The sequence below is a fragment of the Protopterus annectens genome, chromosome 14.part0 (genome assembly GCF_019279795.1).
Source record: "Protopterus annectens isolate FY-2018-M chromosome 14.part0, PAN1.0, whole genome shotgun sequence".
Classification (NCBI taxonomy): Eukaryota; Metazoa; Chordata; order Ceratodontiformes; family Protopteridae; genus Protopterus; species Protopterus annectens.
Window position 1 is genome coordinate 251,837,701 of NC_056748.1, and position 144,179 is coordinate 251,981,879.

Here is a 144,179-nt window from a genome sequence, read left to right on the forward strand (position 1 = left end):
GGAGCCCCTGTCGCAATCCTCCTCCCTTTTCCATCATGTCTGGTACCCAGCAATATCCATTCTGAAGTCTTTGCCAAATTCAAATATGTCTTCTGCAACATTACTCTTTGCACCATACACTCCTTAACATAATTTAGTAGTCTTCGCCTTTTGTCTATACCTACAACAGCATTAACATTCAATGATAAAAACTAATGCAGAAGTCATTCTGAAAAGAAGCTATTACTTTCAAATATTCTGTATGACAGCATACCTCTCAACTGTCCAGATTTTCACAGAATTTCCAGATTTTTGGCTCATATTTTTGGTTTGTTCCTCATAAAATTTGTGGTTTGCTGGCAAATCACTGGGATGACCTGGGGTTGAAGTCACTAAGCAGTGACATACATTTGAGTTTCAGACTTCAAATCCTTCAGAAAATGTATGTTAAAACAAGCACTGTTACTGTAGCAACTTTTTAAGTTTATAAAAGCAATATTTAAAATGTGCCCCTATTTTTGGGCCTCTGTCCCCCCATTTTGTTGGGCTTTTCCCAGATTTCTTGTACCAAGGGATTGAGAGGTATGTATGACAGTTCTTTTGAATATGTTTCCATGGAAATTGCATGCACTCATTAATGTTTGGTAGGCTGGTCTTGTATGTCGTTACTGGCTCTCATCTCTATTTGCACCCATATCACATTTTCCCAGACTTTGTGCTTCAATAAGAACTCATGAAATGAGAGAGCAAATACATTTTAAACTCCAAATCTCCTTTTAACTCATAGAAAATATTAAGATCTACATACACTTTTAAAAAAAGGAATTTACCCCTCATTGTAGGGAGAGCTTTGCTAAATAAATAGCTATACTTAATGATTTTACCTATTCTAAAGTTAGGTTTAATCATACTGAAAGTGTATGCCAGAATCGTTGCACCCCCCTTGCATGCATAACATCTATCCTTGTCCAATCTCTATTCCCTCCCAGATGTGAAAGACAACTTGCATGCTTCATTTAGCTTATATATAGCTTTAAGAAACAGGTCACTGACTAATCTTAACTGAATAAACTAAACTGTGCATTGTTTTATTTAATACAACCACTTGTAAAGGCATTCACTTCTTTCAATATCAAGCTTTCTTTTTTCACTGATCTGTTTGTCACTTCCTCTTAAATATTGAGGATGATGTTTCTTATACAAATGCCTTAGAGCATATTTTTCAGTCATTTTCTGATTTATTTCTTGCACCTGTAGACATACCATTTGTAACTGCTGGCACTTGTTGATAGAAAAACAACTAATACCCTTATAAATTCAAGGAACATCTCTTTTGAAGTATCAGCGATCTACAATATTTCATACTTCTCATTTTCTGACCTGTCTGCTTTGAGGACTTATTCTTTGTTTGTATCATACATTGAGAATATTATACCTCACCTCCTCTCTCTCTCTCTCTCTCTCTCCCTCCCCCCATAATCACAGCATTATATTATTCATGATCAGCCTATATCTTGTTATACGACATGCTCCATATACATTCCCCTGAAGAAAAATTGTTTTCCAACTTTAATTTCATTAATATAAACAGCAGTCACTGATGAGACTCCCTGTAAATCGCATTTTAATTACATCTGCATACTATACAACTACTTTAAAATATAACATGTAGTTTAAGACATTTATTATACACATTTTAAAAGAACATTTTTTCATTACTTATAGGTACATCTTCAGTCCCTTCATTGTCTTTCTAAACATTAACGACAAAGTGACTATTATGCTTTATAGTCCTCCCACCAATTTAACAGAGTCAAACCAAAAAGAACTGTAGATACTCCACCAAAGGCTGCCAGCCAACAAAAATCCCAAAGGAAAGAAGAAAAAAGAAGGCACTAGCTACAACACTGAACAGCTTTAAAACTTTTATTTTAAAACACAATTAAAAACACAGGAATGAGCGCTTTCGGGGCCAAGTCCTTCTTCAGATACAAAACTCAAATGAAACTGCAGTTTTTATATAGCTCTTCAGTTAACATTCAGTACAGTACCCTCATTTTCTTTAGTGCAGGTCATAAAGGTATAACCCCATTTAAACCTGGGGTTTTGTATGCTGCTAGCTCAATGATCCATTTAGTTTTATTCAACTCTGTCTCATTAATCAAATCACCTCCCCTTTTGTTTTTATTTACACATTGTATAACCATAAACAAACATGATTTTCATACTTAGAAATATGCTGGAAAAGTGCATTATGTTCATGTTTTAATCTTACAGAGGACAAATGGTTCAAAATTCTGGTTTTCAGCATGCAGTTTGTTTTTCCCACATAGAAGGAGCTGCAGTCCTGACAGACAGCCAGGTAAACAACATTCTTTGTTCTACAATATGCATACAAACCAAAACAATATTGTTTTCCTGATACAGGGTGTACATAGGATTCTGCCTCCACAATGTACTCACATGCTTTGCAATTTCTGCACTTTCATGTACCTGCACATTGTGTAAAATTGTTCCTACTTTTTTCTGTCTTCCCTTCATGACATAATAAATCCTTCAGATTTTTATTTCTTCAAAAGCCAAAAACTGTTTTTTCCCCCACTACCTTGGCTATTTTTTCATCTGTCAGCAAAACATTACAATTCTGTTTTATTATATCACATATTCCCCCAATGTTAAGGGCCCTTATTACAGGAGGATTTTGTTTTTACTAATTATTTCAGTAACGAGGAATAACTGCAGCATTTGCCCTGCTTGCACAATGACATTCTGGCTGAGCAATATCTGTGTTATTGATGGTCAGAATTTAACTTACATTTGGAAGGTATATACAGAATGTCCCCTAAAGATTGTTTGGGTGATGGTCCCGGAGATTGTGAGCATGTGTTGGTGTGTGAGTTTGAGGTTGAGTTCCTCCAATAGCAGGATCTGTTGGATGCAGGGGAACCTCTTGATATTGGCCTAAAACTGCAGCAGGACATAGACCATTACTGAGAGGTTCTTCCAAATGTTGAAAAGTCTGATGAGGCCTGACTGCCTTCTTCTGGAAATTCACATGAACGCCTGCAGCACATTCTTGTGATACAGAAGGTGTATGTGCATATGGAAACATCCTAATCCGTGTTCAGCTCTGTCCCTATTGTGTGTCTGATAAGTCCTTTCTGGTGTGCTATAAGTGTATGGAGGCTGACACGGATTCAGTGGGTGCAACCATACTGTGCATATGAGGATCCTCATGCTATTGTCCCTGGCTTCCACCATTCCCATGTACTGTTGAATTTCCTCACATATCTAGTCATCTCTACCTAACTCTCAGTGGCAGTAGCCTGAGTCTGAAATATGTCACAGCACATCTACTACTGAGTGGACGATGCCCTGCATTCCAATGGAGCTAACTGAGAATTATGTTTTCACCTGGCATGCTGCTGTACAGGTGTGATAGTAGGTCCTGCTACCTCTGAAAAGGTAGTCTTTTCATCAGGAGGCTCAGGCTGTGCATAAGAAACAGGTGTTAAGCTACATGGTGCACCCCCATCCCCCTCTTATTCTAAAGTAATGTCAACATTATGCTTAGTATGTGAGCCTGTATCCACTGCTGTGGTGTAGGGGGCCATGCCAGTACACTTTGCAACTGCGTGTCACTGCCTTGAGGCTGTGTCATGCATATGAAAGTCATGGCATTATTACTGACAGCCATTCTTCTGTCAGCATCAGTCTGCTGTGGTACAGCATAATATGTAATTGTTTCTGATACAGTCCCTGTGAACCTTGTGAAGAAATATGCCAAGATGTGGCTAATGTGACCTGTGACAGTTAAAGGCATGATGTCCACACTTACAATGCAGTGTCTACAGAGTTTCTGCTGCACCTGATGTCGATGGTGTACCTAATGAGGAAACATGTAAGAGGTACATGTACACCGGCACCATTCCAAGTACACCTAGCCTAAATATAGGAAATCCAGCTAAACACTAAACTTTTACATTGCCTGACTGTGGATGTTGTAGGTGTCTGAAAGTACTTTTGTCAACACCCTCTCAGGCAATTCCTGCAGCATCCTCGTCTGCATCAAGTCAACACCCTTTACAGAGAGAGGGCACTCTTCAGCTGATGTTAAAGGTGGCATGCAGAAGGGTCAACACCAGTGCTGCTATCGTTTCCTAGCTCTTTTTCTAGCATGTTCCATCATGTCAGTATTTCTTTTCCTACAATATCCCCTGATGTGGTTCCTTCCTTGTACTGCAGTGATGTCAGTCACTACTTGATTCCATGCTTAGTCCTTTCTGCCTGTTTTCACCTTCCTTTTCCAGAAATAAATTTTACATATGTTCTCAATGCATCCATGAGGATGTGATTCTCTTTGGGACTGAAGTTATCTCTCCTGTGTCTTACTCCCTGCTGCTGTAAAATGTTATCACCTGGAAGTACATGTTAGCAAAGAATTACACCTTCCTCATCTGCATAATTGTACCCTTTGGGAAGTCAACTATCCTGGCTAATTACCATGTTGATAATACGCCCCTAAAAGTTGACCCCGTGGTCAGGGATCTAGGTACACACAAAGACAGTAGTCTTACCTTTGATCACCACATGGACACAGTGATGAGAAAATCCTTTTATGTTGCATAGCTTATAAGTAGGGCCATGGCATCTAGGTCCAAAGAGGTTATTATCTCACTGCACTCCACCCTCATCAGACCATAGTGTACAATGCTCTGTTTGGTATGCATCTGACCAGGCATATGCAGCAACTAAAGCTGCAGCAACGATAATGATCTCAGAAGTTTCTTACAAAAAGGATACAAGGCATAATAAACCTGCCTTATGCAGAGCACCTTAAAGCCCTTTTCCTCTACTCAGTCTCTTATAGACAGGTGATCTATGCTTGGCTTACAAAGGATTCATAAACCCTACACTTATGACTCTCCTGCATATTCATATGTCAAACAGTACCAGAAATGGAAGGTCTATGGACCTGAATTTTGTCTGTGACTTAAACAAAACATGCTGGAGAGACATATACATGTCCCAGAGATTGCCCCTTCTGTTGAACAGGCTTCCCATTCATGTAAAGCTGAGTTTGTCTATTACCCAGTTTAATGGCAACTTAGACCAATGGAAATAGGAAATTTACACCGGGCCTGGCATCCACGTGCCTTATGGACAGAGGTAGCTTATAAATGTCTGTCCCTCAATGTCCTGTTTGGATACAGGACATCATTATTCTTCCTGGAAAACGTGGCTAGGCTGAGAAAGCCCCCCCCCGAGCCATTAGCCTAGTAACAATCTATGAATGTTTTTAACTTCAGTCAGTTGTGGGTCATGCATTTCTTTCATTAATTAAAAAGTATCAGAACCTCAGTGAGGCATTAATTATAATGTATGGGTTTATCTTTCCTTTGCAATATTGTCTGTGTTATGAATTTACCTGCTACATTATGTTTGAGACTGTACATAATGAAATGTAGGCCACTAAGGATTTGCTGTAAGGGTACAGTAAAATGACTAGAAATTGTCACATATTTCATTCCTTAGCAACAGAAGGGTTTCTGCAGTTTGGTCCTGGACATATCCATTGCCAGAGACCAATGTCTGCAGCAAGCCACTGTATACATGTAGTAATAATGTAGACAGTGTAGAACACGGTTACTATATACATACACAGTTTTGTAGGTAGAAGCATCCAAGTATTGCAAGATTTCCTGCCCTACCATTAAAGCAGAAGTGAATCGTGAGGGTGCAACACTAAAATCATTGACAGTTGTTTCTTCAGTAATTTTATGTATTTCTGTGATTTATAAACCTTTTCAAGTAATTTGTGCTACCTCTTAACATTTGCTCAATCACAGGGGGCAGTGGCATTCAAAATGGCAGACTATAAAAAATGGTGGAGATTTATGAAGATCTTATGCACATGAACCTTAGCCATGCTTAGCTCTATGAATCACATCACTGCACACATAAATAAGTGCTATAATTTGTGCAGCTGCCTTTGTACTTCTGTAGACCAGTTGTGTTTTGCTCATGCATCTACATACCTACTGTCTAATCCTCAATGTAAATGTGCAAAGCTGGTGAACGTGCATTTAATCTATGCATTCCTATGCTTTTCTGCACCGTCTGTACCTGGCATAGTATAAGGGGCTAAGAAGAGTGATGTCACACCCTAGTAGGGTGTGACATCACTCTTCTTAGCCCCTTATACTATGAACATAAGATCCAGTCTCAGAATGAGATGTAGCTTCATTATTTCTACATCTCATTCTGAGATTGGATCTTATGTTCATAAGATCATAGGAGATTATGAGGCTATCGACCCAGAGGTCATTTTAAGCTTAGCCGTTTCATCCCAAATGTAATACCATAGAAATGCTATTCAATATCCAATATTACATTTAGTGATGACTGTCCATGTCCAGGAGGGTTGTGGATTCTATCCCCGATAAGAATTTACAGTGCCCTATCCATTTGTCCAGATTCCTCCTGAACAGTGTCATAGAGGTGCTCTGTTTCACATGAATTGGTAGCCTGTTTTAATGACATAGCAGTCACTGAGAGATAATTCTGTCCTTCCGGCATGTCCTATTTAAGTTCCTGGAATGGGTAGCCCTAATCCCATTTGATTTATGGATATGCAGCAAGTTCATTAGGTTTGGGTCTTGTATTGTTCTGTATGTCAGGCATAAGTCTCCACTAAGAAGTCTATACAATACAGAGTATAGTGACAGGGACTTTAGCTGGTCTGTGTAAGGCACATGCTGGAATCCCTTGACCTTCTTTGTTAGAAACTTCTGGGATCTCTCTAATTGCTGCAGGTGCTTAGAACAATACATGCCAAACGGGGAGTTATACTCAATTATGGGCCAGATAAGTGCCAAGTATAGGAGGTTATAACTTCTTTTGCTCTCAAGGTGATGCCTTTACTAATCAAGCATATGTGTAGAAAGCTTTTCTTACTACAGTAGACACATGGTGGTTGAAGTTAAGGTTACAGTCAACTTGTGATCCCAGGTCCCTTACCACTTCATGGGTACATAGGGTATTATTGTTGATTTGACAGTGTGAGGGAACATTGTTTGTGCTGAGGGGCATGATGATGCATTTCTTTGCATTCAGTTTGAGACCATGACTAATACACCAGTTGTTGGTCTGTGTGTGACTATCCTGCAGTACACTGACATAATTTGGGGATTCAGTGACTGTACCTAGTTTGCAGTCGTCTGCAAACTTGGTCAGCCAAAACCCCTTAGTTTTCACCTGACCTTCTGAGAAGTATATACCAACTACTAGGTCTGCTGGTTGATGTGAAGTCATCCACTTTGATAGTGTGTGCCTTGTTTGTGAGCCAGTTGGCAATCCGTCTTACAGTGAAGAGGTTTACATTCAGTTTGCAAATTGTATCGGTAGTGCCTGAATGTGGGATTGTGTCAAAAGATTTTGCCAGGTCAAGGTATGCTGTGTGCATAGATTTGCCTTCATCAATGGCCTTGGTCACATTTTCAAAGAAATCCACCAGATTTAATAGACAGGATTTGTGCTTCACAAAGCTGAATTGGGTAGGATCCAGGGTTTGGAGGTCACCTACATCTTTATTTATGAGGTCCATAATAATATGTTCCATGGCCTTACAGATGAGGGCGGTCAGGCGTATGGGTCTGTAATTCCCCGGGTCTGTTGTTAGGCCACCTTTGTGGAGGGGAATAACTGTTGCTGTTCTCCATTCTGCAGAAACAAAGTCTGTGGTTAGGCTATGATTGAAAATGGTGCATAGTGGTGATCATAGCTCTCAAATAATCAGGGACATATTTCAACAGAATCAGGGACAAACCCAAACAAAATCAGGGACATCAGGGACATTTTTAAAACATGAATACTATTAACTTAACACATTGCCAGAATGAAAGAATGTTAATTATTTGTGAAATAAAATAAATCTATACTTCTTACTTACTGCCATTATTTATTGAGTATAATTCACCACCTTTCCTCCAAGAGTCACCAGTTTTTGAAGGATTAAGAGGGACAGAGCTAAATTTTGGAGTCAAAATCAGGGACAGTTGAGTGGTATGATAGTGATGCTACTCCATGTTTTAGCCTGTTTAGAAGACAGTCTGGGATGTCGTCTGGTCCCATAGAGGCTCTATTTTTGCCTTGAACAAGGCTTTGAGGACCTTCTCTTCAGATATGTAGGGTGTGTGTGTGTGTGTGTGTGTGTGTGGGGGGGGGTTAATGCAATCTTCCAAAAAGACACAAGACAGCACCAAAATCCACAGTTGCATAGATATTTAATATATAAAAAAGTAAATATGGGTATGTACTCCCAATAATATTAAATACATAACACCCAAAGGGGCATACTGGTTTCAGCATATAGCCTTCATCAGTGCTACATAAACTAGCATACTGCAAACAGGTTTTATACCATAAGAACCAATAATGCACCCTATCATTGGGTAATCACTTTTGTTCATTGAGTCCCTGAGGGAATAAGGCTCCTAATTTAATTATCTACATATGATCCTTGTAATTCAGAAAAGAACTCCCCATGTTATAAGTTTTTAAGACTTAAAAGGATTTGTTTCACTTCGGACAATTATAATATACAGGCACGTGATATGGCCCAGAGGTTCCATGGCAGGAGCTTCTGAAGCAAAATGTGGACTCAGTTAGTAGGATGGTTCAACATGTCAACAGAAAACAGACACTTTCATATAGGGATAAAAGCCAAACATTTAATTCATCTTTCAGATTTATTATGGAATTTGGGAGCAATACCAAAGATTTGCAACAGATTATACACAGACATTGGGAAGTTCTGCATATGGAGGATAAACTGGCTACATTTTCACCACATAGATGTAAGTTTGGTTATAGGAGAGGAAAAAATATGGGTGGTTGGTTCAATCATTACAAAAAGGGCAACCAGGTGGTTAGGAATATGATACAAACTAGATTGGAAGGGGGACCTTTAATGGGTTGTTTTTTGTGTTGACATTGCAGGTTCTGCAAGATGGTTCCCAAACAAAGTTCTTTTACCTCTTTTAATTGTTCCAAAGTTTATGACATTAAAGTCTTTGGCAACTGTGGTAGTGACTGGGTTATTTATCTGGTTAACTGTACTTGTTCTGCTTTTCATGTGGGGCAAACTTCCCGCCCCTTTAAATTCAGGATATCAGAACATAAGAGTGACATTAACTGTCACAGAAGTACAAATGCTTTATATAAACATGAGTTAAAACATCCTTCTGCAAAATTCAGGTTTGCTATTATAGACAGGATTTATAAGCAAAACACACTACAGGAGGAAATGCATTCTTTTTTGAATTACAAGGAACGTATCTGGATAATTAAATTAGGAGCTTTATTCCTTGCAGGACTCAATGAAAAAATGTGATTAGGGAATTATAAAGGGCATTATTGGTTCTTATGGTATAAAAACTGTGCAATATGTTAGTTTATGTAGCACTGATGAAGACTACAGAAAAGTGCTGAAGTGGAGCCAGCAAACATACTGATGTATTGATACAGAACCCAAGCCTCAAAGGGTATGCCAATAATGTCCCTTTACTTGTGTGTGATTACAGGTTGGGTGATAAAGGTCGTCTGTGGGTAAGGGATGTAAGCAGACAATGGTTATTTTTTACAGAGTGCAGTCACTCTGAAACAGTTTGGGGATAACTGAAAATCTATACAGCTGTGGAAACTAACACCCACACTGTTGCTCTGCCAATATCTCTGGAAGAACAAATCATCTTATAGTTTAATTCTCTGACATACAGTATACTGAATTGTTTTATATCTCTCTGACATATTATATATTAAAAATTTTCATTATGTCCTCTCACTGCTTGTTGCATGATGCTTTATCCTTACTTGTAAATGTATGTATTAGTAACCATATAAACTTTATGTGTATCCTCCATCATAATGTATACCATCATTTTATTGTTCTATGTGTGGTTTACTAAATGTGGAGCTTTCCTCCCTGGGCCTTCGCTGAAAAAGGGCTTGTGTCCAGTTGGATTTTCCAAGTTACCAAATGTAAAATACAAATAAATAAATAAAATCATAGTATCCGCTGTACAGATTTTTGCCTCCTATTTTTGGTCTATTCCTGATAAAAACTGTAGTGTTCTGCAAATCACTGAAGACTAAAATCACTTAATAATGATAGACATTTGAGTTTCAGAGTAGACTTCGTATCCTTCAGTAAATGCATACAAATGCAAAACCTGTTATTCTGACAGCTTTCTAAGTTTGTAAGAGCAATATTTATAATTTGTCCCCATTTGGGGGTGCCTTTTTCCTCCATTATTATCAGCTTTGTCCAGATTTCCTTTGCTAAGAAGTTGAGAAGTATAAGTTTCACATATCTGCCACAAGGCTAATCCAACAGCTTTGCAGTGATAGTGCAGATACTCCAATTCATAAGCCAGGACAACTTGAAAGAAATTCATGAAAATGTCAAACAACCCAGTTAAGTTCAGCAATTTGCAAGTCAAATGGCACACAGGTCACTTGCTCTAAGGACCTTAACCTGGTATACATCATTAACAGAACCTGCTGAAGGGACAGATTTGTCTCTGAGAGGTTGCCTTATCTTTGGAACAGGCTTCCAATTCATGTTAAACAAAGTCCCTCATTGACCCTATTTAAGTACGCTTTGGACAATTGGATGAGTAATTGGAAATTCACCCCAAGGGTTCCACCTGTGACCCTCTTGGACATGGGCAATGGGTGCTGATTTTAGTGTCTGCTTTAAAAGGACACTCTTGGGAACAAGGGTTGAAATTGGTTAGGCTTTTAAGGGGCCTTAGCCTAGTAACCTCCTATGATATCCTGCAGAAGATGGGGTATCAGCTGGCCAGGAGAGTTTCAAGGTACAGGAGCAAAGGCCAGAGTTCCATAGTAAGTAATCTGTTTCTTGTATATTAAAGTGATGCATAATTATATCTATGTACATGCATAGCTCTCTCTCTGCATATATATGTATATATATATATATATATATATATATATATATATATATATATATATATATATGTGTGTGTGTGTGTGTGTGTGTGTGTGTGTGTGTGTATATATATATATATATATATATATATATATATATATATATATATATATATATATATATATATATATATATATATATATATATATATATATATATATATATAATATAGATATACAGTGGATATAAAAAGTGTACACACCCCTGTTAAAATGACAGGTTTTTGTGATAGAAAAAAATGAGACCACAATAAATCATTTCAAAACTTTTCCCACCTTTAAAGTGACCTATAACCTGTAAAATTAAATTAAAAAACAAACAAATCTGTTAGGGGACAAAAATATTAAAAAAATGTACAATAAGCTGGATGCATAAGTGTGCACACCCTTAAACTAATGCTTTGTTGAAGCACCTTTTGATTTAATTACAACATTCAGTCTTCTTGGGTAGGAGTCTATCTGCATAGCACATCTTGATTTGGCAATATTTGCCCACTCTTCCATGCAAAAGTGCTCCAAATCTATCAGATTGAGAGGATATCTCTTGTGCACAGCCCCCTTCAGGTCACCCCACAGATTTTCTAGTGGATTTAGGTCTGGGCTCTGGATGGGCCATTCCAAAACTTTAATTTTCTTCTGGTGAATCCATTCTTTTGTTGATTTGGATGTATGCTTGGAGTCACTGTCATGTTGAAAGGTGAAATCCCTCTTCATCTTCAGCTTTCCAGCAGGGGCCTAAAGGTTTTGGGCCAAAAGTGACTGGTATTTGGAACTGTGCATAATTCCCTCCACCTTGACTAAAGTCACAGTTCCAGCTGAAGAAAAGCAACCCCAAAGCATGATACTGCCACCACCATGCTTCACTATGGGGATGGTGTTCTTTTGGTGATGTGAAGTGTTGTTTTTGCACCAAATGTACCTTTTGGTATTCTGGCCAAAACCTCGGCTAACAGCAAGCAAATAAATCCAAAACAAAAACAAAATAAAATGCTGTGTCCGTATGAAGATAAAAACAACCAAGTTTATTCCAAAGCCAACTGAGGAGGACATTATCAAGGTGTGGGAGCTACAGCATCACAGAGGTGTGAAGGCTTAGTCTGAAGAAGTCTCCGATTGAGGAGACAAAAGCACTTACTATTGGCTTTGGCATAAACTTGGTTGATTTTATCTTCATACAGACACAGCATTTTATTTTGATTCTGGCCAAAAAGTTCAACCTTGGTCTCATTAGACCATAACACATTTTCCCACATGCTTTTGGGAGACTTGATATATTGTTTTGCAAATTTTAGCTGGGCCTGGATGTTTTTCTGTGTAAGAAAAGGCTTCCATCTTGCAACCCTACCCCATAGTCCAGACGTATGGAGAATACGGGAGATTGTTGTCACAAGTAGTACACAACCAGTACCTGCCAGAAATTCCTGCAGCTCCTTCAGTGTTGCTGTAGGTCTCTTGGCAGCCTCCCTGACCAGTTTTCATCTTGTCTTTTCATCAATTTTGGAGGGACATCCAGTTCTTTGCAACATTACTGTTGCCCCATATTTTCTCCATTTTTTTGATGACTGTCTTCACTGTGCTCCATGGTATATCCAATGCTGTGGAAATTATTTTGTACCCTTCTCCTGAATGATACCTTTCAACAGTGAGATCCCTTTGATGCTTTGTAAGCTCTGTGAACCATGGCTTTTGCTGTAGCAGGCAAATATCAGGAAAATCCTACTAGGACAGCTAAACTTTATTTGGGGTTAATCAGAGTCTCTTTAATTGATGACAGGTGTATATCCAAGAAGACTGAATGCTATAATTAAATCAAAAGGTTCTTCAATAAAGTATTAGTTTAAGGGTGTGCACACTTATGCAACCAGCTTATTGTACATTTTTCTATGTTTTATATTTTTTCCACTAACAGATTTGTTTGTTTTTCAATTGAATTGTACAAGTTATAGGTCACATTAAAGGTGGGAAAAGTTTTGAAATGATTTATTGTGGTTTCATTTGTTTATATCACAAAAACCTGGCATTTTAATAGGGGTGTGTACACTTTTTATATCCACTGTAGATATATATATATATATATATATATATATATGTATATATGTATATGGGTCTACTTTGTAATTTCGAAATTCCACAACTTCAAAGCTCTAAATACCAAAGCTCAAAACACTGCAGTTGTGGAATCTCGAAATAAAAAAAATATCTACAAACAATAAAACATCACAAATCACATTTTTGCAGGGGGGCAAGCCCCCCAGCAGCCCCCACACCCCATGCAGCTTAAATATACCAACTTTGAGATCGCACTACAGTGAGGAGAATGGTAAAGTTCCCATTCCACACTGCACAGCGATCTCCACTGACAGGTTTTGAGATTCCACAACTTCGATGTTTTCACTGATCAACCACATTTGGTTAATATATGCATATTGTCAACAGGTGTGATGGATTGACAGCCCCTATGTGGGGGAATATTCCCTTTTCCAGGGACTGTGCGATCTCGGAGTTAGTAGATATAATTAGCAGGGCTTGTGGGGCACAAGGGGGCTTTCCTTCCTGAAAAAAAAACATTTTTTTTTGTTGGTAGCATGCAGTGTAGTTTTTCCTCTCACATGTGCATTTGGCTGCCAGTGTTTCCGTTGTCATCCTTTTGTGGTCAATATTATTCCTGTTGGCATTGTCATGTGTACATGTAAATTAATAATCCCATAGATATGTATATTTATATAGGTATATATAGATATGTGTGTGTGTGTGTGTGTGTGTGTGTGTGTGTGTGTGTGTGTGTGTGTGTGTGTGTGTGTGTGTGTGTGCGCGTGCATGTATGTGTGTGTGTGTGTATATTGTGAACTATTACGTTTTAATAGGTTAGGCAAAGCAATCAGTGAGACTGGTTCACTGTCATAGGTGTAAAAGTTTGGCAGTGTTGTCATATTACATACATATTTGAATCATTTGCTAAATGACTTTTCATTTGCTGCATTTGTGTGTTTTACATTGTAGTACAATCATAGTGCTTCATTCTATTGATACCATTACTTCAGCTCATGATTCAGTTTATCTAGGGAAATTTTTTGTCAGAATTGCATTTTAAAATCCATTACTTGTATGTTTCACTACTAAAGACCAATGCAGCACTTTCCTTTGAGAGATGTGATCTGCTACTAATAATGTATTGCTAATGTCTAGAACTTCCCACAAATTCTGGAAACACTAAATACAGAGGTCCCACATCCATCATACTGCAGGGGAAAGACTACACAGTGCTCTTACATTTGCATTAATGCAAACAGTATTTTTTAGGACATGATGAATGGCTTAAAAATAATAATAAAGACACCATTGCAAATCATATCCATAGTGGCAATCCTAAAGTCACATATAAAAACTGAACATGAATGGCAATAATTCATTGTAGCTTAGAATGGACATTTGAAAGTTGTTTCTATCTAAAGCAACACCTGCAAAACTCTACCCTTCCCGAAGTTGACTATCTGCTCAGGATGCCGTGGTAGTAAAGTTTTCACCAATAGATAAATCAATAAATCAGTATCCCTTCTCCCAGTGAAGATGTCTAGTTTCTCAGAATGTATCAACTCGGGAATGCGCAATACTGCATTTAATAATAATAATCCCGGGACTCCGCTGAAAATGGACAAGTATACAGTTGAACTATCCCAGTCAACAAATGTAAAATAAATAAAATAAAGAATTTATTTTAAATGTTGCACAAAATTTCCACACTGCACCAAAGGCCTTTTTCCCCGATGGCTACCTTCTCAACTTTACAGCCATAATTATAACTTAACTATTTCCTTATGGCCCAGTCTGCATACATTCACAGAGTAACATGCTACATTCCAAAGGGGTCTATATTACCATGTCGGCAGGGCTGTTCATCGAACGCCCTTACATCGACACATGTAAACCGAAATACCTAAATGTCAAGTGCCCACAAAAGCGATTTTTTTCCCAGGGAAAAAAAAATCGCTGGACCAACAAAAAACAAAACAAACCAAAAGATACAATGAAGTAGGGGGCACTGCTCCCCACACTTAAATATACCAACTCTGAGACTGCACTACAGTGGAGGAAATGGCAAATTCCTGACAATGGCCCAGGGATTTTTTTCCCTGGGAAAAAAAAATTGCTTTGTGGCCATTTGACATTTAGGTATTTTGGTGTACATGTGTCGACATATGGGCATTCGATGAACAGCCCTGTCAACCTGGTAATATAGACCCTGCCAAAGAACGAATGAAGTACATAACAGAATGAAGGAAGAAAGTGGGAGAGGTGTTGGCATACCTCAAGGTGTATTAACAAATCTAGTAAAACATGAAATATTTCAGTTCTTTAAGGCACAAAGCACACGCATTCATGAACAGCAACTCACTCCTATTTTCTCTTGCATACATAGCTCCTGAGGAGGTTGCATATAGTAGGGGCCAATTTCAGAGGTGAGTGGCCTGGTTGATCTCATGACTGAAAGTATGAGATTACTGAGCAAAAGGAAACAATAGATACACATATAAAATACCAATGAAATAAAATTGTATAATTACATAACAGTATCACTAAGTGGTCGGTAAATGTGCTCACTGAGATTGTATTGGGTGCACATCAACTCACTGAAACACAATACACTGACAGTCATAATACTGAATGTACAAAGCTGAAATGTCAAAATGTTGAAATGTTAAAACTGTTGAAATCAACATGCCTACTCTCTTACATGTGTATAGAGCTGGACTTGCACCCCCCCCCCCCTTTGCAGTACATGTGCTAGCTGTCATTTCTGAATATAACTAACATAGGAATGATATGGTTTGTTGACTAGCAGTGTACAGACAAAGAATATGTATGTAGCACATGATTGCTATTAGTAAGTATTTTGAGTATAATATTGTAAAGTTTCAACATTTTGACATTTCAGGGTTTTGCATTCACTATTTTAACTTTCAGTGTACCACTATTCAATAAATTACCACATGACCAAGTTTATTAAAGGAAATCAGTTAAGTGGAAAGAAATGGAGAATCAGTAATATTTTTGAAGGGAACGTATACTTGACTCTGAAGCAGTACTTGAGAGTATTTACTATTCAGCTACTTAATTGCAGAAGGTTCATGGCATTATATTGCAGAATTAATACTAAGATTAAATCAGATTAAATTAATACACTAATACCAATGAAAGCAGACCTGAACCTCAACTAGTAGTTGTCAGTGTTTGCTCATTACATTAAAAACTGCAAGACATATAATTGGTTAATGACAGTTTCATATTCAGGTATAAAATGTTATTTTTTTTATTTTTGTGTCATGGAAATAAAGCCATTTGTTACTTAACATTTATAAACGTACATTACAAGTAGAAAATGAATGATTTCAACAATTGGCTAAGTTTCTGGTGTCATTCTAAGGGGATCCAGTATCTGTCTGCCTGGGATAACATGATTTACAGACCTCAATGCTTTGCCAGAGATGCCCGGCTGCATCTGACACCTCTGGGCTTCCAGATACTGGCCAAGGCTCTCGCCACCCATATAGTGCCTTTTTTAGGTGGTGTTAAAAAGACCAAATTACCACCATAACAGCAACAAACAAATGCAGTCTGAGGGTCATGCTGCTCAATGGTAGAAATCTAAATCTCAAAATGCACTCGCTCGAAGCACTCCAGAAATGAAGAACATCGACATTTGTGCTGTAACAGAGACCTGGTTCCAGGCAGCAGAAAGCACCCCTGCACTAACAGGCTATAACTCATTCCACACCTTTCGGCCCCAGAACTTGGACTGAAGCTCCAAAGGCGGTGGTGTTTCCATATTCATAAAGGATGCACACACCTCCAGACTGGTGGCCCAACATAACGCATCAGAGATACTTCAGGTGCAGCTAGCATTGGGTAAGATAGTGATTCAGGTCATAGCCTGCTATAGGTCCCCAACCATGTCCCAAGACTCACATTCCTAAGTACACTGGAGAATATTAGTGTCCAACCTAATACTCTCATACTGGGCAATTTCAACTACCCTCCATTAAATGGGAAAACTACTCATGTACCAATACACTTGCCCAATGTTTCCTGGAATTCATTAATTCCAATGCCCTGGACCAGATCATTCTTACCCCCACTAGATGTAGCAACATCCTAGACCTGGTCATTACTAACATGGGTGACCGTTGCTCTACACCAATAGTCAACTCCTCAATGGTTAGATCTGACCACAAACTAATCACCTTGGAAATCTACATCCCTCCCACCCCACCCTGCAAAGGTAACCACCATGAAAAACTTCTCCAAAGCTAACTTTGGGCTCCTAAAAACAGAGGTGGCTAACTTCAGGGCACCCATGCAAATGGAGAATAGTTGCATGACTGCAGAATCATACACCAATGCACTCTATGAACATGTACACAAATGCATGGATCTTGCCATACCCAATAGAACCAAGAAGCTATCCTCCAAAAAAAAAGGAAGCTAATCTGGTGGTCCCCTGCCATAAACAAACTCTACAACAGAAGGAGGAAACTGATGCGGAATAAGGTGAAGTTCTAAGACTTGAAAAACTCCCTTATCAGCCTCAACAAAATGTTGAGATCCCTCATCAAATCCTCTAAAGCTAGCTATGAAAACAGAACTGCAGCAGATAGTAAAGACAACCACAAGGCTTTCAACAGTTATGTAAAGAATCTCCATGGTAATACCCAGATTTGCTCTGAGCTACTGCACAATGGTACCTCCTATACCAAGCCAACAGATATTGCCAATATACTGGCCGACAGATTCAGTGCAACTTTACCCCCCCAAAGGACCAATCACAATACTAGTAGATTGCCAGGCACCCAGTATTAGTGCTGCATAGGTTAAAACAGCACTGTCCAAGGCCAAGAATACAGCTTCTATGGGACCTGACAATATCCCTGGCTGTGTTCTACATGAACTACAGAGTGAACTTGCACCTCACCTGTGTGCTCTGTTCAATCACAGCCTCACCTCAGCCTTTGTCCCTACTGAAAGTCACACTGCTACAGTCATCCCTCTCCACAAAGGAGGAGCGACTACAGACCCTGGGAACTATCGTCCCATTTGCCTGACAAGTCAGATATGCAAAGCTATGGAACACATCATCATGGACCTAATAAACAAGGATACAGGGAATCTCCAAATTCTGGATCCCATACAATTTGGTTTTGTGAAGGGTAGATCATGCCTGCTCAACTTGGTTGACTTCCTTGAGTCAGTCACCAGAGCTGTGGATGAAGGCAAGGTGGTTCATACAGCCTACCTTGATCTGGCCAAGGCCTTTGATACCATTCCCCACTCAGGAATCAATGCAAAATTCACTAAGCTAGGCATCAACCCCTATATCACCAGGTAGGTTGCAAACTGGCACACAGATAGAACCCGCAGTGTGAAAGTAGCTGACTCCAAGTCAGACTGTCAAACAGTCATGAGTGGAGTCCCACAGGGCTCAGTCCTGCGTCCTCTCCTGTTTGATATCAACTTCTCTGAAGTCCAGGATAACACAAAGGGACTCTGGCTGACAAAGATTGCAGACGATTGCAAGTTGGAAGCTATTAATTAACTCCCCAAGTGATGCTGACATCCTACAGAAAGGTCTCACTGAGACCAACGACTGGTGTCAGAACCATGGTCTTAAGTTGAATACAAAAAAATGTGTAATCATCCCCTTTGGGAAAAACCAGTTCCCATGAATTACCACATCGATTGTAGTCCACTGAACACAGAAGGCATTACGAGAGATCTGGGAACACAGGTTGACAGCAACCTCTCTTTTGACCACCACATTGCCACTGTGGTCAGAAAATCCTTCTTTGTGGCACATCTCATTACTAAGGGTTTTGCATTCAAGAAGAAAGAGGTCATTGACTCTGTCTACTCTTCCCTCATTAGACCAATCATCGAGTATAATGCCCCATTTGGCATGTACCTCACTAGACACCTGCAACAACTGGAGAGGTCGCAGAAGTATCTCACAAAGAGGATTCTAGGCCTTAAACACATCCTATATGGACAGACTCAAAAAACTCCATCTATTCTCTGTCTCTTATCACCTACTTAGAGGTGATCTCTGCTTGACTTACAAAGCCATATCTGACCCAGCTCTGTTAGAAATGCTACATCTAAAGAAATTCCAATCCTGCCACACTACATGCTCCAGAGAACTCAACCTCATTACCACAATCTACAGAACGTGCTGGAGGAACAGGTTCATAACTCAGAGACTACCCATGCTATGGAATATACTTCCCATACATGTCAAACAGAGCACCTCACTGGCCCTCTTCAAGAGAAATCTTGATGAGTGGATGGAAGATAGAAAATTCACCCCGGGGATCACTCCAGTGGCTCTACTCGACAGAGGCACTGGGAACTAAGGTCGAGTGGCATGATGCCTGGGTAATCCAATGGGCTAGGCTTGTAAAGGCTCCAGGGCCATTAGCCTAGAACACACCTGTGAACCTATGAATCTATAAATCTTTTTTTTTGTCCCCCCACCTCTTATTTTCTTTCTCTTTTATGTTACTGTCAGCCCACTGTAGTGTTCCCTTCTATATTGCCTGTGTTTTGTGTTTTATATCCTAAAAATTCCTTAACTCTTCCATAACCCTCTCTCTAAAAGACTTGGTGCTTCTTCTTCTGTCCCCATCTTCCCTTAATAAGAAATATTTGGAAAAATTGAGGTTTATCCCCTCACAAAAAAACATAGTATTTATCCTCTCCCACCTACTCCTGCATAACTGTCTTAGTGTTTTGTTTTTGTGTTGCACCTTTCTGCTCTCTCATCTGTGTCTGACTGTTCTATCTTCTCCCTTTCCAACCTTATAAAAGCCATAATAGTGTGTCCATAAAAAGACACTCTTAGAATGAATAAAAATATTAAAAAAAGTTTAGATGAGCTAAGAAACCATTGGTGCTGAGAAACAGCCAGTGTGAGATCTCATGGGAATATCTTAAGAGAACCTATAGATCAATGCTCTCTACAACTTCCTAAAAATAAATGGTAACATTTGAAACTTTTTGCACATATGGATTTTTCTGCAGAAAAATGCACTCACTTCTTGTCAGTTTACATGAGGTCAGATATGGAACAGTGGACTGGGCATTCCATCTCAAGGCTGAGAAGTTCAAAAACAGGACTGCTTCTTCTGGCATTGCTGCTTAAATGTGTGCAGTAATGATATTTGCAGATTCCTTTTATTCATCTGTGACATGTCGTAATATGAATATCACTATAGGTTTTGAAAACAGTGTTAGTGACTAAAGTGTTTCAAGGGGCTAGTGTCTGTGTTTCGAATCTGCAATCTGTCAAATTTTACAAGCAGCATTAATGTAGGAGTTTTAACTTTTTTTAGTGTGACATCAGATATGACAAGGATGTAAATAAATGCTTGATGATATGCTAGGGAGTTAGAAGAACTTGTGAAGATGATCCAAGACAGCTGATAAAAATATCTACAAATTGTGCAAGTTGCACATCTTCATCATGTACTTTACTTGAGATCTGTTAAAAGGTTATAGATAGAGAGAGAGAGAAAAATAAATTATCTTTCAATTTAAATAAATATAGATACACACATGTATACACACACACACACACACACACACACACACACACACACACACACACACACATATATATATATATATATTTATGCACACAAACATAAGTATATATTCATAAACAACATATACAAGGACAGAGAAGAAAAGGTGATGTGGTCAGACAGGATATGCCTGCATGCCTGAAGAAAGCAAAGTGATGATAATGCACGCACACACACACACACACACACACACACACACACACACACACACACACACACACACGAAGAAAAGGTGAAGACAGGAGAGATCTTAAAAAAACAAAAAGGTGATAATGGATGGGAAAGTTCATAATGACCAGCAAGGAGCTGCAGACCAACCTAATTAACACTAATAATAAAGAAAACAGAAAGGTGATAAATGAACTACTGGAAAAATTGAGGAGCTTTAAGTCTTATAACTTAGACTTGAGTTTGTAATCAGCTTGGATTTACTTTGGAATAGGCTGTTACATATTTAAATCAGCGAAGCATAATCAAGAGGCAGCATGCTACATATACCAGTTGTGTAGCATGATATAAGTGAAGCATAAATATATGTTTAGTAATTAGAGGTTGCTAGTCTGAGACTGTAAAAAATTACATACAGAGGACTACCACATAGATCACAACACGATTACTATGATGGCAGCATAATATAAGGGCCTGAAGAAAAACACTCCATGAGGAAATCCAAGTATTGTTAGATCCATGTACTCAAACAACATCAACATGTTATTTATTTTATTCTTATTTTACATTTGATTACCGGGCAAGTCCAACTGGACAAAAATTATTTTTCAGCGGAGATGTGGGGAGAAAAGCTCCACATTTAACATGTAACAAGAATTATAATTACAAATACAAGGTTTACATATACATGACATTTGTGTTAAAGATGTAACATTGGAAAAAATACATTTGTGTAAATATTCTTATTAATGGCATTGTTGCATAGTCTAATACAGGAAAAAGAGAGAATTATTCTTTACAAAAAAAACACAAAGTGAAGAAATCTATCAGGAGAACGAGTGACTTGCAAACCAGGTATTATTAATAACAATCAGTGGGTGAGCAATTTTCATAGATATACTACACTGACTGACAGCCTGAAGTAGGAGGAGCTACAGTGGAGTATAGATATTGAAACATAATTGCAATTTTCATAGATATACTACACTGACTGATAGCCTGCAGTAGGAGGAGATACAGTAGAGTATAGATATTGAAATATAATTGCAACTTAATGAGAATAGTTTTACTATAGTCCTTGAATACATGTAACAGACTATGGTCTGATGAAGCAAATTGTGAAAGTGCTTACCTCTGTGCACAAATAAAGGAGTGTGTTTTATACTTTTTACGTGAGTTTGGCTATTCCTATGTTTCATGGTTGCCTCTGCTACTGTATCTTGGTTGGATTATATTCCAGATTTTAGTTGTGTAGTTCAATAAAAGGGAGTTGTCTGATTTATTGTTAGCTTTGGTAACATTTAACGGGGATTTGCTACTCGAATGAAGTACACGTTTATTAGAGTTAAGGAGTTAATAAGTTTTGAAGTGCTGGTGTTTTTTTCAGGTTGGTGCAGGATCTTATGTGCCAAGCACAGTTGGTGATGACTTATTAGCTGAGGAAATTCTAGCCAATTCATTTTGTTTGAGGATAGTGCAGTGATGTGCCCTAGAGCTAGCACCAGTTGCAGGATTCTAATTTGTCTAAATCTGATTTCCTAAGGTTTGTGAGAATCGGCAGTGCATAGAGAAGAGTCGGGATAAGATGTGTTCTAGCTATACTGTTTTCTGTTTTATTAGTGAAATATTTTTTCTATTTCTATAAAGTGTACCTATTTTTTTATGGACTTTTTTAATGATTTGGGCAATATGGATCTCAAATTTCAAACTACTGTCAATTTCTATACCTAAAGGTTTTGTTTGTTGTACGGGAGAGATGATTGTGTTATTTAGTGATGAAATGCTGAAGGAGGGGGGAATGTAATGTTTCTAAAGGAGTAGAAAAGCATAAACATGGTTTTGTTGGGGTTCAAAATACGTTGGGAATTATTTAGTCAAGCTTCTACTGCAGTGAAAGATTGTTGAGCTAATGATTATAAATGGTTGAAACAGAAGTTGCACATATCAGTGTAGAATCATCGGCGTACTGTACAAGAAATGCATGCAGGGTTGATGTATGGAGATTGTTAGTAAAGAGAGTAAATAGGAGGGGCAAGGATAGAACTTTGGGAAACTCTTAAGGTGATGGGTAGTAGAGAAGAAAGGGTCTGTTGCCACTGAACAGCTTGCTGAAGGCCTGCTACATAGTCTTTGAAGCAGGACAGAGTAGACTGGCTTAAGCTGAGTTCTGTAAGTACATTTAAGAACTTGCTGTAAGAGACCATATCAAAAGCCTTAGATAGGTAAAAAAAACAGCAGAGACAAATTTGTCATTATTTCTGTAGTGATTGACTATGTCAGTGAAGATCAAAAGGGCATAGGTGGTGCTGTGGAAGGGTCTGAACCCAGGTTGGGTATTGGATAGTAATTTGTTAGTAAGTAGGTAGTCCATAATTTGTGTGTATGCATCTTTCCAGTATCTTGGTTATGGGTGACTATATAATAGTTGGCTGATAATTGGATAATTCTATTGACTTGCTGACTTTGTGTAAAGGGATAATACAGGAAAATTTCCAAATTGGTAGAACTATTTGTTCAGTAATGGAATAGTTAATGAGGATAGATATAGGGATGGAGATAGTATCAGCTGCAATTCTAAGATATCCTGTAGGAAGTTTACCCGCAGCTAGGGTTTCAGATTTTTTAGTAGTTTCTTTATTGTGTTGGTAGATATGAGTTGTAAGGAGAAGGAGTTTCTATTTTTGTCCAAAGTAGGATTAACAGGAGTGGTAGTGGAGACGTACTTGTTGGAGAGAGAGTTAGAATTGATTTGGTGAAGTATTTTTTAAATTGAGTGACTATACTTTCTAGGTTATTAGTGGAAGATGGGGTAGGTATACTAGCATTGCCTGCTAGGAGGATGTCATTAACTGCTGCCCAGAATTTTTGTGGGTTGTTATGGTGTTAGTTTTGGATAGTAAAGTAATAATTTACTTTGTCCTGTTTGATTAGACTTTTTGCCTTGTTCCTGAGTTCTTGATATGCCTGTTTGTCTGTTTGAGATTTAATAATGTGACATTTACTCCAAGCTTTATCTCTATTATTTAGGACTACTCTAGTTTATTTTATTAGCCATGGAACAAATTTGGATTTCATTCTTATAGTCCATGGGGGGTGGTTCTTTAGTATATTCAGGAAGGTAGAATTAAAGTATTTCACAGCCTCTTCTAGGGAGAGATGTTTAAGTGGAACCCAATTGCAATGTTTTAGAGAGTCTACGAATTCTTGGTGGTTAAAGTTAGTTTTGTTTTAGATAGGATGGTAAGTGGAAGCTTAGAAGGGTTTATTCTCTATCTAATTAAGAAGGTGAGAAGGTGATAACTAAGGAAATCTGGGAGAAAGCCAGAATGAAATCCAGTCTAAGGTGGACTGTCTATTAGATGATTTATCTATCCTGGTAGGGACTTGAATAATTTGGTGAAGCCATGGAGGTTAATGTGGTTGGTGGGATATTCAGAATTATAGGTGATCCAGTCAATGTTGAAGTCATCCAAGATTATTTTCTGTTGGGGCAGTGCTTTGGAGAACCAATCCAACATATTTTCTAGTGTGAAGATGTTCTGACCTGGAGGGATATAGGATCCTAAAATATTTATATGCTTTTTAGCATTACGTTTTAGTTTAGTTGTGCAAAAATGATTTGTGCATTATTTAAATTTCAGGCATTAAGTTATGTGGATTCAAGAATGAGGTTATTTTTAAATAGAATAGCTATTCCTCCACCCCTTTTGGCCATTTGGTCTTGTCTAAGTATATTATATGCTGGGGTAGAATTTAATTGTTGGACATAGTAAGTTTCTGTGATTAGAGCAATATTTGGGGAATATATGGAAAGAGCTGCATGAAGTTCATGGATTTTGTTTGCAGTCCTGATGCTACTGTTTAATATTAAGAGGTCTGATGATTGGTATGTGGTAGATTTGGTTGCAAGGTTGGAAGGATATATTGTCTAGACTACTGTTGGGGCCTGGGTTAGGGTGAATATCACTACTGAGAATAAGTTTAGATACAATGTCTAATATGGTTCTAATTATTTTGACTGTGTACTTGTCGAATTTTAGGGAGATGTGGGGAGTTTGTGTGAGATAAAGTTGAGTTGTTGAACTGGTAAAATGTTACAGATGTGGTGTGATATAATAATTCTTTTATGCCAAACTTTGTGCAAGTAGTCACATGAAGTTGGATGGGAGTTTTTTGAATTATTTAGAAGGTTTTGCTAAGATGTTAGTGTAGTTAGTGATGAGAATAGGAAGGCAAGGCTATATAATGCTATCATTTTGAGGTAGTGATTCATTAGTAGGATAGCTTATCCAAGCAAGTAAAATTGTTATTAAAGTTAGTATCAAGTAAGCTACCCTTAGATTATTGATTTAGAGTGTAAATATAATTGATTTGATAACCTACTTTATCATAGGTGGGGTATGCTAAGTAAAATGAGTAGCACAGTAATTTGGTTGTGTAGAAGTTGTTTGATTGGATAATGATAGTTTGTGGGTGTGGTCAGTTTCAAATAAATATAGATGTAGTGGGGTGTGTGGGAAATGGGGTAGGATAGGATATCTGAGTGATTTTGAGCATTGCAAGGGTGAATGGAGGGGGAAGATCCTTGATGTAGTGTGGGAATATTTCAAAAAACAATCAGCAACTTTAGTAAAGGTGCACTTGTTTTTAATTTTGAAGTCTGTAATAATTTATTCACACAGCACTGTAGATTGATTTCTTTTAAGCCTAGATACAAGTCAAGAAAAATAAATCAGAGAGCTCCTATTATTGTTTTTTGCACTTAAGCAGCCTTTTTCGAACTAATGGCACAGACTCTCATAGTTAAGAAGTGTTTATTTTATGGTACTTAGTATCTTTTTAAAGTCTCTTCCCCTTTTAAAACTAAGAATACAGGGTGGGGAGGAGGCTAGCAGCTGTCGACCCTGGTAATATACACCCTTACAATTAAGTATAGAGGAGCAATTTTCAATTAGAGCACCTACATTAGTTTTAAGCAAAACGTTTCCTTGGTTTTCTGTTCATACACCCTTGTTTCAGGTATGAGCTATTGTTAAAAGGGATAGTGTCCGTGCTCACAGAGCTGGAGGGCAACCCAGCAAGACCAGATATTCTGCAAACTAGAAAAATTTAGGAATATAAATTAAACTGAGGAATTTCAAACTGGCAGTGTGGATAGATAACTTAGTATTAAGCTGATTAAAAAACAGTAAAGATAATGACAAAAAAATACACTGCACGTTCAGCCGATTAAAACGTAAAGCCTACATGACAAAAATACTTAGTAACATTTGTCCCTTTCATCCACACACACAGATATCACTAAGATAAATATTTATAATAATGCAACAAGCCCTATCAAAATTGCAAAAGCAAATATCTCTGAGGAAAGGTAAGTATAACCATTAAATAAACATTATGCAATGAAATCTTTCAAAGGAACAGTGAATTTTCGTTCAGTAGAAAAGCTTGGATAAGCAGGCAAAAACAATGCAGTTTAGCTATGAGAGCTTAAACACTAACATTAAGTAAACCTAAATACAATTTGACTGTTTATGGATCTTAGTAGTTTAACACTACATAGGATGCTGAAATAATGCTAAATATCTAAACAGTAGTTGAAATAAATGCTTAGAGACAGGCAACACTAAGTATTTAAGCTTAATTGTATAGGAACATACTTCGGGGAGACAAACAGCTGCAGTGGGAATCAAATATGGTGCCCAGGACTTTTAAAAGCTTGCATACACTAATTCCTGGGGGGGGGGGGGCAAGTGACCAGTACAGATTAAACTTAAGGTCCTTGATGTAGTATGAGAATATTTAAAAAAAAAAAAAAAAACAATCAGCAACTTTAGTAAAGGTATGTTTTTTCTAAGTTCAAGTATGTAATAATTTCTTCATACAGCACTATAGACTGATTTCTTTTTAAGCCTAGCTACAAGTCAGACAAAATAAATTATTGTTGTTTTTGCTCTTAAGTATCCCTTTTTGAACTAGTAGCACAGAACCTCACCCTGGATGTATCGGGTTAAGGTTTAGATACCTGAACTGAAATATAGTTAAGAAGCATTTGGTTTATGGTATTTAGTATCTTTTTAAAGTCTTTTCCCCTTTTAGAACTGAGAAAGGGTGGGGTGGGGAGGACGCTATCAGCTGTCAACCCTAGTAATATGCATCTTTACAATTAATTATAGAGGAGAAATTTTCAATTAGAGCACCTACATTAGTTTTAAGCAAAACATGCCCTTGATTTGCTGTTCACGTGTACCATTGTTTCAGGTATGATTTATTGTTAGAAGGGATAGTGTCCATCCTCGCAGAGGTGGGGGGAACCCAGTAAGACCGGATATTCTGCAAAATTAGTTTTAAGCAAAACTTTTCCTTGATTTTCTATTCACATGCACCCTTGTTTCAGGTATGATTTATTGTCAGAAGGGATAGTGTCCGCACTCACAGAGGTGGAGGAATCCCTGTAAAACTGGATATTCTTCAAACTGTACAGGAACATACTCCAGGGAGATAAACACCAGCACAAGAGACTGCTAAACCTGCCTGATTATAACCAAGCCTGCTGAGAAAAAACAGGTCATCTTATGTCATTTAGTAAGCAGCCACTCAATTAGTCATATAATGTTGGCAGTTAAACGTGAAGATTGAACATAAGGCGAGAACCGTGCTGGGAAGAACAAAATGAGTGTGGACATTTGGCTGACTGTAAAATATGCATAATTTCAACTCACCAAATTAATTTCCCTGACACTCAACTCTATGATTGCTGTTACAAATAGCAAATTAATGCTCGTGTGTTTTCTGTTTGGTTACCAGCAGTTCTTTGTCAGGGCTTTTCACTTTTCTCCATATTTGTGTAGTGACTGAGTTAGCAGGTATAAGTGAGGGAGTGTGTGGAGAAAAAACACTTTTTTCCTGGGTACTGTCAACCTGAAGCTTCACCAGATGTTATTTCCTCTGGTTAAAGCTTTAGGGAAGTTTAATTTTGATGAAATCCAGAGAAAGAACAAAATAACTGAAAGAAGGTGATAGTCGGGAAAGAGAGACTACTGTTCATTTTGGCAGATTTTAGGAACAAAGTAAAATTACAAGTGTGATATCTACATTTTTCTTTGGTTCCAGCTGGGAAACTCTGACAGAACACACACACACACACACACACACACACACACACACACACACACACACACACACACACACACACACACACACACACACACACACCTATATCTATATCTGTATCTATCTAGCTTAAAAACACAAACACACAAATATAAAAAGATCAAAGAAAAAAGCAAAGTTCAACGTTTACCGTCCTCCTATTTTTTTTTTGTTTTTTTGGAATTGTGGGGTTCTGGCATTTCAGTACATAGGATTAAAAAACTGGTCTCTCATACCAAGTTTAACACATTCAGAAGGTGCTTTCAACCAGTTTCCTTCCTCCTGGATTCTTAATGGAAGTTGTAGAGGTTTTATTAGGTAAATCTGGAATGTCTTCTCCTTTGCTAGAGCACACTCCCAGAATTGCTTTTCAAGACAAAAACTTTCCCTACATTGAAAGGCCAGCTTATCCGAATAATGGAGCCATAGCCTTCTATTATATATAATTACTCATTAATAAATAAGTCCTGTAGGGAGCTTCATTAGTTAATGCAAAAATGTAGATGTCTGTCTTAAGAAAACAATATTATTAACATTTTCAACAAAACTCTGTTTTCATAGGTTCTTATGTAGGTACTAGGCTATTGGCCCTAGGGCCTATATAAGCCTAGCCAAAAAGGTACCCTGACTTTCGCCACCCAAGAAAATTATTTTCCTGTGCCCCTGTCAAGCAGAGCCACAAAAGTGATCCCAGGGTGAATTTTCTATTTCCCATCCAATCATCAAGATTTTTCTTGAAGAATTCTAATGAGGAGCTTTGTTTGATATAGATAGGTAGTTTGTTCCAGAGAATGGGAAGTCTCTGGGACAAGAATCTATCCCTCCAGCATGTTCTGTTTATTGTGGTGACAAGGTTTAGGTCCTTAGAGCATGTAGCTCAGAGGGACTGGGATTTCTTTAAGTAGAGCATGTCCAACAGCTCTGGGTTTGACATAGCTTTGTATGTTAGGCAGAGATCGCCTCTGAGTAGGCAATATGTAATGGAGTAAAGCTGGAGTTTTTTGAGGCTGTCTGCATAGGGAATCTGTTTGAGACCAGTAATCTTCTTTGTGAGATATTTCTGCGGCCTTTCCAGTTGTTGTAAATGTCTTGTGAGATACCTGTCAAAAGGGGTATTGTACTCTTTAATGGGTGTAATGAGTGATGTGTAGAGGGGAACAATTGCCTCTTTTTTCCTGGATGAGAAACCTTTTGTGATGAGGTGGGCCATGTAGAAGGATTTCCTGACTGCTGTGGCGATGTGATTATCAAAGGAGAGACTACTGTCCACCTGTGTCCCAAGGTCTCTTATCACACTTTCAGTGTTATGTAGACTACTGCCTATGTGGTAGTTCATGGGTACAGAGTTTTTACCAAAAGGGATGACAATGCACTTTTTGGCATTGAGCTTGAGGCCATGGCTTTGACACCAGGCATCTGTCTCAGTGAGGCCCTTTTGTAGGATGTCCACATTGTTAGGAGTTTTGATTATGTCCCCTAGTTTGCAGTCATCTGCGAACTTCATTAGCCAAAGACCTTCTGTGGTAGCCTGTACTTCAGAGAAGTAGATACCAAACAGGAGAGGACCCAGGACTGAACCCTGTGGTACTTCACTTGTCACTGATCTGAAGTCAGATTTGGAGTCTGTTACTTTCACAGTGTGGGTTCTGTCAGTGAGCCAGTTGGCAACCCATCTTGTGAGATTTTTACCTAGTTTAGTGAGTTTATCTATAATTCCAGAGTGGGGGATGGTGATGAAAGCTTTGGTGAGATATAGATAGGCTGTGTGAACCACCTTACCCTCATCTATGACTTTGGTGACTGCTTCAAAGAAGTCTATCAGGTTTAGGAGACATGATCTGCCTTTTACAAACCCAAACTGTGTGTGTGGGGGGGGGGGTCCAGAGTTTGGAGATTACCAATGTCTTTGTTTATAAGTTCCATGATGATACGTTCCATGGCCTTGCAGACCAGGATCACCAGGCTAATGGGGTGGTAGTTCCCAGGGTCCATGGTCGATCCCCTTTGTGGAGTGGGATAACCGTCGCTCTGCACCATTCAGTGGGCACAAAGCCTGAGGTGAGGCCATGATTGATTAGTGTTGTTTGTATTATACCATTTCAGTTTTACATTTTGGTACATCATAAGGTAATAACCACCGCATTGTGACATATTTGATCATCTCAAATTCAAACTTTTATTTGGAGGCCCACTAGATGCCTTTGAGCCATGAGCAGGACATCTGTATCATAGTGGGTTGAGCCTGATCAATATTTTACAGTAAAGATTACCGGCTGTACAGAGACTGCCCACCTACAAAGTTTAGTATTCCCATTCTGTTGCATATGCACCCACATTAGGGGGGGCATGGTATATGACCATTGTAAAGTCTCTGCCATGGGCATAATATTTTAGTGTTGGGTGTGTCCACTTGATCACCAAGCATTCCCTTTCATTAGTTGAATACCTGGTCTCTGCTTTGTTTAACTCATAAAATTAAAAACACATATAGGGTGTTTTTTCTCTGTTAAAGTTCTGGAAGGCACTACCTCTAGACATAAATGTGATAAATCAGTATAAACTATGAAGACCTTACTGAAATCTTAAGATGCTAAAACAGCTTTTAACACAGTGTTTTCTTTAACTATTTTAAAGTATTACCTGCTTCAAATGTTCATTTTACTTTAAGAGACATCATCTATTTTGTCAGATCTCTAAGAGGGCATGCTAAAGATGAAAAAAAGGGTTACAAATACCCATCTACCTAGAAGAATGCTCTCACATGCTTCTCAGTCCCTGGAATAAGCCAATTTCACACAGCTTCTTACTTTTCTTTCTGGTGCCTGGCAATTTCCTGTCCTATTACATGTCTAAATATTGTTTTGTCAAACACCTTTATTGTGTTATCACATGTCTAAATATTTTATCTCTGCCATGCCTAACTTGCTTTTGGACGTATTCTCTACTAACTAAGCTCACCTCATTGAGGCTAGCCCAGCCTGTTACTTAGCTAGATGGTCTTCACGGCGTATAATAACATTGTAGTACATAGACTGACATTATTACAACAATATCAGGCAAATCCCATTCTTATTCAGAGCTACTATAGCACAATACTATAATAACAGTGCTTAGCAGGATGCTTAACAATTGCTAAGCACCCCTTACGCTGTTAGCATCACGTCTGGGGCTATAGTAAATCTGAACCAGGATGTTATTCAGTTGATATCTCAGAGTAAATAACACCGGGAGAACATAAAATGGGTTCATTTTAATTCTCTTTCTGTCTGCTTTTCGCATTAAACTCACTAAAAATGTATTTTGGAACCAGTTGCTTCCCTTATACAAGGAAGAAGTAAAGACATACAGTGGTTCCCAACTGCATTAATGGCTTTGAAAGTTGGCACAACAATTTCCTTTTTTTTTAATTCTATTATTCTGCAGCTAGTAGTACATGTAGCAGACAAATCTCCATGCACTAATAAGAATTATGATTGGAGCTCCAGTCGCAACTTAAAATTATGTCTGTTGGCATTCGCTCTTGATGTGGATTTTTTGGTATCATCGTCTTGAATACATAATAAGCAAGTTATGATCAGCAGCTAAGTAGAGACCAGTTGGCATAATGGTTAAGGTCTTCGCTTCCCATGCACAAGGTATAAGGTTGGATCCTGACCTCTGACCAATGCGTCTTTGGAATTTGCATGTTCTCCCTGTGTCTTCGTGGGGTTTCTCCCACATCCGGTAAACATGCTGAGTGCTTCCATCTCAAACTCACTAATGAATGGAGCTGACAGCAGCAGCACAAACTCTACATGGTGCCCTATAGCGGGAAGAGTTGCACAGATCACCCACTTTGGGGATCTACTCTGGTGTGCAGTATCCTCAAGACAGGTGAACACAGATCACAGACTACATGCCATGGCAGACCTAGCCACTCGACAGTGTAAAATAATGCTCTAGGTGATTTTGTCATGTTGACTAATATCACCAAAATGGGCATGAGTAGTTACCGGTGATAAGTGGGTTGAGGACCCGGCCTACTCATATATACCCCTCCCACGGTTAGCAAGGTTCCCTGGCGTATGTTAAAGTAGGCCGGGTCTTCAACCCACTTATCACTACTGGCCAGTGTGTGCCTGCCATAAAGCCCAGCAGCCCTGGGTTAATAAGCTACTAGCTGGTCAGTGTCTAGTTGCCCAGCCTGGGTTACCTGGGACAGCTATCTTGAGCAAAAGCTGGATATAAAACCAAACAACCTGCCAAACATGAACTGAGAATTGCTACCCTGAATGTAGGTTCACTGACAGGACACAGCTTGGAAGTGGATGACATGATGATACAGAGGAGGCTGGAAATCCTATGTATCCAAGAGATGAGATGGAAGGGCATTGCAGCAAAGCCACTTGGCTTGGAATCCAGACTCTACTACTCAGGAGGGGGACAGGCTAGAAATGGTTTAGGAATTGTGGTGAGAGAGAAGATTCAGAAGGCAGTGAGGGATATCATCAGAATTAATGACAGACTATGGCAATCAGACTCCAGTGTAATGATAGGGCAGTATTCATAATCTCAGCCTATGCCCACAGCAGGGTTGTAATTGTGAGGAAAAGAGTGCATTCAGACAGCAGTGGCAGGACCTACTAGATAAAAAAGACAACATGAATTGGTGTTGATAATGGGTGCCTTGAATGCACATATCAGGACAGACAGAACCGGGTATGATGACTGCCTGGGTCCACATGGGTGGGGTAACAGGAATAAAGAAGGAGAAGAAATTCTAGACTTCTGTCTGGCAAATGGCTTGATAGTAGCCAACATATGGTTCAGAAAGAGAGACAGTCACAAGATCACATAAAGAGTAGCCAACATGCAACTCAGGTAGACTTCCTCCTAGTATGGAAAAGGCACTGGGGTAGAATCCATGATTGCAGAGTCATCCCCAGTTAAACAGTTGGCCCACAGCATAAACCACTAGTTGCCCAAATCAGCTGCAAGCAGTGGTCAGAGAAGGCTCTAAGGTCAACAGAGACCAGGCTGAAGACCTGGAAATTGCCTAGAGAGAAAGTACAACAGTTCAACAGCACAACAAGGAGAGGAGAACATAGGTGGAGTTGAACAAAAATGGCAGTGCCTAAAAACAGCATGTGTTAGGACTAGAGAAAAGATATGTGGCCGAGCTAGGCATGGAAATAAGGTACATAAGGAAAACTGGTGGTGGAATGCAGAAGTACAGAAAGTCATCAAAAGAAAGAAGGAGTTCAGGAAGAAGTGGGAGATGGAAAAGATTGACCAGGCTAGGAAGGACTACTGGTTGGCTAACAAACAAGCTAAGAAAGAAGTTGCAATAGTAAAGAATAGGGCATTGGAGGGACTCTACCAACTTCTAGAAAGTGACTCAGTAAGTGGCACAAAGAAATTGTATCAGGTTGTAAGGAAAAAACAGAAAGATAAAGAAGATAGTCAGGCACCCTTCATAAGGGATACCAGCAACAAACTGCTCACCAGTCAACAGGACATCAAAGGAAAAGATGGAAGGAGTATTTCCAGCAGCTTCTAAATGAAGAAAACCCCACAAAAACTGTACTGCCCCAGAAACAACCTATGATGAAAGAAGAAGAAAAGAGCACCCTAGAAGAAGTAAGAACAGCACTAAGGGAAATGAAGTCAGGGGAAAGCAGCAGGTTCAGATGAGGTCACAGCAGATATGATAAAGATGCTGGGTGAGATAGGGGAGAAATGGGTCATGAGGGTACTAATAGCAGTGTGGAGAGAAAGGTATATCTCAGATGACTGGAGAATAAGGATACTTGTGCCAGCGTACAAGAACAAAGGGGGCATCCACAACTGGGGGTAGTACTCACTGCATGAAAGTTCTGGAGATGGTGATTGATAAACGGATATGCAGCATAGTAGTATGTAAGATGGGAGGTGAGCAGTTCAGATTCAGATCAGGATGCAGCACAATTGACCCAGTCTTTGTAGTGAGACAGATAATTGAGAAGAAGCTAGAGATGAGGAGAGAGACCAACTGGGCATTCCTAGACTTGGAGAAAGCATATGACAAGGTCCCAAGAAAGCTGATCTGGGAAGTACTGTGGTGGTTTGAAGTCCCAGAAACATTGGTAGAATTAGTGCAGGCTCTGTACAAGGACCTCAGTATGAACAGTGTTCGGTCTCCCAGTGGGAGTGGGTGTACACCAGGATTCATCTCTGATCCCACTGCTGTTCATAGTGGTGATGGACTACATTAGCAAACTGGTCATATGGGACAGATCAACAAACTTGCTGTATGCAGATGCTGTGGCATTACAGGCAGACTCTGAGCTAGAACTTTAGCAAAGGATAGGAGAATAGAATGCAAAACTGAAGGCACATGGGATGAAACTAAGCACAGAAAAGAGGTGGTAATGGCAGCAAACTGGAGAAATCAGAAGAAGCTGAGAACAGAGACAGAAGGGCAGTTAGTGGAACAGGTAAACAGCTTCAAGTATCTGGGAGGGGCGGTTGAGGAGAAGGGAAGTCAAGGGATTCACATCCAGATCAAAGGGAGGTGTTGTTCCCTGCTCTTCTCTTATCAGACCAATGATTGAAATTATTGCCCATTCCCAAGATATTATCTTACTTACAGCATACAGCAATTGGAAAGACCCAGTTCTTCCTCAAAAAAAGGAAAAAGGCTCATAAAATATGCTGCCGACTGCTGCCCGACCGGAAACATTCAGCTATTCGTCCCGCATAGGACTCTGAAGGGTGACTGTGACCCCTACTGACATCCAAAGTGGAAAACCCACCGGAATTAATGGAAATGCCCACCTCAAAAATCCAAAAACACCAGAGCCACAAGGAAGGGAGACTTAAACCTCAACAGAGATATAAAATAGACGGTTGCTGGAGGAGACAATCTCACCGCAGGAGAGACCCTATCACGGAGGAACAGAACTGGCTCCATGTGAGACAGAGCACCTGCTGGCTCTGTTTAAGAGAGATCTTGACCCCCAGGAGATCGAGGAAGTCACTCCCCGATGTATCACTGCGGCACACTGACGGGGCAAAACAGCCCAATATAACTGGTGGGTAAAGTCCACTCAAACTAAGGGGGAAGCCACCTGGCTAGGCCTGGAGATGGCTAAGTATGAATAACCAGACCTATGAATGAAGAGGTTAAAGCTAAAATCAGAGGGGCTACAGCCAACTGGCATGGAGTGTCAGGTGTAGTCTATGACAAAAGAATGCCAAAGAAGCTGGAAAGTAACATGTAGAAGACAGTGGTGCAACCAACTGTATGGTATAGAAACCTGGGCAGTAAAGGCAGAACAGTTGAAGAAGCTAGAGGTGATGGAAATGAAGTGCCTGAGAAGGGTGGTAGGATGCACACCATGGGACAGATGAAGAAATGAGGACATAAGAGCAGAAGCCAAAGTAGCTTCAATTGCAGTAAAGATCAAAGAGAACAGATTATGGTGGTTTGGACACATGTGCAGAAAAGCTGAAGACAATCTGGTGAGGAAGATTTGGGACAGACAGGAAGAAGGTAAGAGGAAGTGAGGATTTCCAGCAAAGAGGTGGATGGATTGTGTAAAAGAAGATCTGCGACAGTTAGGCATGAGTGTTGAAGAAGGCAGGAGTATAGCACTGAACGAAGAGAGTTGGCAACAGTTAACATGATAACTTGAGCCCATGTAGAAAAAAAAATGGGAAAAAGGGGGCTGATGATGATGATGATCAGCAACTCAATCATTATCTTCAGTGTCTATGTAAATTGCAACATGTTTGACATGGGGCTTTAGGATCCTAACAGTCTTTGAAATGTCTTTGGGTACTATGTATCATAAAAGAGACAACAGTATACCAGGAAAAGACCTTTGGGATTGAAAAGTTTGTCTTTTACTTGGCTTCAGCTGTTAGATGGATTTGCCAGTACCTGTATGTCTGATCAAATGTGGTCAGAAATCTTGCATTCCTCCAGTATCTATGTATTAGTTCATATCATGTACCCTAAGCATTGGATGGCAGTCAAATTTTGAAATGCTGTTCAGCTTCCTAAAATCATTATAAAACCTGATTGTTCCTTCAGGCTTTGGAACTATCACTATGGGGTTGTTCCACTCACTTTTAGATTCTATCACCAACTTCATAAACTTTTTTTGTATTTCTTCTTGCACAGACTTTCGCTGTGAATGTAACATTCTGTAAAGTTTTAAGTTAACCTTTTCTTCTTGAGTAGTCTCAGTACAGTGTTGATTCAGGTGTGCTCTTCATTGTAGTTCTAAAATACTTCCTTGTTTCATAATAGAAGCTCCTTTTATTATTTTTTTCTGTGGCTTAGATAGTAAACCATCTACCTGCACTTCAGGCATAGAGGTCAATTTCCTTCTGCACCAGTTCCACCAGTATCTGCCATTAAGTTGGCTACAGAAGTCTGGACTTCCTTCCACTCTTTCAGAACATTAGCATGCTATACATGTTCTGGCTCTTACTAGTTTGTCTGACTTTGTAGTTTACATCATTATTTTTTTCTACTATGTCAAATGCACTTGCCATTAAAAAAAAATGTTTTCTGTGGAGGGTAACACAACTAACACATAATCTCCAGCTTTGAAATCCCTGGTCTTAACATTCCCATTATGCACCCCTTGCTGTGTAGTCTGGAATCTTTTTATGTGTTCCTGTCCAATTAGCATTTCTACTGTTAAGGCATCTTGCAAGTTGGCATAAAATTCTATGACACTTTTAAATGTTTCTCTTCTTTAAGAGGTTCTTTGGCAATATCCAACCATCAGGGTGCCTGGCATCTAATTATTTAAAAGGATTGAATTCTGTTTTGCTTGGGGTACTTCTCTAAGGGCAAAGATGAAACGAACTGGTTCCAGCTATTAGCATCTTCTTCAATAAATATTTTCAGCATGAATGTTAATATTCAGTTAAATTGCTCCCCTAATCTATCTGTTTGGGTTTGGTACAATGAGGTTTTCAACTGCTTGATCTTAAGCTGCTGCATTATTCTAGACATAAATGGAGTCCTCTATTATGTATGTATTTTCTAGATATTCATTCTCTGAAAAATAATAAGACTAACTCTATAGCTGTACATGTAGCATTATCATTATGTAGTGGACAGCTTCATTGTACTTAGGTGCATAGTACAAAACAGCCAAGATGTATTGAATCCCATAACAGGATTTGCCACTGCCACAGCATGTCCATAGCAATATATTCAAATGACACATCTATGGTAGGCATTGGAGTGAAACTATTTTTGAAGCTTATGTAAGGATCTATCTTCTGACATTCAAGGCATTCATCATAGAAGTTATCAACCTCTTTAATTATTCTTGACCAGTACAACATTCATAGGACCTGTGCTCTAGTCTTGTCTATTCTTAGGTGCCCTCCCTATTACATGATTATGTATTAGCCTCATCGCTAGGGTTCTGAAAAGCTTTGGGCACTTTACTTTCACTCTGCCTTTCCTTACTCTGTACAGTAAAGTGTTTTGTTAACACAAAATGTGGGTAAGAGGTTGGAACATACTTTCAGCTTCTTATCCTGCAGCTATAGCTATAATTCCCCTTACTCTTTTCAAAGAGTCACCTTACCATTGTGCTTTTTAAAAGTTTTTTTCTGGTTTACCTGGTAGTCAGTCACCTTTGAAGTTTTATCCATTGTCATTCTACAATGAGCTAGAAGGCATTGCAGCATATCCTACTAAATCAGATACTGGGGTCTTATTGTCTAACTCTTCTTTTAAGAAAGGCAAATCACATTAATAGTCTTTAGTGTCAGTTGCTGTCTCCACCTTATTAGTTGTCTTTTCCTTTCATTTAAGACCAAGACACATAAAACTCTCTTTCTTTTGCTTATAGTTCCCGTATTTTGACTCATCAAGAATATCACTAGGACTGTGTTCAAGACTATCTTGTTTCTTTGTATACATTACCCACTTCTTTTTTATCCAGATCACTCTCCCTCTGTCTTAACATGAGTGAGCAGCTTTTTAACTTCAAACATCATTACTAAACACGCAGGCCAGAAGCCCATTAATGAGCTTAGCCCAAATTAGCAGTTGCCCCAAAGCACTGCCTGGCTAAATGCCTTGCTCCTGATCACACTGTAAGTAGATGAATACTGGGGTAATCTAACCCTGTACCGTAGGAAGTAACTTATTAACAGTACCGTCTTATTTTCTTTTTCTCCTCTACGTTGCTCTCCATCTGCAGAAGATCTATATTCAGTTTTACCTTTTTCCTTAATAACAGATAATTGTTGCCTAGATTCTTCCCTTATTTGGGGCCCCTGTCTTACAATGAAAGAAATGGGTTTATAATTCTGATTGGGTATTTCTACTTCCTCTTTTACTTCCCCAGTGAAGTCATTTCTATTGTTAAATTTCTTCTCAGTACTCACTAGCTGCTGAGAATTCTCTATTTTATGACTTAAAAAATAGATTGTTGGTTATGCAGAGCATTTTCCACATTTCTTATAAAAGGAATGTATCCTCTCAGTGAGTGATTCACTCTCTTCTTATCATCTAGTCATTTGTATTCCCTGCTCTGCAGCACTTTCAGATCACAATGAGACTTTGACTCCCTGTTTTGTAACACTTTCAGGTTGAAATATTTTATTGTGTAACTCCCTACCTTCTACTGTTTCTGCTTTTGCAGGCTGCTTTTGGCATAGGTGTATGCTGACAATGCCTTTTACATTTTATAGGCTCTTTGTCTCTCTCTGTATTAGTAGCCAAATTACTGTTCCTTTAAGGCCTTCTAACACCATGCACTGATTTTTTTTGGATTCATATATTTTTACAGATGTTTTGGTGGTTACATTTCTGCTCTTACAGATAATGCAGTAGTGTATGTGTAAACGTCTTCACTTGCTAGTTGTCTTCTCTATATTGGTAAGATGCTCTGTCAGAAGAATTCCCTTCTTGTCATTGTTTTCACAAATCTTTCAGGTAGGGAAAATCTTTCCCGCTTATCATATCTTTTACTAAATAGAGAACTACTTTCCAAACCTGGTTTGTATTTCTCCTTAAGTAATGTGATATTGTTTCTTATCTCCATCTTATCTTATCATACTGTTTTTTAGGAGAAATAGTCCAGGTATCAAAAACTTTACCTTATGTTTTGCAGGTAACACCCGCTTAACCTAACAGTTCATTCCATGTCCAGGAAAGCCTTTAAAGGTCTGCCATTTAATTGGACTGGGAAAAGTATCACCCAGCCATACCAATACCATGTCTTCTGATGTAAGTACCTTTCAAAGGCTTCAAGGTTTTTCTTGAGGTCTTCCTCCCTGACTCCTTGATCAATAGGTGGAACTGTCTTTGGCATTGCAGTTTTGTAGGAATTATCAACATTCTATCAGCTGCAGCAGCAGGAGTCTGAAGAAATTGCTCCATGTTTATCATATTGGCTCTGGGACAAACAGAGACATACTCCAAAGAACTCTTAGCCCAAACTACATAACTGCTGTTCTGTCTTACTTTGGGAAAAACTGCTCAGCCAATGATCTTTTAGACATTGAAAGATACCACTCAGGATCCATTTTAAAAGAAAACAATTGTGCCAGATATGTCTATATTCTTCACAAGTATGATTTGAAATAATGCAACGGAGAACACCAGTTCATAAAATAATAAATGTTTACTGAACAGAAAGAAAACAAACTGGTACAGTCACTTCTTGTATGTACAGGTGAAACAGCAAAAACTGTATAAAAGACCATGCCTTTCAGTCCCATACAGAGAAGAAGCACAGACTTTCATATCAGTTTTAACACAGTCCAAAGATGCTTTCAACCAGCTTCCTTCTTTCTAAATTCCTGGTGAAAGAGGACTAGGTTTCTTCTGGCTATTCTGGAATGTCTTTTTCTTTGCAGCAGTATAATTCCCAGAATTATTGATCTAGACACAATCTCCCCTGCGCTGATAAGCCAACTTATCTGGCTAACAAGGCTGTAACCCTCATTTTATGTACCATATCAATGGAATTATTCCTTAACAATATTTCCTGTGGGAAGCCTCTCTAGGTAAAACAAAACTGTATCTGTCTCTCTTAAAGAAACAATACCCTACATCAGTGTAATTTATATTCTGTTTCTCCAGTTTACAGTCAGACACATTACAGGAGAATCTTCATGGTATTTTTCTTATATATACTTACCTATCTATCTCTATAGATATATAACAGTTATTTATATCTATATTTATTTATAGCTATATCTCTATCAATAGATATATGAATATACATATATATAATTCAACAATTGGCTAAGTTTCTGGTGTCATTCAAAGGGGATCCAGTATTTGTCCACCTGGGATGACATTTATTTTATTTTATTTTACATTTGTTAACCAGGAAAGTCCGATTGGACACATATCAATTTTCAGCGGAGGCCCGGGGAGAAAAGCTCCAATAGCATATCATAAAGAAATTACACAAGAATATCATACAGAGATATAGGTTCCATAGAAACATAAGTTATGTATAGATCAACAATTCATTTAGCAAAGTCAGCATACAGCATTCTAGTAGTAGGGTTTATATAGAATATAAAATATAAACACAAGAAACATATTTTTTCTAAATTAAGAGTACTCTCAATATTATGTTACAGAAATAACTAGTGATTATTAAGCTTTGCAGTGAAAGGAAGTACGGGTCCTTTAGTAGAATCCTTGAACATGGTATTGGTGCAAACTAACCTGGGGAGTAGCATGAACAAAGCCAATTGCTTGAGAGGTGGGTTCTCAGGAGTTTCTTAAATTGAATAGTGGAGGCAGTGGAGGTTATTTGGCTAGGTAGTGAGTTCCAGATTTTGGCAATAGTGCAGGCAAAGAGAGATTTGCCAGCATCATTTTTGTGTCTGATAATGCTTATTAGGTTCTGAGAACTAGATCATAAGGCTCTGGTAGGAATGTGGGAGTTAATTACATTTTGAAGTGCAGGGATTTTTTCTGGAAGGTAGAAGATTATGCGCTATTGTGAGTTGATTAAACAGAAGTAGTTGAGGTAGCTTTAGCCAATTGAGTTGGTTAAGGGCGAGACAGCGGTGGGATTTGTATAAGGTTTTAGTAGCAAACTTGGCTATTTTGTTATAACAAGATTCCATTTTGTTCAGATCACTCTGGCAAAGATTAGTAAGAATGGGAGAGGCATAGGGAAAGATGGATAAGAGATGAGTTCTTGCAATAGTAGCTTTGGTTTGTTTAGTTATAAAGTGTTTGTTTCTATAGAGAAGTCCTAGTTTTTTATTAACTTTCTTAATGGTTTGTGCTATACGGATGTCAAATTCGTGGTAATTGTCTATTTCTACACCTAAGAGTTTAGTATGTACAGTTGGAGTGATTTGAATGTTATCTTTGGAGTGAATGGTGAAAGTGTTGTTGGGGGTGGGGGGCATGACCTGGGCCAAGAAGAAATTAATTTAGTTTTTTTGGGGTTAAGAATAAGTTTGATGTTTGTGAACCATGTTTCGGCTAGAGTAAAAGTGTTTTGGGTGAGGATTTGCAGTTCCTTTAATGTGGGGGCGGCACTTATAAGGGTGGTGTCATCTGTGTATTGTACTACTGATGCTGTGAGTGAGGAGGAATTGATTGGGTTGGTGATTAGTGAGAACAATAGTGGGCAAAGGATGGATCATTGAGGGACACCTATAGACACTGGTAATAGGGGGGACAGCTGGTCATGCCATAGGACTGCCTGCTGTGGACCAGATAAGTAGCTAGTAAACCATGATATAGTGGAGGGGCTGAGGCTTAGGGTAGATAATGTTTGGAGAAGAATGTTATTGTCTACCATGTCAAAGGCTTTAGATAAGTCTAAGAAAATGGAAGATACAAATAGTTGTTTCTATTGAGGTTAACTATATCTGTAAATGATAGTACTCGACAAGCCATGTTGCTTCGCAAGAGACGGCTTGCACCTGTCACCCTTAGGCTTTTGAATACTGGCCAAGGCTTTTGCCACCCCCATATTGCCTTTTTTAGGAAAAGCTCAAAAGACAAACCCACCACTGTAAATAGCACAAGTAACCAAAAACTGAGGGTAATGCTACTCAACGCCAGAAGTCTAAACCTCAAAACGCATGCACTTGAGGCACTCCTCAGTATGGAGAACATCGATATCTGTGCAGTAACAGAAACCTGGTTTAAGGCTCCAGAGAGCACCGCAGTGCTACCACACTATAACTCATACCATACTTTTCGGCCACAGAACCCGGACCGAAACACAAAAGGCGGGGGTGTATCCATATTCATCAAGGATACACACACCTCCAGGTTAGTGGCACAGCACAATACCTCAGAGATCATCCATGTGCAACTAACAATGGGCAAAACTGCAAATCAAATTGTAGCTTGCTACAGATCACCCACCATGACCCAGGACCCCCATTCTGCATTTCTGGAAACACAGGAAAATATGAAGGTCCTACCAAACACCCTAATATTGGGTGATTTCAATTACCCAAATATTAACTGGGAGAACTACTCAAGTACTAACCTCCCTTGCCCAACGCTTTCTAGAATTTATAAACTCGAACGCCCTGGATCAACTGGTCAACACCCCCACCAGAGGTGACAACATATTGGACCTGGTCATCACCAACATGGGATACCGGTGTTCCACACCGGAGGTCAACTCCTCGCTGGTTAGATCAGACCATAGACTAATCACTCCGGATATCCACTTTCCGCCCCACCCCCAATCAAGGAAGCCACCATGAAAAACTTTTCAAAAGCAAACTTGATGTTACTCAAGACCGAGGTGGAAAGGTTCACAGCCCCCATGCTAAAGGACAATGTTGTCCAAGCTGCTGAATCCCTTACAAAGGCACTCTATGAGCACCTGCAAGAATGCATTGATTGTGCTATCCCAAGCAAAACCAAGACTCACTCCTCCAAGAAAAGGAAACCAGTCTGGTGGACCCCTGCCATAAACAAGCTATACAATAAAAGTAGAAAACTAGCACAGAAAAGAGTAAAATCACAAGAAGGAAAGACATCCCTGATCAGTATCAGCAAGAAACTACAAACTTCAAAAGAAAAATTGCCAAGGACTCCAAAGATAACCACAAAGCGTTCTTTAGCTATGTCAAGAACCTAAGTGGAAACTCTCAGATCTGCTCTGAGTTAGTGCAGAATGGCACACAATACACTGAACCGACGGATATTGTCAACATTCTGGCAGACAGGCTTAGTGCAAACTTCACCTCCCTCTTGCCCCCCTAAAGGACCCATAACCCTAACAGAAGAATGCAGAGCCCGGGCAATCACTGACAGACAGGTTAAAACAGCCCTATCCAAAGCCAAAAACACAGCTTCAATGGGACCGGACGGTATCCCAGGCTGTGTATTACACGAGCTCTAAAATGAACTAACTCCTCACTTAAACACACTGTTCAAACTCAGCCTCTCTACAGGCTATATACCCATAGACTGGCACACAGCAACAGTTATCCTGCTCCACAAAGGTGGAGCCACAATGGACCCCGGGAACTAATGCCCTATAAGACTGACTAGCCTGGTCTGCAAGGCAATGGAGGGCATCATCATAAGTGAACTCATTAACAGAGACATTGGGAACCTCCAAACATTGGACCCTACCCAGTTTGGCTTTGTTAAGGGCAGATCATGCATCCTAAACCTGGTGGACTTCTTTGAGACAGTTACCAAGGCTTCAGATGAAGGAAAGGAGGTCCACATAGCCTACCTAGACCTCATAAAGGCTTTCAACACCATTCTCCAGTCTGGTATTATAAACAAGCTCACCTAACATAAATCCCTACATCATGAGATGGGTTGCCAATTTGCTCATGGATAGAACCCACACGGTGAGAGTTGCAGGATCTAGGTCTGACTCTAAACCGGTTATAAGTGGCATCCCCCAGGGCTCAGTCCTGGGACCCCTCCTGTTCGGTATATATTTCTCAGAGGTACAGGCAACCACAGGAGTACTATGGCTGACCAAGTTCGCAGATGACTGCAAACTGGGGGCCATAACTGACTCTCCAGCTGATACAGACATCCTCCAGAAGGGTCTCACTGAGATGGATATATGGTGTCAAAATCATGGCCTCAAGCTAAATGCCAAAAAGTGCATAGTCATCCCCTTTGGAAAAAACAAAGTACCCATGAACTATTACATACGTGGTAGTCCCCTAAATACAGAAAATGTAATAAGGGATCTGGGGACCCAAGTATATAGTAATCTCTCCTTTGATAATCATATTACCAAGGTAGTTAGAAAATCCTTCTATGTGGCCCACCTAATCACAAAAGGGTTCTCATCTAGAACAAAAGAGGTTATTGTGCTCCTCTGCTCTTCACTCATCAGACCCATCATAGAGTACAATGCCCCATTTGGGATGTACCTTACAAGACACCTGCAACAGCTGGAAAGACCACAGAAGCACCTCACCAAGAGGATTACTGGGCTGAAACAGATGCCTTATGCAGCCCGACTGAAGAAACTCCAGCTGAATTTGGTTACATTCTGCTTACTCAGAGGTGATCTCTGCCTGACATACAAGGTCATGTCCAACCCAGAATTGATGGACATGTTCCACCTAAAAAAAAACAAATCCACAAGAGCCACACACTCTAGGGATTTAAACCTCACCACAATGATAAATAGGATGTGCTGGAGGGATATATTCCTGTCCCAGAGACCCCCCCATGCTTTGGAACAGGATTCAAATCTACATTAGGCAGAGCCCCTCACTAACACTCTTCAAGACAAACCTTGATGAGTGGATGGGAAACAGAAAATTTACCCCAGGGATCTCTGCAGTGGCTCTTCTGGACAGAGGCATAGGGAACTAATGGCTCTGCTGGACAGAGGCACAGGGAACTAATGGCTCTGCTGAACAAAGGCGCAGGGAACTATCTATGGGGGTGGCGAAAGCCAACACATTCTGGCTAGGCTTATAGATGCCCTCGGGCAGATAGCCTAGTACTTACCTATGAACCTATATATATATATATATATATATATATATATATATATATATATATATATATATATATATATCATCATCATCTTCTTTTGGCTGTTCCCATTAGGGGTCGCCACAGCAGATCACCTGTTTCCATTTCTTCCTGTCCTCTGCATCTTGCTCTGTCACACCAACCACCTGCATGTCCTCTCTCACCACATCCATAAACCTTATCTTAGGCCTTCCTCTTTTCCTGTTACCTGGTAGCTTCATCCTTAGCATCTTTTTCCCAATATACTCAGCATCCCTCCTCAGCACATGTCCAAACCAACGTAGTCGTGCCTCTCTGGCTTTGTCTCCAAACCCTCCAACCTGGGCTGACCCTCTAATATACTTATTCCTAATCCTGTCCACCCTCATCACACCCAGTGCAAATCTTAATATCTTTAATTCTGCCACATCCAGCTCAAACCCCTGCCTTTTTGTCAATGCCACTGTCTCCAACCCATATAACATAGCTCGTCTCACTACCCTTTTTGTAGACCTTCACTTTCACTCTTACAGGTACTCGTCTGTCACAAATCACGCCTGACACTCTTCTCCACCCACTCCATCCTGCCTTTACTCTCTTCTTCACCTCTCTTCCACTCTCACAGTTACTCTGAACTATTGACCCCAAGTATTTAAACTCATCCACCTTCGCCACCTCTACTCCTTGCATCCTCACCATTCCTCTATCCTCCCTCTCATTCACACACATATATTCTGTCTTAGTCCTGCTGACCTTCATTCCTCTTCTCTCTAGAGCATGTCTCCATCTCTCCAGGGTCTCCTCCACCTGTTCCCTACTCTCACTACAGATCACAATGTCATCTGCAAACATCATAGTCCATGGGGACTCCTGTCTGATCTTGTCTGTCAACCTGTCCATCACCATTGCAAATAAGAAAGGGCTCAGAGCTGATCCTTGATGTAACCCCACCTCCACCTTAAACGCATCTGTCACTCCGACCGCAGACCTCACCACTGTCACACTACCCTCGTACATATCCTGTACCACTCTTACATACTTTTCTGACACTCCTGACTTCCTCATACAATACCACAACTCCTCTCTAGGCACCCTGTCATATGCTTTTTCTAAGTCTACAAAAACACAATGCAACTCCTTCCAACATTCTCTGTACTTCTCCAGCAACACTCTCAGAGCAAAGATCACAACTGTAGTGCTCTTTCCTGGCATGAAACCATACTGCTGATCACTAATCATCACATCCCTTCTTAACCTTGCTTCCACTACTCTTTCCCATAGCTTCATGCTGTGACTGATCAATTTTATCCCTCTGTAGTTACTACAGCTCTGCACATCACCAAAACACTTTTTTCTCCATTCCTCAGGCATCCTCTCACTTTCCAAGATTTCATTAAACAATCTGGTTAAAAACTCCACTGCCATTTCACCTAAACACTTCCATGCTTCCACAGGTATGTAATCTGGGCCAACAGCCTTTCCATTCTTCATTCTCTTCATAGTTATCCTTACTTCCTCCTTGCTAATCCATTGTACTTCATGATTTACTATCCCTACATCATCCAACCTTCTCTCCCTCTCATTCTCTTCATTCATCAACCCATCAAAGTACTCTTTCCCTCTCCTCAACACACTCTCCTCACTTGTGAGTATGTTTCCTTCATTATCCTTTATCACCTTTACCTGCTGCACATCTTTCCTAGCTTGGTCCCTCTGTCTAGCCAATCGGTACAGGTCCTTTTCTCCCTCCTTAGTGTCCAACCTTTCATACAACTCTTCATATGCCTTATCCTTAGCCTTTGCCACCTCTCTCTTTGCCATGCACCTCATCTCCTTATACTCCTGTCTACTTTCTTCATCTCTCTGACAATCCCATTTCTTCTTTGCCAACCTCTTTCTCTGTATACTCTCCTGTACTTCCTCATTCCACCATCATGTCTCCTTGTCATCCTTCCTCTGTCCAGATGTGATACCAAGCACCTTTCTAGCCGTCTCCCTTACTAGCTCTGCTGTAGTTACCCAGCTATTTGGTAACTCTTCACTGCCACCCAGTTCCTTGCCTTAACTCATCCCTGAACTCCACCTCACAATTACCCTTTTTCAATTTCCACCACTTGATCCTTGGTGCTGCCCTCACACTCCTCCTCCTCATCTTGATAACCAACATCATCCTACAAACCACTATCCTATGCTGCCTAATGACACTTTCCCCGGTCACCATTTTACAGTCTCCAATCTCCTTCAAACTGGCCCTCCAACATAAGATATAATCCACCTGTGTGCATCTTCTTCCACTCTTGTATGTCACCCTATGCTCCTCCCTCTTGTTAAAATACGTATTCACCACAGCCATGTCCATCCTTTTCACAAAATCCACTACCATCTGACCTTCTGCATTCCTTTGTTTAACACCATACCTACCCATCCCTTCCTCATCCCCTCTGTTCCCTTCACCAACATGCCCATTGAAATCTGCTCCAATCACCACTCTCTCACCCTTGGGTACAGTCATCACCACTTCATCTAATTCACTCCAAAAGTTTTCTTTCTCATCCATTGCACACCCAACTTGTGGAGCATACGCACTAACAACATTCATCATTACACCATCAATTTCCAGCTTCATAAACATCACTCTATCCGACACTCTTTTCACCTCCAAAACACTCTCAGCATACTGTTCCTTCAGAATAACTCCTACAATATTTCTCCTCCCATCCACACCATGATAAAACTATTTGAACCCACCTCCAATTCACCTAGACTTACTCCCTTTCCATCTGGTCTCTTGTACACACAATATACCAACCTTCCTTCTGTCCATCATATCAGCTAGCTTTCTCCATATACCAGTCATACTGCCAACATTCAAAGTTCTGACCCTCACTACCACAGTCCTAGCCTTTCTCCTCTCCTCCTGCCTTCGGCCTGTCTTCCGCCTCTTCTCCTCCTTCGGCCATTAGTAGCCCAATTTCTACCAGCACCCTGTAGGCTAACAGTATTGGTGGCGGTCGTTGTTAACCCGGGCCTCGACCAATCTGGTATAAAAATTTTTCTTGGTGACTGCATGAAATGTTTTGCCAAAGTTTTAAACCGGATACCCTTCCTGACGCAACCCTCCCCATTTATCCGGGCTTGGGACCAAGATATCCCTATATATATATATATATATATATATATATATATATATATATATATATATATGCTTAAATGCTAGACAGATAGATATGGGTTTCATATGTTTCTTCAAGTTCCTGGACTGTCAAACAGCAACTCATTAAATCAAAAGAGCTTAAACCCAATCCAGCAAACATTCTGACAGTCTTCTCTACCTGCAGAACCCATGTTTGTCAATGTTTTGTAAGCTCAGATATTCAGGTGCCATCTTAACATTTGTTTCCTAGGTTCACTAGAATGAGTTTCAAGGGATTTGTTTTGAATGTGTACGTGACAAAAGTAGATACTGCCAGCGTAGCTAGCTGGAATTTTGTAATTAATTATATATCATTGGTGAATACTGAAATGATGTATACAACACGCTTGCGTTACAAATGTATTAGAAATGTATGTCGTGTATATCAAGCTGCTCTGTATAGATGTTTGTGTTGAAGAGGTATTTGTAAAACTGTTCTGTTTAAAATGTATCCACATTGTGCCTTACTGGAAGAGAACAGAAATGTACATCACTATTGTAACTGTTTAAATGTATATATTTTAACAGTTGAAACTGGGATACAGGAGGTTAATCTCAGTCTAGTGAACTTTAGAAAAATATCTGAAATTAAATTACTTTATAGGACACAATAAAGAGGCTACCTCTCAAGTTTTCAATGCAGCTAGAGACACAGAGTCTATGCTAGGAAGCTTTCTGTATTGTCCTTGATATGAACTAATTGCTACTTTTGAAGCATAATGGAAAACAATTGTTTTATGACTTCCAGCATCTGCCAAAGATCTGAGGAAAAGCCCTTGTCTGTATATTTTTACAGGTAGATGCTAAATGCTGCCAGCTTCTAGCAATGGGGGGTTTTGCCTGGGAACAAGGAGACAGATGACCAGAAATGAAGTCATTCTGCAAGCTCTCCCAGCAGTAATATTTTAGATATTAATTTGAAAAGTCTCACAGTCAGAGATCCTGTATTCAGTCTTGGACCTGACAAGAACCATTCTCCACAACATTTGCCTTGCTCTAATGAAGTAAGATTCTTGGAGAAAGTATAACTCTCTTAGACACAGTCAGGAATATAGTAAAGCTTAGCGTAGATGTTTTTCTTTATTTGTATGAGCCTGCACTGCAATGTTATTTTAAATATTTCCTGTGGTTTTGAACTCTGATGTCATTGTGAATATATATTCAGTATTGTCTTGTTCTTTTATTATTTATTATTAAATATATTTAAACCTTTCATTGTGGTTGATCTGTGTAGAGATATTTAAGTTTTGAAAGTACTTGCATATTTATTTGGTGACACTGTTTGAACCACTCCTAATAGCCTTGCACTTGGTCAAACTACCATTTGTATTAATATTAATATTACACAGTAAGATTGGACACCCTTTGTTAAGGGCCTTAAAGTAACTGATAAGAAGTGACTGGTGGAGTGGTAACAACCTTATAGTCTGGGCAGAAGGGGGCATAGCTAGTAAACTCATGCCAGCCTTTCCCAGGTGAGTGAGTGTGTGTGTGTGTGTGTGTGTGTGTGTGTGTGTGTGTGTGTGTGTGTGTGTGTGTGTGTGTGTAAATCAAACCTCAAACAGTGTGTGTCTCAGCTACTTGGGCAGGGACAAAAAGCACTGGTTGGACAGAGAGGGTGCTGATGGCCTTGGCTTGGTGACACAGCGGAGATCTCAACTCTATAACTGTGCCAGTGGGGAGACATATTGGCGATCTGGAGAAAGACAGAGAAACCAGCCCCACACTGACTGTGGTTTCTGTGTGCTCTTAGGGGAAATTGCACTTGATGCAGAGAGCAACATCGGGAAATACTGTGTGTCTACTTGTCATCCTCTCAGTGAATGTCCCCCACTGCTGCCAGTGGTGAAGATTGAGGCTACTTCATTACTGGTCCAGTGGAGAGTCATCACAATGCATAAACTGGATATGCATTGTGTGTGTGTGTGTCTGCTCATTTTTGTTTTTGGTGGTGGTATTTGTCAATTAAAGGTTTCATAAAGTGGAGTCTATTTTATCTACTGTAAGGAAGGTGGAAGTGGTGAGTAATGCTGAAACATTTGTTTTTTAAGAATGTTTTGGCATGGGGTTAAGTATGCTTGTGTGCGCAAATGTTCATGGGTGAGGATTAGAGTAAGGGCAAGGGAAGGGGCTAGATGAATATTGTGTTTTGGTTAAGTGTGTGTGTGTGTGTGTGTGTGTGTGTGTGTGTGTGTGTGTGTGTGTGTGTACGCACACAAGTGTATTTGTATTAGGATTAGAGTAAGGGATAGGGAATATGATAACTTTTGTATTATGAGGCTATTAAAAATAAGTTACAAAAATATATAGATATCAAAATACATTTTCAAATCTGCTGAAAAACAAAACGCAAAATTTATCAATACAACATTATTTCCCTACCTCTGAAACCTATAGCATTAATCCAACTATTCTCTTTACTATTTTAAAGAGGCTACAACTGTTACTGGTATATTTTATATCTATTTATGCTTTCTCTTCAATTTTCTTCTTGATATAAGCAACGGAAAATGGTATGCCATCTATGTAAGGCACAAAGTAAAAACTAAATAAGAATTATGAACAAATATGGACTGTGTATGGCATAGATAGGCTAAACTACTTAAGTTCTGTAAATTCAGTAGAAAGTGTATAATTATGTTTTCTTTACATTAAAAGACAGCTTAAACTGTGATGTGTGAGGGGCAAACTGAATCTGTAACAAGACAGTTTGTGGCTTCAGTGTAAAACTAGAATTATTCCACAGTCCATAGCAGAGTACATACGCATACAAGCACAATTATGTATATATAAAAATCAATAAACCTAAACAGAATGTGAGGTCATCATAAAAATACTTAAACACATTTAACAGATTTTCTGGCTTTTTGGGCTTTCTCCATATGGTTACTGTGGGAATATGAATCAGGCATACTTGATAAATGAAATCAGGGAAATTAATGTTAAGCTCTTGAAAAAGAATATCACGGTCTCTAACCAAACACAATAAAGCACTAGTCACTTAATGAAGTTCTATAAATCTTAATACTGACAAAAAGGACTGCTTTAACATTTAGGAACATTATGTTGCTTTGTATTTTCACAAGATTAACGCTGTAATGTTATTAGTTAAAAAACAATCAAAGCATGTTTCTGACACAGAAAGACATCAAGATTGCTATTACATGTTTAAATGATACTATTCTATAATACATTAGTTGCAGTTTGCTGGAAACAAAGACAATGGAGACTTTAATAGTTAAGTTTTAATGTTACAAGTCATTTCTTTTTTTGGTACAGTTGTTTAATATATGCTCCAAGATAAAATGCAAAGGTAAAGAAGACAACAGGTTAAAACCAGCTTGGAAATACAACTAGACTAGCAAGTCAGAGAACAGTACAACAATAGGGTTAAGACTGTAATACATAAACAAAGCAAAAGTTTAAAAAATGTCTAGAAATGGCCTGCAAAAAGTCAGAGAACAGTACAACAATAAGGTTAAGACTGTAATACATAAACAAAGCAAAAGTTTAAAAAATGTCTAGAAATGGCCTGCAAAAAATATTTCCTTAGCTAGCCTACTGGTGCGGATGACAAAATGTTTGCATGTTCTACATTATTTTGGGTTACGTAGGAAGCCCATGTTGAGGAAAGAGGGTGGGTCATTCATTGCTGTGCTAAGCTGGAGAAAATGAATAACAGCTAGGTATCATGTTATGAGAACAGTAACTTTGCATGTAGCCTGGGGAAGTGTTGTCATTATATCGACAGAATTAAAAAAATCATTGTGCAATAGTGAAATGGATGCAAGTAGCTTAGGGAAAGATGGAATTCCTAGAATTAGGCATTAGATTAGGTGAGGTGTGGACCTGTAGGGTGAGGATTATTTGTGATGTATTTCTAGTCCCTCATAGAAACAAAAAATTGTAATAAGGAGCAGATAAAACCATACAAACTTGGACATTTCTGAAGTAAATCAATGTCTGTCTTGAAGACTATGTTTGAAGGGCTATGACTGTTTAAGTCATAACAAATCAGGTCATTTTTGTGTCACTAATTTATTTGAATAATGTAATAAGACTGCAAGAACGGCTATTTATAAACTGAGTATGTGTCAGGTGCATTCAAATTTAGAATGGCGATAAAAAAGTGAAACTTTGTATGGAATGTATGTAAACTAAAATTTAGCCCAGACTTATCTCAAGAAGAAAAAAGTATGAAACTGAACATGGCTTCAAACATATAAAAAACAATAATAATAAATAACTGAGAAAGTGATACTTTTAAAAAGGCATATACTGCAATAGTAACTTTTTCCTGGAAACATATAGATTATAAAATGGAAACCAAAAATGACTTTCACAGATGTGCTACAGACTGTTTCATTCTATCTGAAGTGAAGAGTTAATACCTGAGATGTGAAGTCACTTCTGAGTCTTGTGACATAGTTTACTCATGAGCCAAAGGAATTTATAAGAATGTATTCTTTATTTATTTGTATTTGTTAACTGGAGTAGAACACTGATTTACTTACTTTGCTTAACATTTGTTTACTGGGAAAGTCCGACTTGGAATGAAGCCAGTTTTCAGTGGAGGCCTGGGAAGAAATGCAACAGATGAATGTCTTTGAAATTGATTCATATGGACCCTTTTCAGATTCAGTCCTGGAGCACTCTCTTAGGTACATATGTTCATAAGTAAGTACTAGACTATCTGCCTTTGTGGGCCATTTTAGCCTACCCAACTTTTTTTTTTTTTGTGCTTGAAATAAACTATCCTATTTGGTTATAGAGTGGTCTTAACTCTCCCATGGTCAGTTATTATATATTATCCATAATGAGAATAATTGGGATCATAATACCATTGATAATCTGTGGGGACCCATGCATGAGATAAAGCATTTAGGAACTGCCTCTGTCCATTATTAGTACACAGGGCAGTCCTGGGGTAAATTTTCTGTTTCCCACCATAGATCTAAGTTATGCTTGAATATGAACATGGATGAACTTTGTTTTATGTGGATAGGGAGTCTGTTCTACAGCAGAGGTATCCCCTGCCAGATATACCCGTTCCTACAAACTATTCTGTTGATGTTGCAGAAGAGGTTTGCATCCCTAAACAAAGTGTTTCTGATGCCATTTAACGTGTTAATATGCAATAAATCCATTAATAATTGGTAGGTGGATGTCTTGTTTGCCAGACACAGGTCACCTCTCAGCGGTTTATAAGATACTGAGTATAGTGGCAGGGCTTTGAGTCAGTCCATGTAGGACATGTTGCTTAGGCATTGTATCCTTTTAGTAAGATATCACTTTGGGCGTTCCATTGGCTGCATGTGTCTGGACAGATATATGTCAAAGAGGGCATTATATCCTATGGTTGGCCTAATGAGGGTTGAGTAAAGGGGGACACTGACATCCTTAGATCTAGACACAATCCCTTTTGTTTATAAGCTGCCCAGTATAGAAGGACTATCTGGTTAAGTGACTTGCTCAGAATAACACAGTTAGGCAAATGTAGACTGAGGAAATCAAACCCACTAAACAAAGTATAAGTTGTTTATATTCTAATAACAACATAATTGTACATGCCTAACATGATGTTATTATTCCAATAAATGACTGCAATTGCTCAGATTCCATCTGCATTATATTACACCTTCAAGATTATTCAAGTTAATAATATGATGGCAAAGGCAAATAGGTCATTATGGAGTTTTCTGTTATATATAGTCCTCCTTCATCTTGGCCATAACTCTACTTGCATGTGGCAATAAGTATCATCTCATTTCTGAACACTGCTATGTGGTTGTTTTAATCATCTGTATATACTGCTTATATTAAGGAAAAGAACAAAAATGTAGAGCAATTTACATAATATAGAAGTTAGCCAGAAGGAATCTGTTTTCCTCTCAGGCACGCCAAATAGTATACCATAAAACACTGCTTTATATGGCTTGCTAACCACTGTTAAAGAACTACTCTAGGCAAAAGTGTGTGATGTGCTGATGTCAAAATGTTGCTCAGTTAGCATTAACTAGATCAAAAAAGATCAATGGTATGGATGTGATAGGCTTTTTTCCTCCATTTACAAGTGACATTCATAAGGTTAAGGCTGAGTTTAAATGGTTTTAGTATTGTTCATTGTGATGCACTATTAACATTAACTGAACAAGACAAGTGTGCTCACAGGTAGGGACAATGATAATTGTCTTTCCATTGGGCTTTTTAAAGGACAACAATGGGATTCTACTACTAAATGACCAATTTCTCTATCCTTTTTCTCCATATTTACAGTCCCTGCTATGAGAAAACAACAATACAGCATTTAAAATATTTTAAATTGACTGTTTTTCTCCACTAGAACAGTACCTTACCATACAGTGGTGGCTTCACTTTCAAAAAACTTTTATCCAGTGCTGGAAAGCTTGTTGCAATCTCCAATTCACTGATGTCATCAAGGCCAATGAATACAGATAGTTTTCTGGCCAGTTCCCTCCCCAAACTGAAATCACCATGACCATCCTAAAAACCCAACCATGCTGTGATGACACAGCTCCCTGGTCCTTCCCCTACCCATACAGAAAGTAAAGGCTAGGACAAGGAAATGGTACATGAGTCAAGTCTCCTACTGTCAGCTGTCAATTACAGCAGGTAGCAGCTCAAAATACCCTTAACACTTTGACAGCTAGGGAAGTTAGGTGTGAAGGGGGACTGGAGATAAGTCCAAGTAGTACAATTCAAGCTTCACAAAAGACTGCAGTTTAGCCATTCTAAAAAGCAGCAGCAGTAAAAAGCACTTTGAAAGTCTTTTCAGTGGCATTTGCACTGTTTGTGTATTAAGTAGTCAGTGAATGGCATGAAATGTTACTTAAAACTGACTGAAAGACAGCAGTGTATGCATGTAAAATCAATGCAGTGACAGGAGTTTAAGGAAGAAACAGGCCTGTGTCGTGTCATTTTTATGGACAAGCATTGCATTGTGGGATACCTAGAGGTAGACTAAACAATCAGGATCACTTCAAGATGTTAGACCCCATGTGGACAGACTCAGAAATTATGTATACAAATATTTAAAAACCTGTAAATAGTCCAAGAATGGTGTTAAAATGTAGGAAACACCAAACCATGATGAAATAAAATTTTTTTGTGTCCATGGGTGAAGTTCTCCTTTAAGAAATGCAGTGAGTAACCTCAAAAATATTCCATACTGCAAAAATCTTCTAAGCAAAAATCTTTTAGGATATACATAGAGAGGCAATGCTTATAGAAAGCAGAAGTTCACATCAGAGCCCTTTGAGGCACACATTAATAAGCACAGAGCAACATTTCACTGATGTGTAAAGATTTGCAAAAGATAACATAGATGAATTCTTGCTAAAATAGTATTATGATATGTAAGGATAACCATGTAAGCAGTGAGTTTTAATTTCAAATTAAATGTATTACTGGCCACATTTTCAGGAATGGATATATTTCCCTTTACTGTGAGCTGACACTTTATTTTCTGTGAAAGTACTGCTCAGATGGCAGTAGTATGGAGGAACAGGAGGAAACACTTTTAATGACATACAAGGCTGAGTGTATTGTTATCCATAGTTGACTAATTAAATGAATCTTGAAAGAGAGGCTATATGATACTCTAGATGACTAAGGGAGGGAAGATGGGAGGAGTAATATGGCTAGGAACTGAAAACACAAAAGTTGTCTTTGTAAAAAGTCTAAATTTTCTCAGCACTTTGTGAACACTCTGGAAGCTGCTAACAGAATGTGAAATACAGCACAAGGAAAACATTTGTAAGATTCACTGCAATCCATTCAATGCCATTCGTACTGTGTACTCTTAAAGTTATCAGCATTTCTCAGGTCTTTCATTTAAAGTGAATGAAACTAGAATGTCACAAAATGTAGACTGGTGACTTATCTCCTCATACTGAATTATGGGATGTATTTATTTTATTTAACATCTGGTTACTGTTACTGGCTACTACTTGTTCACACATAGGATGCAGGAAAACAAAATAGGAGAAATTACCTCTAAAAAGAGACCAGCACCAGTGATGTCCTCCTGGCTTTTGTGCTGGGACCTCTCCAGTCTGGCATGTACTTTTCTGAAGTAAAAGCCAATACCAAAAGGCTCTGGCTGACAAAGTTTGTAGATGACTGCAAGCTAGGAAGAGTAGCTGAATCCCCAAATGACTTAGCCATTCTGCAAGAAGGTTTATCCCAAATAAATAACTAGTGCCAAAAATCATGTACTGAAAACTAAATGCAAGTGTGTGTGTGTACACACACACACACACACACACACACACACACACACACACACACACACACACACACACACACACACACACACACACACATATATATATATATATATATATATATATATATATATATATATATATAGATAGATAGATTATTTTATCCTTTGGGAAATCATCTACCCCAGAGAACTACCACCTTCACAATACACCCCTAAGAGTTAACCCAGTTGTTTGGGATTTGTGAACTTATTTTGACAGTGACCTAACTTTTGAACAATATGTGTTCATTGTTATAGGAAAGGCCTTCTATACTGCACAGCTTATAAACAAAGGGATTGTGTCTAGATCTGAGTAAATCATTGTTATCCTTTACTCATCCCTTATTAGGCCAGCCATTGAATATAATGTCCACTTTTTCATGTGTCTGTCCAAACACATGTAACAACTGTAATGCCAGAAAAAGTTACCTTACTAAATGGATGCAAAACCTAAACAATAAATCCTACTTGGACCGACTTAAAGCCTTTTCACTATACTTGGTATCACACAGACTGTAAAGAGGCAAGGCTGGCCTTAGCCGGAATGGCGCCCTAGGCGAAGTAGTGCTGTGGTGCCCCTTAAGCCCCACCCACACCACATTCATGAAATACCCCTGTTTGAGCCACACTCATTGGGTCATTCCCCAAGAAAGCCATTCCAGTCATTTCCTTAAATTATTTAAATACATAGGAAGAAAGATACCTTGTAATGTAGTTAAACTGCAGCTACCTTTGCATATGTATTTTCTACCTGAAATACCAGAGCCAGATCATGGTCAAATAGGGTCCTAGGAAGGGTAATAGACCGCCACCCCAGAGCAGCCCCTTCTGCAGCAATCTCCAGCAGCAGCCCCCTCCTCAGCCATTCCAATGTTCCATTATTTGGTTACCTCACCAGTCACCATGCATACTGTTCTATTATTTGTTTCTACAATGATTACAGATATTGAAATAAAATAGCACAAACACAGATAGCCATTTGCTAAACAAACAATACAGTCTCACAATGAAAACAGACTTAGCATGAGCAGTAAACTTCTCTGCCCTTAAAACTCACATTCATTGAAATGGCAAAACTCACATTCATTGAAACAGCAAAACTCGCATTCATTGAAATGGCAAATCTCACATTCATTGAAACAGCATGAAAACCCAAATTCATTGAAACAGCATGAAAACCCACATTCATTGAAACAGCATGAAAACCCACATTCATAGAAATGGATCTGGTTGGTGGAGAATTAAGTTTACCTTTGGGCAGTTTTCAAAAGAGACTCCTTGCACACATTTTTTAGGACCATGCATACATGTATTTATTCTTTGATTCACTTTCCTAATTATAATCCTTACATAATACAGCACCACTTGTTAGAATATGTTTTAAATTTCTAGTTTTAAACATTCTTTTATTAAGCAATGAAACAAAGTGTATGAACCAATAACTACCATTTCAGAAAATTTCAACAATAAAAGGCCACTCATGACTTCTGTCATTACAATCGAGTTTATATTAAAAACACAAACGTTTACTTACCCAAACACCTAAATGCTGACACATATTCCGCAAATACACGGAATGCCCTAAACTGTGAAATTCAAAAACACGAAATGTCATACTTGTCCTATCCCACCACCCGCTACATACTACCTACACAAACAAACTAAATAAACCACATACATACACTAACCAAAACCCTACTTCTAACCCTAAAGTAAACCCTACTTCTAACCCTACACTAAATCTTACATATACCACCACGTATGCACTTAACCTGCACCCTAACCCTAAGGTCCATAACTATCACACACTTACCTTAAAAAGCTATACCCAAACAAACTAAATAATCCACACACACACACACTTAATAAAACTCTACTTCTAACCCTACATTAAATCTAACATACATTACCATCTATGCACTTACCTTAAGAAGAAGTAAAATCATCTGAATTCCACATTAAAGAAATGGGTAACTAATGAAGAGGATGCTACTGGCAAACAACTTTACATATCAATGATTTTATCTACAAATTCAGTGCCTGCTACCCTTGAAAAATTAATTGCCTATATTACATTAAAAAATTGGTAAGTTGGTGATATTACAATAGGAAATGACTAAGAAGTTCATGGTCACTTGCTTCTGTCCAACAATATGTCTCATCACCCGTTCCATCAACATCAGAAATGCTCTCTCCACTTTGGGAATGCATAATTGACAAGTTTAAGGGGCTGGCTGCGTACGTCCTAGTGCCAAACCAAACATTAGCTTTTAATCTATTGAATTAGACACACTTTGACGGAACCAGACTTCTGAGAACAGGCATGGCGGCAGTTCAGCTTCCACCTAAGGAAAACAGTCTAGAATGTACTGTATCATCACCAACAAACTGAATAACTAAAGATTCCTACAAGCCTGCAAAATATTAGACTGACACCACGACTGGAAAGAGAATAAGCAAGCTTAACATTAATCTGCCTTGCATGACTAGTTCTCCATTCAATGAAACGGTACACACCCTTGACCCAAAATGTGGACTGTAAATAAATGATAGTTTTTTTTTTTCTTTAAATTTACTAAGGGTTGTAACATTGTATTTTACTAACCTTACCACTTGCTGAAAAAGACCACATTGATAACAAACAAAATAAATAAAGGGCTTTTTGGTGGAGACTCACTTAAACTTTCAACCTACAATAAAGCAGGTTAAAAAACTATAACATTCAGTTATCAGGGTATTTTTATTCACTATATCAGTGCACAAAGGCCTTTCATATATTGCCACAGCCAAAGCTTGTGCTCAAATGAAGTCAGAAACAGTGCTTAAAAGACACCATAGATTAACTTTTGTACTTTTCTAAACATTGTACCATAAACAGTGTTATCGTGACCTGCCTTGCTGTTATCAATAAAACACATTTTTGTTGACTTTTTTGATCTACAAAAACACTAATATAAGACTGCTTAAGATCAATCCTACATTAAAATTTCAGTATTCGAAAAATGTAAACTTGTATAAAAAACACACTTAAAATAAATGCAACCACGCTGCTCATTTAAACTATATATATATATATATATATATATATATATATATATATATATATATATATATATATATATATACATATATATATATATATATATATATATATATATATATATAAACACTGTATATATATATATATATATATATATATATATATATATATATATATATATATATATAAAATTATCTTAAGTGGCAAATCACAGAACTACAAATTTTATCTGGACAGTTGAGAGGTATGTTGCATACACGCAGCTGCTTTCTGTCACATAGCAATAAACACACACACACACACACACACACACACACACACACACACACACACACACACCAACCTACTCTCTCACGAAACAACACACACATGCATTCTCTTTCACATAAAAACTAAACTAGTTTAAATTCCACACACTCGTACTCTCTCATACAACACACAGACACACACCTTCCATTCCTACACACATCTACTCTCTTACACAGTAACACATGCACTTTCTCTCTCATTCAGACAGAACGACTAATTTAAATTCCATACACATACATACATACATACTTTCTCTCGCTTACAGTAACCCGGTTTAAACTACACAAACACGCACACAAATACACTTACTTACCTCCTTTTTAAACTAAATGGCCACATGCATACATACAGAATTAATCTCTCTCTTGAAGTGCTAGTTTAATTTCCGTGCGCCACAGAATGTCTTTACATCAGTGGTGTTGGCGTACATGCGTATGATGCACATATATTTCTCCTGAAAAGTGGAGTGAAGCTTTTTTTTTTTGGTAGTTGTTGAAGCCTCCTGGCCACACTACAGGTTTAAAAGTGGGAGGGCACTCACCGCTCGCCTTATGATTCTGGCGCTCTGTGGTTTATTTATTCATTTTAATTAATGTATTTTTCTTATTATGCGTTCGCATAATAAAACAAGTAAATTAATTAAAATAAATAAATAAATGAAGACAAAATGTGCCTTTTACTAAGCTGGCCTGTACAGCGCCCTAGGTGGTTGCCTAGTTCGCCTATGCCTAAGGCCGGCCATGTAAAGATGTGACCCGTGTCTGGCATACAAGGCATCTTCTGACCCAATACTGATAGATTTCTATATATCAGGAAATCAAAAGGAATCAGAAATACTTTATAAAGGGATCTAAACTTCTTCTACAACATCAACAGAACAAAGTGGACAGACAGATATATCTTGCAAGGGATACTGCTGCCCCATCAACATAAATCAAAGTTCATCAATAAACATATCCAAGTGCAACTTGGATCTAAGGATGGGAAACAGAATATTTATCCAGGACTACCCCCTTACTACTAATGGACAGAGGCAGCTCTTAGGAGCAGACTGTTTTATCCCATGCATGGGTCCCCTCAAATTATCTATGGTATGAGCCTAGTTATTCTCCTTAGGGGTAACATATAATCTATATTAATCAACCATAAGATGGGTAAGGCCAATTTCTAACCAAATTGGTTAATTCAAGCACAAAAGGGAAATTTACTGGGCTTAAAATGGCCCACAAGGGTGGCTAGCCTAGTACTGAACTATAAACTGGGCTGTGGATTGGCTTCTCTACTGTAGGTATCCAACCACACAGTAGGCTGAGGACATTTTGCTCTTTTCTAATGAAAGCTGGCTGAGGGGCATGGATTTGGTGGTATGTGACTGGTTGGTTTGAGTAAGCAGAATGTATTTTTATTATTTATTTATTTATTTATTTATGTTGGTGGAGGCATCAGCAAAGGGCACTTGCTGAGCTAGCTACATATCTGGGCTGAATTTTCCCTTTAGTAATCTGTATGATACAGAGAAGATGGAGAAGGTCCACACACACTTTTTATCTTGTGTCTTCAAGTGTGTGTGTGGCAGGGGTGCAGGATTTAAAGCCTTTCCCCATTGTAGTTTACATTTTGTTTAAGTCTTATTATTTTTTTAGTACATCCCTGGTGTCCAGCAGTTCCTACGCCACATTTTTTAATTAAGTGCATCTAAGACACACAATACAGAGTGTTCCTCTGACTCATGTCTTCAGTGTTTTCCCTGATGTATAGTGGCTCCCCCAGTCCCTGTTAAACGTCAGTGCTGTTTAAGGTACAGAATGCCCAAGTTCTTCTTGGTGTCTAGCGGTTCCTCTGACCCATGTTATGTGCAAGTGTCACTGAGGCACAGTAATAAAGGCTATCCCTGATGGCTAGTGATCTCCCTGTCTCATGTCTTAAAAGTTATCTCTGGTGGCTAATGTTTCCCCATCCTATGTCTTTAGAGCTCTCTGTGGTGGCTAGTGGTCCCTTGTCCCATATTACTGAAGTTATCCTGGTGGCTCGCCGTCCCCATAACCCAATGTCCAGGCATTGCCTGTTATTTCTTGGATGTGTGGAAGTATGACAGCCACACCAATGCCCCCCCCCCACACACACACACACATTCACTCATTCAACACACACACACACACGCAGACACATTCACTCATTCAACACACACACACACACACACAGACACACATTCACTCATTCAACACCACACACACACACACACACACACACACACACACACACACACACACACACACCTAATGAACCCCTTCACTAACCCCCCCTTACTGTGGCCTCATAGGCATGCATACATACATATATACACACACACCATACATACACTCACACATGCAACCTCTCACATATGCATATACCACACCCCCTAATAGTACATGACCACTCAACTCTTCCACAATGGATGGATGTGGCCTTTTGGCCAAGTTTATTACCACAAGCAGCCAAAAGTGGCTGTTCTAAGTTAAACTGACTGACTACCTTATTCCAGGCAGTTCCAGGAGTAAGCACATAGCTAATTAGCATATGACTTCCCCAGAATGCCTCATTAGTGTCGCATGTCTTGTGTATCAAATGAGATACTAAAGCTGGGTATTTGTTCAAGTCATTTATTGCACATAAACACATCAGGGGCTGTAACTGGAACATATACTTCAAACTTCATAAGCTAAATGACTGATTTATTACTTCAAACACACTCGCAAGTGCATCTCCATTCATGCCTGCATCCACTCTGGCTGACTATACAAAATGGCACTGATCTTGCACATGCTCAGTAACTTAAATGCACATGTTATCTAGCTTCAGTGGCTGTCTAATTACAATACACACAATGATCTACATCCTCCTTCTATGATTTGTTCGACATGCAATAGGAGAACAAGATGTTCTTACAAGCTAGATATCACATCAACATTTAACAACAAATGAATTCAAGTCTAAGTCGCTGTATATTAAAAATTGTGTCTGGAAATTCTACCTGATCTGGTCACATAAAAAATTTGACTGGGTTTAGCAACAGGGACAATCTCTGGGGATTCTTTCACAACAGGAACATCAGGATTACATCAAAATTATTTGAAGGAAGCACACTGTCCTTTTGAATTCAAATGGGTGTAAAGTCACTCTGGGAATTAAAGTCATTGGCACAGGCAATCTGCTGTGTCACTGGTTCAGAGACAATAACATATGTCTTCAATTCCTTCTGAAATTCATTCCTTCCAATTGCATGATGTATGATCTCAGTTCCTCACAAATGTTCTTCATTATTCCCACTCAGTTATATCCTCTAGATATTTGCTTTCTCACAACTTCTCCTTGTAGTAATGGTCTAAGGGATTTACTGGTCTTATCATAGTACAACTTTTGTGACTGACATTTTCTCAAAAGTTGAGTCTTGAACATTCTGTTGTTCTTTGCATTTGGTATCACTAATTGTTTACTGATCAGAAGAGATGTTCTAGTCTGTCTAGGCATCAATTCTGAGCAGGTGAACCAAGAAAATTATCTCAATGAATGTTTCTGAGATTAAGTAAGTTAAGAAAAACATTGGTACCATGTCTCTTGGATTTCTCCAAGTACTTCGCACTTTGAACTGCGTGTTCAGCTAATCCATCAGATTGTGGATACTCAGGACTACTAGTAACATGGACAAAGTCCCAAGACTCAGTAAATTTCTTGAACCGCTGACTTGTAAACTGTGTACCATTGTCAGATACGACTTTGTGTGGAATACCATGGACAGAAAAATGTCTTTTCATCTTTGTAAAGACAGTGCTAGAGGTTAAGTTAGGAAGGTCAATTAGAATGCAAATCTACTAACACTAAGTAATGTTGACCATTCCATTTAAAAATATCAGTAGCAAGCATTGACTGTGGTAATTCAGGAATCTGGTTTAGCTGAAGTTCATAGGTTCATAGGTTAGTACTAAGCTAACTGCCCTTGTGAGCCATTGTAAGCCTAGCCAATTATCCCTTGTGAGACTCAAACCCTGCACCTTGTGTTTATAAGGCAAACACCTTAACCATTAGGCCACCCTCCCAACCCTGTGGCAAACCAAGTGCTTCTTTTTGTTGGTATGATTTAATGATGTTGCAAATTGAACATCTTAGAGTTTCCTTCTCTGTATCTTTTGACATAGAAGGCCAAAATACTATGCCTCTTGCCTTTCTTTTGGTAGAATCAGTAGCTGGGTGACAGCGATGCAAAATTCTGATATATTCCTGTTTTAATGCTGAAGGAATTATCACTTTTGGACCTTTCGTGATGATTCCATCTTCCATCATGAGCTCATTTCGGTAAGGAAAATACTGCTAAATGTCAAGTGATAAACTGGTTTGTTGTGTTGGCCATCCTCGACTGATGATGTTTTTAGCTTATTATTTCTGAGTTCATCAAGATGTGACAAGGAAAATGTCTGACATCCATGCCTCCCGTGACTTTGAAATCTGCTTTCTCATTGTCATGCTGTTCTGTTATTTGTCTTGGTGTTCTTGGCAAAGTATCAGCAAGATATAGAAATTTGCCTTTTGTATAGCCAATATTGAAATTGTACTTTTGCAATTTTAGCATCATGCATTGCAAGCATGCTGGAGTTGTATGTATTGGCTTTTTCAAAATTGTCACTAGTGGTTGGTGATCAGTCTCTATTTGGATAGGTTTGCCATAAATATAATCATTGAACTTCAAACATGCGAACACTACTGCCAAAAGTTCTTTCTTTAGTTGTGCATAATGCATCTCTGTTTGAGTTAAAGTTCTTGATGGATAGGCCACTGGTATGCCTTCTAGTAGATAGGCTGCAACAAGACCATACTTTGAAGAATCATATGAAAGAGTTACACGTTTGTGAACACCTTAATATCTCAATGTCGGTTGACTAGCAATTTTCTGTTTCAGAATGTCAAATGATCTTTGGTGTTGTTCCAAACGGACCGGTTTACATTTTTGCATGTCATCTCATGTAATGGTGCTGAAAGCTCACTCAGGTCTGGGATGGACTTTCCAAAATAGTTGACCATACCAACAAAACATTGTAAAGCTGCGACTGACATCTTTTGGAACTGGTATCTCAAGAACTGCTGCTTCCTAAGATGGATCTAGTTGTAAGCCAGAACTGCTAAACAAATGACCCACATAAGTAACTTCTTTCAATTTGAATTTACATTTCTGAGGATTCAGTTTAAGATTTACTTCACATGCACGATCTAGAACTTTCTTGAGGTTTCTATCATGTTTGTCTTCCCCATTGCCTCCTACAATAGTGTTGTCCACTATAATAGCACATGGACAACCAGAAAACATTTGCTCCATCGCATGTTGAAATACTTCACTGGCAGAATTTATCCCAAATGTCATTCTCAAGAATCTGTATCTACCAAATATTGTACTGAAAATGGTTAACAATGAAGATTTGTGATCCAGCAACATTTGTCAAAATGAACTCTCTGCATCTAAGACAGAAAAAACTGTGGAATTTGGCATGAGTGGCTACTTTTTCTCCTGCATGCATCGCATGATGAGGAAGTTTAAGCACTCCATTTAAGTCTCTCGGATCAATACATATTCGAATATCATCTATGCTTTTCTTACGAGCTACGACCATGGAGGTTACCTATTCAGTCGGTTCTTTTACTGGAGTAAGGACTATCGTTGTTGTCCATACTTATATGGTGGACCTCTTTATTAAATGAAATCAGTCCCATTCTCAAACTGGCTTTGAGGCCTAACAATGACTGCATGTGTCTTTTGACTACGTAAAACTGCAAGTCATAGCTGTTTCCAGCAGAATGGCATATGAGAACTACTGCACCATTAGTCTGAATCTCTTCACCACCATAAGCAACTAGTTTTGCACACTTTGCTTTATCAAGTTTCTCACCAGCTTTTACTTTAGCAAACATTTGTGCTAATATAACATTGCACTTAGATCCAGTGTCTACTTTAAACTGTATAGGTTTCCCATTAATTCATATAGCACAAAATATTTCACTCTTTGCTGCCAACTGATAATCTACTGTATTAACTATTTCATCTATCACAGAGACACCATCAACATAGAAAGTTTGCTCACAGCTCTCGATCTGATCTACTTGCTTCTTCAGATGCTCTCTTTTCATAAAAATATGTGCCATTTTAGACTTGCAAAGCCTTTTGAAATGATTCCACTTTTTACATTTGTGATACTGCTGATCAAAAGCTGAGCACTTCTTTCATTTAGGTTCATGACTGCCTCCACAATTACGACAGTTAACAATAAGATTCCTTGCTGCCACATCCTTTGGTTTATATTTCTTTTTCATTTGAGTTTTATGTTGTACACGATCAGCCTTCACACTGGCAGATACTGCATGCATGCTTTTCTCATTCATAAGTATATTTGCATGCTTTTCTGTAAACTCATGTATTTGACAAATCTCAATGGCTTTATTCAGCATTAAATCTCTGTATCAAAGCAAAATCTTTCTCACTGCATCATTATTAACACCACATACAAGCATGTCTTTTATCAACTCATCTTGTAGATCACCAAATCTGCATGTTTCTGCTTTATTTAAGTCGGTAATATATGCTGCAATAGTTTCACCAGACTTTTGATTTATTGTGTAAAACTTGTGCCTTTCCATTTAATATTCATTTGAGGGTTATACAGTTCTCTAAACTTACATTTTAAGCACTCACGGTCTTCCCGCATTTCAGCCTGTATCACAATATGGTGGTTCTCCCCCTCCCCTGCATACATTTCAGGTGCATACAAAAATGAACGTTCCCTCTTAATGGCTTCTGAGCCAGCTAAAATAAGAAGTATAAATGCCTTTGTACATGTGTCTTTATCAGAAAAGGCAGCTTGTATGAAAATATAATTTTCTTGCTCAAACACTCACCAATCCTCTGCAATATTGTTATCAAACACCAGCTGTCCAGGTCTGCAAAATCCCTCTGAAAATAAAATTTGTTTAAATATAAGCACAGACCAGGTACTTAATTATGCCCAACTGTATAACAATCTCACTGAAAAGGCTTTATTTCAACACTGCAAACACTGAAAACATTACAGAAACATGGGATACTTGAAAAGTTTTAGTTAATGAGAAAAAGTTGTACATCTGAAAAAAAATTGGATGTTTTAGCCTTTTCATACATTTTAAACACTTTGGAAATTATTTCAAACATTTCTATCAGTATGTCACTATTTCAGACATTTTGTTTATCTCTGTAATTATTTCCAACATTTTGAAAGCTTCACCACTTAATTCATTTAAACGAGTTTAATTACCTTTGAGTAACCACTGAACTGTTTGCAAGTTGGCTGCTGTATATTCCTCCATTTCTAACTGCATGCCTCATAGCTTATAAGCTGCTTTAACTTCAGATCTCGTTCTGACACCAAGTCGCATGTCTCATATAGTAAATGAGACACTGAGGCTGGGTATTCGTTTAAGTCATTTATTGTACATAAACACATCAGGAGCTGTAACTGGAACATATACTACAAACTTCATAAGCTTACTGACTGACTTACTTCAGATATACCTGAATGTGCATCTCCATTTATGCCTGCATTCACTCTGACTGACTATACAAAATGGCACTGATCTTGCATGTGCTCAGTAATTTATATGCACGTGCTATCTAGCTACAGTGGCTGACTATGTACAATACATACAATGATCTACATTAGCATGTAGCTACAGAAATAGCCAATGACTGTGCTGCATGTCTTTGTGCAAAAGCAATGTAGCAGAGTTGTCTCTGTATTCCAAAAAGTTACTGCAAGGCGTACACCTTATATACTCCTCTCAGTACCTTTTCTGAATTCATCCCTATGAGTTTCTTAGAAGTCTCTGGAAATTCTGTGACCTCTTTAGCCACTACAGAGCTCTTTTTCCATCTTTCAGGAAGGAGGGCATTATAAATTATTTCATCCATCTCATAACGCATGGACAAGATTGATTTTTTTGGTTTACATTTTAAGTCTTGCAATAATTTTGATACAGAATATAAAATAGAACCAAGGTCATTTTAGATCATTCAGTAATCTGTCTTGGATAAAGTTGCAACTGGTGCATTTTCCAATATCAAGCTGAGACGTAATCCCAAATAGCTTCAGGGGATAATTATCAATAAGTAAATAGTGATTTATAGATTGACAATAAATGGGCAGTATTTAAATGATCCTCAAAATGATGCCATTCAGCAAAAAATCATATATAAAAAAAGTAAACAAAAGTAAAACACCTATAATATGATGATGGCCAAAAACTGAAGAAAAAATCATGGACTAACCCTGTCAGTATCTGGGATTAAAATGATAAAATGTGCCAGTATACCATCTAAACTTTATACAGTCTAAACCTCTGGTAAGTATTTTGAAAATAAGTTTATTTAATAACAATAAAATTTATCAAAGAGAAAGACCACACGTATTAAATCATGAGATTAAAAAAATGTTTCTTTAATGCTTACAAATCAGTAGATCAATATATAAGTCTCCCAATTCCCATATCAAATATGAATATAGTAACCAACATTTGGAAAATGTTCAGATGTTTATAGTAAGTACCATGCTAGCTCTCCTTCTGGGCCCCTATGTCACCTGATGAATTGTCAAGTGGTTTACAGTTGGATGCATGAAATCAAACTAGGAGAAGTTACCTTCACAATGAGACCAGTCACCAATGGAGTCCCACAGGTCACTGTGCTGGGACTGCTCCTGTTTGACATCTACTTCTCTGCAGGAAAAGTCAATACCAAACGGCTTTGGATGACTAAAATTGCAAATGACTACAAGTTAAGAACAGTCACTGAATCCCCAAATGACTTAGCTGTCCTGCAGGAAGATTTGTCCTAAATAAATAACTGGTGCCAATATTATGGACTGAATCATGTCCTTTGGGTGGTCAACAAATCCAGAGCACTACCACGTAATAATATTCCCCTAAAAGCTGACCCAGTTGATCTGGACTGGGGGAACATATGTGTACTGTTACCTAACTTCCGTGCAGCACTTGCCCATTGTCATAAAAAGTCCCTCTGTATTGCACAGCTTATAACTAAAGAGATGATGCCTAGATTCAGGGGTGTCATTGTCCCCCGTTACTCAGCTCTCATTATGCCAGTCGATGAGTATAACACCCCCTTGGCATGTATTTATTCAAACACATGCAATAACTTAAACACCCACAGAGATACCTTATTAAAAGGCTACAAGACCTAATATGTCCTACACGGACTGACTCAAAGCCCTGTCACTGTACTCGGTTTCCTACAGATTGTTATAGGTGACCAATGTCTGGCATACAAGGCATCCTCTGACCTTATACCAATGGGTTTACTGTACATCAGCAGGTTAGTTAGCATTAGAAATAATCAATCTATGGATCAAACCCTCTTCTGTAACATCAACAAAACAGTTTGGAGGGGCACATATATCTTGTAGAGGATACTGCTACTCTGAAATAGACTCCCCATCCAAGTAAAACAAAGCTCTTGCCTGAACATATGCAAGCACAATTTGGATCTATGGATGGGAAACAAAAAGGTTACCCCAGGACTGCCCCTACTAATAGGTTTATAGGTTCATAGAAGGATACTAGGCTAACAGTCCTAGAGCGCTTACAAGCCTAGCCATATGTATCTCAAGTTGCCCCACTTGTTGGTGGTTAAATGAATGAAGTTCACAGAGGTAAGGGTCTATGGTAGTTAATAACAACTTCTTCTGTCCAGGAGGGACATGGGTGCCACCCCAGAAGTGAATTTGTGGTCACCCATCCATTGATCTAAGTTGCATTTGAAGAGGGTGAGATAGGGGTTCTGTTTCACGTAAATGGGAAACTTCTTCCAGAGAAGTGCCAGTCTCTGGGCAATGAATCTATCTCTCCAGCATGACCTGTTCATATCAGACGTTAGGTTAAAATTCCTTTGAGTGAGTGATCCTCATGCAGTTTGATTTATAAATGTGTAGCATTTCCATCAGGGCTGGGACAGAGACTGCCTCGCAAGCCAGACACAGGTCACCCCTTAGCAACCTGTAGGAGACAGAATACAGAGACAGGACTTTTAGTGTTTCTGCGCAAGACTTATTTTGTGTAACCTGTAATTTCTTGATGAGAAACCTCTGTGGTCTGTTCAATTGTTACAGGTGTCTGATGAAGTACATGCAAAAGGGAACATTGTACTCAATTATCGGTCAGATGAGGGTCGAATATAATGGAATAATAGATCTAGATCAGATGCCTTCACTTATAAGATGTGCCACATAGAAGGATTTCCTTACTACTGTGTACATGTGGTGGTCAAAGTTCAAGTTGCCATCAACCTGAGTACCCAGATCACGTACCACTGGGGTGGGTGCTGTCTATAATATAATTAGTAGGAATGTCAGACTTCCCAAGGGAATAATAATGCTTTTTTTGCATTTAGCTTAAATTTGTGGTTTTGGCACCAATCATTTGTCTGAGTTAACCCTGTCTGCAGTATATTAACATCAATGGAGGACTCAGTGATCGCTCTCAATTTGAAACTGTCAGTGAACTTGGTCAGCCACATGCCATCCAAGTTTGTCTGGACTTCAGAGAAATACATTCCAAACAGTAAGGGGCCCAGCACAGAACCCTGTGGTACAGCACTGGTGACCGGTCTTTTGCTAGGGTCTATATTACTTACTCAAACTGTCAGAATGTCGAGTACCCTTCCATCAACACCTAAGTGTCAAACGTCCTCTTCAGTGATTGGCCACATCATCGATTTCTTTCCAAAGGAAAGAAATCAGTTGGCTGTTGTTTGAAATCTGCCCTTTTCCTCACTGTAGTTCAATCTCGGAGTTAGTATATTTAGTTGGGGGGGCAGAGCCCCCCCACATTGGGGGATGTTTGTTAAATTGTGTCATGCATACTTGGCCTACCGATTTCTTTCCCTTGGATAGAAATCGATGATGTGGCTATTCGATGAAGATGACGTTCGACATTCTGAAAGTTTGAGTAAGTAATAAAGACACTTTTGCTAGAGGTGACATCACCCACTTTTACAATATGTGTCATGTCAGTGAACTAGTTGGCTACCCATTTGGTAATGTAGGAATTAATTCCTAACTGGGAGAGTTTTTCTATAATACCTGAGTAGGAGATTATGTCAAATGCCTTGACTAGGTCAAAATAGGCAGTATGCACTGTCTTTCCCTCATCCAGGGCCTTGGTGACTTTCTTGAAGAAGTCAGCCATGTTTAATAGGCATGATCTACCTTTAATGAATCCGAACTGGGTTGGGCCCAAAGTTTGGAGATTACCTATGTCCTTGTTATTAAGGTTCATAATAATTCTTTCCATGTCCTTTGCAGCTAAGGCTAGTCAAGCTTATGGGCCTATAATTCCGAGGGTTGGTCGATGTTCCCCCTTTGTGCAGAGGGATTACTGTTGCTGTCCTCCATTCTGATGGAACATAGCCAGTTTTGCAGGCTGTGGTTAAACAGGGGTCCAAGTGGGTCTACTAGGTCATGTTTTAAGTTATTTAAAAGGCAACCTGGGATGCTGTCTGCTCCCAGTGATGTCATGTTTTTAGCCTTGGAGAGTGCCAAGATGACCTGCTCTCTTGAGATAACAGGCTAAGGAATGGTGGCAGGTTTACTTTGAGGGAAGACTGGAGGAGGATGAAGTTTGCTCCAAATATGTCAGCTGGTAAGTTGGCTATTACCTCCAATTGAGTATAGGTGGTGCCATCCAAAACCAATTCTGTGCATAGCTGGGTATTTCTTTTTACATTTCAGATGTAGTGAAGAATGCCTTGTGATTATCCTTATCTAGGGAAGCTATTTTTGCTTCATAATTAGCTTTGGAGGACTTGACAAGATCTCTAATTTGTTTGTTTAAGCTAGAGAGGGAATTCTTCCTCTGTTGACCCAGTTCATAGGTTCATAGGTTCATACTAGGCTATCTGCCCTAGGGCATTTATAAGCCTAGCCAGAGTATGTTTGGCTTTCGCCACCCATTTTAAATTAATTTTGCTATGCCCTTTTTCGAGGTTAGTATACTGTGCCTCTGTCTAACAGTGACACAGAAGTGATACCCGGGGTAAACCTACGATCTCCCATCCACTCATCAAGATTCCTCTTGAAAAGAGTCAATGAGGGACTCTGCCTAACCTGGACTGGGATTTTATTCCAGAGTGAAGGGAGCCTCTGGGTTATGAATCTGTCCCTCCAGCATGTCCTATTTATTTCAGTGCTGAGGTTCAAGTCTCTTGAGCGTGTAGCTCGATGGGATTTGGATTTTTTGAGGTGCAGCATGTTCCTTAATTCCGGGTTGGACATGGGCAGCATATGGCATCTGTTTGAGCCCTTTGATCCTCTTGGTGAGGTACTTTTGGGGTCTTTCCAGTTGCTGCAGGTGTTTGGTAAGGTACATCCCAAAAGGGGCATTGTACTCAATTATGGGCCTGATGAGGGATGAGTAAAGAGGCACGATGACTTCCCCTAATCTAGATGTGAATCCCTTCATGATTAGGTGGGCTATATAAAATGTTTTTCTAACCACTTTGGCCACGTGGTTGTCAAATGAGAGATTGCTATCAACTTGGGTCCCCAGGTCAATAATTACTTCTTCTGTACTTAATGGATTACCACCTATGTGGTAATTTGTGGGCACTTGCCAAAGGGGATGACTATACACTTTTTGGCATTTAGCTTGAGGCCATGGCTCTGGCACCAGTTGCCTGTTTCTATGAGGCCCTTTTGGAGGATGCTTGTGTCGGCTGGAGAGTCGATTATGGCGCCCAGTTTGCAGTCATCTGCAACTTGGTCAGCCACAGTCCTTCCGTGTTGGCCTGTACCTCCCAGAAATATATACCAAACAAGAGAGGTCCCAGGACTGAGCCTTGTGGGACGCCACTTGTAACTGGTTTGGAGTCTGACATGGCTCCAGCAATTCTAACCATGTGGGTTCTGTCCTTGAGCCAGTTTGCAACCCATCTAGTGACATAGGGGTTTATATTTAAGCTGGTGAGCTTATCTATAATGCCCGAGTGGGGTATTGTATCGAAGGCTTTTGCGAGGTCCAGATAGGCTGTGTGGACCACCTTCCCTTCGTCAATGGCCTTGGTGACTGTTTCAAAGAAGTCAACCAGGTTTAAGAGGCAGGATCTGCCCTTAACAAAGCCAAACTGGGTAGGATCCAGTGTCTGTAGGTCCCCAATATCTTTATTTATGAGGTCCATGATGATCCTTTCCATAGCTTTGCAGACCAAGCTAGTCAGGCTTATGGGGAGATAGTTTCCAGGGTCCGCTGAGGCACCACCTTTGTGGAGAGGGACCACTGTTGCTGTACGCCACTCTTTGGGTACATATCCTGTAGTAAGGCTGAGATTGAACAGTAGTTTTATGTTTGGGTTTAGCTCTTCTTGGAGTTCATGTAGGCGAGCCTGGGACACTGTCTGGTCCCATTGATGCTGTGTTTTTGCTTTGAGAGGCGGCTCCCACCTGAGCATCTGAGATGTCAGGGGGGCAGCACTCTGCTGGGATAGATATTTGCCCTTTTGGTGGGGGGGGAGAAGTTTGCACTGAACCTGTCAGCTAGGATGTTGGCAATGTCTGTGGGATCAGTGTATTTTTTGTCATTTTGGACTAATTCTGAGCATATCTGGGAATTCCCACCCAGGTTCCTAACATAACTAAAGAAAGCCTTGTGATTATCCTTAGTGTCCTGTGCAATTTTTCTCTCAAAGCTGGCCTTTGACGATTTTATGAGTGCCCTTAGTTTTTTGCTAATACTGATCAGAGATGCCTTCCCTTTTTGGGATTTTGCTCTATCATGTAGTAGCTTCCTCCTTCTATCGTATAGTTTGTTTATGGCTGGGGTCCACCAGACAGGTTGTCTGCCTTTGGAGGATTGGGTCTTGGTTTTATTTGGGATTGCATGATCCATGCAGTCCTGAAGGTGTTCATAGAATGCATTTATAAAGGATTCTGCGGTCTGGGCCGTATTTTCCACAGGCCCGGGGGCTTTGAAGTATTCCACCTCGGTTTTGAGGAGTGTGAAATTTGCTTTAGAGAAGTTTTTCACTGTGGTTTTCTGGGCAGGTGGGGTCGGATGTGAATATCCAGTGAGATCAGTTTATGGTCTGATCTTACCAGTGAGGGATACACTTCTGGTCTGGAGCATAGAGTCCCCATGTTGGTGATGATCAGGTCCAGTATGTTTTCCCTCTTGTGGGAGTGGGTATCTTTGGATGAATTCGAACCTTTGGGATTTGGGTGGTTGCTCCAAGTTTGGGGGCGAAAAATGGTTGAGGTATAACCAAAGGAGTGGGCCCGGGGGGGGCTCTCGGGAGTTTTACCACTGTTAGTTGCACATGATAGTTCTAAAAGGCTTTTATTTCAACACTGCAAACACTGCAAACATTACAGAAACATGGGATACTTGAAAAGTTTTAGTTAATGAGAAAAAGTTGTACATCTGAAAAAAATTTGGATGTTTTAGCCTTTTCATACATTTTAAACACTTTGGAAATTATTTCAAACATTTTTATCAGTATGTCACTATTTCAGACATTTTGCTTATCTCTGTAATTATTTCCAACATTTTGAAAGCTTCACCACTTAATTCATTTAAACGAGTTTAAGTACCTTTGAATAACCACTGAACTGTTTGCAAGTTGGCTGCTGTATATTCCTCCATTTCTAACTGCATGCCTCATAGCTTATAAGCTGCTTTAACTTCGGATCTCGTTCTGACACCATGTCGCATGTCTCATATAGTAAATGAGACACTGAGGCTGGGTATTCATTTAAGTCATTTATTGTACACAAACACATCAGGAGCTGTAACTGGAACATATACTACAAACTTCATAAGCTTACTGACTGACTTACTTCAGATATACCTGCATGTGCATCTCCATTTATGCCTGCATTCACTCTGACTGACTATACAAAATGGCACTGATCTTGCATGTGCTCAGTAATTTATATGCACCTGCTATCTAGCTACACTGGCTGACTATGTACAATACATACAATGATCTACATTAGCATGTAGCTACAGGAATAGCCAATGACTGTGCTGCATGTCTTTGTGCAAAAGCAATGCAGCAGGGTTGTCTCTGCATTTCAAAAAGTTACTGCAAGGTGTACACCTTATATACTCCTCTCAGTACCTTTTTTGAATTCATCCCTATGAGTTTCTTAGAAGTCTCTGGAAATTCTGTGACCTCTTTAGCAACTACAGAGCTCTTTTTCCATCTTTCAGGAAGGAAGGCATTATAAATTATTTCATCCATCTCATAACGCATGGACAAGATTGATTTTTTTTTTTTTTACATTTTAAGTCTTGCAATAATTTTGATACAGAATATAAAATAGAACCAAGGTCATTTTAGATCATTCAGTAATCTGTCTTGGATAAAGTTGCAACTGGTGCATTTTCCAATATCAAGCTGAGATGTAATCCCAAATAGCTTCAGGGGATAATTATCAATAAGTAAATAGTGATTTATAGATTGACAATAAATGGGCAGTATTTAAATGATCCTCAAATTATGCCATTCAGCAAAAAATCATATATAAAAAAAGTAAACAAAAGTAAAACACCTATAATATGATGGTGGCCAAAAACTGAAAAAAAAATCATGGACTAACCCTGTCAGTATCTGGGATTAAAATGATAAAATGAGCCAGTATACCATCTAAACTTTATACAGTCTAAACCTCTGGTAAGTATTTTGAAAATAAGTTTATTTAATAACAATAAAATTTATCAAAGAGAAAGACCACACGTATTAAATCATGAGTTAAAAAAATGTTTCTTTAATGCTTACAAATCAGTAGATCAATATATGAGTCTCCCAATTCCCATATCAAATATGAATATAGTAACCAACATTTGGAAAATGTTCAGATGTTTATAGTAAGTACTATGCTAGCTCTCCTTCTGGGCCCCTATGTCACCTGATGAATTGTCAAGTGGTTTACAGTTGGATGCATGAAATCAAACTAGGAGGAGTTACCTTCACAATGAGACCAGTCACCAATGGAGTCCCACAAGTCACTGTGCTGGGACTGCTCCTGTTTGACATCTACTTCTCTGCAGGAAAAGTCAATACCAAACGGCTTTGGATGACTAAAATTGCAAATGACTACAAGTTAAGAACAGTCACTGAATCCCCAAATGACTTAGCCATCCTGCAGGAAGATTTGTCCTAAATAAATAACTGGTGCCAATATTATGGACTGAATCATGTCCTTTGGGTGGTCAACAAATCCAGAGCACTACCACGTAATAATATTCCCCTAAAAGCTGACCCAGTTGATCTGGACTGGGGGAACATATGTGTACTGTGACCTAACTTTCTTGCAGCACTTGCCCATTGTCATAAAAAGTCCCTCTGTATTGCACAGCTTATAACTAAAGAGATGATGCCTAGATTCAGGGGTGTCATTGTCCCCCGTTACTCAGCTCTCATTATGCCAGTTGATGAGTATAACACCCCCTTGGCATGTATTTATTCAAACACATGCAATAACTTAAATGCCCACAGAGATACCTTATTAAAAGGCTACAAGACCTAATATGTCCTACATGGACTGACTCAAAGCCCTGTCACTGTGCTTGGTTTCCTACAGATTGTTATAGGTGACCAATGTCTGGCATACAAGGCATCCTCTAACCTTATACCAATGGGTTTACTGTACATCAGCAAGTTAGTTAGCATTAGAAATAATCAATCTATGGATCAAACCCTCTTCTGTAACATCAACAAAACAGTTTGGAGGGGCACATATATCTTGTAGAGGATACTGCTACTCTGAAATAGACTCCCCATCCAAGTAAAACAAAGCTCTTGCCTGAACATATTCAAGCACAATTTGGATCTATGGATGGGAAACAAAAAGGTTACCCCAGGACTGCCCCTACTAATAGGTTTATAGGTTCATAGAAGGATACCAGGCTAACAGTCCTAGAGCGCTTACAAGCCTAGCCATATGTATCTCAAGTTGCCCCACTTGTTGGTGGTTAAATGAATGAAGTTCACAGAGGTAAGGGTCTATGGTAGTTAATAACAACTTCTTCTGTCCAGGAGGGACATGGGTGCCACCCCAGAAGTGAATTTGTGGTCACCCATCCATTGATCTAAGTTGCATTTGAAGAGGGTGAGATAGGGGTTCTGTTTCACGTAAATGGGAAACTTCTTCCAGAGAAGTGGCAGTCTCTGGGCAATGAATCTATCTCTCCAGCATGACCTGTTCATATTAGAGGTTATAGGTTAAAATTCCTTTGAGTGAGTGATTCTCATGCAGTTTGATTTATAAACGTGTAGCATTTCCATCAGGGCTGGGACAGAGACTGCCTTGCAAGCCAGACACAGGTCACCCCTTAGCAACCTGTAGGAGACAGAATACAGAGACAGGACTTTTAGTATTTCTGCGCAAGACTTATTTTGTGTAACCTGTAATTTCTTGATGAGAAACATCTGTGGTCTGTTCAATTGTTACAGGTGTCTGGTGAAGTACATGCAAAAGGGAACATTGTACTCAATTATTGGTCAGATGAGGGTCGAATATAATGGAATAATAACATCCTTAGATCTAGATCAGATGCCTTCGCTTATAAGATGTGCCACATAGAAGGATTTCCTTACTACTGTGTATATGTGGTGGTCAAAGTTTAAGTTGCTATCAACCTGAGTACCCAGATCACGTACCACTGGGTGGGTGCTGTCTATAATATAATTAGTAGGAATGTCAGACTTCCCAAGGGAATAATAATGCTTTTTTTGCATTTAGCTTAAATTTGTGGTTTTGGCACCAATCATTTGTCTGAGTTAACCCTGTCTGCAGTATATTAACATCAATGGAGGACTCAGTGGTCGCTCTCAATTTGAAACTGTCAGTGAACTTGGTCAGCCACATGACATCCAAGTTTGTCTGGACTTCAGAGAAATAAATTCCAAACAGTAAGGGGCCCAGCACAGAACCCTGTGGTACAGCACTGGTGACCGGTCTTTTGCTAGGGTCTATATTACTTACTCAAACTGTCAGAATGTCGAGTACCCTTCCATCAACACATAAGTGTCAAATGTCCTCTTCAGTGATTGGCCACATCATCGATTTCTTTCCAAAGGAAAGAAATCAGTTGGCTGTTGTTTGAAATCTGCCCTTTTCCTCACTGTAGTGCAATCACGGAGTTAGTATATTTAGTTGGGGGGGGGGCAGAGCCCCCCCCACATTGGGGGATGTTTATTAAATTGTGTCATGCATACTTGGCCTACCAATTTCTTTCCCTTGGATAGAAATCGATGATGTGGCTATTCGATGAAGATAACGTTCGACATTCTGAAAGTTTGAGTAAGTAATATAGACACTTTTGCTAGAGGTGACATCACCCACTTTTACAATATGTGTCATGTCAGTGAACTAGTTGGCTTCCCATTTGGTAATGTAGGAATTAATTCCTAACTGGGAGAGTTTTTCTATAATACCTGAGTAGGAGATTATGTCAAATGCCTTGACTAGGTCAAAATAGGCAGTATGCACTGTCTTTCCCTCATCCAGGGCCTTGGTGGCTTTCTTGAAGAAGTCAGCCATGTTTAATAGGCATGATCTACCTTTAATGAATCCGAACTGGGTTGGGCCCAAAGTTTGGAGATTACCTATGTCCTTGTTATTAAGGTTCATAATGATTCTTTCCATGTCCTTTGCAGCTAAGGCTAGTCAAGCTTATGGGCCTATAATTCCGAGGGTTGGTCGATGTTCCCCCTTTGTGCAGAGGGATTACTGTTGCTGTCCTCCATTCTGATGGAACATAGCCAGTTTTGCAGGCTGTGGTTAAACAGGGGTCCAAGTGGGTCTACTAGGTCATGTTTTAAGTTGTTTAAAAGGCAACCTGGGATGCTGTCTGCTCCCAGTGATGTCATGTTTTTAGCCTTGGAGAGTGCCAAGATGACCTGCTCTCTTGAGATAACAGGCTGAGGAATGGTGGCAGGTTTACTTTAAGGGAAGACTGGAGGAGGATGAAGTTTGCTCCAAATATGTCAGCTGGTAAGTTGGCTATTACCTCCAATTGAGTATGGGTGGTGCCATCCAAAACCAATTCTGTGCATAGCTGGGTATTTCTTTTTACATTTCAGATGTGTTGAAGAATGCCTTGTGATTGTCCTTATCTAGGGAAGCTATTTTTGCTTCATAATTAGCTTTGGAGGACTTGACAAGATCTCTAATTTGTTTGTTTAAGCTAGAGAGGGAATTCTTCCTCTGTTGACCCAGTTCCCTCATGTTCTTGGACATTAGCTTCTTTTTCTTGTTGTCTAACCTGTTTATACTTGGGGTCCACCAGGGTGGCTTGTTTTTTTCTGTAAGACCTGGTTTTAATCTGGTCAGGTACAGCCAATTCTATACAGCTGTTGAAGTGGTTATACAGGTGTACATCTCTGCATAGAAGTCTGTGTTATCTGCATTCAAGGGGGCTTTGAAACTTCTTATACTATCATTTAGTAGGAGGTAATTTGTCTTTGAAAAATTTGTAGGGGTTTTTGAGCTTGACAGGGTATCTGGCCTTATAACTACATTGAACAAGACTGATTTATGGTCTGCTCATACCAAAGAGGACATCATATGGGGTGGGTGCAATGCTCTCCCATGTTAGTGAGTACTATGTCCAGGACATTTCAGCCTCTTGTGGGTGTGCTGACTAGCTGTTCCAAAGCATTTGCACTGACAAAGTCCAAGAACCTCTGAACCAGCATGTTTGTGGTTGTGTATATTTCCCAGTCAATGGTAGGATAATTAAAATCACCCATGAGTAAGGCATTGGGCTGTATTACAAGTGACTCCAGTAAGTCCAGATACATGGTATGCTTTTCCTGTTTCATGGTGGGGGACCTATAGCTAGCTATGATGTGGTAGGGGGCTTTGCCTATAGTTAATTGGACAGGGAGTGTCTCAAAAGAGTCATACTGTTTGACCAGTCCTGAGGTGTACTTATCCTTAATGAAGATGGCTGCACCTCCTCCTTTGGTTCTTTCACTCTCAGTTTGTGGTCTGAACCTATGGAAGGCATTGTAGCCCTGTACAGCTGGGGTGCTTTCCATGCTTTTGAACCATGTCTCGGTGACTGAACAGATGTCAGCATCTTCTAAAGTGAGGAGTGCTTCCAGGGAGTGCAGTTTCTTGTTTAGACTCAGCAATAAGCAGCAGTACCTTGTGTTAATCTATTGAGGATTTTGTTATGTTCAGAGGTTGGTTATTTTAACACTGCCTAAAAAAGGCATGCTAGGGGTGGTTAATGCCTTTGCTAGTATCCAAAACCCTAGAGGAAACAGGTGCAGACCATATCTGGCAAAGCAGCATGGCCTGTCGACCATGTCTTCCCAGGCTGACAGAAATCTGAACCCCTTGGACTGACACCGGTAGCTAAGCCAATTGTTAAAGTCAATCATTTTTGTTTGTATTGTGGTATTATCCTTGGAGAAGGTAGAATACTGCTTAAGGCTAGGCATATACCTGCCTGTGACACATAATCTGAGAGCTCAGTCATGTTTCTGTTGATATAGTCCAGTGAAGTACCTCTCAAGTCATTCATCCTCACAAGGACTATGACAGAATCATTCTTGTACTTGTGGTTGAGTGAATTGATGGATCCTGGCACCTGACAGTCAGCTAACCGTAACCTGCTCTTTATCCAGCCTGGAGAGGGGAACATCCGTGTATCTCACAAAGGCGTTACCTATGACCAATACATTAGGTTTTGTGGTATAACACTTTATGGGCTTATGTGCTGAGACACCGGTGTTTGTGTGATATTATGTGTTGTGGTTGTTTTTTGTATTGTTATTTGTGTAAGTAGTTTGCCTATGGGAAGCCTCTAATCTCTTAGTAATTTACTAGTGAGTATCTCCGCATATGCCAGTTTATGTGCTGTGGGCTTATTTAGTGTGTGTGTGTGTGTGTGTGTGTGTGTGTGTGTGTGTGTGTGTGTGTGTGTGTGTGCTCTGACAACCTGTTTGGCATTCAATTTCTCCTTATGTGAGAGTCTTGCCTCCAATTTCATAGAGTAACTACAACTCTCACATAAAGTATTTGCTTGTTGCAGGAGTAAATGGTTGTCAGTATATATGAGACAATTGCTGCATTGCCACAGGATGCCCATGTCTATCAGGTTAGCCAGAGAGATGATGGGAAACTGCCCATCCATGATAGCAGGTTATTACTGTATGTGCTATTAGGGAACGTAATGGGTTAATTTGACAGAACTCTGCTGGTAGCACCGAGCCTACAAGAGGGAAATACACTTTGTATAGGCTAAGGTTGATCACTGCTCAGTGTGAAACTGAGTTGCTCCTAGAGCAGTACAGAAGTTTGGAAGGATTTCACTGACAGCAATTTAGGGAAAAAAATGAACTTCTAGGCTTTTACTTCTATATCTGAAGGTGATACTGCTCAATGCTAGAGGTCTTAACAAGAAATTCCACTCCCTGCAAACCTTTGACAGTGTAAACATCTGTGTAGTAATAGAGACATGGTTGAAAGTCACTGAGAGTACCCCAGTAATGCAAGGTTATAATTCTTTTCATACCTTTAAACCAGCTACTGCACAAGAGAGAACTAAAGGTAGAGGAGTGTCAGTGTATATTAAGACTAATCTTGCATCCAGACTAGTTAAAGTTTATGACCCACTGGAACTAATACATTTGCAACTCGCCATAAACAGGGTGCTGTACCATATCATTGCAATATATAGGTCCCACTCCATGTTCCAGGAAACCCATACTACTTATCTCAATGTACTAGAGTTCTTCATAGTTCAACCCAATACGATAGTCATGGGGGATGTCAATTACCCCGCTACAGATTGGGAATCTTACAACACTTATAATGCACAAGCCCAGAGATTTATAAACTTTGTTAATACCAACATCCTGGTACAGTTGGCCCATTCTCCTACCAGGGGTACAAACAGCCTTGATCTTGTACTCATGAACATGGGGCACCAGTGTTCCTCAACCAATGTAATATCTTCTTTCATGAGATCTGACCATAAAGCAGTATTACTTGAAATAAAAATTAAATCCAGGGATCCAACATAACTAAATAACTTTAGAAACTATTCCAAGGCTAACCTTTCCTATGAACCAACACCTTGACTAAATTCCAAGCACCCCAAACCCAGTAAATACCATAGAATACACTGAGCTATTTACAAAATCTCTGTATAGCCATATTGACAGCTGTACAGATCAAGCTGTGCCAACTTGTATTAAGAATACAACAAACGTAAAAGACAAGCCACCCTGGTGGAATTACACTAAAAATCGGTTATACAACAAACACGGCTGGCCTTAGGCAGTTTTTATTTATGTGTGTATTCATTTTAATTACGAAAGTGTGCGCTCTTCTCTGCTTTACAGCCCTCCCACTTAAAGCACCTACAGCCCGGAGGACACTAAAACTGGATAGGGCTAAATTAAGTTACTTTTGGATTTTCAAAATCAAACTTTGGGAAAAAAATTGTTGTCAGTAAGTTTCGAGACTTTTATTTATTTATTTGCTCTGAATCCCTGGTAACCACCAGCGCGCGATAGTTGCTTTTTAAATGCTTCAGCTTCACTATCGTGTGGCGGGTTAGCGCTGCTATGATGAGGTAAATAAACATTTAACAGACAGAAAAAAAAGACACGGCACTGAGTACCACTTGGGTTGCTACTTCAAAACTCTTTGTTTACTTTAAAGAAGTGAGAGACTTGGTCTCATTCTGTGACAGTCCGCAGTGCTAATCACAAGCTCCATTATCTTTTTCTCCTAAACAGGTACATACGTGCATTCGTACATGTTGTTGTTTGTCTTTTTGGCTTTTCCCGGTTAGGGTAGCCACAGCGGAACTCCAGTCCACATTCATATATATGTACATAAAATGTCACATCTTATGGAAGCGCAGATGGATTGGATATATTTAGTCTGTGGTCCGTGCTCTTAGTCATTAGCGCCTAAAATTTAATCTCCAAATTAGGTGTAGATAGGTACATAGGTGGCCCTGCTAAACGTTCAGGCCTCTAAAATGGAGTGCTCATGGCCTTAGTTATGCATATATATTATAGCTCTAATAGCTTTCTTTAAAATGTGCCACTGTTCAAACTGTAATAGTTTAAGGAGCTGCAAAATTGCATATTAGTGTGCATCCCTTCCTAAATAGGATTTCCTTAAAGTGTAGTGCTGATGTGCCAGGGTCACTGATGCCCGCCTAAGGGGAGTTTTTATGCCCCATCAGCAAAACAGGAGAGGCCTGTGTACTGCAGTTGGCTTTCTCATACATTACATGATGTTACTCATGTACAAGGCTATTCTGGGAAGCAAGCAAACAAGGAATACAGAGCCTTAGGAATGTGTTTTGCTGAATGTATGTTTATAATTTTGTGTGTGCGTGTGCGGGCATGTGTGTGTTTATACAGTTATGTAGCTGTGTCACACATCAGTGAACCCAGTGATATTATCCAGATGCAGATAATGCCCCTAAACATACACAGTACATTTATTTATGGTGTGTGTGTGTGTGTGTGTGTGTGTGTGTGTGTGTGTGTGTGTGTGTGTGTGTGTGTGTGTGTGTGTGTGTGTGTGTGTGTGTGTGTGCGTCAGACACACATGGGCGGTGTAGTAGACATTTTGGGATGAATGGGACAAAACAGGCTTTGCAGATTACAATATACACTGCTCATACCAACAGACTACAAACAGCTGTTTCCACTCCAAGGCATAGCAAGTTTCATAACAGAAAATTGGGTAATTATAATACATGTGGACTGAAAATCACAACAATTTAACAAACATTCTAGATATGTAGATCACTCATTTAAATCTAACTTGAAAAGTTATTGTTGGAGGTATCATTCCCATCTCTTTTTGTGATGACTTATATTTTGGTCTTTCAACCAGATAAATGTTATATATATAAATAGATGTAAATGGCATCCTGGTATGTGACATTTCATATTCAGACAACAAGCAAATGGGCCTGCTGAGATCTGTCTTCCGCTCCCTCCCAATGAAGGGGTGATGTAATGTTTGGATGTATTTAGGTGCTATAGCTATAGAACTGGATACAAAAACATATGCAACCAAGGAAATAAGTAAATCCTATACAGACAAATTAAATTAGGTAAAACAAAGGAACAGAAAAGATCACCCAGGACAGGTGACAACATTTAGTAAAATCAACTAAAATAAAACAAAAAAGTCATCCCATGTTGTCAAATACAAGCTCAAATAAATGAGTTTTAAACGTCCCATAGATGCTGGTTAAGGTACGCTGGACTCTGAAGCCACCAAGGCAGTAGATTCCATAGGTTGGTACTAGGCTATTGGCCCTAGGGCCTATACAAGCCTAGCCATAACAATTCCCTGGCTATTTCTTCCCACAATATTTACTCAGTTTATTCAGATGAGTACATTTTTCCGGACCATCTACTGGAAACCAAAATACTCAAAAAAGCACAGATTTTGAGTTGTGTAAACGAATATTCACAGTACAGAGGAATACAAATGTCTCTCTGTGAAAGGAACACACTTCTAAAAATAGCTCTTTTATGGGTATAAATGGTAACAGTTAAAAATAACATGTCCCCTTTCTATATGTCTTGGGGTAGCATTTTAAGGGTTGAGTATATTTTCAAAATGATACAAGGGTGGTGGTGGGGGGATTGGGTCTGAGTACTGTATGTACATTTCTGTCTACACCTCCCCTAATGGATCACCTGGCACTGCTTTTCATAATGTGGAACAAACAGACAAAAGTGTAACACAAACAGCTTACTTAACAGCCTCATCTAGGAAGCTCACAAGATGGTTACAATTATAAGGTATTGTTTAATTCATGTGATTCACTATTATTTACAGTGGATATCAATTTAAAAAAAATTCTTAACAGTGATTGTGCTGCCATAATATTTCAATGTGGAACAATAAGGAACCTGGACTCATAATGGGGTACACTTGAGCAGTATGGGTAAGCCTGATATGATGAATGCAAATGAGTAATTAGATAAAATAATTAAACAAAAAGAAGGAGAACTCTGCAACATTGTTCGTGTTCAACTGCATCAAGAGCCATCCAAGTTAAGGTAAGAATATTTTACTGTATTACTACAGTTGTATTTGCTTTAAACAGCCAGTAATCACTACTATTTTGGGGCATTTTTTACAGTATTTATTTAATTTTATGGCAAAAAATAGTAATTTGTCTGTCTGCTGGCTTTTCTAGTTCTGTTTGCCACCAAATCACCCTGCAGAAGGGCGAATTAGCCTGGAACTTTAATTGCTTGGTAGTTTGTTGTTGTTCATAGTTGCTAGGCATTTCATGCCAAGGATGACATACTTAGGAGTGTAGAACCATTATCTGCACTTATAATGCACCAAATAATCAGCAATCATATGGGCACTGCAATATCAATACTCCATCTACGTGGTGGGAGCAGAATACTTAGCCTTCTGCATCAAAGGCAATTATGCTACTAACACTCCTTTCAAATTCTACAACACAGCGTATCATTTGATAAACAAAACAATTTTAGTCATTTCCTATTGCAATATTACCAGTTTACCAATTTTTTAATGTAATATAGATTAACGCAAGGGCAACAGTCACAGACACTGAATTTGTAGATGAAACATTGAGATGTAAAGTTGTTTGCCAGTGGCAATCTCTTCATTAGTTACAGATTTCTTTAATGTGGAATTGTTCAGATGATTTCTCTTCTGCAGAGATTGTTTGTATTGAGTGATATTGGTAGATTGTAATGACAGAAGTCTGAGTGGCCTTTTATGGTTGAAATTTTCTGAAATGGGTAGTTTTGTCATTATTGGTTTATATATTTTGTTTCTTTGCTTATTAAAAGAATACTTAAAACTACAAATTTAACACATTGTAACAAGTGGTGCTGTAATACATAGGGAATATAATTTAATGCAATCAGGAAGTTGAATTAAAGAACAAATACATGTATGCATGGTCGTAAAAATGTGTGCAAGGAGTCTGTTTTGAAAACAGCCCAAATGTAAACTTAATCCTCCACTGACTAGAAGCATTTTCTATAAATATGGGTTTTCATGCATTTTCAGTGGCAGATAATTTTACCGTTCATGCTAAGCCTGTTTTCATTGTGAGATTGTATTGTTTAGCAAATGGGATCTGTGTTTGTGCTATTCTACCTTAAGCTTCTGTAAACAGGGAGGAGAGAGATCACTATTCTACTTTCACAGAGCTGAAAGGCTTGCTTGCCTACCCCAGAGTAAATTAAACTATTTAGATTAACCTAAGCAACCCTTTGAACCAAGGCACATGGGCTTCTATTTTCTGAAGACATGACTTTTATAGTAAAGTATGTGTGAAGGAGAAACAGATTAAAGTAGGTTTATTACAGGACATTTCCACCTTCACTTGCAGTTTAAACTACATTACAAGGAATCCTTTCTTCTATGCATTTAAATAATTAAAGGAAATGACTGGACTAGCTTTCTTGGGGAGTGAATGAGTGGAGTGGCTTTTTTGGGGAGTGACCTACCTGTGGGCATGGCTCATAGGAGTGTTTCATGAGTATGGTGTGGGTGGGGTTTAAGGGGCGCCGGAGCACTATTTCGCCTAGGGTGCCATATCAGCTAAGGCTGGCCCTGACAACAAAAGAAAAAACATCTTGGCCAAACATAGGAGGAACAAAACCATATAAACTAAAAGATCCCTAACCAATCTAAACAGGCAGCCAGGAGGGTTAATTAATATTTCAAAGGCTACATTTGAAGAAAAAATAGCTTCCCAGGCAAAGAACACCCACAAAGCTTTCTATAGCTATGTCCAGAACCTCAGAGGAAATACACAACGCACAGAACTTATTGTAAATGGCATCACCCACACTGAGCTGAAGACCATTGCCAACCTTTTGGCTGACAGGTTCAGCTCAACCCCCCCCCCCCCCAATAGTCGAAGGAAATGCCACATAACACAGTCCTCCCAACCATAACTAAAGAAGAGGTCATTAATGCACTTTCCAAAGCAAAAAAAATAAATAAATACTGCATCAATGTACCCCAATAGCATCCTGGGATATTTAATAAATAGCGTGAAGCAAGACCTCTCTGGTCCACTTGAATCACTTTTCAGCTGAAGCCTTCAGTTGGCTTTTGTGCCCAAAGAATAGAAGATGGCTGCAGTCACTCCGCTGCACAAAGGAGGTTCAACCACTGATCTGGGTAACTACAGGCTCATAAGTTTTACCAACCTCATATGTAAGCCCATGGAAAGAATCATTATGGACATGATAAATGAAGACATAGGTAACATGCAAATGCTGGATCCATCACAGTTCGGCTTTGTTAAAGGAAGGTGATGCCTATTAAATCTGGTGGATTGCTTTTTGAGAGGGTCACGGAAGCACTGGCTGAAGGTAAGACTGTGCAGACAGCTTACCTCAACCTGGCCAAAGCTTTTGATATATTACCCCACTCAGGCATTATAGACAAGCTCACTAATGTAGGTATAAACCCTATTATCACTCACTGTATAGCCAACTGGCTCACTGATAGGACCCAGGAGGTCAAAATAGGTAAGGACATCTCCACCAAGAGGCCAGTTACTGGCAGAGTCCCCCAGGGCTCAGTATTGGATCTGCTCCTTTTTACCATCTATGTCTCTGAAATGGAAGCAAATACTGAAGGTTTATGGCAGACTAAGTTTGCAGATCATTGTAAGCTGGGAGTTATCATCAACTCCCCTGCAGACATTAGCATTTTTCAAGAAGGTCTATCTCTGATTAATAAATGGTGCCAAAGCCATGGTGTTAAACTCAATGCCAAGAAATGCATAATTGCACCTTTTGGGAAATCAAACATCCCAGCTAAATACCATGTTGATAATACACACCTAAGAGTCAACCCAGTGGTCAGGGATCTGAGTACGTATGTAAACAGTAGCCTTATCTTTGACAACCATTTGGACATAGTGATGAGATATCCTTTTATGTTGCTCAACTTATAAGTAAGGACATGGCATCTAGGTCCGAAGAGGACATTATCCCACTGTATTCCATCCTTATCAGACCAATCATAGAGTACAATGCTCCTTTTGATATGCATCTGACCAGACCAAGCATATGCAGCAACTAGAGTGACATCAAAGGTTCCTTACAAAAAGAATAAAAGGCCTAACAAACCTGCTTTATGCAGAGCAGCTTAAAGCCCTTTCCTTCTACTCAGTCTCTTATAAATTGCTGAGGGGTGCTCTAAGTCTGGCTTACAAGGTATCTGCAAACACCACACTTCTGAATCTCCTACATATCCGTGAGTCAAAGAGTACCAGAAATACAAGGTTTGGGGGCTAAAGTTTGCCTGTGACACAAATAGCATAACATACTGGACAGACAGATATGTGTCCCAGAGGCTGCCCCTCCTATGGAACAGGCTTCCCATCAATGTGAAGCTGAGTTTGTCTATTAACCAGTTTAAACACAACATAGACAAGTGGCTGGAGAATCCCTGGCCCTCAATGTCCTATTTGGATGCAGGACATCATTATTCTTTCAGGAAAACTTGGCTAGGCTTAGAAAGGCCCCTTGGGTCATTAGCTTAGTAACAATCTATGAATCTATGAATACACTGCTATCCACCACTAAATATCAGCAACATGCAAACATGAGGCTTAAATACGAGTAAAGAGAAAGAAGTTTTAAGCAAACTACCAATTTGGAAAGCACACAATAAGCCTTTCACCAGCAATCCCCAACTCATTCTGGTTAGAGCAGCACATTTATGCCACAAGGGTGCAGAAAAACACCTTCTTAATGTAGAATAGTTGGTTTGGAGATCAAGTATAAAAGTCCAGACAAACTACCTACTATCTACAACTAACAGATAGAATGTAATGCAGTGCAAACAACTACTTAAAGCAGCAGTAGACAGTACAGTTTAAGAAACTGCTAAGATACAGTCACAGTAAATAAGAGAAGTACTAAAACAAAACTTAGTTTTGCCTTTTCAGTAGTGGATTGTTCCAGGTGAAAGCAGATTCTCAGCAATCAGTAGAAAAGGTGCCAAGTGATGAGCAGCTCTGAGTATCTCTGCCAAAGCCTGTATAAATGTGAGACTTAAATTTGAGCAAAGAGAAACATGTTTTAAGCTAACTACCAACCAGGAAAAGCACACAATTAGCCTTCCACCAGAAAACAACAACTCAGGCAAGTTAAATCAGCACACATCTGTCACAAAGGTACAGAAAAACACCTTCTTAATGTAGAATAGCTGGTTTGGAGCCCAAGTGTAACAAGACCACGCAAACTACCTACAACATCTATCCAGATAATTAATTCAATGTAATACAGTGCAAAGCAGCAGCAGATATATTTTTGAAACTTCTGAAGTACAGTCACAGCATACAAGAGAAGTGCAAAAAATACTTAGAGCCCTCTTGTGTGTTTCCCAGCTCAGATAGGCCAGGTAAACACCCACTGCCACTAGATGAATAATCCTAGACCTCCTAATGTAAAAGCACAGTAAAGTAGTGTCCAGACTGAAATGCTCCCACAAACAAACTTAAAGATTTGGATACAACAGTGTACTTTAAACAGCTTATAAAAGTGTGATTATTCAATAAAAGTACTTTTCTTTGCATAAGTGAGCCAAGAGCCACTCCAACTGTACAGAATTTATAAAGGCACTAAAAAAATAATCTGATTAATAAGCCCTCCAGCCAATAAAATTACATGCAGAAACCTCAAGTGTTTCCCCAACCTGAACATACTAGGCTACCTTCCAGTGCAGTTGATAGAAAATGCACTGACATCTTGATGTAAAATCAAGTGCTTGCTAGAGTGAAAAAAATACATTTTTTATCCAACAGTTAGCTAGATAAGGAATTCAGATCATGTAAATCAGTAGAACAGACAATAACAGTCAACATTTACCTTTTCAATATAAGCACAAGGAAAAGCAAATACATAATTCAAGATATCAACAGCAGTATAGAAGGGGAGGAGCTTATTAAGCTCAACTTACTGTTGGGGTGGGCAGCTTAAAATCACCAGGTTTAAAGAGCAGATCAACAAACAGGAGGGGGTGGGAAAACCTAGCAGATAATCACCAGCAGTGCTTTAATTTATGCCGGCTTGAAATCTTTTCAAAGACAGAAGTCCACGATTTCACTGTTCATTTAAGTATCACTCAAGAGACAATTTAACCAGAAAAAAATAAAAATAAAAAATAAAAAAACATGTGAAATGTGCTGGCTAAATAATTTAAGTGTCTGTCTCTCACACATAGAAAAAAACACCAGGGCAAGCAAATTCCTTAAAACAGAAAACATAATGGAGCAGCGCCATCAGTTACAGACAAAAAATATAGCTTTACTTTTCTCACCCAGCAGGGAATCACCAGCATTTATGCAGCTTCTAGATGCTTTATCCAATGCATGGGTCCCCTTAAATTATCCATGGCATGATCCCAGTTATACTCACTAGAGATAATATATAATTATTGATCATGGAATGGAAAGGCCAAACTAACTCCAAAAGGGATAGGTTAGTTGAAGCACCCAAATGGAAATTGGCTAGGCTTAAAATATTCACCTCTAAGAGCAGCATCTATGTGGTAACTCTAAGACTTTTCTATCCAGAAGTAATGGAAGTTCTATACCTTTAAAGATGGACAGAGTCACAGGCTGGTTATGAAGTGCCCTTTCAAAAGAAAAAGACTGAATCAAGTTTCAGTCCTTCATAAGTTCTTTGATATGATTACAGGAATAAGAATCAGAGACAGGCATTCAAAGCTATATATATATATATATATATATATATATATATATATATATATATATATATATAAAATGATTAGCTTGCATAATGTTAAGGTCTTCACCTCCCATGCCTCCCGTGCTCAGTGTACAATAGTAAATCCTGACCTCTGGGTAATGCCTCTTTGCAGTCTGCATGTTCTCACTGTGCCACTGTGGGGTTCTTCCAACCTCTGAGAAACATATAGAGTGTTTTCTTTACAAACTTGTCAATGAATGTAACTGTAGGCAGCAGCATAGACTCTACATTGTGCCCTATATGGGAAGATTTCTGTAGATGAACAACTTTGGGCATCTATTGTGGTGCATACTACCCTCAAGATAGGAGATCACAGATCACAGGCTGCATGCTGTAGCAGGGCTAGCCACTCAACAGTGCACACAATATGTCTCTAAGTGATTCAGTCATGCTGAGTAATGTCGCCAAATGGGCATGGGTATTTGCCAGTGATAAGTGAGTTAAGGATCCGGCCTACTCCAACCTATGCCAGGGACCCATGCTAACAATGATAGGTCCTATTGGCCAGTGTCTTCCTACCATAAAGCCCAGAAGCCCTGAATCAATAAGCTACTGGCTGGTCTCCAGTTGCCTAGCCTGGATTACCTGGGATAGCTCTGTTGAGCGGAAGCTGGACATAAAACCAATCATCCTGCCAAACATGAGCATACAATTGCTACAATCAATATAGGTTCACTGACAGGATGCGGCTTGGAAGTGGATGACATGACAGTATAGAGGAGGCTGGACATCCTACGTATCCAAGAGACAAAATGGAAAACACATAGCTTCAGATCCAAAGTCTACTACTCAGGCCAGGAAATGGTGTGGGAACTGTGGAGAGAGACAGGCTTTAGAAGGCAGTGAGTGATATCATCAGAATTAGTGATAGACTCATGGCAATCAGAATGCAGTGTAATATAGGGCAGTATTCATACTCTCAGCCTATGTCTCAGGGTTGTGATATTGAGGAAAAGAGTGTATTCATACAGCAGGTGTGGGACCAACTAAATAAAACAGGACAACATGATTTGGTGTTGACAATGGGGGACTTGAATGTACACATCAGGCAGACAGAACAGAATATGAGGACTGCATAGGTCCACATGGGTGGGGCAACAGGAATAAAGAAAGAGAGACCATTCTAGACTTCTATCTGGCAAATGACTTGATAGTAGTCAACACATGGTTCAGAAACAGAGACAGTCTCAAGATCACATACAAGAGTGGTCAACAAGCAACCCATGTGGACTTCCTCCTAGTAAAGAAAGGGCACTGGAATAGAATCAGTGATTACAAAGTCATCCCCAGTGAAACAATCTGTCTACAGGGTTGCCACAATCAGCTGCAAGCAATGATCAGAAAAGGCTCTAAGGTCAACAGAGACCAGGCTAAAGACTTGGAAGTTGATAGGAGTGAAAGTACAACAGTTAAATGAATGACTCAGGGGTCTAGCACCCCAAGAAGAAAAGGAAATAGGTGGTGTTGAAGAAGAATCGCAGATCCTCAAAAGAGAATGTGTGAGGACTACAGAACAGATATGTGGCAAAGGCAGGTATGGAAATAAGGTACATATAAGGAAAGCTGCCGGTGGAATACAGAAGTCCAAGAAATGATCAAAAGATAGAAGAAGTGTAAGAAAAAGTGTGAGATAGAAAAGATGGACCAGGCTAGGAAGGAGCACTGGTTGGCTAACAAAGAAGCTAAGTAAGGAGTTGCAAAAGGAATGAACAGGGCATTGGAGACACTCTAATAGCTTCTTGAAAGTGACTTAGTAGGTGTCACAAAGAAACTATATCAGATTATAGACAAAGACAGAAAGATAAAGAAGATAGTCAGACACCCTTCATAATGGATACCAGCAACAACCTCCTCACCAGTCCACAGGACATCGAAGGCAGATGGAAGGAGTATTTCCAGCAGCTTCTGAATGAAGAAAACCCCACAGAAGCTGTACTGCCCCAGACAACGCCTACAACGAGAGAAAAGAAGAGCCCACCCTAGAAGAGGTAAGAACAGCACTAAGGAAATAGAAGTCAGGGAAAGCAGTAGGTTCAGATGAGGTCACAGCAGATATGATAAAGATGCTAGGTGAGATAGTGGAGAAATGGCTCTGGAGGGTACTCATAGCCAGTGTGGAGAGAAAGGCATATCCCAGATGACTGGAGAATAAGCATACTAGTGCCAGTGCTGAAGAACAAAGGGGACATTCACAACCATGAGCAGTACAGAGAGGTATCAAACTCCTGTCACATTGCATAAAAGTTCTGGAGAGGGTGATGGATAAATTGATATGCAGAGTAGTAGATAATAAAATGCAAGATGAGTAGTTCAGATGCAGATCAGGATGCAGTACAACTGGCACAATGTTTGCAGTGACACAGATAAGGAAAGTGTCCAACTGGGCATTCCTAGTCTGGAAGAAAGCATAATGACAAGGTCCCAAGAAAGCTGATTTGGGCAGTCCAGCAGTGATTCATAGTCCCAGAAACATTGGTAGAATTAGTGCAGCCTATGTACAAGGACCCAATGACTCAAGTACAAACAGTGCTTGCTCGCACAGAGGGGGTTCCTAGTGGGAGTGGGTGTGTGCCATGGTTCAGCTCTGAGCACACTGCTGTTCATACTGGTGATGGACTATATTAGCAAACAGGTTGGTGGGAACAGATCAACAAAATTACTGTATGCAGATGATGTGGCATTACAGCCAAACTCTGAGCAAGAACTTCAGCAAAGGATAGGGGGATGGAATGTAAAACAGAATATACATGGGATGAAACTGAACACAGATAAGACAGCTGTAATGACAGCAAACTGGGGAGTTCAGAAGGAAAGTTAAAATGAAGAAGTCAAAGCTAAAATCATAGGGGCACAGAGTGTCAGATGCAGTGTATGACAGAAAAAATGCCAAAGAAGATGAAAAATAAGGTGTACAAAACAGTGGTGAAACCAGTACTACTGTAAAGTACAGAAATCTGGGCAGTAAAGGCAGAGCAGATGGGAAAACTAGAGGTGATGAAAATTAAGTGGTAGGATACACACTGTGGGACAGATGAAGAAATGAGGACATCAGAGCAGAAGCTGAAGTAGTTCCAATTGTAGAAAAGCTGAAAGAAAACAGACTACTGTGGTCTGGACATGTGCAGAAAAGCAGAAGACAATCTGGTGAAAAAGATCTGGGACAGATAGGATGAAGGTCAGAGGAAATAAGAGTGTCCATCAAAGAGGCAGATGGATTATGTGAAAGAAGATCTGCAAGAGTCAGGTCTGAGTGTCAAAAAGGCAGGAGTGTGGCACTGAATCGAGAGAGATGACAGTTAATACAACACTCTGACTCCATGCAGAAAAATGGGAAAAAAGGGGTTGATGATGATGATGCTCATACTATTTTTATTCTTACTATTGTTTTTAAGCCCAACTCATATCCTTTGTTAGCTAAATGCTATCACCCTGTATCTTTAATAAACTGATATACTCAACTATTTTCAGTAATCTTGGCTAATAATTTTAAAATAAAACAATGACAGTATCATATTGCAGTATCCATGGACTTTGTAGAGATGAGGCAAACTCAAGATAATAATTTTATGTTAAAAATTATTTTATTCATAATTCTCAACATCTTAGCAAAATAAATCTTGACAAAGCATAAAATAGAGTGGGGGGTGGCAAAGGCCCAAAATTAGGAAAAGATTATAAATATTGTCCTTATAAACTTAGAAAGCTTCTAGAATAAAACAAATTGTTCCAGCATACATTTTCTGAAAAATATGAAGTCTGAAACTTAAATGTATGTCATTATTTAGTGACTTTAATCGAAAGTGATTTGCCAGAAAACCAGACATTTTATGAGGAACAGACCAAAAATACAAGGCAAAAAATGTGGACACTGTGAAAATCTGCAAAGTGGAGAGGTATGATTTTATTCCATAATCAAAAGTCTAATTATGAAATAGGGTTTTTGCTTTTGATAACAGGCCTGTATTTGATAGGGTTTATATTCTATTTGTCTATGAAGTATTGAAAAAAATTAAATTTTCCTGATGAGCACATTAAAACCATAACATGATATATGATGCAGCTTCTAATTAATGCTTCTATTCATATAGTCATAGATTAACTGGTACTTATTAAGACTCATCTTTATCTTCATATCTTTTCATCTAACGTTTAAACCATTTTTGCACACATAACAATAGAGCTGCATGATGCAGGAATAAAAAAAAACTGTTAAGCATATAGTCAACATTGCATCACTTGCTGGTGATATCTTATTGTACTTCAATAATAAACAAGCCATATCCAAAATCCTAAAGATAACAGGAGATTGCAATACAGTCTCAAACTTCAAAGTGAATAATGAAAAATCTACTCTCTTCCCATACCTGTCTTCAGCTGTTGAAGATTGTTATGATTTTAGACCGAAGGTCAATATCTCACAAAATAAGCTTGAAAGCTTAGGTGTTAGAAACAAAACTGAGTGAGGTATATTTTCACATACTAATATAAGTCATATACCAAAAGCTATAAAAATTGAGGTCTGATCTGAAATTAAATTTAGTCTGCTGGCAAAAGTGTTAGTAATTAAGATGACTGTTTTCATAAGACTGTTTTATTTTTGCAGTGATATAATTTATTGTGCCTTTCTGAATATTTTAAAACAATAAATAAACTTATTGGAAAGTTTATTTGAAGCAAAAAAACTTCTCATATGACTAATGAAGAACTGAGATCCAAAACTTAAGGGAAGCCTAAAACTTCCAAAGATTTGATTATTGTATATGTCTGCAGGATTCAGTTAAGTTGCTAGTACAAGCAGGCCTTAATGAACAAGATCCCTATAACATACCTCTTTGGATTCTCAGTGGAAAATCACAAATTAAATCTTTAAATCTCTCTTACATAATTATCCACTTTTGAAATAAACATTCTAAATAATTTACCCATTTGTCTTATTAATTAAAACTTCATTTTTTAGGTTTACACTAGTCATTGGGAAAACTGAATATATTAAATGGTTTATTTTCTTTCTTTTTTTTTGACAACTCTTGGACAGTGACCGTCCTAGTGCTACCGTTAAAAATGCACCATTTAGAAAAAAACTAACTTCCAATATTATTGGGTATAGCCCTTTGTATCTTATCAGAAAAAAAGGGTCTATATCACGTTATCGAAACCCCGTATCATCGAACACTAGAAGACCGGCACATATAGCGTGAACTATGGTAACGGAAAACATACAAAACTGCAAAAAGTGAAATGTTGAAGTGTCATGGTTGGCCTGTCTGTGGTATAGCTCCGTAAGGTAAGTGTATGATAGTTACAGACCTAAGGGTTAGGGTGCTTGTTAAGGTAAGTGCATAGATAGGTAATGTGTGCAAGGTTTAGTGTAGGGTTAGAAGTAGGGTTTTGTTAACTGTATGTGTGCGGAGTATTTGTTTTGTTTGGGTATATGTCTGTAGGGTAGGTGTGCGACAGTTACAGACCTTAGGGTTAGGGTGCAGGTTAAGGTAAGTGCATAGATAGGTAATGTATGTAAGGTTTAGTGTAGGGTTAGAAGTAGGGTTTTGTTAACTGTATGTGTGTGGAGTATTTGTTTTGTTTGGGTATATGTCTGTAGGGTAAGTGTGCGATAAATCCGTCAAGCGCTTTCGCTCAGTTAATACTGAGCTTTGTCAATTGGCCGGTCCTCACGCTCCATGATGAGTTAAGAGGGGTGGTCCCTGATCACGCCAAATGTATTAGATGTTGGGATACCAACATGAAGGAAATATTTGAAAGAAAGCAGATGGTAGGCACACCAAGTGATGGGCGTAAAAAGGGGACATACAAGTGTGGAATGTGCAAACAATGCACAGCGATCATCAATGGTCATTCTGTATACATTCCATCAAGGAAGTACTTGTTTCAGGCTAATAGGTATTCTAACTGTGGCACAAAATATGTGGTTTATTTAGGTTTTTGCACAAAATGCCACAGTTTTTACATAGAAAAAATGGAAAGAACGCTGAGACGAAGAATTTATGAGCATATTTACGATGTTTGTAAGAAGAAGGAATCTAATGCCTTTTACGAACATTCAAGGATGTGCCCTAACATGGAGCTTAAATTTATTGTGTTAGATCAGATAGAACCTGATAATAGGGTAGGAGACTGGGAAACCAAATTGGAATTCAAAGAGCTCTTATGGCAGTTAAAATTAGACGCTGGTAAATGGCCCGGTCTTAATGACAATATAAATCTCAGTAGTGTTTTGAAATTAAGAAAGGCCAAATTATAAAAAACAGGGGTCCATGCTTTTGATATATTCATCAGTAGCCTAACACTGTTTCAATGGCATTAATAATGTAACCAAATTTTAAACAAGAAATTCATGGTTTTGGAACATGAATAAGTTTTTATTGTATATTGTTTTAACATCAATTGTTTTATATTAAGTGTTTCATATTAAGTGTTTACTTATATAACTAGTCCTTTATAGGCAGTTTCAAGTTTTGTGATATGTAAGTGCACCAATATGGTGTGACAGCTTTAATAACTTACTTATGAATTTTAATTAAGTTTTAATTAATTGATCACATGATTCATTATGCCTACATTTAAATAAGAAGAATTCCCAGAAGTTTTTTATCTTGACAAAGCTCAGTATTAACTGAGCGAAAGCACTTGACGGATTTATTTGTGTGGTTCAATTCAATAAACTATTTTGGATATAGTGCTTCGTTCATACTTCGTTCTTGCTGTGGATTTGCACATTGTCGTTTTTTGGTCATTACTTTGCCTTTCGTTTTTGGTAAGTGTGCGATAGTTACGAACCTTAGGATTAGGGTGCAGGTTAAGGTAAGTGCATAGATAATATGTAAGGTTTAGTGTAGGGTTAGAAGTAGGGTTTGGTTTGTGTATGCATGCGTTTTATTTATTTTGTTTGTAGTATGTAGCGCGCGGTGGTTTTGGCCGACTATGACGGTTCGAGATTTGAAAATTCGGAGTTTAGGGTGTTCGGCGTATTTGCAGTTCAGGCTATGTGTGAAAGTGTTGTCTTTGATGATACAGGTTTTCGATAACGTAATATTGACCGGAAAAAAAAGATCTTTTTGAGTAATTCAGTACTGGTAAAATGGTCTGTCAGATAACCACCCTCTGTTAGATTTGATTAGGATTCCCACTCTCAGACTTTCTCTTTCTTCAGTTGTGATAAAGATGAATGCAATATAATTGTATCTTAAACTACTCAAATCAAAAATGTATGTAACTCCATTATAGACTGAAGGTATTATTCTAAAACTTATGTGCACTATTATTAGGTTATCTAGTAAAAGATCTTCACAGATACCATGGTTGACAGGCAGTATAGCAGAATACATTAGTAATCCTTCCTTATTCAGAGTTAATCCAGCAAAATGTATTGTTACTTCCCAAAGCTTACTTCTCTCCTCATAAACTTACAGTGATGGAGAAACATTTTTCAATACTTTGTGACATACATATTGACAATCTAGTAGCAGGCTTGCATTCAAAATATCTAGTCTGATATACTAAAAGATATGAAACATCACTTTATTTCCACTAGAGGAGATTGTAAATGTTATCAGTGGATTTTCTAGGGACTACTATTGAGAACAGCTCTAGGGAAAGAATTTACTTAACTTTGCTTTGTGTCTATTTGAGTTAAACTTTTTGTAATAAAGTAACTTTCTATGACTCAATGGAAATCACTCTCAAAATTGTTTCCATACTTGTGGTGATTTGTGAATACAAGATCTTTGCTGATATGGGACATTTAATATTTATCAGCAATGAGTTCTCCTCTACCAGTTCACAAAGCATAGTGACTTGTTCTGCTTATACACTACCCCATCAGGTCTTTGCCTATTGTCAGTTGTTTCAGCAAATCTTGTGTTACCATGGAGTGTATATCTAATGTGCTATTTGATGTAGAAATGGTGTCTCAATTAGCTTTACAATAGATCTAGTTTAGGTCTTTGCTGTTGAGCACCCAAATACCTTGGAGATGTGATTGCTATTATACCAAGAGAATGTTGCTTATGTTATTTTTCTTTCAAATTCAGAATTCTGAAAAACATATTTTGTGGATGTTTTGAACTCTCAAATTAGATAGGACTACATTCTGTGTTGAAGAACTGCGTCAGTTTCATATTGAGACAACAAAAAAATATATTTAGGCTTGAAAAAAGTATTTATATTATTCAGTTGTGGTACTTAAATGACTGTGGAGTGTATGTAGTTACTAGAACATAAGCATGTTGCATAATGAAAATCTTTAGAGAAAATGTAATGACAATATTTAATCTGTTTCATTTTTATGAAGTATTTAATAGAATTTTAGTTTTAAAAATACATTACAAGAATACATCATGATTAAGAGCAAGAAGGCTGAAATAAATTATGAAAGTGACTTGTAATTTTCCTGGTTGATACTGCTGTTACTGGTTGGTTACCTGGATGTGCTGTTAGCATAAGGTGGTTCGAAATTCATAAATTCAGTTTTTTTCACTCTCAGGTCTATGTATGTGAATTGGTCATCCACGGTTCTAGTACCTTCTCACCATCCCTTGCTAAAGCTTCATGCAAGTCTCACAAAAAAACAGTACAACTTTGCCTTAATTAATTCTATGTTTTGTTTTGTCTTTTTCGCACAGCAGCTAGGGAGAAAAGCATGCACCTAAACTGGAACAGTGTAGAACTGAAGGGTAAAACCATACTACAGCATGCAAGAGGATACTGACTTGTAATGTTATTCACTGAAACTGTTACATATCATGCTCAGCAAGAAAATATTTCAATGCTCAGCACAGAGGCTTATGACTGGATCTCTGATCATAGCCAACTTATTATATATTCAAAACATGGATGCCAGGAAGTTCACCTTGAGAGTGAAGCTTGCAATGTGAACCTTGGCATGCATGTTATGAATAGAAAATAAGGGCTATGACTGGTGACACCTGATACTGCATGGAGCTTTACCTGCTCCATGTGCTACTAGTTACTGAAAAAAATGTAGGAGTCAGAAGTGGCACAGTATGTATGTTGTACTTGTATGCTATTAATCGGTATTTTTAGTTCAGCATTGTAAAGCTTCAATGTTTTGACAATTCAGGATTCAGTATTATGACTTTCAGTATACCACTATTTAATAAAGTGTCATATACTCTGCACTATCTATCTCTCTGTAGCTATATATATATATCTCTCTCTATACAGGGTCTATATTGAAATGTTGATATTCATTAAGCTGACATTTCAATATAGCAATTTGTATCACTGAACAGGGCCACGGTGGTGGTGCTGCGGTAGCGTTATCACCTCACAGTAAGATGCTGTCCAGTTCGATTCTCAGCTAGAGCGTCTTCTGCGTGGTGACATGCATGAATGGGCGCACCTTCGTTGAAGGTTGTGCGTCAGGGCTGGTAACTCGGCATGTAAAAATCAACTACCAATCATTAGCGGACCGGAGTTCCGCTGTGGTGACCCCTAACCGGGAAAAAAACGAAAGACACTATCTAATCACTGAACAGCTCAAAACAATAAAAAATTAATATAAACAGTGTTTGTGTAAGGGAAGCAATCCTGTGACCCCACACCCTCTTCAAATTTTGTATGGGTAATAAGGAAATATTCTTTACCCCACTGCTAGAGATCTCAAACTAAAATCCAACTGGCACACAACCTCCCTCACACACACACACACACACACACACACACACACACACACACACACACACACACACACACACACATTCATTCATATGCACATATTCACACAGACAAAAACACATACTCATACATATACACAGATGATCCCTTTTCAACTGAATCTGCTTAGAGTGACCAAACGAGTTCAATGTAATGCAGAATCGACTAAAATTAACGATCTGATATTCAACCAAACCAACAGCATTTTCTAAATACACACAAGCACAGACACACATATGCTTAAATATACATGCACATAAACTGGGAATATACAATTATATCTTGTATGTCATACATCAAAACCCAGTACTGCCAACCATCACATTACAGAGGTGACCAGTACATAATGACTATGTAACCTACTGACTACAGTCATTGCTGACAGTCTACCATTTGAAAATGCAAATTAAACAGATTTCCATTTGGAATTATAACAAAATAAAAATAGAAAGAAAAAGACAATTAAAATTTGAGAAAATATCTTTTAAAGTGGGACACAATCCTTCCATACCACCTTAGTTATACATCCCATCACTGCAGTCACATAATCACCAAGAAAGGACAATCAAACCCAGTGGTGAGAAGCTGCTCTTGCACACACTAACCAAATGACTGATAGCTAGAACTGCACACATGTGTCTATATTTATATATATATATATATATATATATATATATATATATATATATATATATATATATATATATATATATATATATATGTATATTGATATGGATATAGCTATAGACATAGATACACACATATGCACTCAAATTATCCAGCACTACTATCAAATTCAAGCTATAAATCCACTTCTCTTGCTGGTTCATGGAGAAACTCTGTAACAGCTTTATCACTGATAACACTAGGTCTGTTATGGGTTTGCTCCATGAAACAGCAACTGATCATTTTGTTATCAGATTCAAACTGTACTTGATAGAGAAAGAGAGAGAGACACACACACACACACACACACACACACACACACACACACACACACACACAGACACACACACACACACACACACGAACACACATGGACTCACAGGGTTACAAACACACAGGCATTTATTTCCACATAAAAACATTTGTACTAGATGAAGATTTAAATTTTATTTCAAATGTGTTACACTGCATTTAATTTAATTTGGCTTGAACTTAAATTGGTAGTATTTGTGTTCCAGTAATCCACTTGAAGATATTTTCAATTGAGACACTAGTTAGCAACCCATGCTCCTCAAAATAAACCCTTTGAATGTTTCGTGGATGCAAACATTTGTGGCAATTTCTTAAGCTGATAACTACCTGAGGCAGATCTCATGTTCTTCACACGCAATAATCAAAATAATTTCAAATAAGGTAAGAACAAGAGCATTTAGTGCAGTCAGTGGTGCATTTATGGAACAGCTGGAAACCCCGTGCCAGCTGATTGAGCAGAGTAGTGCACAGTACCAGTTCAGAGTAGTGCACAGTACCAGTTCAGAGTAGTGCACAGTACCAGTTCAGAGTAGTGCACAGTACCAGTTCACTTGAAAGGACATAACAGTTTAGGTTGAAATGTTTTATAGGAGCTGTCCTCTGGCTTCTGAAGAAAATATCAGTTTATTAAATAAGTTAATGTCCTGCATGTAAATGTTTTCATTGATTTAGTGGATAAATGCTGCCCCAGTTCTCATTACAGATGTGAGACGAGTCAACAGAAATAACAGAAATGAGGAACGAATAGTCCCCATCAGAGAGAATAAATCAGCTACAATATTACTGGAAAGTAATAATGTCATACAGATTCATTAGGAACGCAAGGTGAAAAACTTTCAAGTGGAGGGCAGTAGTTTAAATACAAAAATGTCCAGTGCTATAAGTGAAATAAGTTTAATAATTTATATGAGACTAAGACGTCTATCAGAATAAAAGAGTGGTTGAGAAAGTGTACTGTAGCTTCAGCTGCTATAAATTTTATATTCTTAAAAATAAAATATTTTTGCAATATAGTTTGTGGGCGTGTTTTAAAGGATTCAAATTTTTGGCCTAATGACACGATTGCACACATGGCATAGATGGTTTAGTTGTAAGCAGAGAAGGGAACCATATTCCCTGTTTGAAAATATTGTGCCAGGTATACAATTTGTTTGATATTTGTAGTGCTCTACTTAAAATGTATGCATACTGCAGAAAGTCCTAATACTTGTCCTGCATACCTCTTGTACAGTAAACTTAAAAGTGCTTCATGGAACAAGAATGTATATTGCTTCTGTTATGAATAAAAAAGTTACCTCTGCTTTTCCTTCCTTTATAACACAGACATACATGCGCAGTTACCAGTCTCTGGTACAGAAAACATTTACCTAGCCTATCTCTAATGAAATATATTCACCTACTCACCACTTTCCTCCTAATGATGACTGTTTTATTGGAATGTATAATATTTAATAAATGTTTCTTTATTTTATGTTTTTCATGCCTGTCATCCTGAAATGCATGCAGTTTTAATATGACATGAACAGCCTGCAGTGTGAGATACAGTCAATGCATTTAGTTATCTTTACAAAGGTCATAGATCAGAGATTAGCCTTGGTGGAATGCAGCTCAGAAGATAATAAGATGCTTTTTTTTCCTTCTCCAGTAAACAAAATATACAGTACATTTACAAGTAAAATATAGTTAGTAAAGCTACAAATTACAAAAATGTTTACTTAAGAGTCTGAGGTTTAAGCTGCAGCGTTTTATGTTTGTACTAAAGAGTCTGAGGTTTAAGCTGCAGCGTTTTATGTTTGTACTAAAATGCTAACAGTTTGAAATGAAAAGTAGGCAAAAAATTCTGAGCCTGTGTGTTTCTGTATGTGTGTGTGTGTCTGTATCCATTTTTCTATGTATATGCATATCTATCTATCTAAGTATATATATATATATATATATATATATATATATATATATATATACACATACAGATATGGGCAATAATAAAAGGTCAATTGGTGAGAGCAGGCTGTATGGTGATGTTGGAAGTGGACTTTTTATTGGAGTGTGAATTAATGGGAGGTATGTTTGTAAGCAGGGGGAGTCTTGAGGTGATGGTGGAGGAAATCATTAGTGAGGTAACATGGGAAAGGAAGAATGGGTACTTTAAACTCATTTTGGGGGTTACAGCCTGTGTTGTAGACCTATGGGTATGTATGGAGGATATGGACAATTCCCATTGTCACGTCTTGGGTAGCGATATATCAGTAACAAGTGGGGTGGATGAACACCCGGATATGGACAGTTATAAAAGCAGTTTTATCAACAATTTCTTTCAGAATGGCTTTCAATTGGGTTGAATATTAAGGAAGAACTGGGAGATTTTTAGTGACAATCCTTTTCTTAGAGCTAGGCTTGGACCCTGTCTCAAACTGGTCTTCTGTAAAGGGAAAAATTTAAAGAATATTCTGGAGACTAGTGGTAATAATAGGAGCAATAGCCAATGTACATATAAGGGTATGAGAAAACGTTGGAAATGCTCCCAATGTAAAGTTATTGATGAAAGTATGTTTTTTACCATTCGAGGTAAGACACACAAAGTTAACTTTAATTGTGAGTCAAAGAGAGTGGTATATCTTGCCAAGTGCGTGGAGTGCCTCTGCTTTTACATTGGGGAAAACTGATCGTAAGCTAAGGGAGAGTGTGTATGAATACAAATATAATTTAAGAAACCATACTATGACTAGCACGTTGGCCAAACACAATCAGGATAATCCAGGTCACATTTTCAAGTACATGGTAATTGATCAGGTGAAACCAGACATTAGGGTAGGGTTTAACCCACTTACCCTGGAGAAGGAAATGACCTGGAAGATGGTGCTTGATGCAAACACTTGGCCGGGACTTAATGAGTATATCTCAGTTACTTGTATATTTAAGTTGAAATCTTTAACAGGATGAAAGGGTGAATTATTATTATTATTATTATTATTATTATTATTCATTATTTATTATTATTTACTATCATATATACTTTTATTACATATAGACAAGTACTTTAATTAACTATATATATATATATATATATATATATATATATATATATATATATATATATATGTACTGCTTTTTATGACCTTATGTATTGTGAAGGTACTAATAAGGATTTTTAAATACAAATATTAATATACTATGTTTAAATTATTTTTTTTTTATTTTTTTAGGATATTCCATATGATAGTAAAAATATGAAAAAATATGAAAACACATGAAAAGAAATATTTAACGGTTGTCTGTTCCAGTTAGTTAGAACTTTATTTTTTTCTTATTTTATTTTATATGAACAAGACGTTGCTTTGTTATATACTAGTTAATCATAGTTATTATTGTTAGTGTTATTAGAAGGGTAGATGATGTACAACATTAGCTTGTATGTTTTTTCAAAAATAGTTATCTATTGTTTCTATTGTATATCAGTACACTGCTAGTTCTACGTGAGTGAAATACTCCTGTCTTTTTAAAAATGTAAGTGGAATCTGGGGAAGGGGGTTACTTGAATGGTTTAATCCATAACTATTTAAGTTTAGCTTTGTAGTGTTTTTTTTTTTTTATTCTGATGAAGTTGTGATTGGACACCAAAAGCACTTAGTGTGTTTTAATATTTAAAATAAGTGCGGATTTGTGTTCCAGACAGCCTGTCGGCCTTTATGCAATGGTCAGCGAAGGCTCTAAGGTCAACAAAGACAGGTTGAAGACCTGGAAGTTGACTGGAGAGAAAGTACAACAGTTCAAGGAATTACTCAGGGCTCTAGCACCCCAAGAAGAGGAGGAAATAGGAGATGAAGACGAATGGCAGCATCTCTAAAAAGCATGTGTGAAGACTACAGAACAGATATGTGGCCAAAAAAGATATGGAAATAAGGTACATAAGGAAAGTTGGTGGTGGAATGCAGAAGTCCAAGAAGAAATCAAAAGAAAGAGGGAGTGCAGGAAAAAGTGAGAGATAGAAAAGATCAGGCAAGGAAGAAATACTTGCTGGCTAACAAAGAAGTTAAGCAAGGAGTTGCAATAGCAAAGAAAAATAGCAAAAAACAGGACATTGGAGGCACTCGACCATCTACTGGAAAGTGACTTAGTAGTCAGCACAGAGAAACTATATCAGGTTGCAAGACAAAGACAGAAAGATAAAGAAGACTGTCAGACATCCTTCATAAGGGATGCCATCAGCAACCTACTCGCCAGTCCACAGGACATGAAAGGTATATGAGAAGACTACTTTCAGCAACCTCTGAATGAAGAAAACCCCACAGAAGTTGTACTGCCCCAGACACAACCTACGATGAGAGAAAAAGAGGCACCAACCCTAGAAGAAGTAAGAATCGCCCTAAGGAAAATTAAGTCATGAAAAGCAGTGGGATTTGATGAGATCACAGTAGATATGATAAACATACTGGGTGAGATAGGAGAGAGAGGGCTCCTGAGGGTACTCATAGCACTGTGGAGAGAACAATGTATCCCAGATTACTGGAGTCTAAGCATACTTGTGCCAGTGTACAAGAACAAAGGGGACATCCACAACTGTGGGCAATATAGAGGTATCAAACTCCTGTCACACTGAATGAAAATTCTGGAGATGGTGACTGATAAATGGATACACAGAGTAGTAAAACTTAAGATGGGAGATGGTTTGGATTCAGATCAGAATGCAGAGCAACTGACCTGATGATTGCAGTGAGACATATAGTTGAGAAGAAGCTAGAGAGGAGGAAAGAGTCCAACTAGGCATTCCAAGAATTGAAGAAAGCATATGACAAGGTCCCAGGAAAGCTGATTTGGGCAGTACTGTGGTGGTTCAAAGGTCCAGAAACATTGGTTGAATTAGTGCAGGCTATATACAAAGACCCAATGACTCAAGTATGAACAATATTTAATCTCACAGAAGGGCTCCTAGTAAGAGTGGGTGCGCACCAGGGTTCAGCTCTGAGCCCACTGCTGTTAATACTGGTGATGGATGACATCAGTAAACAGCTCAAAGGGGACCATACCTCTCAAATGTCCAGATTTTTGTAGAATGTCCAGAGTTTTGCCTCATATTTTTGGTCTGTTTTTCATAAAATTGTGGTTTTCTGTCAAATCATTAAAGTTTGAAGTTAGAAAATAACGACAGACATTTGAGTTTCAGACTTCATGCTCTTCAGAAAATTCATGTTAATGTAAAAGCTGTTATTCTCTCAACTTCCTAAGTATGTAAGAGCAATATTAAAAAAGTGTCCCTATTTTTGACCCTCTGTCCCACTTTTATATATGGCTTTGTACAGATGTCTTGCTCTAACAGGTTGAGAGGCATGGATGGGACAGATCAACAAAGTCACTGTATGCAGATGATGTGGCATTGCATGTAAAACTTCAGTGAAGGATAGGGGAATGGAATGCACAAATGAAGGCAAATGGGATGAAACTAAGTACAGATAAGACAGTTATAATGGCAGCAAATTGGGGAAATCAGAACAAGCTGAACATTGAGATAGGAGAGAATATTAACAGCTTCAAGTATCTGTCATGGGTTCATAGGTATGTATTAGGCTAATGGACCTGGAGCCTATAAGCCTAGCCCATAGGATTACCCTAGTATCGTGCCACCCAACCTTAGTTCCTAGTGCTTCTGTCGAGTAGAGCCACTGGAGTGATCCCCGGGGTGAATTTTCTATTTCCCATCCACTCATCAAGATTTCTCTTGAAGAGGGCCAGTGAGGTGCTCTGCTTGACATCTATGGGAATTCTAGTCCATAGCATGGGTAGTCTCTAGGTTATGAACCTGTCCCTCCAGCATGTTCTGTTGATTGTGGTAATGAGGTTTAGGATTCCGGAGCATGTGTTGTGGAGGGATTGGGATTTCTTTAGATGTAGCATTTCTAACAGAGCTGGGTCAGACATGGCTTTGTAAGTCACCTCTAAGTAGGTGATATGAGACAGAGAATAGTTGGAGTTTTTTGAGACTGTCCATATAGGGCAAGTGTTTAAGGCCTAGGATCCTCTTTGTGAGGTACTTCTGTGGCCTCTCCAGCTGTTTCAGGTGTCTAGTGAGGTACATGCCAAATGGGGCATTGTACTCAATGATTGGCCTAATGAGGGAAGAGTAGAGGGAGACAATGACCTCTTTCTTCGTAGATGCAACACCCTTAGTAATGAGATGTGCCACACAGAAGGACTTTCTGACCACAGTGGCAATGTGGTGGTCAAAAGAGAGGTTGCTTTCAACCTGTGTTCCCAGATCTCTTATAACACCTTCTGTGTTCAGTGGACTACCATCAATGTGGTAATTCAAGTGAGCTGGGTTTTTTCAAAGGGGATGAAGACAAACTTTTTTGGAATTGAGCTTAAGGCCATGGTTCTGACACCAGTCGTTGGTCTCATTGAGGCCTTTCTGTAGGATGTTAGCATCACTTGGGGAGTTAATAATAGCTCCCTGGGTGGTTGAGAAGAAGAGACGTCTGAATGAAGAGGTCAAAGCTAGAATCAGAGAGGATGCAGCCAAATGATATAGAGTGTCAGGTGTAGTATATGACAGAAGAATGCCACAGAAGCTGAAAAGTAAGGTGTATAAAAGAGTGGTATGACCAGTACTACTGTGTGGTACAGAAACCTAGGCAGTAAAAGCAGAGACAGATGAGAATGCTAGAGAGGATGGAAATGATATGCCTGAAGATAATGGTAGGATGCACACTGTGGGACAGATGAAGAAATGAGGACACAAGATCAGAAGCCAAACTAGCTCCAATTGAAGAAAATATCAAAGAGAACAGATTATGGTAGTTTGGGCACATGTTCAGAAAAGCAGAAGACAATCTGGTGAAGAAGATTTGGGATAGATAGGAAGAAGGTAAGAGGAAACGAGGGTGTCCAGCAAAGAGGTGGATGGATTGTATAAAAGAAGATCCATGACAGTCAGGCAGGAGTGTGGCATTGAATCGAGAGAGATTGCAACAGTTAACACAACACCCTGTCTCCGTGTGGAAAATGAGAAAAAGGGAGTTGATAACAATGAATATGATGGCTGGGGAATCATGATTGCCATTTTCTGTTATGGACAGACGCAGAATGCAAAATGACTCAGAGTTCCAACTTTCAAAGACCTACTAACTTGGTACTACCCCATCCCATATCTGGGGAATAAAGATATAATATTGCCATAGCTTGAGTATTACTAGCTAGACTTTTAAAGGCTCTTGTGCCATTAGCCTAGTAATCACCTATGAACCTACGAACCTATAAGAAAGACTTGCTAGACTATGCTACTGTATAATGCAATACACTATCTTTATGATCTACCATTAACCTTTGATGATATCTTATCATAATGTCTGGTGGTTTACTGCGGAAGGTTAAGACTAACAGATGCTAATAAGCTTCATCCTGTAAGCCCTGGGTTTGGCTCCACAGTTGTCATTTGGAAACTAAGTGACTCTGTGCAAGTCACAAAAACAAGCATTGTTCCTACCTCACACATGAAATGAGGTACTTGTGCTACTGGGCTTCCCTGGCTAACAAACAAATAAACAATTAAAAATGCTACTGATTACCATAGAGTTACTTGTGAAAATATGTACAGACAATTCCTGCATTTTAGAAAGGGCTTCCCCCAGTGGTAAGCCCTAACACATCAGTTTTTCCTATGGATGTAGCCCTTTCTGATTCATAGACAGTCCTACCACGGGAAGTCTATGTAGTCTGTGGAATCATCATGTTAGTCTGTTCCATAACTTCCTGTAATATTAAAGAATCATTCTAGGTGACTGACATGTGATGAGTCATGTGATCTACCATGAAAATGCATGTAGTAAATGATTTATGCTGCCAAAAGATTCATAGAATCACTTGGTTGTATAAAACAGCCTCACCAGTTGCATCAATTATCACAAAGTTCCACATTCACCCCTTACTTTCAATGGGAAAGACCATGTTAGAGGTAAGTGTTGGGCTGCCATTGGTAATTACCACATAAAAGTCCTTATTAGCACTTGCTTTAATCACCAGGTGATTCAGAGACCTGCAAATTAGACAATAATTAGGTATTTCCTAAATGCATCTAAATGTGTTTCTGTGTGGCTGTTATTCACAATGTTGTTAAAGGTCCGTTTTTGCAGCAGCAATTCTGACACTTCTAGCTGAGTTGTTTCTGAATTTATCTCAATGTCTACAACATCAAATGACAACATGGAAAGGATACCCTTCCATGAAGTCATGGGTTGACAATGAAATCTGTCATTAGTGATAAATACAGTAAACTAATTTTAAATATATAAATAAATAAAACTTCATTTTACATCAAAATTACAGACATTAATTTACACTCTCATGCCTTTTACAAACTGCATTCACTTTATTTCTCAGTTCTTTGGCTACTTCACAATGACTTTAACTACAAATGTTATGATTAAAATTGAAATTTTGAGTTTAATTTTATTTATGTGCTTGTAACTAGCTATCTGGCAATCAAATACAAGTAATAAACACAAATAAAATCGTTGTCAATTATAAGGCTTAAATCAATAAATAACAGTGGGGTGGAAGGTAATCAGAAATGGGTTACCCATATACAAAGTACTAGTTAATACGAGTTGCTATTTTCTTTTCTTTTTCTGTTTTTTTTTTCATTTTTATTTAGTTTCAATGAATGTAGCTAGTTATGCATGACAAATATATATTTTTACACTTAAGTGCAAAAACAAGCATTTGAGCTACACAACAAGCCAATACAGTGACATTCTGGGTAAACTGGTACAAATAAAAAATACAAATATAATACTAACACTCCAACTCATTAATAAGCACTTCTCATAAAGTGCTACCGATTTCTGAATACATCCACTTCAAGGAAAGTATAATATTCTGCTCCAAGCAGAGCACTGTCCATTAGAGATTGGTGGGTGGAATTTAGGGTGGTATTCATATTCCTAGGTGTCGCACTTGTATAATGGTTACTTGTGAAAAGCACTGCTACACCTGTTTGCAAATACTAAGTTCAGATTACTCATGCTGATTAAGGAAATGCAAAAGCATTTTGATAAAAATGTCTGCTTATGGTAAAAGCATTAAGTACCTGAAAATAAGCATTAAGTACATGTAAAAGACTACATGAGAGCCATAGGCTTTGTATGATTTCATATGTAATCAAATATTGTGGGTGAATGCAGCTATGTGCAGTCACGTGTGAAAGACTCAGGGCAAGTGGTAGACACTGCATTTTTTGTTATTAGCTCATTCCCTCCAGTGCAGACCTTTTGAGTGTGTACTTTAATTCAGAGTTGGTGTGCCTTGAGCCTTTAAAAAATGAACTTATCACCTTACAATTCTAACAAATACTCATTGACAGTTGCGTTTGCCATCATGTATGGTTCAAGATAAAATATTCTGATATCTTATAGGTAGCTTGGTTTTGGAATTTATTAATCCAAATATGAACAAACTATATTTGATGTCTAGAGGCACAGTAGGGGGTAACTGGATGTGCACTCGGCTGTAATGAGTTAATGCTTTTTTAAAAATAAAGGGGTTTAATATGTTTTGCACAGAGATATCCTTACATGGGCACCCTGTTGTTTTCATTAAAGAGTGGAAAATGGGAGATATGAGAAATTGAAAAAGGGGAGACACAACAAAGAGGAAAACACAACAGGAACATATGAAAAAGGTTTTACTGGTGGAACTGGAGGAGTTTGTAGAGGAGGGATACAATGTTTCTCTTGGGGTTTTAGATACCCCTATTTTTTCAAATTTCTTCATATAAGAGAGTGATGTGGACAAGCAGTAGGTAAGAAGATGTAGGAGATGGGATAATGGAAGAAAAGGGGAAGAGGAGCAGTGCTCAACAACAGTCTCCAGTCTGCAAGGCCTCAAACATTTCCACTGCCAGATGGTGTTGCAGTGGAAGGCCCTGATGTTGAGAGAGCAAAGGCCTGTAATGGCACCATAGCTGGTGTTGAATAAGGCAGTGAGCCTTCCATTCTCTATGAAGAAGTCTCAATTGGCTGAAGCTTTCTGTCTAAGACCTGATCTATCATGTCCTCAACCAAGTACCTAAGCCCCCATTCAATGAGGCCTGTCAGGCTGCCATATGCCAGGGTACCTATAGGACTGGTGCCAATGCCCAACCCTGTGAGGATATTTCTGGTTGAATAGAGCATGAATGTTCCCTTAACTGGGAGAATGTGGCTGGGCTGCTCCAGAGGAATTTGGAGCTGTTAAAACTGAACAGAAATGGGAGTGAAAGAAACTAAAGAAGGACAGAGGAATGCATTATTCAAACAAGAAAAAGAGAGAAAGGGGGAGACAAAATAAAAATACACACAATAAGCCCATACATAATGTCAGATAGAATTCAATTTATTATTATCAATCTATGCATACATGGGAACAATTATATGGAAAGTGCTTATGCATACATGGGACAGTGATATCGGAAGTGCTTAGTGATATTGTACTGAAACCACCCTTTATAAATACTTGCAGTTATACATATAATAAAATCAGTTAAAGACAGAAAAATTGCATTTATACACTGACATATATTCTATTTGCAATCTGACAGCACTTTAGCCTTTCAGTTACTATCCTTTAAAATGTTTGTAGTTTAATAAAATCAAAGAAAGACAGAATACTGCATTTATACATGACATATATTTTATATTTGTTTGCAATACTGTACTGAAAGCACTTCAGGTCTTCAATTAATATCCTTTGTAAATACTTGAAGTTATATATAGTAATGAAATCAGTTAGACAGGATACTGCTTTTATTACTTCATTCATACTTACCAGCAACTTCATCCAGTCATTTCAGTCTCCTATTGTCCATGACAGTAACTAATCACCTCTTCTGCTAGATAGAGAAAATATAAGACCTTTGTTGTTTATTTGTATCACACCTTTTTTTTTCCTTAACATTTTGATATGACTACTAACACTCTTCAAGGCAGTTAATTTACTGTTGCAGTTGATTAGTCTATGCTTGTTGAAATATTTATAAGTACCTGGGTTTTCATATTCTGCCAATATTTCATTTAATGCAGGTTATAAATGGAAGGACTGTATCTATAAAATTGTGGAACTTTTATGTTTGTGCACAGTGTGTCTGTTGGGGGAGGGTGCTGTCTGAAATCACCCCATATGCTTTTAGTTTAGGTTCTACTTTAAGCTGTCTTTGTTTTGCATACCTAAATTGTAGTTTTGTGATGTAACAGTCTGTGAGTTTTCTTCAGGTAGAAGCAGAAGCTGTACAAACAAAGAAAAATGTAACAGTTGAAGGAAGTTTTCACTGCCTTTCAATTCAGCCTTCATTAAACAAAACATAATGCAGTTACAGGTGGAGGCAGTAGATATACTTCAGGACAATAATGTATGCTGTGATATCTTTCTGCCTCATAAGTTTAAAGGTGATTGTTTAAAAATCTATACAGAAGAAAAATAAGTAGCCCTTTCTCACTAAACTATGTGCTGGTTAGTCATTTGACTCTGCAACCTCCAGCCCTACAAACCTCCACTCTGAATTGGTTGTAGTGTCTGGCTGACTGCAGTCATCTTGCATGAGCAGTTGAAGTTGTGGAAGAAATTACTATTTTATGGTATTATTATACTAATAAATATTTTCTGGCCTACAGAAACAAAATGCTTTCTTTCAAAAGCTGTCTGCATACTGTAAATGAAATTACATGTAATCCAGATTCCTAAGTTAGTGCTATGGGCTATTGCAGAGATTTCTAGTGACAAGGGTTCAGAGTTCAAATCCCCTTTCCCCTATGCATTTAGAGAGTGAGGTTGGTATAATGGTTAAGGACTTCATGCGATATACATAGACTACATGGTTTGATTCTGACCTTGGGTTACTGCCTAGACTTAAAACAGCCCTTCAGGGCAGTTAACATAGTATTTACCTATGAACCTTTTTTTTTGCTTTATGCATAAAAACAAAAATTTATATATGTGAAAAAGTAGCTTTGGGTATACTCATGCCGATGTACTTTTGTAATTTACAGACATCTATCTAAGTATGTATGTGTGTGTGTATATATATATATATATATATATATATATATATATATATATATATATATATGTGTGTGTGTGTGTGTATATATATATATATATATATATATAGATATATAGATATATATATAGATATATAGATATAGCTATAGATATATCTATTTCAGTCTATTTATATCTAATGTGTGTGTGTGTGTGTGTGTGTATATATATATATATATATATATATATATATAGATATATATAGATATATATATATATATATATATATATATATATATAAATGTATTTATTTGCACTATTATAATAACATTATAGGTGCATGTTTGCAGTCAAATACATTTCTTTTGCCAAATACCTTTAATTATGCAACTTTATTATATTTTATTTTTAAACCTGTGTTTAATATAACCAACATAATAATTATTATAGAACTGTGCCTTCTCACTGCTACCTGGTCAACCCACTTGGTCAGCTGTTTGGGCCTATACTGTAGCTCAGCATACCTGTGTCTGCACATTGGTGATCCCTGTCAGAGATGACAACTGCTCATCCAACCCCTGGCAGATGTCAATCTTTTTCCAGTTAGACCCACTAAAGCGTGTTTGGATCTTATCCAGGTATGAATCATTCAGAAGGTATAGCATTATTTTGGTCTCTTTATCTGACCAGTACTGAGCATGGCCTCATGCCTTCAGAGGTGCTGCCATTATTCAAATTGCCAGTACCAGAATGAAGAAAGTATAAGCAGAGCTGTGGTTTGTGAGTTTAGAACCACTCCCTCTGGGATGTGACATCAGCCTAACCAAACCCATTTAACCAGTAGGGGCATTACACCTGGTGCTATTATTATTGGCAAGTTTGGTTTTACCAAAAATGCTTTATCACCTAAATGTTGTTTTTTTAAAGGAATATGTTCACGTTTAATTTATATGGTGGATAAAAGTCATTAATGAAATCATTACTTACAATTGTTACTGCTACTGTTCATTGCTTTTGCTACCTTTTTAGCATTTTACACCTGCATATCACCTACACATTCCTCATGCAGTATAGTAGCAGCTTTATATGTTTTTTGGAGGGTGTCATCCTTTTAGCAGAAATAAATACTCTAGTATGTAAGAACCAACTTTTAATAAATTATGAGAGGTTTGAGATGATACGGTGTGCCAGATGATGTTAGATGGACAGGGATTATACTTCATGGTAGTGGAAACTCACATGCATATAACTCCAATTTGCATTTTCTAAACATAGTCAGCTTACAGAATAACTGAGGTGATCTTGCATTCCTGCGGCATTCTGGGGAGTGCTGTGGACTCCACCACTATCCCTTGCATGGTCACATGAACCAAAGGCTGCGTTCGCAGAAAGCTGAGATGTGCATAAGTTGCCATAAACATTTGTGTATTACTATAATTCATAGTGAAAAATGTAAAAGGGATTAGTTTGCATCCAAAATACATAAATGACCCTGATCTAATGTGAATAAGTTTATCCCCATCATATTAACTTGCGAGTGACTTAGGAAACCACAAATGTTTAAGGTAAGATAAAAATAATAGAAATGTTGCAAATTAATATGAAACCGTTCAAAATATTGCAGGGTTATTGCATTCACTTCAAGAAATGTTTGTATTACTGATATGATAGGTATATTACAATGGTGTTAGTGAATACTTTAATGCTGTCATTTTAATATGATAGGCATATTACAATGGTGTTAGTGAATACTGTAAAGCTGTCATTGGTAAATGACTGAGAAAATAATTTATTTTGCAGTCATATAGTGATTGTGTATACATAGTAGAAATGCAGTGATTTAATTGTAAATTACTGAAGTGGCAAGGATGTTCTGTTGTTTCAACATACATATATATTTGCTGGGAAATTTCTCATAAAAATGACAGTAGTATGAATATAGGAATGTGGTTGGGCTAGGGGAAGGCTGAAACTGTTAAACTGCCTGCCTTACTATTGTGAATGCATTCATGATAGTGCAAACATTATTTCAGCACAACTTTACTTGGCTGGAATGAGACTCTGCTTATGCATGTAATTATGGCATTTGTGACATCTAACTTCTTTTATGAGGATGGTAGGCATGCTTTTATTGTTGTGTCATTTGACTGATGATTACATTATATTTATTTTTGTGTGTTTAACTGTGGCATACTTTTTCTGTGCAGTAAAGATGCAAAATAAGGGATCAAGTCCGAGAAAAGACAACTTCAGCCATGAAGAAAACTGCTTCCTCATGGCAGCCTTTTAATCATATGGCAAATGTCTGTTGATAAAAGGGGGCCCAAACAAGTGGAGAGGACATAAGCCTGGAATCAAGTTGTAAAGGACATTATCACGGTCGGTTGTAGTAAATGCACATTAACATAGTGCAAGAAGAGGGCAAATGATACTGTAGGATGTGCTAAAGCCAAGGTAAAGCAAAATATAATTGTCTGTAGCATGACTTGGGGAGAGGGATGCTTCATCACTTATCCCTTTAACACCAGATAAAGAATACCTCCTCTTTATTCATGGGGATGTCTGTAGCACAGAAGATGATGGGACTGGAATAATTAGAGGTGGTGAGGACACTCGTTATTACCAGCATCTGCAGCAGCAGCGCATGCCTGCTCAGCAAAGTTCGCTTAAAATGGCAACATATATTTATACAGAGAACTGAATGCTAACATTAAACATAAGGCAACCACTATTAACAGGTAAACTGTCCACTTGTATACAGAATGACAGTGAAGGCTGTGTGTGTGATAAGCATCCCCGATACCTCCTTACTCAGCATGCATTAGTCTATGCTACTTATTTATTGGTAATGTTTTCATATCATGTTTACAGGGTCAAAAGCAAACATTTCTATTATACCAAAACATTTGGGGGGAAATCAGCAGCAGGAAAGATGATGATAAAATAGTTATATTTATGGGGCAGCCTAAGGAAAGTGGCATGCAGTCCCCATGTTTAATGCTATGGTCTTACACCACAGAACATGATAGTTACTCTGCAGGAAGTGACAGTGCATCTCAACGTCAAGCACATGCTGAAATTATACTAACTCCTGTACAGAAAGAAAACCCATGCATCTCTACACCAGTATCTCCAAACCTAGATTAACACTTTTAGGATGATAGCAGAAATTCAGAGGTAACACTGTCCACAGTGACACCTTTGCAAAGTGGTTCCAGCCACAAGAATTTGTCACAGCTACCCCAGGGAACATGTAAAGTATTGTCTACCAGTGGCTAATGAGCCCTGACATTGTTAAGGCTCAGAGCAGTGCCACAGATAGTCAACTGGAAATGGTCAGAGTACCCTAGGGCATGAGTCAAGATTTCAAGCACTACTTGGAAATGGCACATAGTATGGATAATGCCATGATTACACTGATACTTAGTATGGTAGCACACCAAGCATCCATGGCTGCCTCCATTTGTACACTAGTGAAAACTTACCAGGAGTCAATCTTGGAAGGGAAAGAGGCTGGGGTACTGTCAGGCCATGTTGGGGCAGACAACATGAGAATATAAGTGCTTCTCAAGAAAGTACTGTAATTAATAGGGAGGAGCAAACATAACAGATTTTATTCAGGCTACATCAGCATTCATGTACACATAGCAGAACCTCTCATTTGAGGTCCAGGTCCCACAGCACTGTCAGATCAGTGTCTGCAGGATCACCTGCATCAAGTAAGTTATGACACTGGACCAACTTATTATCCAGCTCTCATGACAGCGCCTCTTCAAAATCTCTTTCACCACCACCTAGCCTATCATTAGAAGATGTGTATTGCACATTTGATTTTGACCTACTATGATTCATGTGACATTTCTGTTACTTAAAATTTGACCATCGCGCGCGCACACACACACACACACACACACACACACACACACACACACACACACACACACACATCAATGTTTAACTCAAAAGGAATAAGTTATTAAATAAGATAAAAAAATAAAGATGGGGGACTTAGGATTGTTGTTAACTGTCTTCAATTCATTGTTGTAATGGTACTGTTTAAAAGCTCATGGAACTGTGTAAAGAAAGCTTTACATCAAAACATAAGACTGCAGTCATTAATGTCATTAATGCTTTATGCGTTACCATTGTTAAAGTTGGCAGTTACCTACAATTTAATAGGTAAAGTATTTGGGGAAACACTAATAAGAAAATTAAAGATTAAAATGATATCCCACCATGCAAACAAATACTGCTGCCACTTCACTCTCACTACTGCACAAATGGTGATGTTTTGTCTCTGAGGCCAGAAATTTTTGTGTATGACAAAATGAAATAATCTGATGTGCAGTACCGTAACAGACAACATAGTTCAATCTGAGGAAACATTGTGTAATACTAAAAACAGTATGATTCATTTTCTTTCAGTTGCAAGATATGAACTCATTTTAAGTACTGAAGTAACACTCTTTACTGTTTGTACAATTTCAGGAGATTCAATACATGTATACTTAGGTGTATCACCTCACTAGAATGTATTGTGCAAAACAGTTAAAACTGTGATTATTCCTTATATGATGCCTTAAGTCATCACTGAACAGGAGTCAATCAGCATTCAGGCATGACTTAACAATAATATGAGCACCCATTCTAAAATAAAAAATATTATTAAAGGATGAGAAGGAATGTCTAATGAACACTGACGGTATATTATGCACCACATAGCTCAGCCTGCCGATATCACTGCATGCATCAATTATACTACATGTGTTTTGGATTCACTTTAGAACATCGAAAGCCCATAACATTGAAATTAAAAACATTGAGACCAAAATCTTGAAAATGCAAAACACTAAAAACTCAAAACCTTGAAAACACATGGGAAACCAACATGTACAATATTCCAGCACAACTACATAGAGAAACAAATAAAAAACAAACCATATTACACTTCTTCAAATATAATTAGGGGGAAAGCCCCCCTACTACTTAAATATATCAACTCTGAGATTGCACTACACTACACTAAGATGTGTTATGTTGTAGGAGCAAGTAAGAAGGGAACATGACTGAGGTTACCTAGGAAAATCCAGTAAGTATTAGGGAGAGATATATAATAATGTGTAATGTTTTAACAGTGAGGTAGTGTTTCTAAGAGAGGGTTGAGGATATTTTTTTACAATTTAAACATGCAGTCATGAAGTGTGGAATGGTATGTTTGCCATTTTGTTCTTTGTAGTGTGATCTCGGAGTTGATATATTTAAGTAGCAGGGGGTGTGGGGGTGCAGGGGGGCTTGCACTCCTGCTTATATTTGGAGAAGTGTAATATGGTTTGTTTTATTGTTTCTGTATGTAGTTGTGCTGGCATATATTCAATGTTGGTTTCCTATGTTTTTTCAATGTTATGGGACTAAATGTTTTGAGTTTTCAGTGTTTTTAATTTTCAAGATTTTGGTCTCAGTGTTTTGAATGTTCTAAAGTGAATCCATGTGTTTTTTACAAGAAAGGAAACACTAACCTGACTATCACAGTCCATAGCTCTGGACTAAATGCTGCCTCTTCCACTGTGCAGCCATATGCCATGTACGACGCTGTCATATGTGGTTCCCTACGACTGCCAGCAGGTCACCATTAGTCATAATAGACAGGAACTAGGAGCTGCACTGACAACATGGGTCACTTCACTGCCAGACCAGTGCACGATCATGTTATGCAGAATGCAACATGCAATAAACATCCTACATGCAGTAGCTGGGTCATACTGAAAGGTACCCCAAAAATCATCCAGACACCTAAATCAACTCTTCAATAGGCTTGATGACAATATGTGTCTGAGACAGGCCTGTGCTGTAGGTCTCTTCTGCAGTTCCACATGGATTTCTCACTGGTGTCATGTCTCATGACTCCAGTGATCAATAGCATCACCTGAAAGAAAAAAAAATAGGAAAAAAAAGGGGTGGGGGGAGCAAAACAAAGAAAAAGTGGTTTAGTAGTCAAGTAGTCAGCAATACATTTTACCATGAATAACTACTTAAATTAAAAAAGAAAAAAAGTATATATATAGGTGTGTGTGTGTGTGTGTGTGTGTGTGTACATATATATATATATATATATATATATATATATATTTTTTTTTTTTTTTTTTTTTTTCATGCAGATATGGGAATCATATGCACTGCTGAGTTCCTGGCCAGAGATGTTGGTGGTGCACTCATACACTACCTGACAATTGATGGAATGGTAGCCCTTCCTATTGTGGTACCACTTCCCCATGGGCCAGATAGGGCCTAATTGCAATATGGGTGAAATTTATCATATTGAGTAACTCAGGGAAATGTGCCACCCCATAAAAAGTCAGCCATGGTCTGGGCTCAGTCCTGAGGTGACAATGGAAAATAGATTTATTGATCTACATGTGCCAAGAGTACACACAGCAACTGCTGAAGTTTCCTTGAGGCAGAATCTTGTGAGATATCCAACATGTCCCCCATTCCAGAAGGTCCCTGTTGCAAGTATAATGAGGGCTAAGCATACCTTTGTATCCACAGGGATAGGAAGGCCACATGGTCTCTACTGTCCCTGTGGGGACCATACATGCTCACTGAGATCCTTACAATATCCCTCTCCACTCTGAACCCATCAAGTATCACCTAATTGTCAAAATTATGACGAGTGAGTCTTTGCCTATATCTCTGGCTTCTTGGCTGGCGAATGCAGCTGGACACAAGACTACCAAGTCAGGAAGCAACATGAGGAAATAGCAAGGCTAGCAGTAAGTGACAGCATCATTGTGGACTGCAGAGTGGAGAGAATGGTCGTGACTCAGCTTTTTATAATGAATCTGTGGACGATGCAGAAAAGTGTGAAACACTGACTATGAATTGCAAGTAGGCAGGAGAAGGCTTCCTTACCATATCCAATTTTTCATTTGTCATTTGCATCTCCTTATGACTTCATTTGCTTATGCTTATTAGTAGCCATCCTACATTAGCATAAATGGCCTCTATGAATCATGGCTTTGCTGCACTCATTCGTGTGCAGTACTGATGGCCTTTACATGTTCATGACCATAAATACCACCCACAATATTTATTTATTTACATATGCTGACTGAATACCCAGTTGGAAGGATCCCCTTTTCAGCTGAGGTTTGATAGGAACATTCCAGCTTATCTAAAAGACACACAGTTGAACAGAAATTAGATATGCACACATAGAATCATTATTAATTTTGTATACAGATCAACTTCAGAGAAAGGTTAATATTTGACAGTATAATATATGTCCACCTAACTAATGCAGTCTGTAGTTGAGACAAAATGCAATGTGTGTATACAGATGGTGCATGAGTCAAGCTAGGTTAATGCAGCTCATGCCTACTATAAAACAAAGCAGACACTATCTACTATAGCAATAACCCATGTCTGGGTGTGGGTAATGCTGGATTTACTCATGGTTGGTGTGCCAACCATGGGTGAATCCAGCATTAAACACACCAAGCTATGGGTTATTGCCATCATACAATGACATTATTTAAGGAAGAAGTTACTTTTTTCAGTAATGCTTTTTTCACTGGTATCATGGGGCTTTCTTGATATACTGCGCATGCATATGGGACTTAATTTCCCATGCTTACGCAGTACAGTACAGAAAGGAAGATATCCATTGCATTTTTTGTAATAAAAAAAAATTGAAATCTAGACAGTGCAGATGTGCAAGAGAGACAGGGTAGAGAAAATACAATGACAATCAGGTACGTTTCTTTAGTTTTGTGTAATGAACCTGATTTACCTTGTATTTTCTCTGTCCAGTCTCTCTCCTACCTGTTCTTATTTCAAAGTTTATTTTATTTTATTTTTTTTAATTAAGAAAACTAGAAAGCTCTGTATCATATATCAGTTGAAGAAAGTCCAGGCAACTGGTCTTTATTCTGTTGGTATATCCTCAATTTTCCAACAGGCTGGGCTGACCAATCAGCGTGCACATTTTTGAATGTTAATGGCCAGTCATTATATAATTGCTAATAAACAATACAAATAATTGAGTGTATATGTGTGCAGACTAAATACTAATGTAGCTTAACTATTGCAGTTCACATCTACTGTATTACTTATTGCATGTCTCTCTCCCTCCCTATTGGAGGAGCAGTGGACTTGTGGTGGAGTCGGAACTTTCTTTTCTCCAGTTCAGACTGACAAGTCTTCTTGTTACTGTCACATAAGCATGTATATGTTTAATCACATATGTCTGTCTGTATGTATATCTATTTATTTAGCTATCTACTTATATGATGTCATCACTCATTCAGTTGCATTTCAGTGAAGCACAGCTTGAAAGTGCTAATCTATTACATTACAACTTGTTAAATCTCAGGAGTGAGCACTATCGTAGGTCTTGCAGGATGGCAGCTCAAAAGCAGTATGTCTCTTGCAAGCAATGGATTCTGACATGGAATCTGTAATTGATGGATAAGGTATTGATTGAACCTCACTCATCTATTCTAGCTGTAACCAGAGACACAGACACAGACACACACAGACACACAGACACACAGACACACACACACACACACACACACACACACACACACACACACACACACACACACACACACACACACACACCTAGGGCCAATTTAGAGTGTCCAATCCACCTACAGCATGTCTTTCGGATGTGGGAGGAAACTGGAGCACCTGGAGGAAACCCACGTGACCACAGTGAGGAAATGCAGACTCCCCACAAAAGGCACCCCAGCCAATGTTTGAACCAGAGGACTTCTTGCTGTGTGGCGGAAATGCTAACCACTGCACTAGAGGAGACTAAATAGAATGTAGGAAGACATGAACAGAGTAAAGCATAAAAGACATACAAATAAGGTATCTAGTTGTTTTATAAATAGGTTCATAGGTTCACAGGGGGTTACTAGGCTAGTGACCCAGAACCTTTACAAGCCTAGTCATGTTAATCCCAAGTATCTCAATTAGTTCTTTTTTGGGTAGTTTGCAGAATAAATTTATGGGTCTGTGATCAACACCAGCTACCCCTGTCCATGAGAGACATGGGTGCCACCCCAGGGGCAAATTTGCAGTCTCCCATCTAATTATCTAGGTTGCATTTGAATAGAGTCAGTGAGGAGCTTTGTTTTATGTGAATAGGAAGTCGATTCCAGAGAAGCGTCAGTCTATGGGAGACATATCTGTCTCTTCAGCATGATCTGTTAATGTCACAAGCTAGGTTGAGATCCCTAGATCAAGTGACTTTTGAGTCATTTGACTTGCAGATGTACAGAATTTTCATTAGGGTAGGGTTGGAGATTGCCCTATAGGCTAGGCACAAGTCTCCTCTCTGCAGCCTGTAAGATACAGAGTAAAGTGACAAGGCTTTCTGCCTGTCCATGTAAGTCATTGTTTGGAGTCCCTGTAGTTTCTTAGTGAGAAATTTCTGAGGTCTCTTTAACTGCTGCAGGTGTCTGGTAAGGTACATGCAACAAGGTGCATTATACTCTATTAGTGGTCTGATGAGGGTTGAGTACAGTGGAGTTATAACATCCCTTGTTCTAGATGCTATGCCCTTGCCTTATGAGGTGCGCTATGTAGAAGGCTTTCCTTACCACTGTGGAAACTTGGTGGTCAAAGTTCAGATTGCTATCTTCCTGTGTTTGCAAGTCTCGCACCACTGGGTTGGAACTCAGGGAGGTGCTGTCAATATTGTAATTTGTAGGGAATACTGTTTTGTCAAAGGGAATAATAATGCATCATTTTGCATTTAGTTTTAGACCACGGCTTTGGCACCAGTCGTTTGTTTATGTTAGCCTTTCTTGTAATATGTTCACATCACTGGGGGACTCAATGATTGCTCCCAGTTTGCAATCATCAGTGAACTTAGTGAGCCAAAGGCCATCTACTTTGGTCTGGATTTCTGAGAAATAGATGCTAAACAGTAAGGGACCCAGCACAGACCCCTGTGGTACTCCACTGGTGATGGGCCTACTGGTGGAGGTGGAGTCACCAAGTTTGGGCTCAACAGTCTCAATCTCACATATCTACTGCTCAGACGCCAATCTCTTACCACAAGACCTTCGGGCAATAGGGAAAAATGACGTATTAACTGCTGTCAAGGGGAGGTTCCTCTATGTGAGTGAATGAACAAGCAGAGACTTTTTTTTTCCTACAGGGGTACAGTGGGGGGTGGGGGGGTCTTAGTATAGGTCCAACAGAGGGTAGAGGTGCAAGAAAACTGGTTCATAGAAACCCAGGGTGCTTTTTTGTTGGGGCATTAGGTCCAACATACTATTTGGGAATTTTAATGCAACCAAGAATTTCATAAATTCATAGTTTCATAGATATTCCAAGGCCACTCAGTCCCATGACCATTAACAACTTGCCAGTACTCATCTTCAGGCCTCACCTCCTTTCTCCAGGAGGTCCATGCCAGTCAAACCTGAAGTGAATTTTTGGACACCCATACATTCATCTATTATATGTTTAAAGGAAGATGGAGACTTGCAGTGCTTAACATGTAGGGAATATTTATTCGTGGTGTTTGGTGTTGGGGATGTGCTGGATATAAACATGTCCTGCCAATGTAGTTTATTATCTATTGGTTAAGATTTAGCTCCCTCATTCAAGTATTTGTGGATTACTGGATTTATGGTGGAACAGGAGGTCCAGGGTAATCAAGTCTCTAAATGACACTGTAAGTGAGAAAGAGATCTCCTCTCAAAAATCTGTAAGGCACTGAATAAAGGCATAGAACTTCTTCCAGCCTCTCTTGGTATCTCAGGGACTGTAGCCTATGGCCTTTTTGGGTAGGAACCTTTGGTGTCTTTCTAATTATTTGACATGTTTTGTGAGATGCTTCCTAAAAGGGGGATGTTGAATGGTAACTATAATGGAGTGATTACCTATTTAGACCTTGGTGACATTCCTTTGGCAGTTAGCTTTGTGAATTAAACTGATTTCCAGACAACTTTTGTCACATGATGATAAAAAGATTGGAAGGGAAAGGTGTGGCTGTCTACTAAAATTGATTATAATTCACTTGTCATTTAGCTTGAGCTGATTTTTGCTCACCAAGAGTTTACTTGGTGACCTGCATGCGCTAAGGTCTGGGTATCACAGGATGATTTAACAGCAATCCCTGGTGCACAATTGCCTGCAGACTTTGTTAGAACGGGTCTTGGCTCTGTGCTTGGAAATATGAGAAGTAAATCACAAGAAATAGAAGTTCCACCACTGAGCCCTGAGGACCACTGTTGGGCCCTTTCATTTTTTTTTTCTGATGAGTCATTTGCATCTGATACTGTCTGGGTCCTGTCTTTCAGCCAGTTTGCTACCCATCATACCACATATGAGTCACTTTTTAAAGCATTCAGCATGGGCAACAGTACCAAAGGCCTTGGCCAGGTCAAGATACATGCACTGCATGACCATCACCTAAATAACCTTTTCAAAGAAGTTTACAAGATTAAATAGACTGACTCTACCCTTCACAAAGCCAAGCTGCTGGGATTCCAATCTATTAGGATTCTTGATATTGCAGTTTATGACGGCAGTTATAATATATTCCATGGATTTACAGATGAGGCTTGTAAGGCTGATATGCCTGTCATTATTTGGGTCAGCAGTAAGGCTATCCTTATAAAAGGGCATCACCACTGCAGTGCACCATTCATTAGTGGCAAACCCAAAGGAGTGTGTTTACAAGGACATATTTAGTACTGTTCATTAACCTACCAGGTATTTTGGTCTTGGTTAGAGCTTTCAGTAAAACATCTTTAGAGATAATTGGTGGATTAAGGGATTCAGATAGTTTAGGTCTTTAAATAGAAGTATCGGGAGTAAAAATTACACTCATTTTTTTGCAGAGATTTTGCAATATCTATTGGGTCTAAATAGGGGGTGTTGTTTCTGAAGGATATGAAGTTGGAAATGCAAATATCTGTCATTATTTAGCTAATTCAATCCTCACTGATTTGCCAGAGAAACACAAATTTTATGAATAACAGACAAAAAATATAAGACAAAAATCTGGACATTCTGTGAAAGTCTGGACAGTTGAGAGCTGCGCGCATAATTCTTTTTGGGAATTAGTACCACTATACCACAAGTCAAATCTAGACGGTTGAGATATATGCTCCTCACTGTCTTTATGAATTAGTACAACTATACCACAAGTCAAGGGTATAGCCATATGCTAACATTTTGTTTAATATGATTAAGAATATTTTAATTGGGTTTTCTTTGATTCTGTACAGGAAACTACTGTTTTATGGTTATGTGGAACTGGAATGTGTTTTAATTTGACTTGTAAAAGAAATTGTCATGTCTATAGTTATTTATACATGAGACAGATGACTTCACTAGTTGTTATAGTGTTCTGACATATTTCATTGATACTTGCCAGGGTGTCACAATTTTTTGTGCAAATGCATTCATTCTTTTTGTGGCTGTGTAATCACTTCATAGTTTATTGTTAACATGTTGTATGCAAAATTGTCCTTTTCAGTTTTCTGATGTAATTTAAAAATAACTTTTTATTGGTTTCATTATGAAACCCAGAATCACCTGATGCCAAGGAACCATGCAAATGCCAGAACACCAGAAGAATGAAAACTAAATCTGTAAGCACTTTTCTGCAGGGAGCAAAGCCCCCCGTACTACCCAGTTGAGAGGAGGGCAAGACTCACACCAATTCCAAATTTACATATATCAACTCCACAGCCAAACAAACATGAAGAAGGGACAAATCTCCAAAAGCAAAGGGATTGGTGGTATTAAAGACAATGTAAAAGCACCGCAGTCATTTGTTTTTGAAAACACTATTTAGAATGTTGTACTTTGACATCTTGTGACTTAGGGAGTTGACCCTTGAGTAATTTCAAATGGTCAACCTGTATAGTAGTCCTTTTTATTTGCTTTCAACCTTTGAGATCAAGCAGAGTTTTTGGACAAGACGATAATAAGAAAAGTGAGCAGTTTCAGTTTTTTATCACTATTGTAATTCTTGAAACCTAGTAAGTAGGTTTTTTTTTTGTTTTCACTGCTCTGCATCTCACCATGTCTGTGATTCTATCAAAAGCTTTTCCTGTTAAATTTGCATATGGACTTGTTTCTTACCATGTGTGTTTTTCATAACGTTGAATTTCATAACATTGAGACCAAAACATCTAAATCCCAAAACAGTGAAAACCCAAAACACTGAAAACTCAGAACATTGAAAGTGTGCTTCATAACACTGAAAACTACAATGCATATGTAAATAACATCCTCTCCACCTATAACAACACCTAACTAACAAACACACTGTCTACTACATTTCTGCAGGGGGCGCCCTCTTGCACCCCACACCCCCTGTAAATTAAATATACCAACTCCAAGATTGCACTACAGTGGAAAAAAGTTAATATCCTAACCTCATACAGGTTATATGGGTGGTGCAGGGGGGCTTGCTAGAAAGTGTGTTTGTTAGTTAGGTGGTGTTGTAGGTGGAGGGGATCTTATTTACTTGTGCAATGTAGTTTTCAATGTTATGAAGCACACTTCCAATGTTCTGAGTTTTCAGTGTTTTGGGTTCTCAGTGCTTTGAATTTTCGATGTTATGGTCTCAGTGTTCAACGTTATGAAATTTCAATGTTAGACTCATGCCAATTATTATGTCATAGTTTCAGTTGGTAAAGCCTAGAATGTTCTTCATGTCCCCAGCTTCATCCCCTCAGTACTTTGGTTACCCATCACCTTCCAGCTATTTCATTGTTATCCTTCACTGCTGTTTCCCTACCTTGGTTGTTAGCTTTCTTAGCTGTCCCACTGCCACATCTGACTCCATCTGATTCCATTTCTTGCTACACCAAAAAGGTAAAGTTCCCTTAAACATCTTGTAAATTCTCCTTCAAATAACCCTTGCTTTAATCTAAGTTTTTCACATCCCTCACACCTCCCCTCTGACCTTCACATCTCAAGCACACTATACTAGAATGCTACCTATCTTTCCATATTCTCACTGCAGTCATGTCCTACCTGTGTACTAAATGTCAGTAGACAGACTGACACCCTATAGAGCCTGAGCCATTTCCCATATATCTTTCCACATCACATTTTCATCCCACATTACTCCATCCTTTATAAGATCCTCAAACTCATTCATGTGCCTTCCCTATAAATCTTTAGGATCATGCCTGTTCTTCAGTTCTTACCTTATCCTCCCCCTTCATTCTGTCCTTCCAGTCCATTCCTCTACCAGGCAACCTCCTCCTCCTGTACCTTTACCTATTTCTTTATTCTCACTAGTGCCCTCTTATACATTAGCCACTGCATTTCCCTGTTCAAAACATTCTCTTATCTCACTTAAATCAGTAAAATCATTGTATGTGTCATCACCCCATAGATAATTGACATTTTGCACTCGTAACGTCTCCCGCCTTTCCAGTACTGCCTCCCCAATCAGGAATTCCTCTCTTTCTGAAACTCCTTCTCCTTTGTATCCCCCAGTTCTCTTCCATTCCCCAGCTTTTGTATGTCCTTCCTGACCACATGATTCCGATTTTTTTCAGTTTTCCTACACTTTTTACTCCTCTCTTTCTTTCTTAAGAATAGACCCGTCCCGGTCTTATTCCCGAAGCACATAATCCCCAAGCCATTGCACTGTATTAATACTATCAAGGGTCTCCCATAATCTGGTACCCACCATCCACAGCTCTTTCCCTAAGCTCTTAGCCTTTCTTTGCTTATCCTTTGCCTTCCACCCTTCTATACAAACCTGTTGAATGTCACTGTAGAAAGTCTAAGATACAGAGAAGCCCTTTGAAGTAAGGGTGTAGCCATGCATACTCTCTGTACTCTATAGAGTACATTTTTTCTGAGCATCATTTAGAAAGATTGGGAATTTATCAGGCCATATTGTCTATAACCTTCTAAATTAATGCATCTAAACACAGTCTGTATAGCTTGCTTATATAAAAGATTGGAAATTAAAAGCAATAGCTCTAATAGTTTTTGACTGAGCAGCTGACAATGTTGCACACATTAAGTGCAGTGAAGGGGCAAAAGCTTAAGAAATGTATCCAGTTTGTAAATGCCAAGTGGGCTCGTGGGCAGCAGTAAGAGGTTGTGAGTACAAAATAGAATTCAATGACTGCACCTCTGCTTTCAAGTTAATGGTCTGTTGTGTTGTACTGACTGCTCCAGCTGTAAGTTGGTAAGGGATGGTACTTCAGGCAGTAAATAGTAGTAAACCCAAATTCCTACAGTACGAGTTACCATAGACAGAGGAGCTATACTTCTGAGTGAAGGCAGCTATGGATTGCACTCCCATGTGGTAAATGTTCTACAGTACATTTTATATGTCATTGTTTGGGATGGCAGAAATGCTTCATCCCCACTGACAGCTCCACTGTTAACATAGAGCTGTAGTAAGGGGCATCTTCAGGTGAATTCTGTGATTATACTGTGGTCTTAACAATTGTCAGATTATAGGAAGAATAGGCTATAAGGTTCACTAACATAGAATATCAGTGCATTTTATTTTATTTCCTGCTCCTTGTGGACTGGTTATTCATGATATTCTTCCTAGCTGTGGAATTAATGAAGTGGTAAATAGTGCTGGGAGTATGCCATCCTGATATAGTGTCAGACCAGGGAGAAGACTTGGAATTTAATGTCTGGGTAGCACTATGAGATGGTGGAGGGTGTCTTCAATACTAGCTTCATTATTCTGGAACCACAGGGCTTGTCTACCAGCAAAGTTTGAGACTAAGCAAGTCACATAATGAGATCCTGATTCCAGGCTGCACCTGCAAAACGTGTCTAGCGCATAGAGGAATTAGCATTCGTTTTCTAAAGCCTCACACCTGATTTGAGGTATACTGCATGTGTTGACAGACTAGAGGCGTATGACTGTAGAGCTGACAGCAGTCAATCGTTTTTCTCAGGCACAGGCTCAGTACAATGCATTATGCCATGACTGGCCACTTAATTTTTTTTTTTTTTTTTTTTTTTTTGCATTTATGGGCTCATTAATATGTAATACACATCACTTTCAAACCCTTTATGTATTTTTGATGATTAGTTTAGAGGTGTATGTGAAGCTGCATATTAATTAATCCTTATGTATTATACATGAATCACTACATAGCAAGCCTTGCATGAATATAGTAGGTGCCAGCAAAGAAAATCAACAACATCCTCTCTCAGCATCGAAACCCTTCAGGGGAAAATGTCTTTAAGCAGAATCGACAAATGATGTGAATAGCAAGCGCAGTGTTTTAGCGTTCTGTGTTTCAAAACACAATGCAAAATATAATTAGTCTTTGCAAACTGCCCCCAAAACATTTATCTGCATAGGGCCATATGTATGGATGAATAGGATTAAACTTATACAGATTAAAGTTATTATTATTTAGAAAGAAAGCTAATGATTTTCATATGCTGCTCGAGTTCAGTGATTGTTTTGGTATCTTCCTAATCTGAAACACTAAAGCATATATAGATAAACTGAAAAAAAATAAAAGCAAAGAGGGATGAATGATTTGAATACATTCATTCATGTGACTGGGTATCTTCTTTTCCTGTAATACCATTTTATCTATGCTCTGGTATACTTCCTTGTTAACTGATGCATCATTTTAGGCTTAAGAATGGTATAATACATATATATATATATATATATAGAGAGAGAGAGAGAGAGCTAGATGTATACTTATATGCATCCACACATACAAACCTACATATAAATTAGTCAGCATTTAAAGTGTGTATTTGTATGGGTGTGTGCTGTGAGGCAGGGACTAAATGGTTCAGCAGCTGCGCAGGCTTTAGGACAAAACTCCTGCCTCACTGCCTCACATTAACCACTGTTCTCTGCCTGTCAGTCATTTGGTTTTCTTTTCTTGCCATTAATTAGTAAAGAAACCAGGAGTTAATGATGATCGTATGATCAAGGATGATTTCTTTGTTGTTTCAGATGAACTGTTGCTCTTTGCCTACTCAAGTGAGCTCTATAATAGAGGATATCACAGAAGAAGACAGGGAAGGCCTGATGTGGCCCATTAGAATTGTTGTCCCATGGGACACTCTTGCATGGTGGGCTTTGTTAGTTAAAGATTAGAAGGAGTTAATTGCTTCAAGATTGCTTGCCGATTATGTTGCTGAGAGTGTTGTGTCTAAGTACCGTATGTCACTGAAGTAGTGCGGGATGGTAGCTGCTTATTTATATTAAGAATGATGAAGATAAGTACTCTGAGGATGAATGTAACTTTCTTTCGTAGCACAGACCCTGCACAGATTTGTTATATTTTTTCAGGCCAATGACTTCATTCAGGTCAAAATATTAATATGGAACAGATGTGCAAGTTAAATTTGGAATTAGTATGTGGTGAAAATGTTTCATTTCTTAAACTGAAAATTAAGATGCTTACAAGGTGAAATACTTTAAGTACTGTAGGCATATTGAGAAACATCTAGTGATTCATTTTAAATACCTGCATTATGATTATTTTACTTATATGCTTTAAAGACAACAGAAAATGATTCAACACTTTTGTGTCAATTAGCTGAGCTAATTATTGCATGATGAAAAAAATCTTTTGTAAACACAAGCAGTACAGACAGTCATGCACATTATTAACTTTATTAATGTTTAATGAAGATCTAAGCAAATATGTTTTGGGGAAAACTGCATTAATGACAAATTATACTCATAATACATTAATTACAAAGGAGCCATTATTTCTGAGAGGTGCACGAATGTGAGATTTGAAGTTCAAAAGTACAAGTGAATTATTTGATAACGTCTGTATATTTCAAGATATTTGACAGTCCCAAAAATCACAGCCATACATTAAGGGTGGGATTCATAGTCAAGTATTCTGCACCCTCACAGTGCTGTCATTCATGAACTTTGCTAGGTGAGGGGGCACACAGCTAAGGAGACCCATATTAGCATTGTCTCTGGTTCACCCACAACCTGGGTGTGACTTCTGCATGCACTAATAGGCACTACTGTCTAAGAATCCAAACCTAGAAAATAGCTTCATATGGTGTTTCACCAGAACATTTTAACATGGTAGTTCAGTCAGCTAATGTTAAATATTCAATACGTCTTAATCTTGCTTTATTTGTGCACTTGCTCACCACAGCATATCATACTAAAGATAAAGACTATGTATACTGGCATACTGAGTCTGACAAAGCAGACTGTTACAGCTGACAGTATGTGCATTGTTGCTAGAATATGATTGTTTTATTAGCATAAAAATATACAGCGTGTGGTACTGTTAAAATGAAATAAACTCTTAGCTCAGAACTGTGTTATGCTTGATGTAGTTAAGCATTAAAATATGGAGGCATATGCATTGTACATATATCACTGGTCATTCTTTAGATTATAAAAGATAATTGTTCTATGTCTGACATGCAAGGCAAAAATGTTTACATTGACGGGAACGTCAGTTTGATATGGCTGCTTATGTGCTGTGTGGAGGGATCTACACCCTCCTCTACCTCCCTCCCCCATTGTGGGAGCACTGCTTCCACAACTTCCAGTCTCTAAATATCTTAGCTCTGAGGTCATACTAACTTAGAGATCAGGGCAGAACATTTATTGTCTTTTATCCAAGTTACTGCATTCTCATAGAGAGTTACTAGGCATGCATTGCATTAGACCACTGTGGAAACTAGTCCAATTACTTAATTGTCACAGAGCACAATTTGGCAGGCAATTGCAGGCTGATGGAATCAAACTATGGGCTACAGGAAGCAGCTTATTATTTATTTTGTTATATTTATTTATTTAACATTTGTTGACAGGGAAAGACTGACTAGGACAGAGTCTATTTTCAGCAAAGGCCCGTGGAGAAATACTCCACGTGCATATCTTTGGAATGTGAGAGGAAATCCATGCAAATGCAGGGAGGACATGCAGACTCCGCACAGAAGACACCCCAGCCAAGAATCAAACTGGAGAGCCTCTTGCTGTGAGGTGACAACATTAACCGCTGCACCACTGTACCACTGTATTAACATTAAATAACCTTAATTCTATGCACTAACTGCCAGAATGAGCCTGTCTAGTGGTTAGTTCACTGGATTCTCTGTTACCTTCTCAAAGGTAGTATACTTAGAGTTCCCACCTCTAAGGAAGAAGTGGAAATCAGCCCATTTATGAACAGACTTTAAACCAGGCTGTATTCACTTCACACGTATGATGGTGTTGTGTGATCAGTATGAAGTACATTGGGAGGCAGGCAAATGGTAAGCTGAAATAGACCAATATCACAGCACTCCCATGGAGATTGTGAGGTGTAACCCAAGTGAAGATTGCCTTACAGTTTGCTGGGAAAATGGACACCCATGAGTGCTGTATCGTACTTATAAAATGGGCATCCATAGCTCTGATGTATGTTGCAATTCAATGTAGGAACTATTGAAAGAGAATTTACATATTCAATGTTACACATTGTTATACCTTCTACTATTGGTCATATGTTTGCAGTTTATATATTGATTAAAGCAATAAAGCCCTGGGACATATTCTGAACAGAATTTGTAGCTTTTGTATTAATTTCTGAAACACTAAAAAGTACCTGCAGCATTGCGGTATTTAGTACTTTAAAGTTTTCATAATTCAGTATGCATGAGTTAACTGAAATAAGCTGGCAAGCGTGTCTTGAAATGACATATAAATGTTCATCAGCATTCTAGTTAATTCACACTAACTCTGTGCAGACACTGCTTGTTTTACATACAGCGTCAAGTTTAAAATAAAGAACAATACAAATAATTCAGAATTGTTGATGAATAAGTTTGTGGGAGGTTTACCTTGACTTGCTCAATATATAATCACTAGGACTGCTGTTTTCTCAAGAATGTTGACCCGAGGTGTCATTTGCTTTTTCCACTATTGCTTACTACTCAACTGTTCATTTTATTTATATTTCAAATGTGTATGTTGGGTGATTTCCAAGCTCAATTTTTATCAGAGAAAGAGATTTTTTTCTTTCGCTTTTATGAATGATTGCTCTTTCTAAAAGTTTGAGTGACATCACAGCGAGACTATATAAAGGAGGTGAATGCCCCTAAAATGGGAATGCATGGGGAGTTTTTCCCCACACAGAAGTGTTCATAGTATTTTTATTTTGGCTTATTTGCACAAGCACCTGCGTTCTTTGGATACACATGTTTATTTGTACTTGTGGTAATAGATTTCATGACAAAAATGCATGCACTAGCCTGCTTAGAGCTTATGTGTTTCAGCCGAATGTCATAGGGGAGCAATACATCTTGTCTGCATTCTGCTTGATGACAGACAGCACATAGATTATCTCTCATCAGATCTGAATTATTGAGTGTCATACATTTATGACATGACTGATACACGAAATAATGTTACATACAGAGTTTAGACTGCTTCTTTTTCTTGTGATTATGCATTTAGAATGACTCTATATATATATATATATATATATATATATATATATATATATATATATATATATAAAATAGGTCTCTATCAGATGATCGAGTTTTCACAAACTCGAAATTCACATGGTGAAGACCATATGATCGAGTTTTTGAAAACACAAAACTTCTGAATGAAGAATGCGGTACAGTGAGGATTGGGGAATTTACCATTTTCCGCAATGTAGTGTGATCTTGGAGTTGGTATATATAATTTGCAGAGGGTGTGGGGGTGCAGAGGATTTTGGTCCCCTGTAAGAACATAAAAAGGTAGATTTTTGTGTTTTTTTTTTTTTTTTGAAGTTAAAGTTTTTGAAAACTCAGTCATGTGGTATATTAATGATAACATTACTATTACACCTGTGGTGGAATTAAGACAATAGTAGATATAATCATAAGTATATGAGTGTATTATGTCATAAATATGTCACACTATTATGCATGTATTATATACAGGTTAAGCTTCAGCTTGTGATTTGAACATCTTATAGTATACTTATCACAAAAACACATTTAATACATAAATACATGTTTTTTGCTATCAGGATTTTAATATTTCCTATGAATAATAACAGTTATTCATATTGTTTATTTATTTGTTTTAGTGTTTTATATATGCAGTTTTTTGAACTGGAACTCACATGGTAGTTTGTTACTGTTGCTTTAGGCTAATGAAGTAGTTGCTGTTAATTAATGAACTCATTGGCTTGAAAATGGTATAAATATTAGTGGAGAATTTTTGTTTATTGATTCTGATGGTCTATGGTGCAGTAGACGAAAGAGTTAAATTTTATGGAGTTCTTGATGTGAATAAAAGACTGCTCGTTTTTTAAATATACATTGAGTGGACTGCTGTGGCTTTTGAATTGCTTGGGAATCCTGTGCCTGGTGTTTTCCCTATTACTATTTACTACTTTTTTTTGCAAGATATCAATGTTGTCTTGGTGAGATTTTGTAAAAACAAGGTCTACCTTCTTGTGATATAACAGAAGTAAATAATATATATTAATGTACAGCTAAATTAATAACACAAAGTCTTATTACAAAAATACAGGGCAATAAGGGAAGGAAAGGGAAAATCAGATGCCATCATGGAAGTTTCAAATAAATACCAGTAGAGGTGATAAAATCAACAACTGAATGAGAGTAGTACTGCTGGAATTGAATTCATCCTCAAGTCTTGGTGAGTACCTTCATGAGGTAGACCCAGGTTTTACAAAATCTCACCAACATGGCACTGATACTTTATTTAGCATATATCATGGACAGAAGTAGGTTAAAAAATAAAAAAGACATCTAGGCGCACAAGTCCCAGGATAAAAAAGTACCCAATTACAGTATGTGCACTGGTGCCAGGACTGGAAAAAAATGGCAGTCTAGAATCCTCAAGACACGGAAACATTCCTACAATGGGGATAGGCCAGGGATAGGGGGAGGATGACTCCTCCCCCATTGTAGAAGGAGGTAGTAGTCCACAAAAACCACAAAACTGAAAGGCCAAAAAAGAGTCAAAAAGATGATAGGGTACACCACTGACGATAAGAAAGAAATTATGTATTGTTACAATAATATAAGAAGCCCATAATTTGTGATTAGAAGATATTCAAAAAGATTAAGACAGAAATTAGAGGGAAAAAAGTACTTGCACAAGAAAAACTGTCAAAAGCTTCAAATGCAAATTTGTGCTCAATAAAAACATTATTACATTATATAGACCAAGAAACTTTGGGCTGTTTGGATAAAGAAGTACCTAAAAAGTATGAAAATATAAAGAACAAAACATAGAGATCTTTAAAAGATATAAAAAAGAATCATGAACCAAGGAAGGAAGAAAGAAGGGGACACCTGGCATGGTACAATATTTATGCAAAGGAGAAAGCCAAACTAATCAATCCAAAAAAAAAAGCAACGCCAAAGATATTTGAAGAGAAATACAGGCAAAGGCTCCAAGATATGAAAAATTTCCCAATACAAAAATTATGATCACAGAGTGGAAATGAAGCACAGAAGATTAGTAAAATAGAAGTTAAACAAATAGAAGCTAAAGTTGTGGAATACCTATGAAGTGAAGGATTTAATGTAGAAAGTCTAACACAGGTTATGCCACATGTGAAGGAACGAGTCCCCAAAGTATGGAGAAACAGGCAGAGTGGGAGACATCTGAAGAAGAAATATGGACATGGGAAGAAAAAGATATTTAATATGGTGCAATATTTATGCAAAAAAGAAAGCAAAACTACTAAAAAAGCACAGAGAACCATCAAAATAGGTGAAGAATCTGCTCCAGTTTATTATAAAAACACACATTAATAACTTAGCATTTTCATCCGTAAAATACAAGGACTTCATCAGAGTTATTAACCACATCAAAACATTGGTATTTATTCTTAATTCACTCACAATACATCCTACTTGGTAATAAATCAATTGAACAGTTGAGGTGATGACTTTAAAAAATTACTAAATGCATATACAAGCACAGCAACATAAATGAATTTAAGAAGCACATTTTCATATATTAAACACAACACTTCCTTTCTAATCACTTAAAAATAGAAAATAAAAAGCATATGTAACGGTACAACCTCCATTCCTATAAATAACACATCACATCTATCCCCACTCATAGATGTTTTGTAGAATGTAAAATAAATATAAATATGCATGAATAAACATAACATTCTACTTAATATTATATAAAAGTAAAATCATAACCTTAATTTAAATTATCGGCTCTCATCTTTAAAACACTCATAACTGACACATACTTATTAATGCCGGGGGGGGGGGCAGTAGCATTAACTCTCAACTGCCAAGTCAGTTCTTTGAATTCAAGTAGGTCTCAAAATCCTCTGCTACGTCAACCTGAAAGATCCTATCAATTACAAAAAAGACAAACTTATTGAAACCCAGAGATTGTGCCCGGTGTTTATTTAAAGCATTAGTTAATTTATTCTTTTTCATATCATAAACATGTTCTCTAATCCTTTCTCTTAATGTCCTATTTGTTTTACCTTAATAGAATGCATCATATTCTGTACAAGTTGCTAGGTATCTCCAAGCAAAATCAGGATGTAGAGTAAAGCCACAGTATCTGATAAATAGTAGCACTTCATTTACTCATCCAGTCACTAAAAAAGAATACAGATTTAAACATTTTGCAACATGTAACACCACACATATAGTGTATCTTGCAACCTGGAAATTATGTATAGCATTTTATGTAGGACAAACAACAAGAAAGCTCAAAGGCAGAATAATTGAGCACGGGTCGGATATTAGAAGGAATATATGTACAAATTATTTAGCTGAGCATGTGCATGAGCATGGTAATGCTCATAATTTTATATTTATGGTGATTGATAAGATATATATTAATATACGTAGGGGTGATTTTATTAATAAACTTGAGATCAAAGAATATGAATGGATTTTAGAAATGAATGCAGACACTTTACCTGGTATCAACCAGATGGTGTCATTGAAACCCATACTAAAGTTTAAACAAATCTGCTTACAATAATATAACTTCACTTTAAGGTTTTAACTGGTTACTACTTTCTGGGCTGTGTGTGTGATGTATATATAGATGTGGTTTTACTATGTATTGTGTAACACTGATGAAGGGTTCTTTTGACCTGAAAGCTTTGTTTTTTTTTATTAAATACTTTTCCCTAACAGCGTTAAGTATCTTTGTTCTCAAGTTGCTAGGTATACCACCCAAGAGCTGTCACAATTAAACCTACCAGGACAGTAGAGATTCCAATCATACCCCTTAACAACTATATAGAGTCCTTCATGGCTAATTCTGCAATGTTTGCAACACCCACACTTGTACATACATTTCATTCCACCATTAGAGAACTGCATAACTGTGTTTTACTAAAAACAATTAAGCAATGGTCTCCTAATGTTCTTTTCATATCAATACTGAATATTAAATTCCAATTTTTCTTTACTGACTTGACAAATTTGTACACATCACTACTGTAAGGAATCACAAATGACAAATTTGCCAAAATGTCAATACATTTTTTATCAGCCATTCAGGACTCACATTCTCACCTTTTTTGTCTGATTCTGCATTCAAAATGGAAGCAAACCTGTCCTGCTGACCTCTCAAAATTTCATCCCTAACATCTTGCAACAATCCATGTGGGTATCCCCCATCCAAAAACAAGGAGCACAAAAAATCCATGTCTTTCTCAAATGCAGTGTCATCAGTTCTTATTCTAGACACACTTACCATTTGGCCTTTCACTATTCCCCTCTTTTAATGTGGGGGATGACAACTAGCAAAATGCAAGTAAGAATTCAAGAACGTCTGAGAGCATGAACCACAAAGCATTGTAGAGAATGATGAAGTTTATATCACATGAGATCACCCATTACCAACAGTTCAAAATATAGATGTGAGAAAAACAGGTATAGTAGTCCATAAAAAGAAGATACAAGTAGCACTGATCATTGAAATTGCCACACTTAGTGATTACACTGTCTTCAGTACAGAGAGACTCAATGTCATAAAATACCAGGATTTACAGGCAGAAATGAGGGCCCTGTGGAAGAAGGATACCCAGACAGTTCCAACAGTAGTAGGAGCAATGGGTCTCATAAAAAAGAATTTTATTTTCATATGCTGCTGATACATGCAGCTCAGTATGAATTGCAAAGTTCTAGATGCGTTGTGGGTGCTGCAAAGAGCACTTTTGGCTAACATCAAAGATTGAAAATATACTAATTTCATGAACTTTAATCATACTTTGACTTGGAAAGGGGTCCATTCCTGTCATGATATTAGACACTCAAAAAACTTGGAGAAATTAAAAAGAGTGAAACTATATCTCTGTATAGATATATATATATATATATATATATATATATATATATATGGTTCCCCTGTGTTTTACCAAACATACGTTTGTTCAACAAACATAACAATGTGATTTAAAGTTGACAGTACAGATGAAACGGTGGATATGTCAATGATATGGAATGTCCCTACAGGTAATTGGGGCTGGGGGAGTGAGATTGTGTGTGTGTGTGTGTGTGTGTGTGTGTGTGTGTGTGTGTGTGTGTGTGTGTGTGTGTGTTAGGATTAGGGTCTCTGATGAGTGAAGGATGGGTGTTGTGTATTTGTCTGCAAGTTTGTGTATTTTAGGGTAAGGGTTAGGTTAGGGGATACATGTAGTGTTATGTGTGTGTTTGTGAATGTTTGTGTGTCTTTGTCTGTCTTGTGTGCTGCCAGTGTTTTGGGAAGGTTTTAATGATGTTAAGGTGTAGGATTAGGGTTGGTGGAAGAGGCAGCATTAGGTTTAAAGTTAGCACCCATTACTAAGGTGGTGCAGGGAGGCAGAGCCTAACCCTAATCTTAACTCTTGACCAGTCCTTTAAAACTGTAACTGTACACATAATGTGTTCTTTCCCCAGATTTCTGACTCAGATTGCATAGGAGAGTGCAGCTTCTGTCTGAATGATTCTCTTTTAGTTAGACTATTTTCTGAATGAATTAGTTGTTTCAGTGGGAAAACAGTGGCGTCTTTGAGAAAATACTATGATTTGTTAAGACTGGAATTTCCAGAACCTACTCCTGTTCTGTCTGCTTTGGAGGATGTTGTTGTTACAGCCTACAATTTTCCTGACAATCATCCTGCTGTACCTAAAAAGAAGATAAACTATACAAAGTACCTCAGTCTTTTAAATTTTTAAATACTCATCCCAGATCCGACCCAGTGGCTAATGCTTTAATAAATACAGCTGCTGCTAAACATTTTGTTAATACTAATTCTTCTCCTTCTGATAATAATGGGATGGTTTTTAATAAGTTTTGGGGAAAGTGTTTTCTTCAGCAACACTTGTTTTTAGAATTCTCAGCTGTCAAGCTCGTATATTGAAGGTTATGCTTGCCACTTGTGAGAAAAATGAGGAACTTTTTGGCATCTTTTCCTCTTCTGATGAGAAGTTGATTTCAATTACCCAAACATTAATTGGGAGAACTACTCAAGTACTAACTCCCTTGCCCAACATTTCCTAGAATTTATAAACTGAAACGCCCTGGATCAACTGGTCAACATTCTCACCAGAGGTGACAACATATTGGACCTGGTCATCACCAACATGGGCGACCGGTGCTCCACACCGGAGGTCAACTCCTCACTGGTTAGATCTGACCATAAACAAATCACTTTGGATATCCACATTCCGCCCCCACCCCCGGACAAGGAAACCACCATGAAAAACTTTTCAAAAGCAAACTTCACGTTACTTAAGACCGAGGTGGAAAGTTTCAAAGCCCCCATGCTAAAGGATAACATTATCCAAGCTGCAAAATCCTTTACTAATGCATTCTATGGGCACCTACAAGAATGCATGGATCGTGCGATCCCAAGCAAAACCAAGACTCACTCCTCCAAGAAAAGGAAACCAGTCTGGTGGACTCCTGCCATAAACAAGCTATGCAACAGAAGGAGGAAACTAGTACAGAAAAGAGTTAAAAGAAGGGAAGACATCCCTGATCAGTATCAGCAAGAAACTACAATCCCTCATAAAATCATCCAAGACGAGTTTCGAAAGAAAAATTGCCATGGACTCCAAAGATAACCACAAGGCATTCTTTAGCTATGTCAAGAATCTAAGTGGCAATGCTCAGATCTGCTCAGAGTTAGTGCAGAATAGTAAAAAATACACTGAACTGACTGATATTACCAACATCCTGGCAGACAGGTTCAGCACAAACTTCACCCCCCTCTCACCCCCAAAAGGGCCCATAACCATACCAGAAGAATGTAGAGCTCCTGAAATCACAGAGACTCAGGTTAAAACAGCCCTCTCCAAAGCCAAAAACACAGCATCAATGAGACTGGACGGTGTCCCAGGCTGCATCCTACATGAGCTCAAAGACAAACTAACCCCTCACCTAAACACACTGTTCAAACTCAGCCTCTCCACAGGTTACATACCCATAGAGTGGCACACAGCAATGGTTATTCTGCTCCACAAAGGTGGAGCCACAACAGACCCCTGGAACTATCGCCCTATAAGCCTGACTAGCTTGGTCTGCAAGGCTATGGAGCACATCATCATGGAACTCATTAACAGAGACATTGGGAACCTCCAAACACTGGACCCTACCCAATTCGGCTTTGTTAAGGGCAGATCATGCCTCCTAAACCTGGTGGATTTTTTTGAGACAGTTACCAAGGCTATAGATGAGGGAAAGGTGGTACACACAGCCTACCTAGACCTCGCAAAGGCCTTTGACACCATTCCCCATTCTGGTATTATAGACAAGCTCAACAGCCTGAACATAAACCCCTACATCACAAGATGGGTTGCCAACTGGCTCACGGACAGAACCCACATGGTAAGAGTTGTGGGAGCTAGGTCTGACTCTAAACTGGTTACAAGTGGCATTCCCCAGGGCTCAGTCCTAAGACCCCTCCTGTTCGGCATATACTTCTCAGAGGTACAGGCAAGCACAGGAGGACTATGGCTGACCAAGTTCGCATACGACTGCAAACTAGGGGCTATAATTGACTCTCCGGCTGACACAGACAGCCTCCAAAAGGGTCTCACTGAGATGGACACCTGTGTCAAAATCATGGCCTCAAGCTAAATGCCAAAAAGTGCATAGTCATCCCCTTTGGAAAAAACAAAGTACCCACAAACTACCACATAGGTGGTAGTCCCCTAAATACAGAAGACGTCATAAGGGATCTAGAGACTCAAGTAGATAGTAAACTCTCCTTTGATAATCACACTGCCAAAGTGATTAGAAAATCCTTCTACATGGCACACCTTATCACAAAAGGGTTCACATCCAGATCAAAAGAGGTCATTGTGCCCCTCTACTCATCGCTCATCAGACCCATAATAGAGTACAATGCCCCATTTGGGATGTATCTTACAAGACACCTGCAACAGCTGGAAAGCCACATAAGTACCTCACCAAGAGGATCACTGGCCTCAAACAGATGCCCTATGCAGCTCGACTGAAGAAATTCCAGCTGTACTCGGTTGCATACCACCTACTCAGAGATGATCTCTGCCTGACATACAAGGCCATGTCCAACCCAGAACTGATGGACATGCTCCACCTAAAGAAAAGCTTATCCCCTCATGCCACATGGTCTAGGGATCTCAGCCTCACCACAACAATAAATAGGACGTGCTGGAGGGATACATTCCTGTCACAGAGACTTCCCATGCTTTGGAACAAGATTCCAATCTACATTAGGCAGAGCTCCTCGCTAGCACTCCAAGAGAAACCTTGACGAGTGGATGGGAAACAGAAAGTTTACCCCGGGGATCACTTCAGTGGCTCTGCTGGACAGAGGCACAGGGAACTAATCTAAGGGGGTGGCGAAAGCCAACACATTCTGGCTAGGCTTATATATGCTTTTGGGCAGATAGCCTAGTACCTACCTATGAACCTAAGTCCGCCTTGTGTAAATTAGTCTGTTGTGTTTCTCAGTTGCATGCCCATTGTTTGAAATCTGTATAGGACTCTGTCGATGCCACTGGAACTGTTCTGAGGAGGTTTCCCTGACTGCATTCTTAAAACCTCCCAGAGGATGTGAAAAATGAGAGGTCATCAAAATGTCTGATGAAAGAGGAAAGCTGGTTCAAGGGATCTCTCAGATTTTTCAACCCTCCTTTTCCATGTTGATAAAATTGCTATCTCTACAAGTATTCATAAAAATGTAAATAAATAGTTCCAGGAATTTGCTAGTAGGCAGTATCAGAGATTCTGAAAAAAAAAAAAAGTTTGGACTCCCCCTTCCCCAGAACAAAGGACAGTCTAACATGTCTGAATGACTACATGAAGGACTGAAGGACTTCTTTCCCCCTCCTGCCCTGACAGTCACTTAATTCTTCCAGAAAGTCTGAACCTTCATTGGTCTCTCTTGGGCCACAGATTCTTTCAGACAGATGGGTTCTGAGAGTAATTCATTAAGGCTAGATATGGTAGTGGGAGTCTCTCCTTCCTTTTCATAGGATTCTTCCACATCCACCAGACCAAACTCATCTTTTCCCTTCTGTCATCCTACATATGCTAGTGCAGAGACTGAAGATGTTCCTCCTCTTCAGTTAGAAGAAGGATTTGATTGAAGGATGTGTCTGCTGCCAAAGAAAGAAAATTAATGGAGACCATTTATGAACCTTTCTGAACCAGTTTGTGATAGTGCCCAAGTTCAAAATGTTGCCACTTCCCAACTTGTTACCCCTTAATCCCCATTTGAGTTTCCTGGTCAACTTAGATGTAAAAGATGCATATTATCAGATTCCTAAAGATCCATATTTTAAGTGTTTCTTATGATTTTCTGTTTATGTATCACATGCCTTACATGTTAGTCTATCTACTGCTCCAAGATCGTTTACAAAGTGTCTAGCTCCTGTGGTAACCTACTACAGACTGCAAGGTATTCACTTTTTTTTTATTTAGATGACTTGCTTATTTTTTGCAGATCTCTTGGGTAAGGGATTTCCTACACAGACTAGTATTCCAAAAGTGCATTCAGAAATCTTTTTTTACTCCTTCTCATAGGAGTGTTTACTTGGTGCATCTCCAGGACACCTCAGTTCAAAGAGCTTTTCTTCCACAGGAAAAAAACAGACATGCATTTAAATCTATTCCTTATTGTAGCTCTCCTACTTCGGACACAATACAAGATTGTTCGTGAGTTCTGTTCGAGCAGCTTTATTTTATCCAAACACATCACGATAGAAGTTTACTGACTAGTAACTTATATACAAACTAACTACTGCAATCATACATGCTCACTCTCTGGCTGCACTCTCAAAATGGCACTTGGAATAGCACATGCCTGGTATTTATATGTGCATGCTCAGTCCTTGATATGCTTCTTAAAGACAGAGTGCATACACTCTGATCTACACTGAGTTTTTCAACTCAGGTGTCCATTGCAGTAAGGGAATTCCACAGGATTCTGGGTTTCATGGCCTCTTATGATATACATTGCACCTCTTGCAAGACTCCACGATAAAGATCCAATGGTACCTGAAATCTCTGTGGTCCATCATCAACATACTTTAATGTTTCAGATTCCAGATTTTGGGGGTAGTGGGGACACCACATTTCTCAGAATCCTAGTCTTCCATTCTCCCCTCCTGCTCCAGCAGAGTCAGCCATGGCAAACACCTCAGACTTTGCTTGAGGAGAAGTGTCATTTTAGAACAAAACAGTCTGACCAAAACACATAAACATAAAAGAGATGTTATCATTTATCTTTTATAAATGCTCTGAACTTTCTCAATCTGTGATTCCTGGGACCTCTACAGGTTTTTACAGACAATACATAAACAAACAAAGGGAATCAGATTACTGTCTGTGCAGGCTAGCCATGATAGCTTGGGATTAGTTTTTCAGCACAATCTCACTCTACAGGCATCTTACATTATGTTGGAGCAAAACTGTGTGGCAAACAAGCTGAGATGACCAAGACACACCCTC